The 142986-nt window shown below is 43.2% G+C and overlaps 5 protein-coding genes across 19 annotated transcripts in view; 3 read left to right on the top strand and 2 right to left on the bottom strand.

Moving 5' to 3' along the window:
* The first annotated feature begins 9829 nt into the window (after positions 1-9829).
* Positions 9830-50374, top strand: LOC127380061 (zinc finger CCCH-type antiviral protein 1-like). The gene is made up of 14 exons (XM_051608477.1): positions 9830-10366; positions 19583-19715; positions 25571-25823; positions 25939-26046; positions 26418-26489; positions 33063-33164; positions 36052-36175; positions 37370-37535; positions 39887-40007; positions 40561-40657; positions 41101-41179; positions 45746-45876; positions 47552-47703; positions 48346-50374. Exons 1-14 carry the CDS (start codon positions 10077-10079, stop codon positions 48726-48728), a joined length of 2211 nt encoding a protein of 736 aa, XP_051464437.1. The 5' UTR covers positions 9830-10076; the 3' UTR covers positions 48729-50374.
* Positions 50375-51781: 1407 nt separating this feature from the next.
* TTC38 (tetratricopeptide repeat domain 38) lies at positions 51782-82151 on the bottom strand. 4 transcript variants are annotated; one of them, XM_051608482.1, is made up of 14 exons: positions 82080-82151; positions 80810-80887; positions 67986-68067; positions 67469-67640; positions 66425-66598; positions 64417-64492; positions 63181-63300; positions 60299-60358; positions 59311-59349; positions 58360-58441; positions 57295-57460; positions 54720-54879; positions 54360-54433; positions 51782-53508 (listed from the first exon to the last, which is right to left on the bottom strand). In XM_051608482.1, the coding sequence occupies exons 2-14, from the start codon at positions 80855-80857 to the stop codon at positions 53415-53417; spliced, it is 1347 nt and encodes a 448-aa protein (XP_051464442.1). In that variant the 5' UTR covers positions 80858-80887; positions 82080-82151; the 3' UTR covers positions 51782-53414. The 4 variants fall into 4 exon arrangements, with proteins under 4 accessions (XP_051464442.1, XP_051464438.1, XP_051464441.1 ...); XM_051608478.1 differs by lacking the exons at positions 80810-80887; positions 82080-82151 and adding exons at positions 68533-68610; positions 71763-72167; XM_051608481.1 differs by lacking the exons at positions 80810-80887; positions 82080-82151 and adding exons at positions 68533-68610; positions 69751-69858.
* A 351-nt stretch (positions 82152-82502) lies between these two features.
* Positions 82503-90049, top strand: PKDREJ (polycystin family receptor for egg jelly). Its single transcript, XM_051618379.1, has one exon. It carries the CDS (start codon positions 82503-82505, stop codon positions 89955-89957), a length of 7455 nt encoding a protein of 2484 aa, XP_051474339.1. The 3' UTR covers positions 89958-90049.
* Positions 90050-93692: 3643 nt separating this feature from the next.
* Positions 93693-114969, top strand: CDPF1 (cysteine rich DPF motif domain containing 1). Of its 6 annotated transcripts, XM_051632338.1 has the most exons (5): positions 93703-93795; positions 94442-94585; positions 106717-106840; positions 108733-108844; positions 114341-114969. In XM_051632338.1, exons 3-5 carry the CDS (start codon positions 106728-106730, stop codon positions 114488-114490), a joined length of 375 nt encoding a protein of 124 aa, XP_051488298.1. In that variant the 5' UTR covers positions 93703-93795; positions 94442-94585; positions 106717-106727; the 3' UTR covers positions 114491-114969. The 6 variants fall into 6 exon arrangements, with proteins under 6 accessions (XP_051488539.1, XP_051488298.1, XP_051488455.1 ...); XM_051632579.1 differs by lacking the exon at positions 94442-94585 and having other exon boundaries at positions 93693-93795; XM_051632495.1 differs by lacking the exon at positions 94442-94585 and having other exon boundaries at positions 93771-93795; positions 106721-106840.
* Positions 114970-117987: 3018 nt separating this feature from the next.
* The window catches only part of PPARA (peroxisome proliferator activated receptor alpha), a 42041-nt gene continuing 17042 nt past the window's right edge, over positions 117988-142986 (bottom strand). For 6 of the 7 annotated variants that reach the window (XM_051632027.1, XM_051631940.1, XM_051631577.1 and 3 more), the window contains 6 exons: positions 137593-137837; positions 134824-134984; positions 133322-133460; positions 130647-130849; positions 127079-127526; positions 117988-125358 (listed from right to left, as the gene is read on the bottom strand). In XM_051632027.1, the coding sequence (XP_051487987.1) occupies positions 125111-125358; positions 127079-127526; positions 130647-130849; positions 133322-133460; positions 134824-134984; positions 137593-137800 (1407 nt within the window). In that variant the 5' untranslated portion in view covers positions 137801-137837 and the 3' untranslated portion in view covers positions 117988-125110. Of the gene's footprint in view, positions 125359-127078; positions 127527-130646; positions 130850-133321; positions 133461-134823; positions 134985-137592; positions 137838-138213; positions 138293-142986 lie in introns of all 7 variants that reach the window. The other variant, XM_051631751.1, reaches the window with a different exon arrangement.

Below are 142986 nucleotides of genomic sequence, written 5' to 3' on the forward strand. Positions count from 1 at the left end.
GTAGCTCTATTGGGCAGCAATAGAGAAAAGTGAAGGTTTCATCATTAGTGACTGCAAAGGAATTAAGATTTTATGAATGGCAATAAACAGGAAATAACTCCAAAACTTTCTGAACTAGGAAAACCTATAGAGAACTCCTAGAGAGAACCGAACAGATGAATGAAAAGACTTGTTGGTATGCAATGCACAAAATAAAGGTCTCTAAAGACCGCCATTAAAATTCTCTTCCACCATGAAGTCAATGAAAACAGTGACTGGAAATAGTTCAAAAGCAAGCCAGATTTCTGAACAGACTTCCCCATGAATCATATGCTTAAATTTGCACAGTGTTTGCTGACAAAGCAAAGTCTTAGCTACCGTGACTCTAGATTCTGCAGAGGTTGTAGGACTGGTTCCCATGGCAAAGGGATAGGACTTCTTAACTAACCTTGGGTAGGGGTAATCCCTCACCCACTAGGGAAAGGCTGGGGTGATTCAGTGCCAGACTTGGTTGGTTTGCGAAAGATGCTTCTAATCTGGGACCTCCTGCTAGTACTCCCAGAGGGGTGGCTGAAAACTGTCAGAATCAGTTTTTGTGGTTGATGACTGCTAACCTTTACAAAAAGTGTACGCTGTGCATGACAGAATGCTTACTTTGGTGGAAAGCTGAGATTGCTGAAAAGAAGTCCTCTCTACTACTAAAAAAATACCAAAAACTAGAAAACAGGTATGACTGCCACAGCATCAAATCATCTCAGTACTTTGGGGCCACATGGTTAAATTTTCCTCTTTTGGTGGATTATTCATCAGGACTTTACTTTGTGTGTATTACAAGTTCCTTTTTTTTCTTGCCAGGGATGCATTGAATGGCCATGATGGCTCCTAGCTCTAGAAGCATAGCACAGGCACAGTGATGGGGCTCTGTTAGGCACAGGAGATGGCCCAAAGCATGAAAGAGAGGGAACAGGAAGCTTTTTTAAGAAAAAAAAGGGAGTAGATTTGATAGAAGTACCCATGGACCAAATCCAGCCTGAGAGCAGCAGCAGGACAGGTTTGGTCTTTACAATGGGACGTGTCCTGTTCTCACTTCCACAAACCACACTACAACAGGCACAAGAAGGCTGGCAGTTGAGTTGCTTCAGGCTTGAAGCTTAGTCATGTCATAGACTACAGAAAGAAGGAAAAGGTGGATCTGGGCTTTCTGAAAAGCTATTCAAGAAAACCCAGGAAGTGTTAAGCAAATTCTCCAGGCAAACATTAGCCATGAGCATTGCCAAAGGAGTTGTCACAGTTTGACTCAGAATCAACAATTAAACCAGCAACAATAATGCTCTCGGTCCTCTCCCCACCCAGGTAAGGAGAAGAGAGAGAATAATAGGAGACTAGACAGCTTTCACTAAATACTAATGATAAAAAAAATATGTACAATTATATACAAATGTGTTCAGGAATGTGCAAAACCCCTATTGCCTCCCCCACCCCCAGCAGCTCCCACAGCATCTCCTGAGCTGTGAGCAGTTCCAGATGTCCAAGACTGCTCTGCTGGAGAGAGCAGCAGAGCAGACAGGAGCTGAGGGGAGAGTGATGAGGGTCAGGAACACACGGGCCTGGGGATCAACAGTGATGGGTAGATGGAGTCCTCCCTGGATGCTGGCCATGGATGGGAGAGAAGGGAAGAAGTAGGAAGAAAGGGGCTTGACTTCCTTGATACCTGACCTTACAATGAGCTTATGTAGATATATGGAATGGAATACTTCGGTCAATTTTGCCATTTGTCTAGTCCACTCCTCCCTATGGGAGGGTTGCAGATATGACTCTTCTGCTCCTGTAGCATCTGATACCGCAGATTCAACAAGTAGAGCAAAGCATCCTTGATATCTCAGCAGTAACATAAACACTCCAGCATTATCAGCTCATTAGCTGGAAAACTTGCTGCTAGTTAAAAAGACAGCTCACTGAAGAACAAAAATAAGTGAAAATTGGCTTCATCCTGGCTCAAACCAGGACAGGAGTGAAAATAGCTTTGGAGTAAGAAACAAGTGGCAGCAACAGAGATTCTCATGTCATGGGCTACCATGACTACATGAATATACCTGGACGGGGGGCACTTTCACTTCATCTCATTGTTCAATTTTTTCCTTTTCCTCCAAGTAAGGAAGAGCACAAACAAACCCCTTGCAGCAACAGCACAGACTCCTGGAACAGAACTGCTACTGGTGAAATTACTAGCCATAGCATTCTGATGTCATCCCCCTTCTTGTTTGGTTGGTCATGGGGAAGAGTTTAGCTGGCTGAGTCCAAAGTCAACTCCTTCGCCAACCAGTGCTGTTGTGAAGGAAGCTGGAAGTGAGGGTCCCTCTTTTCCCTTGGGAGCTGATTTTAAGCTGAGCCTTTACTGCTGGCCCCTACCTGCATTACATGGCAGCTGGGCAGCAGCTACGCCCATGCTCAGTCTCAGACCTTTACTGGTCTGGCCCTGACCCATATCTAGCAGTTTTGCTTCCTGGCTTAATCTTGGACCTGCCCCATCCCTTGCCCTTAACTGTGTCTGACTTTGACTGCTGTCTCCAGCCTTGGTCCCAACCCAGACATGCTGCTCTTCACTGGGACTCCCTGTCTGTGGAGTTGCCGATGGCTGGCTCACCTCATTGCCATACTGCACTGCTGGCTCCCCTTCCCACAGCTCCCTGATGTCTGCAATGCTGCACAGCAGCTGGAGAGGGAGAAAAGCTGTAACCCCGGGAGTAGCCACCACTTCATGCCACTTGCCAGTGACCAGGCATGGGCACAGCTGAGATGCAGCTGCAGCTCAGCGCAGGTGGGGAACGGAACGAGACTCTTGGCTTAAATGTAGATCCCAAGAGAAGCAGGGGCAGCCCCCACAGAAATGCCTGCCAACTTTGTCTCACAGAGCTCTGTTCAAGGCCAGGCAGCTGCTTATCAGCATTGGCCCAGAATCCAGGCAGCCAGGCTTCCTGGGGCTGGGAGTGAATGCCAGGATGGTTACTTTTAACCCTGCAGTCACAGCTTCTGGAAAAGTACTGCGTAACAGAGGGCATGGTTAGATCACCTAAACTGGGGAACATGTTAAGATATTCTTGCTTACCACTTACTAACAGCTATGCAGAGACTGGTTTTGATTTGAGAAAGGTTGAGCTGAAGGGTCTGCAGAGGTCAACAGTTAAAAAGATAGTGCTGTTAAGATGTACAGTTGCGTGCTGAACTGAGAGCAAAGTAAGCATATAATGGTTTAAGGTAAGAAAGGTTACAAGGTCCCTATTAATGGAGCAATAAGAGCAGTCAACCTTGTGGAGCTTGTACAATAGGTTCTGGAGATGTTTTAACATGAAGTACTCTTCAAAAGCAATAGCACAATAGGGTGCTTTTTCCAAGATATCTAAAGGTTTAGTCGTTCAAAACACCATGCCTCTAGTGATATAATAACTGAAGTGCAATGCTGTGTTACTGTATTGCCACCAAAAAAAAAAAAATTTAAACCAAAAAAATATTTACAAGTCTACAGTGAAGGAACTAACTGCTGGATTTGGTTTACAAATGCACATGCAAAAAGCATGCTTAAAGAGAGAATCTCCTCTCCTTAGGAGAAAACTCCAACATATAGTCTATCTCATATTTGCCAAGTCTGACAGGGCAGTTAGATCTGCTGAGGGTTTGTTTTTCCTTTAAAGCTTTCATGATTATTAGAAACTGTCTTAAGCTTATGTCTCATTATTTTATTCTGCAAGTCTAAATACAATAGTCCTTAAAAACAGGAAAGCTGGGGTGTTATATTAGCTACTAAAACAAACAACTAACTGTCTAGCCTTCCTGTATCTTCATCTCCCACTGTGTAAGTCTCACCTTTTGAAATACTGTGACCATTAGCTTTCACCAAAATATTCAGTAGATAAATTTTAGTTAAGATTATGGTCTCTTAATTCTGAGCCTGCTGCCTGCTATGGGTAGTGAGCAAGAAAATGAGAGACATGCCCATAAGAATTGTATGACAGGCTGAGGGCACTTCCAGTCACCTTCTTGCCCTTCTCATGCCTGAAAAGAGCTTCTATGAGGATTTGCTCAAGTTCCCAGGGATCAAGGAGAGGCTGATTGTCCTGGGCCATTCTCCTTGCCACCTTCTTGCTGAGAGGTGTGGTATTTGCCTTTTTCCAGTGACCAGGAGTCTCTCCCCACTGCCACAACCTTTCAAGAGGACACAGAGCAGTCTCGCAATGATGTTGGGCTGCCCCAACACCTTCAGACCCATCCGCCCTGGCCCATGGAGTTTTGTATGTCCCAGAATAGTCACGGGAGCTGTGCTCTGGAAACACAGACCTTCAGTAGCAACACAGGCCACTCTGTTGTTTCTTCTGGTGCTTTTCCATCCATGCCGCACTCATAGCAATCTGCACATTTCTGCTACAGCTTTAACACGGAGTCACAGCCAGCCTTACGCACACAGGCGACACACATACACCACGTACACACACATGGCCAGCCACACAACTCACAGGCATTCAGAGCACTCACCTGAACATAGCCAGCACCAACAATGTCATCCTGCTCCCCTCTCTAGCTGAACAGGATGAACTTCCACTATTGGGAATATATATATATATATATATATATATATATATATAGACACACACACACATATACAAGGTGTATCCCTACAGCAACTGGGCTCAGACACTCAAGCTGCCCAGTAACTAACTCTGGATCCCAGTCTCCCCAGTTGCTGGCATCCGGATATGGAAGCCCTCCAAGGCACAACCCTACCCTAGTTGCCAGTACATATAATCACACAGAGAACTGCCCAGGACTTTCCAGGTTCCATAGCTGACCCCCATGAGCTCTCAGCCCTAGAGACAAACAGGGCCCATCACACCAAGAGCTGGTCCCTAGAGATGCAGTCCCAGCTCTCAGGACACTTCACCTGTGTGCTGGCTGGTCCATCATGCACTCACTTGCACATCCCCACTCATTCCAGTCACTGGCTACCCCTTTATTTTCCCACACTTGTTCCTCCCCTAAATTTCTCAAGAGTTCATAATCTCTTGTGCAATTCCACAATTCCAAACTGCTTTCCCCCTGCATCCCACACCTCTTCCATCTTGCTCCTTTTCCTCCTCTCTGGACAGGTGCCTGGAAGGGGTGTTCCTATCCAGCCAGACCCACACTTCAACCCACTCCAGCAAGGAACTTGCACACAATCATGGCTACAGTGAAGGCACTGTCAGCCCCAGCCCAGACTCTGTGTTGGGGATGAGTTGGAACTGATTGCAATTATTGTGTGTCTGTGGGGCAGACATGTCAGGTGAGAAGAGAGCTCCCACCTCCCACCAGATGAGTTTTTATTACATAACGTAACAGTTTCCAACAGAAAAAAAAAATCCAAAATTATTCTAAAATCCTCAGGCAAATGAATACCCAGATGTTAGCTGATTAAGTAGACAGTACAAAACTGGGGGAGGGTTCTGTAAGAAATGGGGGAGGGAAAGAAAGCAAAGGTTCGAGCATGTTCCACAAAATGCTATTTGAAACAGGCTGGAGAAACCAGAACAAGAATAATAGTTGGTTGTGTGGGAGAGAATAACTACAAGAAGAGCCATGGCTGAGACCTGAAAGAAGGGTCTCAAGAAATACAATGGGGCTGACAATGGGAGAAACTCAGCCAGCCACATGCCACACATGTTGGTGTGGCAGCGTCACTCCCAGGGTGTTTCCACACACTTTAGCCATCCTCAGAGGGACAGAACTGCTAATGTGGTCAGAAGTGCCTGGCAAGCTGGGTTGCACAAGCTGTTTAGAGCAGGAACAGTGTCCTCTTCAACACAGCAGAGCAGTTCCACAGGACTGAGAGTTAACATCACGCTGTCCGCTCGGGCTGCAGATGCATCAGGCAAGGCAATTTTTTTTCCAAAATGCAGCTGTGTGCAGTTAAGCTGCAGAAGTTGTCTTTAGGTATGCATTCATTTCACTCAGTTCCCCTGCTTTCATTCTCATTTATTCTATTTACTCAACACCATTCACTGTCAAACCCCACACTCCCAAGCACCGAGGTGCATGTGCCCAGTGAGCCTGGCCAGGATCTATGTTGCATGCAACGTAAGGAAAGATGGTCACCTACTATCACATCCTTATGGCGTCTCTCATGTCATTCTTCACTGCCAGAGGAAAACTGCATTGGACAGCTCTTCTATGCCCAGTAAATGGCATTGTGATGTGCTGCATCTTCCTGACATGTTAAGCTGTCAGATGGTAAGTTCTTCTGCAGACAAGTTGCCTATGTTACAGAAGGCAGGCCTTCCTGATTTCTCAATTTTACTGCCTTAAAACGTGTCTTCAGTTATCAACATAGTCCATTCTTTTAACCTTTGTTCTGCTGTTTCATCAGGTGCTTACACACATCTATGTCCATTCATACTTTGCTCATCGCTATCTGCATTTCAGTTTTGAGTCTCTGAAAGCTGATTTGGCTTACTCAGGAGTCAGGTGAAGAGGGAGGCATTTCAGCTGGGAGTAGAGGACACCAGAGAGAAAGATGCACAGGAATTACTTTTTTAGCAGCAGCAAAAGGTTACATCAACTCAGCCACTTTTACAGTGGTTTCTAACTTTACGCAAATGGCTTAATATTTAAGGCTGAAATCATTCACTGCCCTGTGAAAAACAGTATCAGTTTGGGTCTGCTTGCTATAGTGGTCCCTTCTGCCCCACCCATTTGTGTTGTTTCACCTAAATCAGTTCTGTTGGAAGTTGGTAAGGAAGTCAGTATTTGGCGCATTTGTATTTGCAAAACATTATACCAACAAACAGAATAAATCCAGTAACATTTCCTTGTTTGGCTTCACCCAGAACTGATCCAAACCCCTTCAAGTCATTTGTTCAAGTAGCACAGCAAGAGGGCAAATATGGGGAAATATGCCCAGTAGAAAAATCCTTCCATAACCTTCTCTTCAGCAAAGAGTGAAACCACAGACTGTACCACCTTGGTCCCATTCCTTGAGGTGGTTTTCTTTCTATGATGAGAACACTGATCGTGATTGTGACTGTGTAGTTTCACATGCCTTTCAGATTAGTCAGCATCACCAGGCAATGCAGACTTTATTTTCAAGGTTAACTTCCTGATCCAGAGGGCGCAGTTCGTACTTTCTATTCCTGAAGTTTGCATTGCCTTAGAGTTTCGAGTATGAAAGCTCATCTCAGTTCAATTTTGTACTCAGCCTGTTGTCCAGAGACAATCCAGGCAAGGCTCTAAGGCAGTCCCATCTGGGTCACCAAAACTGTTGTCTCAAAAGCAGGGTCTGTTACCCAGTGCAAGAAGCCAGTCCACACACAGAGTCGAGATATTTGCTGGAATATCCAGTTCTGCACAGAAAAGGGAGCAGGGTGGTATTCCACAAAGCAAGCTCAGTTTCCCAAAATACAAGTGTTACGTTTATACCCCAAAATGTGAAAAAGATCTTTACATCCAACATTATTCTATCACTGCGGCACAAGATCGGTCAACTAATTCCTCACTTCCATTTGAAGTGCCAATGCTCAGGAATTTCACCGTGCCTGCTCAAAGAGTAAGGGGCTTGTTTTTAGTAGGGGTCCCTCTAGCATCTGGGTGTGAATTTTAGTATGCTAATGGCTTGTTCTGTTTTGGTTTGGTGGGTTTTTGGTAGCGGGGGAAGGGCCACAGGAGTGGCTCCATAAGAAGCCGAGAAGCCCCCCCTGGTCCAAAACCAGCCAAAGAGCCACTAGAGTGACAATAGATGCGCCTCAGCGATTGACATACGAAAAAACTGAGATAACTCCTGAGCAGAGAGGCAGTTCAAGAAAAAAAAGAGCTGTGCTGGGGAAGGAGGGCGGTGCTGGTGGCTGGTGAGAAAGATGGGGAAGAAGGTGCCCAAGCAGAAGTTTCCCTGCAACCCATGGCGAGATGGCAGCTGTCCCCCTGAACTCACGGAGGAACATGGTGGAACATTCCCTGAAGGCGCCAGGAGGGGTGAACTTGGCCAGTGGACTTGGATTTTGTGGCCAGAGGATTTGCTGCCAGTGGACTCTGATTGTGCAGCTGTGGAAGACCCCGGCGCCAGGGGAGGTGGCTGTTCCCAGAGCAGCCCCTGACTCTGTGGGAAGCCCAGGCTGGAGCAGCTCCGGACCTCATGGGAAGGACTCATGAAGGAGAGGTTGGTGGAGGACTCTCTGCCATGGGAGGGACCCCGTGGGGAAGCAGGGCAGGACTGTAAGGAATCCTTCTTCCTGAGGAGGAGGGAGCAGCAGGAACCACCGGCCTGTGAAGTGACTCTAAACCCCATCCCCTGTCCCCCTGTGCCGCTGGGGGGAAGGAGGGAGAGAAACTGGGAACAAAGGGATTTGGGCCCGGGAAGAAGGGAGGGGTGGGGTAACATATGCAAGCCCTGCTCTGTGTGTGTCTGTGTCCTGGGTGTGTGTGACTAGTGTGAAATTTTTGTCCTCCTCATCCCAGAGTGTGTGTGTGTGGGGGGGGAGTTGAGTGAGCAGCCAAGGGGCTGTTTCTTTGTTGTTATGTTGGACCCAAACTATGACATGGCTCATTAATATATTAATACGGCGATTTCAATTACTCAGTGTGTTTTTCCCCCGTGCTAAAGGCTGTCACCAAGATAAACTGTGGGGAATGCTGCTTTCCATCCCTTTCATTATTCCTGCAGGCCTGTCTCAAGGCTCGGCTGGTGACTACTTGGGGAGTGTTTTTCTCTAATTGGAATCTGGTTTTGCCTAATTCTTACTGTTTCAGTATTATCTAGGCCTTGTTTTTATTCTGTGTGTCCCTTATGTTCTCTTTTATGTGATTTTTTCCCCCCAGTGTGATTTTTTTCCCTCAAATATTACTTATTTCAGTTAAAAACTGACAACAAGCCCTCTCCCCATCCTTCCTATCCAGCCTTTGCCATGCTCCTCCCCAGCAGCTAACTGCCCATCTGGAAGAAAGAGAAGAAATGGCATTGCTACGTAAGTACTAGAATTATTTGGGTATGGTAAGTTTTTCTTCTACATTATAAGCTTTATGCTCTGCACCACATTTGTGTTAGTGTTGTATGTAGAGCGAGCAGAAGTTAGCAGCAAGGCAAGGAAATCCTTCAGTGGATGCTGGTGCTCTGCTCTTTGCACACACTCTGGGAGGGACTAGCTAGGATCCATATTTGATATATAGGGACCAATAACAATATTGTATATGGATTTTTATCCAGGTAGCAGCCCATTGCCAAATCCAAACATCAGAAGCAGCAGAGAATCCAGCAAAGAAGCACGGCCAGCGGGTAAAGGTAGGGCCCTCTCGAGACCCCATCTGGAGTGCTGTGTCCACTTCTGCAGCCCCCAGCACAAGAAGGGCATGGAGCTGGAGAAGCGAGTCCAGAGGAGGGCCATGAAGACGATCAGGGGGCTGGAGCACCTCTGCTATGGCGATAAGCTGGGAGAGGATGGGATTGTTCAGCCTGGAGAAGAGAAAGCGGCCTTCCAGCACCTGAAGGGGGGCTGCAGGAAAGTCGCGGAGGGACTTGTTACAGGGACATGTAGCGACAGGTTGAGGGGGAGCAGTTTCAAACTGGAAGAGGACAGATTTAGGTTAAGAGATTTGGAAGAAAAGCCCCATCCCTGGAAGTGTTCCAGGAGCAGGTTGGACGGGGCCTGGAGCAACCTCTGACCCCTCTAGTGGGAGGTGTTCCCACCCACTGGCAGGAGAGCTGGAACTAATGATCTCTGAGGTCACTGCCACGCCAAACCATTCCGTGATTCATTGATTCGTTTAAAGCAAACAAACAAAAAGACAAAGTAGAGGGAAAGTCCGCGCCCCTTCCCATAAACTCTGGCATGATTTGCCCCATGGGTGGCTTCCAAGCTGAAGAAGCCTCCGGGCGGCGGCGGCCGGGCCCGGCCGGGCGGCAACTTCTCCGGCCGAGTTCCCGCCTCCCCCCTCGCCCCCAGCTCCCGCCCGCCGCCTTCGCTTTCGATTCCCCAGCCGGCAGGCCGAGCTGCTCCGCCCCGGCCCTTTAGTTTTCGCTTCCTCAGCCGGCAGGCCGAGCGGCTCCGGCGGCCGCCCCGCGCTGCCCCGCGCCGAGGCGCACGATGAGCGACCCGGCGGTGTGCTGCTTCCTCACCCGCACCCTGTGCGCCCAGGGAGGGCGGCTGGCCATGCCGGAGCTCCAGAAGCACGTCGGCCTCTCGATGCAGCAGCTGGAGGAGACGCTGTCGGCGGCAGGTCCCCAGCGCTTCCTGGTGCTGCGGGACGGCAGCGGCGGCGCCGAGGTGCTGGCCGTGTCGGCCGTGCGGGTCTGCACCCGCCAGCAGTGCGGGGGCTGCGACCGGCTGCACCTCTGCAAGCTGCACCTCATGGGCAGGTGCAACCGGGGGCCCAGGTGAGCGGGGCGAGGGCGGGGGCGGGCAGCTCCTCAGCACAGCGCGGTTCCCGGGCTTCCCCCGGTACTGTCCCCGGTACTTCCCCCCGTAGTTCCCTCGGAACCCGGCAGCCGCCGGGGCTGGCCCGGGGCGGCAGCGGGAGGCCGGCCGGCCGCTCCTCTCCCTCGGTGGTGCCGGCCGGGCCGCTCCGGCGGGGCTGCGGCCCCTGCCCCGACCCCTCCTGCCCCGACCCCTCCTGCCCCGGCCCCTCCTGCCCCGACCCCTCCTGCCCCTCCTGCCCCGGCCCCTCCTGCCCCTCCTGCCCCTGCCTGTGGGAGGAGAGGCTCGGTTGTTTCCCCCCCCCGCCCCGCCCCGGGGTCCAGCCTCGTATCGGGCCTTTCTTGCTGGCGAAGAACTCATTTGCTGTTCTCACTCGTCTGGTAACATCCCGAAGTGATCGCTGGAGGTGGAAGTTTTCTAAAGCCTGGTTTTCTTTGCCGGTATGAATGATGCGTTTGTTTCTGTTGAAGCCGCTTGTTTGCTACACCTCTCCCTCAGCCCTGGGCACCCGGTTGAAATGTTACTCTAGTAAGAAAAAAGCGAAGGGCTAGTATGCGGTCTGGTTTTCGTCTAGAAAGTTACCAGCATTTAATTCTGATGTAAACTGCGGCTTCCCTTACAGCCGTGGCTGTGAGAGGCTGTCTCTTGGACATCAGTTCCCCTTCCCAGGGTGTAGAGAGGACTCACAGGGCGGGTGGGCCCAGCGGCCTCTCTGGGCACAGGCTGGCCAAATGTGGTTGCTAGTTAAAAAGAAGTAACAGCGAAGGAGACCAAAGTGAGCGCTGACATGAACACCAGTGTCTTTTCAGTGAGCTCCAGTGGAAGAACTTGGGGTTTAAGCCCCCAAGCCCCGGATCTTGAGCTGTTGCACTGTTAGTCATGCACTGATAACCCCACCAGATTCTTCCTCTTCTGCCCCAGCAAAACAGCTTGCTGTGTGCAAGAGAGGAAAAGGCCGTGTCTGTCTCAGAGCGGTACTTCTAGAGTACTAGGACGCTAAGATTTTCTTACTGATTTTTGCTTCACTGGCAGTACAATAAGCTTCCATATGCTTCCCTGTTAGAAAATACCTTCAAATGCACGTAGGCACTCCTGCGGGATGACTGTGTGAACTAAAATGCAATGAGGTGGTTGCATTCATAATGATAAACTATTCTGTCCTCTTAACAGCACTCAGTATTTTTAAATCGCCTTTGTACGTGTTAATAACACAAAGAGTATGCTTTATACGGGAGGGAGGCTGATAAAAATAAGGGGGCAGAAATACTGCCAGGTGGACCACACGGATCAAGACAGAGAGTATTTTTTAACTGACAGCGTAAAATCTAGCCTTGTTTCCAGATGTTGCAACCCCTTTGTTTCAGAACGTCTGAAAAATAAAAATAAATAAATCTGTGCAAGTTAATGGGAATCATGGGGAATCATTTAAGTCCGGTTAAACCCATTTTTAACTTGTGTCTGGCAGGTAATCTTTCACTGCTTTTTCTTCCTGAAAGTATTATGAAACTCAACTGAAAAGTTATTACTGTATTTGTCTAGACCACTGTGTGACTATTGGTGGAATCTGAAGTTAATCATGGAGGAACACTGGTGAATACCCTGTAGCTTTCCTACCTTCATAGCCATTAACTGTGTACTGACTCCTACCCTTACGAGATTGTTTCTCAGGACTGAAGATGGCACACTTCTGCCTTTCAGACTTTGCATTCTTGTTTGTTTACTTACAAAGCAGTGTGTCCATGTCACTGTTTGACTCAGTTTAACAACAATGCTCTCGATCCCCTCCCCCTCCCACCCAGGTAGGGAAGGAGAGAGAGAAAAAAGAGAGAGACTTGGCTGGATTGAAGACTGAACCGTGCAGCTTTAATTAGAATACTAATGGGTGATATGAGAGAATATATATATGTGATTATACAAAGGTGTGGGCAAAAGCCTCTCGTCTCCCCCCACCCCCAGCAACTCCCCCAGCACTCCTCTCAGATGAGACAATTCCAAGGAATCCCAGAGCTGCTCCTGGAGAAAGGCAGAGAGTTATGAGGGCCAGGAGGGCTTGAGGTCGACGGGTCGACGATGATGGGCAGATGGTGTTTTCCCAGATGCCAGCCACGAACGGAAGAGAGAGAGAGAAGAAGGAAGGGAGACAGAGAGACGAAGGAAAGCAGAGAGAGAGAAGAAGAAAGGAAGGAAGTTGTCTTCTGTCATCTCCGACCTTCCCCCCGAGCCTACGTAGATATATGGAATGGAATATCTCTGGCCAGTTTTGCTGTTTGTCCAACCCAGCCTCTCACGGGGGGGCCACAAATCCCCCCGCAGTGTCTGAGCCAGGAGAGCAAAGGCACGACCTTGAGGGCCCAGCAATTATAAAAACATTCCAGTGTCTTATCAACCTAGCAGAACACGGAGTTGCTAGTTGAAGAAAGCTCACTGAAAAGAAAAAAAAAAAATCAACAAAAGAAAACTGGTTTTATCCTGGCTCAAACCAGGACATTCCACCCCTTATTCCATACCATACATTACGTACAGGCTCTATACCTTACCAATTGTTAAATGAAGGATTCTCTCCCAAAGTCAAATTACCCTGAGGTACATATTGTACCTCACCATCCTCCACCATCACACACCAAGTATGTCCAGGTCCCTGAGCAAAAGCAATACCCCGGACAGGTTTACCTTTGCCTGAAGCAGGATAGACCCAGACACTTTTACCAGCAGGTTTCTTTCACATACCACAGGGACTTTATCCCCATCTGTAGTATGCAAAAGGTCTGATTGAGCACCCCCAGCCTGATTGATGGATCCCCTGGTATTAACTAACCAGGTGGCCTTTGCCAAATTTTTATCCCAATTTTTGAAAGTTCCACCCCCCATTGCCTTTAGGGTAGCTTTCAACAAACCATTATACCTTTCAACTTTCCCTGAGGCTTATGCATAGTATGGGATATGGTTTATCCACTCAATACCATGCTCTTTAGCCCAATCAGTAACAAGACTATTTTTGAAATGGGTCCCATTATCTGACTCAATTCTCTCTGGAGTACCATGTCTCCACAAAATTTGCCTTTCAAGACGCAGGATAGTATTCCTGGCTGTGGCATGAGGCACTGGATATGTCTCCAACCATCCTGTACTTGTTTCCACCATTGTAAGCACATAACGCTTACCCTGGCGGCTCTGAGGCAGTGTGATGTAGTCAATTTGCCAGGCCTCCCCAAACCTGTACTTTGACCACCTCCCCTCATACCACAAAGGTTTCAACCGTCTTGCCTGCTTAATTGCAGCACACGTCTCACAACCGTGGATCACCTGTGCAATAGTATTCATGGTTAGATCCACCCCTTGATCACGAGCCCATTTATATGTTGCGTCTCTGCCCTGATGACCTGAAGCATCATGGGCCCATTGAGCCAGAAAGAGCTCACCCTTGTGTTCCCAGTCTAAGTCTATTTGGAACACTTGAGCAGCCTCATCTGCTCGTTGGTTGTGTTGATGTTCCTCAGTGGCTCGACTCAGAGGCACGTGTGCATCTACATGACGTACTTTTACCACCAGTTTCTCTATCTGAGCTGCAATGTCCTTCCACAGGTCAGCAGCCCAAATAGGTTTACCCTATTGCTGCCAATTGTTCTGCTGCCACTGCTTTAGCCAACCCCACAAGGAATTTTCTGCCATCCACGAGTCAGTGTAGAGATAGAGTCTCGGCCACCCCTCTCGCTCAGCAATGTCCAAAGCCAGCTGGATGGCTTTTACCTCTGCAAACTGACTTGATTCACCTTCTCCTTCAGCTACTTGAGCAACCAGTTTTGTAGGACTCCACACAGCAGCTTTCCACTTCCGGCGGTTCCCTACAAGACGACAGGAGCCATTGGTGAAAAGGGCAAACTGTTTCTCAGTCTCTGGTAGATGATCATATGGTGGAGCTTCTTGAGCTCGTTTCACCACTTCTTGTGGTGGCATTCCAAAGTGTGTGCCTTCTGGCCAGTTTGTAATTGCTTCAACAATACCTGCACGATTAGGTTTCCCTATTCAAGCTCGCTGGGTGATTAAAGCAGTCCATTTACTCCAAGTCACATCGGTGGCATGATGAATAGGAGAGATGTTATTCTGGAACATGAATCTCAGCACTGGTAATCTGGGCGCCAGGAGAAGTTGCACTTCAGTGCCAATCACTTCTGAAGCAGCTCTAACTCCTTCGTAGGAGTTGTTGTGTAGTTGGCCTCGGAACCTCTGTAGCTCCAGCTCCAGAATCCCAAGGGACGACCTCGAGTCTCCCCTGGTGCTTTCTGCCAGAGGCTCCAGTTGGGACCGTTGTGTCCGGCTGCAGTGTAGAGCACATTCTTGATGTCTGGCCCTGTTCGAACCGGTCCAAGGGCCATTGCCTGCACAATCTCTTTTTTAATCTGCTCAAAGGCTTTCTGTTGGTCAGGACCCCATTTGAAATCATTCTTCTTTCGGGTCACCTCATAGAGGGATTTCACAATTTCACTGTAACATGGAATATGCATTCTCCAGAAACCAGCAGTCCCTAAAAAGGTCTGAGTGTCCTTTCTAGTTGATGGCGGGGCCATAGCTGTTATTTTGTTAATCACATCCATTGAGATCTGGCGACGACCATCTTGCCACTTGATTCCCAGGAACTGGATCTCTCATGAAGGTCCCTTGACCTTACTTCTTTTCACAGCAAAACCAGCATCCAGAAGAATTTGGATGATCTTTTTACCTTTCTCAAAAACTTCTTCTGGTGTGTCACCCCACACAATGATATCATCGATATACTGTAGGTGTTCTGGAGCTCCACCCTTCTCCAGTGCAGCATGAATCAGTCCATGGCAAATGGTTGAGTTGTGTTTCCACCCCTGGGGCAGTCGGTTCCAGGTATACTGGACTCCCTTCCAGGTGAAAGCAAACTGTGGCCTGCACTCTGGTACTATAGGAATAGAGAAGAATGGATGTGCAATGTCAATAGTGGCATACCAGCTAGCTGCTTTTGACTCCAGCTCATACTGAAGTGCTAGCATGTCCGATACAGCAGCACTAAGTGGTGGTGTCACCTCATTCAGGCCACGATAGTCCACTGTCAGCCTCCACTCGCCATCAGGCTTTCGCACTGGCCAGATAGGACTGTTGAAGGGTGAATGGGTCCTGCTGATCACACCTTGGTTCTCCAATTGCCGGACCAGCTTGTGAATAGGGATCACAGAATCTCTGTTGGTGTGATATTGCTGTCTATGCACCGTTGGAAGTGGCAATTGGCACCTGTTGATCTTCAGCCTTCAGCAACCCCACTACAGAAGGGTCATCTGAAAGGCCAGACAAAGTACGCAGATGTTCAGTGTCCTCAGTCTCTACAGCTGCTATACCAAAGGCCCATCAGTATCCTTTCGGGTCATGGAAGTATCCTTTCCTGAGATAATCTATGCCAAGGATGCACGGAGCATCTGGGCCAGTCACTATAGGGTGCATTTGCCACTCCTTGCCAGTAAGGCTCACATCAGCTTCCACAACAGTCAGTTGTTGAAAACCTCCTGTCACTCCAGAGATAGTGACGGAGTCTATTCCTTTATGATTTGATGGCATTAGTGTGCACTGTGCACCAGTGTCCACCAAAGCTTTATATCTTTGTGGTTCTGATGTGCCAGGCCATCAAATCCACACAGTCCAATAAACTCGGTTATCCCTCTCCTCCTCCTGGCCGGAGGCAGGGCATCTCTAGGGTTGAGCATTAGAACTCGATGAACCATCCTGGTTATTGACCGATGCAACCTTCCTCTTGGAAGAACCATCTCCTGGTTTTGTTCTGTTTAGTAGCTCTTGCACACGCAACTGGAGAATATCAGTGGGTTTCTTGTCCCAGACTCTCATGTCCTCTTTAAAATGATTTTTCAAGAGAGACCACAGGTGGCGTCGCAGTGAGTCCTGTCTTCCTCGCTACTGTCTCATAGCAGGACATCTCTTATTAATGACTGCAACACGTGGCCAGTTGTCTCTAGGGAGAATCTGGGGTTTACTTCCCCATCCATTTGGCATCTTATTCTTTCTGTCAGTCACATTTTCAATGGCTGAGGTTTGGAACTGAAGGGAATCAGAGATGATGTCTCCATACTGTCGTGCTTTGAAAGCCACCTCACGCACAGTTGGTCTTGCGCTGTCATCAAAGCATCCCATGAAGGAGAATATATGGGCATGTGCTGCTGGTACAGCCTGAGCAAATCTCCGGAACATCTGTGTGTCACACTGAACATCATCAGGATTTGTAAGTCCATCTTTATCATAGATAACTTCTCGCACAGCTATCTCTCTCAAGTATGTGATGGCTCTCTCAAGAGTGGGTGTTCTGCTCCGGCGCCACTCGATGTCACCCTTGTGGGGGTTTCTCTCTCTCACAGCTGAAAGAAGTCAGTCCCACAGGGTGGTAGTTCCCACCTTATTACTAAGTGCTCTGTCAATACCAGCATCTCTGGCCAGGGATCCCAACTGCTTGGCTTCTCTCTCATCCACATTGTGGATTTCAGCACCACTATCAAAGCATCGGAGCAACCATGGAAGAATTCCCTCAACCTCAGTGTGGGTAAAGTCCTTTCTCATGAGGTGCAGTTCTTTCATAGAGTAAGGCTGAACAAGGTCGTCGTCATCATCTGATTGAGGAGGGCCTGCTGTCTCTTTATCTGTTTGAGAGTGGTCTGATTTTTTGTCTGTCTGAGAGGCACCCACTCCATCAACTGATTTAGAATCCTCTTCTTCCTCATCCTCACCTTCTGTTGCTTTAAGGAACTCTGGATATCTCAGATGGGAGTGGGTGAAAAGGGGGGAGCATTTTGCCTTTGCCTTGCTCCTGGTCACAGGATTAACTAGCCTGATTTGCGACGGATCGGACTCTGTCTTTGTAGGAGCAGTTGTTTTTGTAGCAGTACGAATGGTGGTATTAGCAGCAGTGGTGTTGGCAGCAGCAGTGGCAGCAACATTGCCTGTGGGGGAGTGGCAGTGAGCAGAACAGCATCTGGCCCTACGCATCCACATTACATTATAAACATTTAGCAAAAACATCCCTACTGTGACAATGCTATTCAGATCAAAAGCTGGGAGATTCAGCTTGAAAGAAAATAGAGGTTTAAAGTTAAACCAGCTATGACTTGTACTGTAGCTGTACATATACAGTGCCCCCATAAAGAACAGTAGCATAATCCCTAAAATCACCAGGCCAGTGATTATACGGTTGATAATGGCTACAGTTCTATCAATAAACCATAAAATGATCACAAGAGCAGCCACAAAGAGCAGAATGCTCTCGGCTGCATACCACATGTACAGCTGCAGGCTTGAAAGAAAATCCAGTAGATTAATTGCAGCAAATGTTCAGTTTTCAATCCATCAGGAAATTCAGCAAAATTGCATGCCATTGCTATCTGAGGGATTTCTCCCATCAGAGATGGAATTTGTAATCTGGGCTAAAAATCGAGCCCCACGTTGGGCGCCAATTAATTGTTGACACCGTTTGACTCGGTTTGACAACAATGCTCTCGATCCCCTCCCCCTCCCACCCAGGTAGGGAAGGAGAGAGAGAAAAAAGAGAGACACTTGGCTAGATTGAAGACTGAACCGTGCAGCTTTAATTAGAATACTAATGGGTGATATGAGAGAATATATATATGTGATTATACAAAGGTGTGGGCAAAAGCCTCTCGTCTCCCCCCACTCCCAGCAACTCCCCAAGCACTCCCCTCAGACGAGGCAATTCCGAGGAATCCCAGAGCTGCTCCTGGAGAAAGGCAGAGAGTTACGAGGGCCAGGAGGGCTTGAGGTCGACGGGTCGACGATGATGGGCAGATGGTGTTTTCCCAGGTGCCAGCCACGAACGGAAGAGAGAGAGAGAGAGAAGAAGGAAGGGAGACAGAGAGACGAAGGAAAGCAGAGAGAGAGAAGCAGGAAGGAAGGAAGTTGTCTTCTGTTATCTCCAACCTTCCCCCCGAGCCTACGTAGATATATGGAATGGAATATCTCTGGCCAGTTTTGCTGTTTGTCCAACCCAGCCTCTCACGGGGGGGCCACAAATCCCCCCGCAGTGTCTGAGCCAGCAGAGCAAAGGCACGACCTTGAGGGCCCAGCAATTATAAAAACATTCCAGTGTCTTATCAACCTAGCAGAACACGCAGTTGCTAGTTGAAGAAAGTTCACTGAAAAGAAAAAAAAATCAGCAAAAGAAAACTGGCTTTATCCTGGCTCAAACCAGGACAGTTCATGAGGGAGCTGGGGTCAGGGTTGAAATGTCTGCACAGAAGGATTGAATCAGACACAGCACGAGGTAAAAAAGCTTTCATGAGAAGAGTTTAAGATGTTAACTAGCTAAAGGGAGCATAGTCTTGAGTCTGATAGATTAGCAGGTACTTGTATTGATTAAGTATGTCTAGTGTTAAGGCTGTATCAAATCATACTTCAGAAGAGCAAGACATAAGGAAGATTTATTTTGCCACACTGAATTAGTACACAGGTTGACTGTATTTCTCCTCTTATTAATTTGCAGTGTCTTTTCAAAAAGATGCAAAAAATACAGTCTTTCTCTCTGTAGTTCATACTCTTCAGATGTTTCTCTTGGATTAGTAAGTGGCAGCATCTTCATTATTATCCTTTAGTCATTTATTTATCCAAAGCTCAGAAGTTAATCAACTTCCTTGGACTTTCAATTTTTTTTTCAGATTCCTAGCTCGCACAGATAAAAAATTGTGTTGGTTTCAGCTTTGTTATCTCTTTGTTTTGCACTCCCAGACTTATGTGCCGTCCTTGGGACAACAGCCTTTTTAGGTTCACAAAATCAAGGGTGTTGTAACTTCCACCGTTGTTAATGTATTCCTCTAAAATTAGCTTTCCCTCCAGCTGTTTGGGTTGTGTGACTTGACCTGCCTCTTACTGGAGGGGAAGAAAGTTTGGGGGTAGGCAGACTTGGCTTAAAATGTGTGCTGCTAGCTTTCTTAGAAGTGGTCTGGCCACATCAGTGTTTAAATGGGGATAATGATGCTACTGTATTTCACAGTTCTTTTGCTGCTTGGTCCATTTTCTAGCTAATTACAGAGATTCTTACTGAACTGCCTTTCTCTCCATACCTTTTCCCAAGTGGCATATTGTCTGACGTTCTTCTTCGAATCAACTTGAAGCAAACATTGTTATTTCTGTGTATTTTCTTGCAGATTTTGTAAGTACTCCCATGATATCATCAATGCTGAGAACAAAAAAGTTCTAAAGACTCATGAGCTGTCTGGCCTCGAAGAAAATGAGCTGCAAGTCCTGCTTCTCCAGAATGACCCTTTCTTCCTCCCTGATGTGAGTTGTGGTGATTTCTCAAGAGAAGCTTTTGTTAATTAGGAGTGGACAAGAAGAAGGGTGGGGGCTGATCTCAATTTCAAGCTGTAACATATGTATATGTAACAGATAGATCAAGTTCAGTCTAAATGAAGTATGAATGGGAGTGGCTGTGTGTGAACACACCAGAAGAAACAATATAGAGCAAGGGTTTTGCCTTTCGTGAAAGGCGTGACGACCTGGTTCAGGAACGGCACGGCAGCCAACCCCAGGCCGCTCGGTCCATCAGCTCACAGACACCAATGTGGTGGATGGCAAATGGCGTTTATTAGTGTTTACCGCGGTGTTTATATGAGTTAGGTTTGTGATGTCACTTCCGTCTGCTTACATCGTGAACTAAGTACTATTGGCTATTAGGAGAGGGGCTTTACCTTTCCATACAGCGCGAGATCTTCCGGCCACCGGACCCTAACTACCCACATTTCCCCCCTCCCTATGCATAGTTAAAATTTGGTTAAAATATGACAGTCTTAAAAAAGGATATGTTAACAATCTTAAAAAATGTGTTACAAACCTGAATAGAAAACATAGTGCACGTTAGACAAGAGGTAGTTGAAAGTGATGAGGTATCTCTAGAGATAGCTACAGGAAATTCTGAAGAAAAACATTCTTAAAGCAGTTGTTGGCGTTCTATCAGCATGATGTCAACCTTCTCCAGCTGGCTCTTGACAAACGCCACGAGCCTATTCAGTATACAGGGTCCGAAGATCAAGGTTATCAGAATCATTGCGACTGGCCCTATCAAGGTGGATATCAGGGTGGTCAGCCAAGGTGCATAGTTAAACCAGGATGTAAACCAACTTTCCTGCGCCTCTCATTCCCTTTTTCGTTTTTCCAACCCCTCATGCAGTTTGGCCATCGTGTCCCTCACTATCCCGGTGTGGTCCACGTATACACAACACTCTTCCCCTAGTGCAGCGCACACTCCCCCTTGCTGTAAAAACATTAGATCTAGTCCTCTCCGATTTTGCAGCACTACTTCAGATAGTGACCTGAGTGATTGTTCTAATGCACTTATTGATTGTTCAATTCTAGCCAGGTCTTCATCCACTGCCATCCTCAAGGCACTGAATTCTTTATTCTGTTGGACCATGGATGCCACTCCTGTGCCTACTCCCGCCCCTCCTATGATCATTAGGGTAGCTATTGTTAGTGCTGTAAAGGGTTCTCGCTTTGACAGATGATGTTCTGGGTTAATCAGAGAGTCATAGACAACATCTTCGGGATGGTAAAAGACTTTAGGGACTATAGCTACCTGGACACAATATTCTGAGGATTCATCAAATTTGTCCAATGACAGACAAGGTGTAACTCCCGTGACAGAACAAACCCACTTGGTATTGTCGGCCGGTACTAACCACTTTGCAGGGATTTGACCTTGTACCTTACTATCACACAGCTGTTCTTTGTTCTCGGGGACTTTACCTACACACAGGCCGCTTCCCACCACCCGTGCTAAAGTGATCCCTTGCTTATCTGTCTCCCATATACACCACTTGTTGCCTTTCGTGAAAGGCGTGACGACCTGGTTCAAGAACGGCACGGCAGCCAACCCCAGGCCGCTCGGTCCATCAGCTCACAGACACCAATGTGGTGGATGGCAAATGGCGTTTATTAGTGTTTACCACGGTGTTTATATGAGTTAGGTTTGTGATGTCACTTCCGTCTGCTTACATCGTGAACTAAGTGCTATTGGCTATTAGGAGAGGGGCTTTACCTTTCCGTACAGCGCGAGATCTTCCGGCCGCCGGACCCTAACTACCCACACAAGGGTTGTAAAAGTGCTGTGTATTTAGAACAAAAAAAACCCCAACCAAACCTGCAATAAAACTGTTAAAGGCTGATGGGTGTGTTGCTTAAATAAATACCAAAAGGCTTGCACCTGGATAAGGCTATGTCATCTATGACATGTCAGCAGAAAACCTGCCCTCTGACAGCAGGCAGTGGACAGCAAGGCTACAGCCTGTTTTGTGTGCCTTTCCTGTTATTCCAACAGGATAGTCATAAAGTTACTCAAAATGAGCAAACAAAAAAGTCAAAAACTTCACCAGAATTTACAGACAGTGAGGTAGGCAAGACAGATGTGATAGATCACAGTAATTGTACATGCTTACAGGATAAGAAGCCTGACCAAAACCAGTTTGTGGGCTGTTCTCCAAGACATGATGGAAACTAGAAAGCCAGGACCACTTTCCTTTTCCAGCCTATGTAGTCCTGCACATTTAGGTGTTTGAGGGTGTGGGGGAGTAAGAAAAATCTATGAAAAAATGACCACATTACTGCAGTCAGTATTGTGTAAAATCAGGCCCTTCCAAAGTGCACTGAGTTTCTGTACAGTAGTTTTCTATGGAACAACCTTTGTAAGCCAGTCATTGATTTTGTTAAACTTGGCTGAACAATCCATTCTGGGTCTGCATGTGTGTATAAGGGCACTGCTATCTTCAAGGTATGGCTTTTTCAAAGCCAAGAATATCCTGTTCTGGCTATAGCAGTTCCTGGTTAAAAAATTACAAAATGTACTACTACCTGTTACCTTGTCTTTTGGGGGGTTATAATCTCCACAGATCTGTTAATGTGACAGTTCTCTTGTTTTCTTATTTCTCACTGTGACAGTGCTGGGCTTTGACAAACTAGATTATTTTTTCTTTAATTTTTGTAGTATTTTAAAATATATTGTGCTGGCAGATTCAAGGAGCAAGGAGGATTATAATATCTTTGTCCTGTTCCAGTACATCTAAACCTTAAGTGTTTCTTGTTTAATTAGTTCCAGTAATGAGCAGATAGTGGTAAACGCTGATGGTGTTACTCTTAAGCTTATCTATGGATCTGTTCAACCCTCACCGCTGGTAGGCATAATTACTCGCCTCTAACTAAGCACTTTAACTCCTATTGTGGAGTAAAATGCAGGCCGTTCATAGAGCTGAGGAGAGGGGAGCTGGCTGTTTTTTGCTTAGAAATGTGGAGCATCTGTGTGTGTGCTGACAAATAGCATGTATGAAGCTCTCAAGCAAAGAGGAAGCTTTGGACCTCTGTGACCTGAGCTGGGGTACAGGGTGAGAAAAACACAACAGTACCTCAAATTGAAGTTTTTTTACACTTTCTCTCCCCTTCTTTCTCACTCTTTTTTATTTGTTTGTTGTTTTATTGGCAAATGCAAGGGGCAATGTGCTTTTTTTTTTTTTTTTAATGTAACTGAATAGTGCACTCCCTATTTAGCTGAGGCAGCACTTTGTTATAGTTTGGGAGTTGATTCTGATATTCCCATGTAAAAATTTTGTCTTGCATACTAACATTATCTTTAGTGCATCTTCCTCTAGTTGCTCCTCTAGATGCTCTACAAAATCTCTCTCAACCAGATTCAGTGTCATCCAACCTGGCCTGAACACTTTCAGAGAGGAGTCATCCACAATTTCCCTGGGCAACTTGTTCAGTGCCTTACCACCTGCACACTGAAGAACTTCTTCCTCATGTCTAACCTAAATATACTCTTTTCCAGTTTTAATCCATTACCCCTTGTCCTTTCACACAGAATCACACATGCAGAATCACCAAGGCTGGAAAGGACCTTTAAGATCATCAAGTGCAGCCTATGAGCTTTCGCTACATGCCCTTATATAAAACTCCGTCCCCAGCTTTCCTATAGGCCCCCTTTAGGTACTGGAAGACTGCTATGAGGTCTCCCTGGAGCCTTCTCCAGGCCCAACAACCCCAGGTCTCTCAGCCTGTCCTCATAGGAGAGGTGCTCCAGCCTGCTGATCATCTCTGTGGCCCTCCTCTGGACTTGCTCCAGAAGCTCCATGTCCTTCTTATGTTGGGAGCTCCAGAACTGTACACAGTAGTCCAGGTGGAGTCTCACAAGCCTGAGACCTTGCTGTGCTTGCATTGGCAGGGGCTGGTACTTTTGAATCTCACTAAGAAAGTTGTATGATACTTAAGATAATCTGATTATTACTAAAGTTTATAATTAGAAGAAGTCTTAGATGGCCCTTATGATGTCATGGGAATCAATGACAATACAACATCAGACAGACCTCTCTGGTAGAGCTATGGCTTGCTGTGCTGAATTCAGCACCTCAGGTGAGGTTCAGCACCCTTGCTAGTCTTTAGAGCTTTATGGTATGTTTCTGAAAACAAAAAAGACCCCAAAGCTATTGGTCTTCTATCCATATAAAACTGAATGTTCCAGATGGTACAGGAGGGTTCACTTAGAGCAGTGTGCTCTTAACACTTCTCTATAGGAACAAGCTCTTACAAACAGGACATACAGGTTGTATTGCTGAAGGCAGCCCATGCTGATGGCACAGAATATGCTCTCATGATGTGGCTGTCACTACTTATCACCTACTGGCCTCTGCAACCAAAACCTTACAGGTAAACTTCCTAGGTTTGCTAGAAGTCACTATCTCAGCCCACTACATTAGCTGAAAATATGTTCAAAATTAATTTTCCAAAATTTATTTTTCATGGTACAAGAGAGCGATGGAGCTACTGGAAGAGGGGTTCAGTGAGGTGACACTAAGATCTAGAAGGGACTGGAGCATCTCTTGTATGAGATCAGGCAGAAAGAATATGTGTGTGATGGAAGCTGAGTAATCCAGTAGAACAGGCAAAACCAGAACAAGCCCACATCCCAAAAATAAGATGTCAAAAGCAAATGACAACATTCTTCTGGGTGTTAGGGGTAGAAAAGCATTAGCATCCACAACGACAGAGGGAGAATGGGGAAGAAAGAAGACAATCCCGTTTGGTTGTGGCTTCCCTTGGAAGCTAAGAAGCATCAAGGATAGTAGCCATCAGTACTCACTGAAATTACATCAGTTCTGTGGCTTTGAATGTTCCCACCTAATTTAGACTGAGCTTGTGAAGGCTCACTGTTAAGTGCATGATACTGATAGCAGTGAGGACCTGGCCTTTGGTAATTGGTATAGTTAGTAAGTTTGAATCCAGTAAAGAGTTGCTTAGCAGTTGAAACTGGCCTGGTTTCTCAGTCTTTTAAACACTGCCATCCCAGCAATCTCTAGTTGATATATAAGTGTGTATATATATACTCAGTTGCAACTCAGCACAGAAACTGTCTCTGTTGCTTGGACCAGGAGTTGGGAAGGGATTTGTGACAGTTGTGATGTTGGAGCTGTCTGCCAGGCAGCTGCATGTCCTCCTCAAAGCAGCTTTCTTGTTATGGGCTGCTTCTCTGTGCTGCAGGGGCAGAACTGTTGCTGTGTGCCCACTTGGTGGGCAACATGAAGGAGATTCTGCTGTCTGGTTTGTTCCCTGAGTCCAATTCACTGCATATCTCCTTTCTGGTGAGGAGAGAAACAAAGAAGTGCATTGCTTTTTCTATCTAATCTCTAATAATTTTTAGATGGCCAGATCTTCAATGCAGAATAAGCTTTACAAACGGGAAGTGAAGTGCAGTTTCAGCTCCATGAGCTTGACACCCTATGTTTTTATGCAGACACTTGTTCTTTGTTACGGTTTTGTCTTGGGTTTTGTTTGTTTGTTCTTTTTAGTAGAATAACTGTAAAGCAGTCAGTTGTTATGTAACTGTCTTGCTTAAGAATGTATAAAATGAGTGCTTGTTGCATTGGCTTTTATTTTTATTGGGAAAAAAACTCTGCACAACTTTGAAACTGAAAATGCATGAGTCAGCTGAAAATGCCTACTCTTCTATGCAAGAAATCTGTCTGGATTAAAGAAGTCACACAATGAACACTTGCCTTTTGTCACCGTTTTTCTGCTCTTAAAGCTCTTTGCCTATAAAATGAAGAAAAAAATACTGATTCTAATGTGCTTTTCCACTTCCTCCCCACTTCTAGGTCTGTCAGTTTTACAACAGAAAGGATAATGTCTGCAACCAGCAAAGCAACTGCAACAAGCTTCATATTTGTGGACACTTCCTCCAGGGGCAGTGTAGATTTCTCTCATGCAAGAGGTCCCATAACCTTTTGGATAGCCATGCCTTGAGAGTTTTGGACACTGGAGGCATTAGCATGAACATAGCTTCAAACATCCAGACTATATGTAGTCACAAGCACGTGGCATTCAACAACGATCTGAAGCAGCAGAAAAGTAAGTTGTAAGAAACATTTGGTTTAAATAGAATTCTGAGTTTGATAGAGGTGGAAAGTGTTCTTGTCTTACCTTATCTCACAGCTGAACCCCTTCTTTCTTTCTGTGCTTTCAGTGTACAAGCCGAGACCAAATTTGAGAATAAAGACATATACAAAGAGTCAGGAACTGATGGTACCTTCACAAGCAGTGAGCTCCGTGTCGCGTGTGCCACCTTCAGAAGGTTAATATCTAGATAAGTACCAACTGCTTTCATGTGGAGTCAGCTTTTCTATTTCCCTTCATACAACATGTCCATACCTTTTTTTCCCTTCTGTCATTGAACTACTTTCAGGAATGGAACAAGTCAAGGCCGAGTCATGTAGGAGGGAGACCTGACCTGTATTACTTCACCTAAATTGCTGTTGCGTGTTTGCCAATAGCTGTGACTAGCTGGGATTGGTAACTGTTGCTGCTCATCTGTTGTATCAGCAGTGGAGTGCCAGTGGAAAATTATATGTGTGATGGACATAATCCTCAACACATGAATTGGGATTTTACCAGCTAGCTGAGTTTTGGGTCCAGCGCTGCTGTTCATTTAGTCTTCTCATGCAGGTCCTGGTAGTGATGTACCTGATCAGAGCCAACACCAGTTGCCAGCAGGAGCCAGAGGTGGTGAAGACAAAGGTATGGATTGTTTCTAAACCTCCAGTCTTGAGATCAGCAGTTCTTACTGGTACTTGGTTTTGCACAGCCCTAAAACTCCCTGTGGTAGTCAGAGGGCAGCTTAGATGCTTACCCTACGCTATGCTGAATAAATAGGAACTTGTAAATCTCCTCTCCTTCTGCACTATATTATTTGAAGATAGTTGATGTTATGCGAGTGTTGTGGGTCAACCCTGGTGGGCAGCTAGGCACCACACAGTCACTTTCTCAGGTTCCCCCTGATGCCCAGTGTAACAGGGAAAGAGAAAAGAACGAATAAAAGCAAGAAAACCTGGAGGTCAAGATAGAAAGAAAAAAAAAAAAAGCAAAGGGTAAATGGAAGAAGAAAGAAGATAACAAAGCAAAGCAAGTGATTCAAAGGCAGTCACTCACCACCTCCCTTGGACAGGCTGGTGTCCGGCCAGTTCCCAAGCAAAACTTCTTTCCCCTTTTATTACTGAGCATAATGTTCTATGGTATGGAATATTTCTTTGGTTAGTCTGGGTCCTTTGCTTGGTTGTGATCCCTCCCAACCTATTGTGTAACCCCCAGTCTATTCAGCAAAAGCTAAGGTGTTAGTGTGTTATCAGCATTGCTTTGGTAAAAAATTTAAACACTGAGCTGCCCTGTACAGTGAGATTTCTGATGTAGCAGTGTGGAGGAATTTTTAATACAGCCGGTTGTGGAAGAATTTCTCATACAGAGGGGACATGATTTTGGGAGAGCTTGGGAGTTTTTAACAATCCTTGCTGTAGCAGCAGAGTATGAAACTAGTCATTGTTCTTCTTTAAAGCCAGAATTGTCTTTAGCCTTGGGGAACCTGAGGAAATGTATCTTCTTTGAGCATCCAAGGATGGGAAGACGGATGAAAAGACTGCAGAATGTATCTATCTAGTGCTTATAATGCATAAAGGCCTAGTGTAATGAATAAAGTCATAACGTAATGCCTAACCAATAGTAAAATAAAGTCTGCCGCGTGAACAGTGATATTTAGCCAATCACATAAGGTATCTGTCTGCATGCACAGCTGCATGAACAGTAACTTAAAGTATGTAAGGAGTAACTGAACTAACAATAAACTGGAACGATATGGAAAATCATATTGGTTGTCGTGTCGTTACTCGGCCCTACTCCTGATCGGATTAATTGCAACATTTGGCGCCTGAACAGGGACCCTTGGATTTTACTGTTACCCTTGGATTTTACTGTTACCCTTGGATTTTACTGTTACAGCTGCCGGACAGCGTGAAGATGGGATAGAAATCAGGGATCCTTGGACTTTGCTGCTAAAGCTGTCAGACAGCATGCAGGCAACGAGAGAAATATCTCCGCAAGATTATGTGAATCCTGGGAGGCAGGATTCAGCGGCAGCGGAACCCGGAACAGAACCCAGAATAAAGGAGGCCTCTCTGTCCCAGCCTGAAGGGAAGACCGCAACGGAACAAGCGGCAGGGAAGACCGCTATGGAAATAACTGCGGCAGTCCGTTTATTAGCTACTATTCTCTCTAAGAGAGGGGAAAAGATAACAGAAGAAAAAATAGATAGCCTAGTTCAATGGGCTCAACAACGGCAATTATTACAGTCTGCTCCTTTCCTTTTTGATGTTGCTGCATGGCATGAGGTGGGAGAAGTTTTGTTTAAAGCGACGATAGCAGGAGGGCGAGATGGTCGTGAAGCTAAAGAACTGGGTCCTGTGTGGCAAGTGTTGATTGATACTTTACAGGCAATGAAAGCAGAAAAGAAGGTTACAGCTGCTGCTGTGGAAGCTTTAGGGGATAGTAAATCGCCTGGAGCGGAGGAGCCGTCCCGTTTAAGAAAATTCCTTGGGGTCGGTCACTTGCGACCGATAAAAGGGATGACAGCTCCGGTAGCAGCTAATCTGCAAGAACTGAAAGCTAAGCTTAAATCTCAACAGGGTCCTAGTTTGGCAGAAGGTGCTTCGGGGCGTGCTTTGGACTTGGCTGCAGTTACTTCAAATCAGGATGCTTTGAAACTGTTAAATGAGTCTGAGGCGGCTGTAGAATCGGATGAAGAGGTGCAAGCATGGATTAATGAACAGGAGGATGAGGAGAAAGATGGCGAGGAAATGCATGGTGCTTGTTCGACCCAGGACAAGGGAAGTAAAAAGTTGTGTATATCTGAGCAGATGACAGAGCTGATGAAAAAGGTAGAAAAATTAGCCTCCCCTTTAACAACAGTGCAGGAATCAAACTCTCTGCAATCTCTATTCAGAGAGTTAAAGCATTAAGATCTGCCGCTACACCTTTACCCTCTGCTCTGCCATTACCTATCTTGAATCTGCCACCACATCAGCATTCAGGGTTGCAGCAATGGTCTGGAGTAATTCGTTATGCTATTCTACAAGGAGATTATGAGTCAGCTGAGAAAATTGTTCGTCCAGTAGTTTATCAAGAAGGGCATGGAAAATGGGAGCCCCATGATTGGAAAATATTACAACAAGCAAAGCAAACTGTTACTACTCATGGGATACGGTCGGAGGCTGCCCGGTGTATTGTGCAGTTTATTTTTACTGCGGATGTACTGCTCCCTAGTGACTCATATAATGTTGCATCTTTGTTGTTGACACCATCACAATTGCTTTTATTTGAGCGTAACTGGAGGAAATTAGCAATAGAGGAAGCTGCATGCCACCAAAATCCTAATGTACCAGACAGCTTGCTTGGACTGGAGGCTGATATGCTTTTGGGTGCAGGAATGTATGCAACCATTGACGCACAGTTGCAGCTCGGTCAAGAATGTCATCAATTATCTCAGCAGTTGGCACATAGGGCTCTACTCATGGTACCTGGAGATAAGAAGATGCCTTCTTATTTATCTATCAAGCAAGGAGTTACAGAGCCTTATACACACTTCATTGATCGCCTAGCAACAGCAATAAAGGATGCCCCAGAGTTGCCTCAACCAATAGCTGATCATTTGTATCGCACATTGGCTTTTGAAAATGCCAATGCAAAGATTAAAGCAATACTGGCAACTCTCCTACAAGGATCCGGTGTTGATGATATGGTGGAAAGAGCGGTACGTGCAGAAAGTTCAAGTCAAAATGCAGCATTTACTGCTGCCATGAAAGATGCTATAAAAGAAGGGATTGTAGTAGCAGCTGCTATTTCACATAAAACACCCAACAAAAATAAGGGAACACCACAACGAGCTGGTCTCTCTGGTGCATGTTTTCAATGTGGAGAAGGAGGTCACATGAAATGTTCGTGTACTGCTCCAGTCTGGTGTGATGCATGCCAGAATAATACACATGCTACAGTAGTTTGCCGGAGATCGGGAAACGGATGGAGGAGCGCGCAGGGGGCCCGCGTGATGACAAAAATAGGCCACCCTCAAGCTCGGAAAGCAACTTCTTCCAATGCCATAACCCGGCCACAAGAGGAAGTCTCGGGTTTGATGTGGAAACAGCAATAGATTTTACATTACAGGACAAACAGGTTACATTCATTCCTACAACTGCTTTTGGCCCTTTGTTTTCAGTGGATTCAACTATTGGAGGACTAATAATTGGCCGATCATCAACAGGGAAACAAGGAGTTGTAATACTCCCAGGAGTTATCGATGCGGATTATACCGGACAGATCAAGATTATGGCTTATGTCCTCCAACCACCTGTTTATATCCCAAAGGGTAGCAAGATTGCACAAATTGTGGCACTTGAGGCCTTAATCCAGCAGACCCCTCAGCAACAATCATCACGACCTCGTCGGCTTGATGGGGGATTTGGCTCTACAGAATACCAAACATTTCTGACAGTCGGCTTGGGAGATCAACCAAAACACTCAGTCACCTTGTCTATGGGATCTATGCAAGTCCGTTTCCTATTAATTTTGGATACAGGAGCTGATATCACCCTAATAAATGAGAAATACTGGCCGTCCTCCTGGCCTTTGACTCTACCAGTGGCACAAGTGATAGGAGTGGGAGGATCACAGGTTCCACGGATCAGTGCTAAACCTGTTCAATTCCAATTCGAAGATAGTCAAAGGGTGCTAGTTCAGCCTTATGTTGTTGTTCCCTTGCCTGAGGAGCTTCATGGACTCATGGGTCATGACTTATTAGGACAAATGGGAACAGTCCTTACAAATGAGCTTTTTTTAAGTGCAGTCACTGACACACAGCCTACCATACTGAAGTTAACATGGTTACAAGATTCACCAGTATGGGTAGATCAGTGGCCATTATCCAGAGAAAGGCTGACCATGGCTCATCAACTTGTGGAAGAACAATTAGCAGCTAAACATATACAACCCTCCACGAGTTCCTGGAATACCCCCATTTTTGTGATTCCAAAGAAATCTGGAAAATGGCATCTGCTACATGATCTGCGAAAAGTAAATGCACAAATGCTTGCCATGGGGGCATTACAACCTGGTTTGCCGGCACCCACCATGATACCTCAAGGCTGGCATATTTTAATAATTGATTTGAAGGACTGTTTCTTTACCATTCCACTGCATCCAGATGATACTAAACGGTTTGCCTTCTCCTTACCAGCCATAAATAAACAGGAACCTGCACTGTGCTATGAGTGGGTGGTCTTACCACAAGGAATGAAGAACTCACCTACTATGTGTCAGACTTATGTTGCTTGGGCACTGCAACCCATTCAGCGACATTTTTCTTCTGCGTTGATTTATCATTACATGGATGATATCCTGTTTGCTTTTTCAACTCCTGTTACAGAGACTCACCTTGCCTTTATTATTGACAGCTTAAAGGACAAGGGTTTAATTGTCGCTCCAGAAAAAGTGCAGAGGTCAGCACCCTGGAAATATCTTGGTTGGCAAGAATCAGATGCACAGGTTGGTCCACTGAAGGGAACATTGAATGTTAACGTGCAAACTTTACATGATGCTCAGTGATTGCTTGGTGACTTACAGTGGATATGGTCAGTTGTAGGTATTTCTAATGAAGATCTATGACCACTGCTACCATGGCTCCGTGGGACAGATGCTGCATCACCGCGGTCTTGCAACCTAGAACAAAAGGCTGCATTGGCCCGGATCAGTGAAGAGATTGCAACCGGCGCTGTCTCTCGGCATCTGCCTGGCCAACCCCCTTTCCTTAGCAGTCTTTAATGTAACCAACGCCCCTTTCGCTGCACTGTTGCAGTGGCAAAAGGGGGAGAAGGAGCAGGATTCAACTGCGTTGTGTATAGAATGGCTGTTCTTATCGGCCCAACCAAAACATCGCTTGCAGACGCGACTGGAAGCCACCGCCCTTTTGACTAGCAAAGGACGCCTGCGAGCAAGGGAGTTGCTCGGAGAAGATCCAGTGGACATCAGTGTCCCCTGCACGATGGAGGACTTTGAATGGTGTTACCATCATGCCACTTCATTACAACTGCATTGTTAAATTTTTCTGGTAACATTCATAATATGTTGCCTAAAGGTCCAGTTTGGGGAATGCTGAAACGCTATGAGTGGATTCGTCGTCCATTGTTATCTGAGCTACCAGTTGATGGACTAACAGTCTTTACTGATGCTGGTTCTTCTTTAAAGCCAGGATTGTCTTTAGCCTTGGGAACCTGAGGAAATGTATCTTCTTTGAGCATCCAAGGATGGGAAGACGGATGAAAAGACTGCAGAATGTATCTATCTAGTGCTTATAATGCATAAAGGCCTAGTGTAATGAATAAAGTCATAACGTAATGCCTAACCAATAGTAAAATAAAGTCTGCCGCGTGAACAGTGATATTTAGCCAATCACATAAGGTATCTGTCTGCATGCACAGCTGTGTGGATAGTAACTTAAAGTATGTAAGGAGTAACTGAACTAACAATAAACTGGAACGATATGGAAAATCATATTGGTTGTCGTGTCGTTACTCGGCCCTACTCCTGATCGGAGTAATTGCAACATAGCAGAGTGATGCAAAATACACTGAAGAGACAATACAGCTGTTAAGTTACACTTAACAAAAAAGCAATTGTGATACCAATGTGATTTACATAACCAGTGTCTATAATGCATGCTGTCATGATGCTGGGTGTCCCCAGGAAAGAACATACGGGTTGAAGCCAGCACAAGCCTGTTTCTCTCTTTGAAATTCTTTTACCAGTTGTTTAGTTTTTATACTCTATGTTGGGCTGAGCCCTGTATTCAATCCCTCCCATGCTGGTCTGGCTAAGTGTGGGAGAAACATTTATACCACCAGTTGGTGGACTTGGCAGACATAGCCATTTAACTACAGCAAAGACCACCCGCTGGTCCCCTTTGTGTTGAGACAAAGTCAGATTCTTTTCAAAATCCATGGTGAGTCACACCCTGTGTTCCTCTCTGAGCTTCATGACGTTGCCCTTGGCCATCTCCACTGAGCCTTCCTTCCACTGTAGGGGTTTATTGGTCATTCTCAACGCCCTAACTTGTGTGTTGGCTGTACAGGGGATAGTCAGACCCTGAAAGTGCTTGACCTGGCTGCTGCAGTCAGCTTCTGGTTATTTCTGGGATGAAATACCAGATTCAGTCTCTTTCTCTTAGAGTTGTATTTTGGTAGAGCAAGTAAGGACTGATGTGTTCTTTTCCTGTAGATAAAAAAGATGATTCCTCTGCAAAAGCTTCAGAGGAAGCCAAAGAAGAAAACTATGATGAGATATGTGTGTACAACATCTGGAAGTACTGCAAAAACAATGGTAAGCTTTATAAAAAGTAATGTAATTGTTGTGTTTTAACCCCAGCCAGCAACTAAACCCCACACAGCCACTCACTCACACCCCCATCCACCCCTGGTGGGATTGGGGGAGAACAAGAAGGGTAAAAGTGAGAAAACAAACTTGTGAGTTGAGATAAAGAGAGTTCAACAGGTAAGACAAAGGCCCTGCACACAAGCAAAGCAAACCAGGAATTCCTTCCCTGCTTCCCATGGGCAGGCAGGTGCCCAGCCATGCCCAGGATGGCAGGACTTCATCACGGGTAGCAATTATTGGGAAGTCAAAATGCCATGACTCCAAACATCCCCCCTTCCTTCCTTCCTCTTTCCCCAACTGTGTATGCTGGGCATGACATCATATGGTCTGGAATATCCCTTTGTCCAGCTGGGGTCAGCTGTCCCAGCTGTGTCCCCTCCCAACTCCTTGAGCACCCCCAGGCCACTCGTGGTGTGAGAAACAGAAAAGGCCTTGGTGCTGTGTGATCACTGCTCAGCAGCAACCAGAAGATCCTGGGGTTGTCAACACTATTTTCAGCACAGATACAAAACACAGCCTCATATTAGCTGCTATGGAGAAAATTAACTCTTATCTCAGGCCCAAGCATCACAGTTCTCTTGGGAGCAGAGTGCCTGCAGAGGTGCTTCCTGCTCAACAGCTCACACTGGTGGTGGCATAAGGAGTGACAGTGGCAATTGTGCCTTCTCTCTTGTCTGCTTTGTTTCCAAGTCACTAATAAACACTGTCAAGTTTACAAACATAGTTAGAGGAAAGGGAGGTGGATCTTCTTAAACGCTTTGTCCTCTAGCTGATCCATCTGTGGCTTATTTCAGTCCCGTTGATGGGGGCAGCCTTTGAGAATCTGTCAAAAACCCTTAAAGTGTTAAATGATACATTTTCTGTAACTATTAGAACAATTTAAGAGCTGGCCTTATGGTGCCATCAGTGACAACTGGTAATAACATGTCATCCTTTATTCCTGCTGTATCTTCTATACATCAGATAGTAGGTGTATTCTCCCTATTAAATCCTTTAAAAAGTTATCCAAGGTGTTAAAACATCTTAAGAAAACACATCAGTTGTAGCAGCTAAGCTAAAGAGAAACACAGTCCATTGTCTTATCTGGCATTGGCCAACAGCACAGGTCTGGGGGAAAAAAAATATATGTATAAACACTTGTATCTGAGGGCTGTCCCTGATCAGTCACTTAACCCCAATTTAGGCTCTTCCTTGGTTATGAGGAGGTGCCGCGAGATTTTCTTTCAGTGAATTTGTCCAGTCACTTTCTAAAGGACAGCTCCTTTTCTGACCACCTGGTCTTGGTAAAATATCTGCTTAAAGTAGATCAGACAGGTTTTAGCTTTCACTCAGGATATGGACAGTAAGTTGCCTGATTAACTGTTTGGTCTGAGATGTTTGTGTGCATTTAGCATTTCTTTAGTGGGTTTGTGTTCTGGTAAAGATAAACTCCTGTCAGAAGTTCCTTTTCTGAGATGCAGATGAGTAAATTACTTTAGAGCTTGATACTTCTTCTTCACCATTACTTTGAAGACAGACAGTACTTAAAAAAAACAAATTATGTTTTTATGGGTGTTTTATGGACCATATAAATGAAATCTGGCCAAGAGAGACCAAATGTGGTCTTGTTTGCAGCTTTTCAAATTAATTTAAGCACAGTCCTTTCAGAATGAGATGCACTCCAACAAAAAGAAGGAAGAAAGGAGTGAATGACACTGTGATCTTCATAACTGGGGTTAGTTTCTATATTTTCTGTAAAGAGATAAATCAGGGGTCAGGAATAGTGAAACTTCATTTGGCTCTGTCTCTGCCACAGCTGCTCCAGCTTTGTATTTCATTTCTTGGACTCTTAGGACCAGGCTTGAGTCTTAAGTTAATGAACTTTTGGACCTACATGAATGTGAAGGGAATATCCCTGTGCTAGCTGTGGAGATCTGGCTTAAAGCATCTATCCTGTGACCACCAAGTAGCTAAACCCACATAACAGATGGAGAGTTGGTGTGCTTTGCCATGCCATGTTTGGCTCAGAAGTTGTAAATAAGAGGCCTGGTCCATACCTGGATGTGGAGTGTGTATCAGCTTCCCCCAGAGGGAGGCCCTGAGGTCCATCTCTGTCTGTATCCAGCAGCATGTGCTCATCCAGGGGTGTTTAAACAGGAAGACATACATGCATTGTAAACACAGATGATTTAAAATAAACCTCAAAGTCTTCCTTTTTCTGTGTGAATGGTATGTAGCAGTGCTGCAGGTTTTGCATGCAAAGCAATTAAAAGGTCCTGCTTCTCATTTTCTGAGAAGCAGACTCCAGCAGTTTAGCAGTCTTGTTAGCTAGGGCAGTGTGCTGCCTGTTCAGGGGTGATTGTAGGGTCCCCCCTGGGGGTTGTTCCATGGAGTATTGGGGTCCTCATTTGTTGGTCTGGGCCTAAAAAAAACATTCAGGCCTTGGTAACCACCCCGTAAGCTCTATGGGAAAGAGAGAACCAAATATATCAGAGTGCTTATGTGGTGTTTAGACTTCTTACAGCTGAGAAATGGTGTGACACACAGACACGCACTTGTGATCTGTGGCTCTGCTCTCCCAGGTGCCAATGTCATGTCTCAGCAAAGGGAAGGTTGTGGCTTTTTTGAAATATATTTGGCAGTATGAGAGCTCATGATGCCTTTCTAGATAAGGCTGGAGTAACACAAACCTGTGTTGTTCAAACATATTTCTGTTTTCAGCACTCTATCTTTATTGCTCATACCAAAGTCTAGGAGATAAAGCCAGAGTGTAAAAAATGCTTGATCCTTTTTTCTTGTTTTGCTCTCTGTGTTTTGATTGCAGAGATCTTGACTATATTTGATTTCATTACAGATAAATGCAGATTTATTCATTACCATTTGCCATACCGATGGCAGGTTTATAATGGGATCACCTGGAATGACCTTGCCATGATGGAGGAAATTGAGAAGGCCTATTGTGACCCAAAAAACACCAGGTATAATGATGCTGGACTGCTTGCATAGAGTACTATTGTTGAGCCCCTGAGGAAAAAAGTCTTGTTTTCTTCCTAAACATATCTGACTCAGTAACTTCTGATGACTGAGCTGCTCAGAAACCTGGGAGGATGTACAAATGAGAATTTTTATTTTTAAAAAGAAAAGTGATTGCTTGGTAATACCACCCCATTTTTGTTCTAAAGATAACATAAAAATATATTACATTTAAAACTATACGGGGTAAAAGAAAGTGGGTGGAGTTTAGTATTTAGAATATTAGTATTTAAGGTAATTAAGTCAAGCCTTTTAACATTTCACAGCTCGTCCTTCTCTATGTCTGTTCCTCTTCCAATACAGCTAGTATCTAAATAATGTAACATTATAATATCTATATTGTGCCTAGAGAAATTATATTAAATGCCCTCTGTGTAAGCAGCCCATCTTTTTATTTTCTCTTATTGTTTTTAAGAGAGTGCACTTTCCTTTTAACTCCCCTCTCAAGGCCTTACTGTGAACCACCTGGATGTGTAGGGGACCCCGAGTTTGGCCTTAGTAAAATGGTGTGGTCATTTTGGCCTGTGCCTCTTCAGACAGCAGATGATTTAGATTTGCAGCTTGACTAGGCTGCCGAATGGTGCAAATCACAAGATTCCCAAGAGGAGGCTGCTTTCAAACTCTTTCTGCCTGAGAGTTAATTTATCAAGCCTTCCAGAAGTACAAGCCCAGGTGGTTTCAGTGATTAATGCTATTTACAGACCTCAGAGCTGTGATCGCATCCTCTGAAACCACAGAAAAAGAACAAGGTGATAAGCTGCAGGTGCCTGCTGGCAAACTCAGTCATGTACTTATAAAATTCTATTTTTGTACTGGGAAGAGCTGTAACCAGGCTTATTTATTGCAGAAATACCTTTTGCCACGTTGTATGTGTAGCCCCCAGACTCGGTAAAGCTGGCTGTGCAACATCTGGCTAGCGACTAAGGTGGCATTCAGTGTTTCACAGGCCATAGCTCAGTTCTGAGGCCTGGAAACAGCTTTCAGAGCTGCCATGCGTGCTGTGGGAAGTACTCTTCTTTCAGGTGTAATTAACTTCAGGCAGTCACCTTATATCAAAGAAAATTACACCAGCTTAAACTGGAGATTAGAGAATAAAACATATACCATGAGCTATAATAAACCTGAATTTGTCCTTACAGCATAGCACATAGGAGCATTAATTTCCAGGCAATGACTGCTGGTGATTCATTGCTTCGGCGGCTCTCTACAGTGTCATCAGTCACAAAACCCACATTTGTCCTGACCACGAAGTGGATTTGGTATTGGAGGAATGACCAAGGCCAGTGGATTGAATATGGAGAACAGGTGAGTCCACATCCTGTGCTTTGGATCACTGCTGAAGAAGCGTGTGGAACCTCTTCCCCCTTTCCCCTTTACTCAGCAAGGTTAACTAAGCAAATACTTGTGCTTGAATTTCGCAGTGTCACGTAAAGCGTTGAAGCTACAAGTGTTCATAACTGATGTGATAAAATGATGACAGGCTGGAGGGGAGGGAACACACGTTATCTCCTTGCAGTGAGGTTCAGTGTGAATTATTGCCTTTGTGTCTGGATGATTTGTTACGCCTGCTTTCCTGACAAAGACCTTGTTGTGAAATGCAGGAAAGCCAAATTCCTTTTTTTCAGCTTGGGTTGATCAGACTGTTTTTGATCATAAACACTGGCTTCTCTAGTCACTTTCCCTTTTGGACCTGTCCATGGCTTCTACACAGATGTAAAATGTATACAATGTCCTTGACATACGTTGCTTTTTACATTATTCAGTAAGTAGTCTTGCCTGTCTTCTGAACGTTGTCCTGTTTACTTGGACATGCAAGCATTGCTCTACTCTTACAGATCAAGCGTTACCTTTTTCCTTGGGTGGCCAAATCCTCTTTGATGAGAGAGTGATCTATCTGAAGAATGCAGGAGGAGAAGTAAACATGGGATCTCTCTGTCCCCCAAGGCAGATGAGTTTTCCCCATCTTGTTTACAGTATAGCTGCACAAATGGCAGAACACAAGGGTGATCCAGGCATGTGGAAAAGTACACATGGCAAGAGGATGGATACAGTGGCTCTCAAATGGAAGGTGTCTCCATCAGCACACCTTCGTATTGTACATCAGGGAATTATACTTGCCCTGTGGTTTAACCCCAGTGTGGCAGAGTTGATGTAGAATCTGCTGACTCTGCCAGTTTGTTTTGGGGGAGATTTTAGATCCTTTAAAGAGCCACTGCCAAAGGTAACAGCAGAAATAGTTTTATTGAAGTAGGATGTTGCAAAAGTGAGACTTAACAAAGTCAGTGTTCACTCTGTTACTTACTACACAGAGGATATAATAATAACTCAAACTTAACCATTTCAAAATCTTAACTCTCTACACTACGAGGCACATATTGGTCACTTTCCAAAGATCTGCAGTTGGTACAGGGCGTCTCAGCCTTGAGGAGTAATGTTGAGAGGCATCCCAGCTCAAGAGGAGATCACTGCTGTGCAGCCTGCTCCATAGCAGGGAGAGCTCAAAAAAACCTCATCCAGGCCATCACATTTATGGAATAAAGTGGTTGACTCATAGTCAAATTACATGGGATAGAAAAGGTAAGCATGAGATCCCTTGTACCCACAACTGACCTTGTTCCTTGACAAATTAGTCTTGGAAGAGCCACCAGCCATTCCTGTGCTAATTCCATGATTGGTGTTGCATTTTCCAAGCTTTTACATGTCAGTGCTCAGCATGTCACCCTATTCCTGTGTGGGTTTTCAGAGAACAGGTTGGAATTAGAGAAGTTCATTGCCCAGTCCTGGTATAGGCCTTTACTTTCTTTGGACCTTGAACTAAACTAATACTAGTTTGTCAAGGAGTCAAGTGTGTCCATCACACCCAGCCAACAGCTCAGCCCTGCACAGCCACTCACCCCCCCCATCCACCCCTGGTGGGATTGGGGGAGAACAAGAAGGGTAAAAGTGAGAAAACAAACTTGTGAGTTGAGATAAAGAGAGTTCAACAGGTAAGACAAAGGCCCTGCACACAAGCAAAGCAAACCAGGAATTCCTTCCCTGCTTCCCATGGGCAGGCAGGTGCCCAGCCATGCCCAGGATGGCAGGGCTTCATCACGGGTAGCAATTATTGGGAAGTCAAAATGCCATGACTCCAAACATCCCCCCCTTCCTTCCTCTTTCCTCAGCTGTGTATGCTGGGCATGACATCATATGGTCTGGAATATCCCTTTGTCCAGCTGGGGTCAGCTGTCCCAGCTGTGTCCCCTCCCAACTCCTTGAGCACCCCCAGGCCACTCGTGGTGTGAGAAACAGAAAAGGCCTTGGTGCTGTGTGATCACTGCTCAGCAGCAACCAGAAGATCCTGGGGTTGTCAACACTATTTTCAGCACAGATGCAAAACACAACTTCATACCAGTCTCTATGGAGAAAATTAACTGTATCCCATCCAAAATCAGTGTAACTTGTTACAGAAATTTAATTGGGCTACATTTGTGACTGTAATTGCTAATTATCTATTTGTGTGTATGTTATGAGTGTTGGGTAATCACTCTTTAGGCCACAATACTTCTGGATGGATTCCTCGTCATCCTTTTTGCCTCTTCTTTCCCTCTACTCAAACTAGCTATCCAGGGTTTACTCATTTCTCTCTTTTTTTTTTTTCTTCACCCCATCCAAAGGGAGAAGGGGACAGTGTGAACTCGCCATCTTCTGATGTTATTGAGGATTTGTATCTAGCAGATCCAGCTGCCACCATACCTTTCAAGGCTGGCTTGTTCAATTACCAGCTGAATTTTAAAGGTACTCACTCATTTTAAAGATTCTTATTTACAACTGCAGTGCTTTACAAGGACTAACTTGCAAGCTATCCCAGGTTTTAGAAGTTATGACTTCCTTTACTGACATTACCAGGTTTACTCGTTAGAAGGGGAAGTGAGACCGTGATGGCCCAGAGGAAATTCCTTAAGAAAAGTAACCTTCCCCCTTATTCCTTGACACTATCTGTACTCATGATGGATCAAAAATAAAAAAGATTAGCAATCTTCAGGTAAAGTCACAGTAAACCTTAAGTAAAGTTAGTTAACCCTGAGAGTGGTAAAAATGAAGCATTGTTCTGCACTGCTAGTGCAACATTTAAAGAGCATGAATGACATAAGGGATCAAGCAAGTTAGGCTCAGGTTAAATAATGAGTTACAGGAAGGACAAGAAGCTCACACAGGCTTTGTGCAGCTCTCCTTCAGCGGATAGAATTGACAATGACTATGCGCTTTTCATTAATGAATGACTTTCATTAATTAGTGACCATATATTGTAGACTTACTCAAGACTTTTTCCTTCTCTTTTCTCCTCAAGATATGATCCAAACAAACACCTCTTTTAAAACTCAAAGACTGGTCCGCAGGCGACCAAAGTTTGTGTCTTCTGAAGATGTGCAGAAGATAAAGAAAGGGTAAATGATGCTCCTTTAAGTTGTTTTTTCATGTTCCAGAGGTAATTATAAGGCAAAGTGGTTGCCAGAGCAGGCAGTAAATGTGCAAATAATGCAGCTGGTGCTAAAAGAAAACATATCCATTTGACTGAACAGAAGCTATGTCACAAACTTCTGACTTGGTGCATCACCTTGTTTCTGGAGTACATGTTACTCCAGGTACCAAATCCACAGGACTGGTAATGGACAGTTGTTTCTTAAAGAAACAGGTAAAAGTGGACTGTGATAATGGAATGGCAGCATGCACAGGCCAGTTCACAGACTGAAATTGTTTCACATTTTCTTTGTGTTTTATTTTGTTTATTTTTATCTGTAGGAATTGGCCAGTGGGGATGCTGCCAATTTCAGTGTTCAGAGTCAGACTACATTTTCTAACACCTTCTTTTCTGTCCTTTTGCAAACAGCCTGAGGGATTCTTCCATTCCAAATAAAACCTGCCCTGTCCACTGGGATCCATCTGCACAGCCTGACTTGGGATACAAGGTATCTTTTTTAAAGGTGATCCTGCCCTGGCGAGGGGGGGGTTGGTCTAGATGATCTTTCGAGGTCCCTTCCAAGCCCTAGGATTCTGTGATTCTGTGTGATTCCAAGGAGGATATTGCTTAACTGAAGCAATTGTAACTGAATAGACGTGAAATCAGAGGAGGGATTTCTTGGGTGGTTGTACTAAAGATCTACATAATCTCCCAAGAGCTCCTGACAAAAAGTGCTGAATTCCCACAAACTTAATCTGCATTTTAGGCATCTATCTGCATGTGAAACCAAGCCTTACTGAAGTCAAGACAAAGATTCACTGTTAAAATTACTTACCTTGGTGACTTGGTGGACCAGTTAAGCAAGAGGCTTCTAGGAAGTATTTCTTCACTAGAGGCTGGGCTGAGACCAAATCCGTTCTGTGTAAGCCATTAAAAAGCCACCCAATAATAATACCTTATTGGCTCTTGGTGGATAAATTCTGGATTGGAGACCTAGGAAGAGAATCTCTGCGTGCTCTTTCAAGTCACCCAGTACTGTCACATAGACAACAGACAAACAGCCTCACAGGATGGCTGAAATACTCATAGCAAATAGTATCTAAAAAACATTTGCAGTGATCTCTTCAACAAAACAAAACAAACCCTTGCCAGCCCAAAATCTGTGTTCCTAATTGTTCTAGAAAGACCAAAAATGTGCAGGTATTTTTTAAATTACTAGTGCTAGTGGTATTGAGAAGCAGTCCTCCTGGAAGAGCAACACAGACTGTGGAAGTACTACAATATGCTAAAAAAAAGGCTTTTCAGTGTTGCACTTGTCCTTTTCTGTAGTGATTTTGAGCCTGATTAAGATATGTAGGGACATAATGTGGAGCATAAGAGGTTTTCCTTGTCAACTACATCACAAAATCTTGTATGATGCTGACCATGTTGTATTGGCACGGCTACCTTGATGGGTAGGGACAGGACAGAAGTAACATCTCATTTCCAGAAGGAAACCAGAGGTTGATGGAGAACTCTGTTGCTATTCTCACTCTTTTCGTATTTTATTTTCCCTAGTGTAGTTACATTGGCAGTGCATGAGACCCAGAAAGATCATATATTTTAGCTTTCATGGTCTGATTTCTGCTGTTCTGCTTTGTGCTGAATGTTTCATTTTACCTTGACTCTTGTGTTGGATTATGCCTTCCTCAGTGGAATGCCCGTATCTGGCCATGTGTGCATATAGAAAATTTATCTAAATACAGTTCTGATGAAAAATCAATGGGTAAAATTTAAGTCAACTGCTCTGTACGTTAGCACTCTTCAAATATATGTTTTTCACAATTGGCAAAACCGCCTAATTTTTCAAGATTGTAGATTGTGTCAGTAAAAGTGTCCAGCACCTGCTGAACGAACTAACACAGAGTTTGTGTGGAAATCTGGCAGCCAGGCCTTTCAAAGATTAGGGCCTGTGATATTTTGAGCTCTGACAGAATAACAAAAGATACAGATAATCAGCTCTTCCCTCGGCTTTTCAGCAGCTTAATTGATTAACATAAGCTTGAATTTTTCAAAAGAATTCCAGGAAGACATATGGATCAGTTCCTTTTAGGTCTCCGAGTTGTATGCACTTAACTTCTCTTATTTACTCTGAAAATTTCAGTCTGAATTTGAGTTGAGTCCATTTTTTGGGGTGGTTCTGGGGTTACTGAGGTGTGAGAGGCTTTGGAATGCAATGTGCAGATCCACGGTATTGCTGGTGGTGCTTGTGGGGATGCATGAAACGGAAGGATCATCTTGTTTCCCAGAGCTCTGTTTGCTTGCTGAGTTGGCACCTAAGAAAACCATCTCTTAACTTGTAAACCAAGTGCCTTTCATAGGAATGGAAAAGTTAATTCTGAATCTAAACTGTGACAAAGCCCACAGTACCTGTTGGTGCCAAAAGTGAAAGCCTGGGCTACGTTCAATATTTGTGTGGGACCTTAAGCTTGTTTTTTTGCAGTAGGTAATATTGGGACTGGCTGGGATTCTGCATGCATGTGATGACCATCATAACATCTGACAGTTGCGACTTGACGAGTTCCCTTCTCTTCAGACATTGACAAATAATCCTGGCAAAATTTGCTGCGCTGGAAATGATCCATTTTAAAAAGGAACACCTCTCTGAGATAGGGAGAAAGTAATCTTTGCTTAAAAAGAGCAGCTCTGTGTTTTGGTAACCTTGCTTATCTTTTTTAGTGTTGCAGTGTCTTAATCTGTAAGTCATTTAGAAGCTTAGTTTTATAGCAAGTAGAGTATGTGAAATGCACAATGGAAATTGGTAATGCCAATTGGAAATGCAGTGTGAATTTCTTCTGTCTTTGTTTAACAGATTAAGTGGAATTAGTAGTTGGTAAACCTTTGAAAGGACAAAAATAATAATCAATATTGTCTTGGAACTTCATGCCGGATTTTAAATTGTATCTTTAAAGTATGACTGAGAAATGTGTGCAAGGTATGTGTGGTTTTATATCAGGTCTTTGTGAAACTGCTGAGTTGCTGAATCCTGTCATGCATGCCCAAGGTTGCTGTGCTGTACCAGGAATGGGAGCTGATGCAATGTGAAGAGTCTATTTGTGTACTTCATAGTCACTCATTCTAGGTGGGCCACTTGTCACGAAGACAAACAAGGCTGCTTCCAAAGCCTACGTTAACCAGAGGTCGAGGTTTGATATCACAGAGTACTGTTCTTAGAAATTACTGCCAGGGCAGTGATTCTTTCTCTGCCTCAGCAACACCACTGCTTGGTAGTGGGTTAGCAAATGCTCATGCTCTCTAGGATATTCTTTTTTTGGTCTGAAGATGAAAAAAGCTAAAAAAAAAATCATGTTGTCATGAAGTATTGACCTGCAATAGCAATGTGGTTTTACCCTTTATTAGCAGGGGAAGCATCCTGGGGGGAAAGAAGGGCAATCCCATGAAGCTTTCATGCTAAAGAGAACTGGCTTTGTTGCTTGGAGGCCGTCACATGATAAAATAATTGAAGTACCTTTCTTACAGGATTAGGCCTTGTATTGTGTTGCTGACCCTCTGTTTTACGCAGAAAGGTTACGGTTCCTCAGTAAAAGATGCAAGACAGCAAAAGCACATTCATAGTCTAGATAAGAACTGTTTATGTATAGATAAAAGATGTAGTAGTGAAATGTAGCGACGTAAATTTTATGTTGTAGGTGGTGAGCAACTGGAGCTGTGGTGTCACAGAGCACGGAGATAATAAATACTCAAATTGGTTTATGTGTTGTGTTGTAAAAGAAGCTTTGGAAAGTACCCTTGTACTAAGACATGGGAAATGTCATTCAACCTTGTAAAAGCTTTTAAATAAATTCAAATAAATAATTATTCCTTGTGCAGCTGACTTCATTCTCAGTCCTTAGAAGACCTTACTGTGATAGGCCTCTTTGTCAGTAAGTGCTTTGTGAACAAACTGGTCATGGTCTCCAGAAAAACACTATTTATATGCAGCTGTGAAATATAAGTCCTATTTTCTCTCCTCTCTAAACTCAGCCTTCTAAAATGTGGAGCTTTTGCTTGATAGGTTAAGATGTTGATTTCATATTACCTTCTAGGCTGACCACAGCATTCCTGCTGAAAAAGTAACTTTTGATAGGTGGGGTAATTGGGCATTTCACTCTAAGCCATCTCCAGTCTCCACTTGGCTTAGGCAGTGGTAAAATGGAAAGTATTACCAAGTGACATCAGTCTGCCAGCATTAAGCATTTTCAGTCAAGTTTGTAGAAGAGAAATGTTTGGGAGATTAAAGACACAGATTATTTTGGAGAAAAAATGGAAAGCCTACGCATGACATGAGCAAGCAGAAGACCTTGAATCATGTTTTAATTATGTTTTGCCTTTTCTTTGGGAAGAGTGCACATTCATTGGTGTACTTTCAAATACCAAAAGTGTGGATAAGCACACTGTATCCTTTAGGAAAGGAGGAGATGTATTTGCATAAGCAGATATTTAGTGTAACCTTCCTCTTAGAATCGTAATTGTTTTCTTATGTTTAGAAGTGTAGCCTTTTTTTCTTAAATCTATACTTAAGTGCAACTTCCCAAGTTTTAACTTTGAGAAGTTAAGGAGTTATGATGTCGAGAGGTTATATGCATTTTGTTTGTTTCATCTTTAATAGGTGAAGCTCCCTTATATGTCTGGTTACAAATGTTATCTAACATCTTTTGTTCTTAATCAGCTTTATTTATAAAACTAATTTTATGTGGAATAATCAGTCAGGTTTTCTTCTTGAAATTACTTTTTCGTTGACATGGAAAGTTACAAGTGTCAGTTCTTACTTGGAGATTATAAACATTTAATTGATTCTTTTGCTTTTAGCATTGTTCCTGAAGGGTTGAGGTGTCTTTGCAAATAGGAGTGACATACTGATTTATATGTTGAGTGTCCTAAATATTCACGTAGTCACAATCTAAAGCATTAAATTAACCTTCATACGTGTAGTTTGGGGACCTTCCTGAAAGTATATCTGCTGTAATTAGGCTTCTGCATGTCACAATTTAACTGAAGCCTCATGTCTTCTTTTGCTTTGGTTTATATTTTATAGGCAGTGGTGATCAGTAATACAACGTATGAATACAACAAAATAAAGCAGCTGTTTCTTCAGACTATGAGAAGCTACAATGTCCTTAAAATACAGAGGATTCAGAATCCATCCCTCTGGAAAGTGTTTCAGTGGTTAGTACTTGTTTTCTCATCCTTAAGGGGAGGGAGTCTCCCAGAGCTGGTCTCCTGTACCTTCTTCTTAGGAAAGGAAAGATGTTACCAGTCATGTTAAAAGCACAGGTGATATTTCCATCTTAGGGGCAGTTTCAGGAGTGAGATAAAGTGTCTAAGGCCTTCAGAGAATGCCATGCTTCTGGGGATAGAGGTTCCCTTTTAGAAGACTCTTTGGAAGATGAGGGGAGGGGTAAGGATGGAAAGACACAACGGACACAAAATTGGGATGAGGATACCCACAGTGATGTGGAATAGCATATTGCCTCAGGGATTGAACAGTAACTGCCTGCTGCACTCACCTTCTGTCTGTTTAAGGTTTCTTCAAGAGTTTGAATACCCTTGTGCAATGAAATAAGGATTCACTGAGAAAGAATCCTTGTGTTTTAGCTTAATGATCTCTGAGTTCCAGAGATCCTTTCTGGTTTCCAACATCTGCATCCATGATACTGAACTTCATGTACTTATGCCAAGCAAGGTACCAACAGATTTGAACTGGTGCTAGTGACAATAAAAAAAACATGTTCAAGTTATTTTGGTAGCAGATTAAACTGTTGCATAGAACTGCTGTCTAGTTTAAAAACAAAAGCACAGGTACTTAGCAGAAGTATTCAAGGACTGTATGGAATCCTGGCAGAGAGGAAAAATACTGCTCTGTTAAGTATTTTCACCTGTGAAGTGACTGAACACAGGAGTTTATCAGCTAATAATTTCATAAAACCTTTTCATCTAACAAAACTTGAGACACTTCCAAGCATGTAATAGTGCATACTTTTTCTTGTTACTCTCCTCCAATGAGATAATGAAGCTAAGCAGGCAGAGTTTAGTACTGCCAAGTTCTCAGTGAGCAAATATAATTCCATTGCTCTTAACTTTTCATTTACACAGTTTACAAGTTGGAAGGATTCTCCCCTCTTCTTGGCTCTGTTGTTTACTTTGTAGATGGTCCATTCCTGAAGAATATTACTGTTCTGTCTGCTTCAACAGTTTCTGAAAACCTGTGAGATGTCTGGATGCTGTGAAAAAAAGTGATGGGAGACACTAGTAGAGCCTTCCATCAATTCCTCTTTTGATACTGGTCATAGCACAGTCAGACTCTGGCCTAAAAGTAAGGTTTTCAGTGGTGAAAGAGGGCTCAGTTTCTGTCCTGGCTCTGTCTCCTCAGCTGCACTGATCTCCCTGAGGGGCAGGAGCTCAGGGTATGTGGCAGCTTGAGTTCACTAGCAGAATGAAGAACAAGCTGCCTCTAGCTCCTACCCACTGCTGGAGCATGGAGGGTCTCCACTTAGCACAGCCTCCACTCCCCAGGGAGTCTGGGGGTGGGAAGGGACAGAAGACACAAAAGCCAAGCTAGTAGGACCCAACAGAGGAGCAGAAGGTTGGTACAGTGAAGATGGTAATTCTGTCAATGCTTACTTAAATTAACTGAAGAAAGCCAGAATTATCTAGAATTGCTGGGCAGTGGTATCAGTATATTGCTCATCTTGTAATTGTTCATTGTACTGCTAGCCTGTCTCATCTTCCAAGCTAAGGGAGGAGAAGGCAGGCTGGAAATCTCATCCAGCTGACATTTACCTGTAGGTTATATATGTTCCTTCCATGGCTCACACTCTCCTCTCCTGCATTTTTCTGTTAGGCAAAAGGAGCAGATGAAAAGGCAAAATGGAGGGAAGGAAGTAACTGAAAGGCTCCTGTTCTTTGGAACCAACATTTCCTTCATAGAAACCATCTGCATTCACAACTTTGACTGGAGAATTTGTGGAAGCAATGGAGCTAATTACGGAACTGGTAGGTAGGAAGTGACTCTCTCTGCTAGCTGTCTGCTTGCTGTAGTATCAGAGAAGTCTTAAGTTTTGAATTCTGTAACTATAGGGTGAAAAAAGAAGTAAGAATTGGTATTATGGTCTTCCTCTGTCTGGAGAAGACAAAGATTTGCGTTGTGTGGGGGTACATCTTTTCACCAGGTGTTAATGTAGGAATTTGAAAAATCCTCTGTTGCTGTAGGTGAGATCTTTAGAAGGCTCCAGGTCATAACTTGAACTTGCTAGAGAAATGGCCACTAGTCTTCATGGCAAGGAGCAAGAAGGGTGTGCATTCCTTCTGTACAAATGTGGAAGGTCCTCAGGTTTTCTTGCCTATCCCTCTCATCATAACACACATACCTCTAGTGGTTTTGTAAGTTTTGGTCTTTTAAAAATTATTCCTAAAATAGCAAATTCTGAATGGAAATTATGTGGTGCAGCCCTTTCTCTTGTAAAAAATGTCCTTGGTATTATGTAAACTGAGTAAAAGCAGACCTGAAAGTTGGGTCAAAACCTCCTGAGGAACGAGGGGCTGCTCAGTGCTTCTCTGTGCCACTTTAGGTCTGTCAGTGTACTGCTGTCACTTGGTACCAATTCCTCATAACCATGTTTTCCTATCATTTTCTAGGAAGTTACTTTGCTAGAGATGCTTCCTACTCCCATGCATACTGCCAGCCTGCAGGGAAAACAAACACCATGTTCGTGGCTCGTGTGTTGGTTGGAGAGTATGTTAAAGGCAACACAGCCTATGTTCGCCCCCCAATGAAGTCTGGTGACAAGCATCAGTTTTATGACAGCTGTGTGGACAATGAGTTTAGTCCCTCCGTTTTTGTTGTCTTTGAAAAAAATCAGATTTACCCAGAGTATACAATAGAGTATAATAAGGAGGAGAAGAAGGAGGAGAAGAAGGAGGAGAAGAAGGAGGAAAAGAAGGAGGAGAAGAAGGAGGAGAAGAAGGAGGAGAAGAAGAAGGAGGAGAAGAAGGAGGAAAAGAAATGTATTGTGTCTTAGAGAGATCACAGCTGTTTATCTTTTCTGTTTTGCAGGTGTTCTCACACCTGGCAACCTCTTTTTTTCAAATACAGTCCTTTGGAATGTTAATCCAAAGACTTTCTGTATCGAGGAGGGCTGGCAAGTCAGATGTTGCATTTGTTGAGACTAATTGCCTTGTTTTCTCCTCTTCCTCTCGTAGGTGTAGCATAGACTTTTGCATACCCACAGCAGAAAAATCAGTCATGGGATGGGAAAGCATGTTGCAACTTTGGGTAATTGTAAATTGTGATTGTAATTGCATTTTCTTAGAAACAGAGAGGACTTCTCTTTACAAACAATTCAGTTAAGAGGAAAATTAACAGTCCAGTAGTTTTTAGGCAAACTCTACTATTTTTATTAGTCAAAGATTCTTTTCAGTACAGAATATGGCTGTTCTTGATCCTCTTGTCTATCACAATTTTAAACAAGTCACTGTACGTAAGAATGACTTGACAGTTTCTCAAGTGCTGTTTATTAGTGCTGATACTAGCTTCAAGTTTAAAGTGGTAAAACAAAACCAGTTCACAAAGCTTATTTTAAATCCACGTTGTAAGTTGTCAAGCGGAAAAGTTTCCGCTTTATGATGGCAGTTGCTGTTCAGATCAGAAAATTGCTGGAGTTGGATCAAATTCTTTTTGCACATCTGCAGTAGCTTGCTTTGAGACCTATACAGAAACAGAGCACAAGTGAAATTGTGCAGATCACAACCTATGAATAAGCAGGTACTAAAACTCGGTGGTTTGGCTACAACTGATGCCACAGGTACATAAAGGCTGTGTCACAGCCAACCAGGCTTTCAGCTGAACGTGGCCACTGATTTTTCTCAATATGAACGTTTGTTTAGCAAATGCTATAGGGCAGGAGAAACATCTTGAGAAGCACTGCTATTTTCTGTCCTATTTGCATACATTAATTTTCGCTGTTCCAGAAATATGCCATGCCTGGAAGGGACCAGTTAGGCTCTCTCAAGGCCAGTGGTAGAACTGCTGTCCTAAGACACTTCATTTACGTGTTTTGTTGCCACTGTTGTGTTGGGCAACTCGCTGGGAACTCGCTGACAGGTGTAGTTTGTGTTTCGGGGTGTTTGTGGGTGATCCTGGATACTGCTTCCCTGGACTGTCAGTGATGTACGACCCTAGTAACAGGGGTTAAGCCTTTTATTATTACTTGCTTTTTATTGTCTTAAAAATATAGAAACTGTAGTGAGTTTTAATAAGGAATTTGTAAGTTAACCGAACTGAAGACCCTCTGTACAATGATGTCTTACTCAGGCAGTCTAGCTGTTAAGAGGGAAACTTGCTGAGGACAGAGCAGAAGTGATTTCTCCTTTCAGACAAGCTTTACAGCAACACCAGTAGCCTCCCAGTTATTTGCATCTTTGTTACAAACCTGTCAATCTCATGTACTACTCAAAGTTTGCAAGTTACCCAAAGCACAAGAAAATATTTAAAACTACGAAATCTGATTAAAATTACTGTCTTAGAACTAAATGAAACATCAGCAATGCATTAAAAGTGGAAGATTTTACTACTTCTAAAAGTCTCTCTCACTTTTGTTTGCCTGTGGAGTTCCTGAATCCTTGAATTTTGCCATATATTTGCAAATAAAATGTTTAGATTTCCTTTTTTGCTTGCTAGTGTGCGGTTTTGTCTCCATGGAAGAACTTGTGGCAGAATCAGCAGACACAGTGAGCTAAGCACTTCAGGCATGTCTTCATCTGTTTCTGGGCCAGGGAACTGCATGGATGTAGTTGTGCATTTTAGTGTGGGTGCTTAGCTAACTATGAAGGATGGAACACAGTCTGATTCATGGAGAATGTTTCTGTAAATGAACTTCCTCAGATACCCTTCAGTGCTGTGCTAGTTTGGTTGGATTCCATGTATTTAAACAGCTGCTCTGAGCAGCTGTTCAAGTCCTAAAACAAATGGGAAAAGAGCAAGGTGAAGAGCAGACCTACTGGTTTTAATATGCAGTAGTCAGGTACTGACTTATTCTAAGGTTGTACTTTTTTTGTTATCTAGAGAAGTGACTTACAAAGAATCTGAGCTAAGCACCTGTGAGGCACCCGGCTGCATTTCCCCCGCCCCTGTAAGCTGTAAGACAGGCAAGTATATGGAGAATGCCAGTGAGATGGTGACACTTGAAATCAGTCCAAATCACAAAAATGTAGAGGAAGGACAAGGGAAAATACAGGTACTCCAGTGCTGTGCTTCACATTTTTCAAGAGTGCTTCCACAGGTGTGGCAGGAAATGCTGCCAGGTGGGGTACAGCTCTGGTGCACTGGATATTGCCTGTTTAACCAGTGGCAGTGTTGGGACTGCAGATGAGGGCTGCCCTGGGGAAGGGAAGGACTGGACTCTAGGTAACTGAGCCAGAGAGGGAAGAAAGCTAGAAAAAAAAACATATTCTGAACGCAGGAGGTTGGAGTATGAAGAAAAAAAAAGATCAGTCTCCCTATCTCCCTCTGCCCTTTGAGCCTGGCACCAGGAACCGTGTGCGAGAGGAAAGGCGCGGTGCCTTGTGTGGCACCTCTGTAGCCACTGGTACCGTTCCAGGTCTTGCTGCAACAAGCCAGCTTTCAAGGTAAGACCAAACCAAGCCTGTTTTCATCATCACTGACAGAATTATGGAAGTAATTGTGAAGTTTTTTCACCCCTAGTGACTGAGCAGCTACAAAAAGGTAAGCTTTTAGCAGTCAGCAGAGTCCTTGGTCAAGTTCTTTCTGTTCTCTTGTTCTTCCCACTGAGCTATCTGCTTGTTAGTTACTTTCCATAATGGTAAAATTATTCAGCATAGCATAGTGAAACAAGACAAGGTGGTTTGAGTATTTTAGATAAAATTAAGTTGAAGGCAGAAACCCGGAAGTTCTCACTTATAGGCAAAATGTGTAGTATTAGTTGAATGAAAAAGCTTCTAGTCACATTCATGGAAGCAGACAGCACACACCGTTACAGCTTCATGAACTAAGCTGAACAACCCATTTGAAAACTCCACCCAAATGTGCAAAGAAGTCATACGCTCACTGCTCAGCTGAGCACATCTTTGAATTTATTGATGTAAAGCAGGTAAAATTCTCAATCACAATATATAAAAAGTACTACTTATGTCATTCTTAAATTTGTGTAGCAATGGATCACACACACTACACACTTTGTGAACAGCCAGCAGATTTCTCAGGCTTTTGTTCCCTAAGATTTGTTACATTCCTTGAGTAAAAAGCTACCTAAGTAATTGCTTGCAATGCACTAATTAAAAAAATAACAGTAAAAATCTAGTATAACTTTAGCCATGATTGGAAAGATAAAGCAATGATGAAGCTTAAGAACAGGGAAGTACAACTGTCCACAAGATTGAAAAGGCTGCAGGTGAGGATGCAACACCCTGACCTACTTTCACAAATTATCATTCATTTAAAAATACCTTTTTTTTACCTCACATGAGGGCTGGGGGAAGAAGGGTAGCAGCAAGGCACATCTTACTCCTCCAGGCAAGAACTCCAGGAGCAATGCAGGGCCAGCCATGAAAGTGCTTCTTTAGGTCAAAAAGAAACTGTATGTGGGATGGGGCTGCTCTGGGACATGGAGAAGTGCCTGAGTGTGACAGGAAGGAGGGGCAGGTATGTGTTTGTCCAGGAGAGCTCACAGATGTGATACCAAAGCCAGAGCTCGGGCAATTGAAGAGTGTGGCATTTCTATTCAGGAATCATAAGGAGGCATTAATTCAGTTTTGATTTGAAATACCCTTTTCCCCTTATTTAGGAATTTCTGGGTTAATGCTGCAAAACAGCTGCTATGCTGCAGGGGTCCAGAGATACATGGCTCATATTGTGCCTCATTTGCAGCACCAAAGCTTGTCACATCACTTGTGGCATGATGAAGCTTTGTCTCAGTTCCTTAGCTCTCTTCCTACGGAGGAGTGCCCTTCCAGTCTTTACCAGTTCTGAGATGCCTCTATAAAGTGTGTGCTTTAACATCAGTTTTAAACTCTACTACAGGAAGGGACTCGTGGTATTGAGATGGTAGTAAGGCCTGACTTTCCAAAACCTGAGGTAAGCACAAAGAGACCAGTTCAAACTCCCATTCAGAGGCAGTACTGTTTTAACTGAAATCCAGGCTTTTCCTTTTTTTCTGAAAGATTTAAAAGTACAAAGGGAGCACCCATATTAGAACAGTTGTGGCCAGCTTGTCTGGTTCCATTCACCTAGTAATTCAGAAAGCTCTGAGGTGCTATACTGAAGGGAAAAAGGGTAACATTTTTTGAGTAGAAGTGTAAAAACATGCAGCTGGAGAGAGATCCTGAATGCAGACAGATCTGTAATGCCAGGGTCTGATTCATGCCTGATTGGGCTGGAGGCTTGATATGGAATTGACTTTATGCCTGTACTGGCTCTTGCAAATGGGGCCAATGAATGACAGAAATCCAGGCCCTGTGACAGTGCTGTACATCATCAGGCTCAGAGGGAGCTTTCAGGAAAAGATACCAGAAAATCGGTGTCCCGAGATGCTTCAGAAAGCTGTGATTATCAGCAGTTCATCTTCCTACTTCCTTGTGGAATCACCTAAGATACAGCCTCCTGAAATGCAACAACTTTCTACTTATTTTAAGGAAACTGTGGTCAGACTTTTAACTCGTAAGGTACTCAGAGGGAAGCACAGAAGGAAGGCTTATGCCAGTGAATGAACAGCTGCTGCCTTCCTCATGAGTCGCTCCGTCATTGGTGAATTTGGTCTCACCACATCACGTTCTCTCAGGAGGCACCTAAGAAAGGAGGAGAGGTAGGAGAGAAATGGGAAGAAGGTCATGAGTACAACACTAGTTTTCCCCTAAGATCACTAGCAGCATCCTTGTGAGAGGAGGAAAACAGCACCTAAGGACCTGTTCCTGAGGTGCAGATTTCCCTTATTTGGCCTTGGCACTAAGTTTAGGCAGAAGACCGTTCTTTTCAGCGCTGACAGAGACTGAAAATGAGCACCCAGAGATCAGAATGCAAAAAAGAATAACTCTGATATTTTATCTAATTTTTATATATTTAAAAGGGACCTCAGGAGGGGAGCAGACAAGGCCCATGGATCCACCGTCCCAGAGATCCATTCTTTTAACTGCACAGGCAGACACAATCAGCACATTTCAACGGAATTCAAAATGGGTGAATAAGCAACATCTACAATTTCTACCAAACAAGGCTCATGTGATTTGTACTACGGCAATGTCACAGATCAGGCTCTGGAAACCTTACTTCCCAGTAAAGCAGAAGTCATCATTAGGATAGATTTGATTTTCAGCAGCTCACAGAAGTTGAGCAGTCCCCCAAGTACACTGATGAACAGGCAGAAGGTCACATTTTAAGCTAGAACCAAGGCCACATTTTAAGTTAGAACCATTTGAAAATCAACTGCCCTTGAGCAAATACAGATCATTCACCCAGACCATAAGAGTGTACACTTTTGGAACTGGAAGCTAATTTACTTTTTATCTGAGTTAAATGTTGCTACATTGAACATAAATGCTGATGCGTAATTGTAGCCTTAATTAAGTGGTCTGAGCATATTCACTACTTACTTTTAGTAACAGACCTACTTTCACAAATATTTATCATGAAAAATACTCACCTTGCAAGGTTTTGTTTGGCTTGTGACTTAGAATTTAGAGCAGCATGAATTAGTAACTGGCTGAAAACATCTCTCTGAAAAAAGAAGTCAGAAAAAACACAAAGTAATAAGTAAGTTATAAAGTACTGCTGGTTACAATGTCTTGTTTACCAAATTATTAAAACAACTGAGGAAGGAAACATATCAACAAGAAAAAATAAAGAGCTAGCACTGCTAATACGTGTTTGCAAGCAGGGTTCAGTCACAAGCACAGTTTAGCTTTTCACTTTCTAAGAATGAACTGGTGTTAATAATGAAGTGCTTAATGGAGGCTAATGAAAGAGAAGTCACGTCAAAAAGCCTTTTATTGATCTCCTTTACCTGAGCGTTACTGCCTCCCATTTGGATGAGTTGATAACGGATTGGGTACAGCAGGTCTACAGCTTTATCACAATTTCCATTTTCAAACTCCACAAAAGCCTGGCACAGTGGCAACCCCAAGCTAGGAGCCAGGGAAAGCTCATGGTCTTCACCAGGTGCTCTGTAGAAGGAGAAAGTGGTTAACTCCCAAAAGTCAAATTATAAATACGCATATTTCGGTGCCAGTCTGTCACTGCCTCCTGACAGAATCTTCTTTTACCACCCCCTAGTACATTTCAGGTACTTTATTTAGATACTATATTTTGGTGTGGTTATGTTACTTTCACCTTTTTGTCACTCCATAATAATAATTTTTCATTCTTCTCAATATATCCATCAGGTAAAGCGCAACACCTCCTGCCTCTGCAAGAAATACTTTTTGGCTAGAAAAAGTGAGAAAAGTGCACATTTCTCTTCTGATGACCTCACCAGAACATCCTGCTGCTAGTTCTCTGACTGTCCTCATCTCTGCCAAAAGTGGCTATCAGTCCCTTGCAAACAGTTCCAAATAATAATCTTGGAAACCAGCTCGCTGTGCAGCACAGTGCCCGACGGTCCTTGAAACACGAACTGCATTCCCAGCAACAGCTCTCCAAGTCACAGCTCTCCAAGTCTGCCCTCTCACCCTACCCCTGACAGACTGCCCACAAACAGCAATGGATTTTAGCTAGCTCTTAAGTTGTTTTTTTTTTATCCTTCTGTTTTAGTGCTTGTATCCTAACCCATCTAAAAGTGGAAGAGGCATATAGCATGAGAATTTGCCGTGGAAGAAAGTATGCATTCCAGTAGGCATCCTTGTCACTACTTAAAAAAAACAAAGGTAAAAATACAAATAACCACACTGTAGCTCTTTGGTCTACAGGCAATTCCTGCATTGCACCATGTGAAGTGTGGTTTTCAGCTGCTACAGAAGGACCTGACTGTGATCAGGTCTTGGCAGTGCCATTTCTGTGCCAAAAGGTTGGCTGGCAACAGGAGGAGAAGAACATTCTCTATCCCAAGCAATAGAAATTATTCTTGAGAATACAAAGCACAGTTTAATGCCATAAGTTCCATCTGTTGTTTGGAATGGATTTTTTGATAAACTTTCCAATTAGATCTTGCAACAACAGCTGGGGGTCCTACTCCCAGACTAGTACCTTAAATTTACCAAACACAGAGTCTGTGCTCTCCTTCCTCAGTATCACACACCTCCCATTTTTTTTCCACTAGGTGAATGCTGACTTCCCAGTATGCAGTGCTGCCCTCTGTGTTTATCATTCCTTAAAGAAAATATGGCATCCTGCAAAGTTATAAATGCACAACAGATACATAAGTTTACATAAGTAGCTTGAGATAGTTAACGATGAAGATGACAAAGCAGTTATTCATTTAAACCTTTGTTCCTGCTCTCTGAGAAGATGTAGAGATGGAAAATTATTTTTCTTCTTCTTTTGTAACTGGCCTGTAGTATCTTTCCATGAAGAACAACCAATACACCCTCTGCATTAACTAATGCTGCCATCCATGAAAATAAGCATGTGATACCAACCACCAGAGAGCGCCATGGAATACTTTTTAAAAAAATTCTTTGCACTTTAAAGTGCAAAGCCTAAGGGAAAAACAGTAATGAAAAGCCAAGAATGACTGTTGTTTGTGCCAAGTTTTATGACTGCTTTTTTAACAAATGCAAAATGCATCTTGGGTATCACTTAGCTAATACATATTCGTGATACATACATATTAACCCGTTAAGCCTATCGTTGAGATAATCCCTTTATCTCAGTCTTTTTTCTGAAATAATACATTTCATTTTTATAATACTTCAAACTACACCTAAATAGGTTCAGCTGTATTACTACAAAAGGCTGAAGCCATAGGCAAAAAGAAGCACTGGGTGAAAGGGTAAGGAGCATATGTTCATTAAAGTTTCCCTGAAGGGGTGTGTATTTGCAGTTTCATATATTTTATATAAGCTTGCATATATTTCTATAAAATATATTTGCAATTTCCTACTTTAGACAAATAAGACTAATATTCAAATAAGAATTACTGCAGCAGAACTTTATGTTCAGTTTCCTGCAGCACTACTTCACAACACATCAATCTATGGCTATCAGAATATCACTACCTACTAATGCTCTATTATTAAAGAGCCTTTTAAACCAGAGCAAGAAAGAACAATCACAGATAACTGACATATATTGGAGAATGCCCTTACTACAATATTCAGGTGAAATACTCTATCTAGTGTATGCATAGCTTAGGGTGAACCCACTGAAAGGAAAATACACAGCAAGTCTTCAGTTCATGTCCATAACCTCAAGCATTTCTGTTCAACAAGATCAGAAGTCCCTCTAGACATTAACTCAAAAAATAACTAATTATTGGGATGGCCCAACTGGAGATTGGCCTACTAAAACCAGATAAGTTGCAAGGACATGCTAAACCAGAGGACAGCAAGCTGTAGTGCTTTGGCAGGCCAGAGACATTATCACTCTGAAGTTGGGAGGACAAAATATTTATTGAATGACAGTATTGTAAGTAACTTGCTTACTTGGCAAGTTCCTGAAGAGTTGTTAAAAGCTCATCAGTCATTTTGTGGTCTTTGGCTCCAAGTGAGGACATCAAGATGTGCACATCATTGAACAGAAGAATGTGATCTTTGGTGTGCTTCTTTGTAAGCTTGAGAACCTCATTCCACCTGTCTCCAATCTTTACACCTAAGAGTAAAAAATATTTTCTCAACAGAAATACCACATGCAAAAGCGTGACTTTGCAATATATTTTCAGTCACCCAGAATAAACAGCCTTCCTAGTAAATTCAAGAAGACATTTTGCTGATGTGGCAAAATGTATTGAGTAATGCTCAGCTGCAGCCTGGCATATCTGGGCAAGAGGTTACTGACTGTCTGTAATTTATAACCAATATTCTAAATTGCACTATGTGAGGTTCTGTCTTCATTATGAGATCACTCATGTCTTGAAGGTAATGTTCACAAAACACCACCTATAGCAATCAAATTATACAGTGGTAAGCTGGATTTCATAAACAAACCAAATACATTGCTAGTGTTTCAACAGAATACTGTAAAAACAACAATTTCACTTGTTCATGAACTCTAGTCTACCAACACTAGCTTCAAAAAGTTCAGGAGAAATGCCACTTACTTAGGAGAGCATGCAAAAGTCAGAAGCTGATATACATGTACTAGCTATTTCGATTGGTATCAAAAGAGAAAGTTAAGTATCTAACTTGAAATTCACTTCAAGGAAGCTCTGGCAGCTTTTTAGAGGCTTCATGTTCTTGATTGTCCAGCCTCAGATCTCCAGGGACAACAGAATTAATTTGTCAAAAAAGAAACATGCTAGCTAGAGCTGAAGGACATATCAGACTGGTATGGGGAGGGGAAAAAAAAAAGTTATTGGGAAGAATGAATTTTATGCACATTATTAAGAATTTCACACTGATGCTTTTCTCAAGAGCAGAATTTTCCTCTGCAGCCAATTTCTTCCATGAGACTGACCAAGCTTGCTGTGTATCTTTAAATACTTCTCCAGCATGAAAGGCAAAAACTGTTCCCCTTACAGTTTAGAAAAGAATAGCAGGTGGATATCCTACCTTCCAGATGAAGCCTGTAGAGCATTGAACAGTTATCTACTATATCCAGCATGCTTCCACTCGACTGACACCGGGGAGCGATCTGTAATCACAGGTATTCATAAGCTGCCCAACTGATGTGCTAGTGGGAACTTACTCAGATAATCCAACTTATTTTCACACTACAGAATTAATTTTATCTTTTTATTAATTAAAAAATATACCTGTTTTGCAATACACCTAACTCCAGCTTTCTTGAATACAGCACTTTACAATGACAAATGCTTACATTGCTTCACTTGTGCTGTTTTTCCTGTTATTAAGTTAAACTCAGTAAGCATGGAGTCACCAAGGTATTTGACTTCCTTCCAAATTAGTGCCATAAATGTTACTTAACCTTTCCAAGGTTAGTAGATAGGAGTTTGTCCAGCAGCTTTCTTAAATGCTTGCATTATATTTATAAACCTTACAAAGATATATTATCCTGTCTAATTGGATATTGCTGATTGATGAAAATTGTTTCGAAATCCAGTCAAGAACTGTAATAATTTCACTAGGGATAAAAGGACATGTTTCTATTGATTCAGCAGCAAAATCAGCAAAATCAGTTCTTCATAAAAGTAAGTTGAACTGATAGCAAAATTACATCCTTTTAAAAAGCTTTTATTCATAAGCTTTTAGACCTATACAGCACGATAGAGACAGCGACAGAAAGGAAAACAGTACCAACAGTGCCACTGTAGCTTTTTCAAGCACAAGTGTAAGAAACACTTCAACTGTGTAACACGTAATTCTTTTGGGCATTTTACAAGTTAAAAACAGTCTCCCTAAAAAACTAACAACACACGTAAATAATATGCATATCCACACATACATGGCACACTGTGCTAAGTTTCAATCTGATACAGAGGGAAGAAGATGTATCAAGGTCTTAAGCACGCTCTCAGTAAAGAAAAAAAGGCCCCTACTCACATGATTGTCATAAATTGTCAAGGCAGCCTCATATTCACCCTGTAAAAGCAAACAAGGACACCACAATTAACATTCAGATAAAGCAATCAAAGGTAACTGGTAGTAAGCAAATAGCAACTAACAGATGTCATAATATTGCTTCACAAGTGCCTCGTGACTTTAGCCAAACAAACTGAAGAAACCTTGAAGCATTGAAAGAAAGAATGAAGCCTAAGATAAAGCAGGATTTATTAGGCCAAATATTCAGTATGTCTAGTTTTCATTTAATAATAGGTACCATTACTAGTGTAAGTTACACATTTTAAGCAGGCTACAAAAAAGTTGTAAAGAAAGAAGGTGGCAAAATAAACAAGCCACTAGACTCCTACTGAGAATTATGCTCCTTCTGTGTTAATGATACTGAACACAAGTGAGTTGCTCTGTTTTCAAGAACACAGCCTTCTCAATGATGCCACGTTTTGTCTCCCTGCTGAACTGAACCCCACAACTGCTAAAGCATTATTAAGTCCAAGGAAATTCTGCACTGCAGCCTGACAGGTTGGGTAAAATTAAAATAATTTTTGAAGTGTTTCAATAATATTAATTAGTAATATTAATAATTAACAACTTTGGCAACCAGATTTAAAGCTGACTGACTCTTTCTTATAGTCAGGAAATTTTGGGCCAGCAAATTAGTATTGGATCCAATTTCATCTTTCTATCAAATAGCTGTGCCAAGTGTAATTAGTGAGACTATTTGATCTTCAGAGGTGCTGTAATCTCACGACAATTTTTCAACATTCTAACAAAGACCTTGGAATTTTGACCCATGAAATTAAAACTTCTCAAAATAATTGTAATAAAGGACTAGCTTGTAAAAATAACATTGTGCTATTTTATAAATATATCCGTTTAAAAATAGCTGAAAAAAATCTATAAATATTATGTCTGCTTTTAAAATAGCATTAAATGAAAGACCATGAAACACCTATATTAAAATATCTCATACCTTTTCAATAAAGTATAAAGCCCAGTGCCAGTAATTATGGCAAGAAAGCATATCACTGTTCTGGAAAGAAAAAAAAAAAAAAAAAAAAAAAAAAGAAGAAAAAATATTATTTACAAAATAACTTAAACATATCTAATCAGATTTCTGCTTCCTTCTTCAGCAGAATTGAGTACTTAATGAGACAGCAGAGTCAAGAACTTTAAACCAGCTGGCCAGGATACCTTCTCATTTGATATGTTTGCTCCTTGCAGCTACTCAACCTCAAAACCAAGGTTTCCCTCCTTCCAGAGAAGGATTTCAATGGGATGCCTTTCCCCGCCCCTTAGGAAAAAATACATCTATAAGAAAAGTAAGATTTGTCTTATCTAAAATGTAGGCATCTTATCAGAAGTAACCTGGATACATAGAAAGATATCCACCTTATGAGGGCCATTCATCCCACCTGTCTGGACATCCAGCTCAGAGAGGAATCACTTCTTAAAAATACATTTTACTATGGACTACAGAAGCTGCACTAGATACCAAATACACTGGCAGTTCATCAGATGAGATAAATATTTGCTGGACTGTATCAACTTTGCACTGTCTTTTTTGGCTGGCACCAGAACTTCAAATGGTCTCCCCTAGCCTGCACTTGAAGACAATGTCATTGCAGTTCACTTTTGTGAGTGCACTGAGAATAAACAAACAGGAATATAATCTCATTATCCCTTGGTGAATATTAAAATACCAGAAAGGTTCATCCCTCTCCTCCCACTGCTGCAGTTAATGTTGTCACAAGTGGAAAAAACATCTTCATTTTCATGGTGACAACTGTAACACTTTCAGGAAGCACAAGGGTTCCCCTTGAATGTCAGAGCTTTATGGTGCTAAGATAAAATGTTCTGGTAACTTTTACTTCTTTTAATAGTAAATCATAAACCAAACCTGAGCAACTGAAGTCAAGTGTTTGGCATAGACCGGATGATATCAACTTTGATACCATACTACCATTCCAAATGTCATACAAACAAGAATATGGGACTACCTCACTGACTAAAACAAAACCCTTTTTCTGCTGCTGATTTTGAGTTCTGAGTGAGATTAAATTGCTAAAGAAGTAGGTTCCCAGCTTGCTAAAGTAAATAAATAAATAAAAGAAGGCTGTGGGAACTCAGTCCAAGAACTCACAAGATAAAAACATTCCCATTGAATAATAAACAGCAGAGAGGTGTCTTCTGGTAAGGTGATTTGTCCCTTTTGATTTTTTGCATAAATATACATATAAAACAAATGGTATCTGCTTTTTTGGGGTGGGGTTGAGAAACAAACAAACAAACAAATACTCTGTAAAGAGAACTTGAACCAAATCTTTGCCACTCTTACTTGGAAGGAGAAAGATTAACTAAAAGCAACAGGAGCCCAAATGCTGTGGCAGTAGATAGATGATCCTGGTTGTTAAATAAAATGTAAAAATTTCAAATCATCAGTCAAAATACAAGCAATTTTATTAAGGCCCTTAGAGAGACCTGCTTTTTTTATGTGCTTGCATGTAATGCATGAAGGTACATCAGATAACTCTACTTCCTGCTCTTGCACTTTATTACCGCATTTTATTTGGATAAACAGTATAAATGACATAGGCATGCAACTATTTTAAAAAAGAGTTCAAAATGGATCCAAGAGTCAGTGACTGGGGGTTTTTAAGGCATCACCCAAACTACCAGTCCCCTGCATCACTGTTCCATTAAAAATGATGTATCGAAGGACAAGATGCTTTCTGAGAAATGACAGATAGGAACCTGAAGCAAGGGTTTTCTGCCTGCACTTCCAAGCTTGGTATCTGAATGCTTAACTTAAAAAAAAAGAAAACAAAATAAACAGCCCTTCTAGCCATCCCTCCTCACTGGCTGAGGTGGAATGGTCAGTTCAGATGATTCTAAAACAGACTCTTAGAGGTTTTAACAAATTTAAACGTCACTGCCTTCTGCTCTGAATATGACACACTTAATCACTGGGAAAACACATGCTGTCCCAAAACAAATCAAAATTGAGCTTCACTTCCAGCAAAGGACCATATGACAGACTCTAAGAGATACTCAAATTTGTTGGATATATAAAGTAACTTCAAAACAGTAGAAAAGAAACAAGAACATAATTTTGCTTTTCTTTACAGTTGACCTTTAAAACTTTCACCATCCAGAAGCAAACAAATGTTTTGCCTCTTCTAAGACGTTTGATTAGACTGTGTCATTTGACACACCATCTTAGGTTCCTGTGAAGAGGTTTAGCCACGTTCCTCAACTGACTTTCAGTACTCATTTCAGTGTAAGCAAAAAGCTTGTGAAAATGTTACTGGTCACTTTTATAAACCACTCAAAAAATCATATATATATATAAATCACGTATCACTAAATGACAGTGATGTTTCACATGTCTGCAATGGCCATGTCTTTATCAGAAGTAAAATACCTAATCAGCTTTGCCAGGAAAAAGAAACTGGGGCAAGGGGGGGTGTGTGTGTACAAACCACATACTTGTTGAAAAGCAGTATTCATTACAATATTCCTAGCTAAAGTAAGGAAGCGTCTGAGGACAGATTTTGTGCAAACTCCAACCTACTGACATATCTGCCATTTTTGTATTCTCAGCAGTCATAGTAACGACAACATGCAGTGGTCCACACTGTGTGTCCCTCTTAATATGTCATTTTTTCCTGCCTCTTGCTTCCAAGGTAGCATGGATATAACAGCACAAAAGTGATAGCTTCTTCTAACACATAAACTTTGCACTGCTTGTAAGATGTCTGCACATAGAAACAAATTGCATGCAAAGGAATCAATAACTTGGCTGGAGAAGATAAAGAAGAGCTAAATATTCAGAGATGCTACAAGAATGTTTACCTTCCAGTTGCTTTCTGTTTCCTTCATGAATTCCAGCCCTTTCTTCACCTCTGCTTTCATTTCATTTACGTGAGCTATAGTATGAACAGACCAAGCATCTGTCTGATTTATGGCCAAAGCCTATGAGTGAGAAAAAGGAAAACATGATTAAGCTTACAAACTTGCAAGTAACAGTATTTATCACTGCATATACACAAACAAGAGACTACTTTTTACTCGCTGCATGTTAAGTACATCCTGTACTTTTCCAACTAACCACAGTCAGGAAGTTTGATTTGGACAGAAAAGGAAGACAATGTTTACTGGCTGACTTCACTTCCCAGCTTCTACTGCACAGAGGTGAACATCTGTAAAACACTTAAAATGCAGGCTTTAATTTTATTACAGAGACATGCATCAATCAGCCATGAAAGAATTGCATGTACAGGCACGGTATGTTCTGTGACATAGTGTCTTGCAAGTAATAATTTCTTCTTTAAGAACATGGCCAGCTCTGAGTATTGAGCAAATTCCTCTTTCTTGCTCCAACAACTCCTACAAGGTTTTTGGCATTTTTGGGAGTTTAGTGATTAACCTCATAAATGTTAATATTTAGCCTTTGTTGTCACTTTCAGCAACTTGATGTAACAGAAGTTTGGCAAAAAAAAACATTAAAAATTAACTGAGACTCCTGAAGGGCAGGGATAATCTTGAGGGCTGGAGAAAGTAATGTACAATTACTACCTTCATAAAAAGGAAACAGGGCAGCCAATACTGATCCCCAGAAACACTGCAGAGTTAATTGTCCAATAAACAAGGAATCAAGTATCTGCAAATAAAGGGAGGAGGAACCCAAACAGGATGGATTGTCAAGAGCAGATTACATCAAAACCATCCAACACTCTTTAATGGGAGTAAACTGCCAATTAGACATGGGGGAAACAGCAAGTGGGAGAATATATGCATTCTCTACAGGTGTTCTGACACCATCTGACAAGGCATGCTCATAAACAAGTGAAGGAAATACAAACTGCCATGGCATGGCATAAATGTGGGAATCTTTCTAGGGAATTCCATAGTCTCTTCTGAAACTCTGTGAGCATTCCCATGGTGAGCTTTATCTCTTTGCTACTTCTATTAACAACAACTGGGATGGTGGAGTGAGTCAGCCCATGGCATTTCCAAAACCACCATCCACAGACAAGGATCATGTTTAAGAATTCCACAACCTTTTAGCACCAGTGACAGGCCCTTTACCTCACGGGCAAGCTCCTCAGCACGATCGAAAAGGTTTGTTTCCATGAGTCCAAAAGAGTAGTAGCCTTTCACGTAGCTAAGCAAAAGTGGAAAAAAACAGAACATCATCCACTCAGAACTAGATTTAATCTAGGACTGAAGAACATTAGAAACAGTATTTTGACACAAAACAGTCCCTACAATGCAAGTTACAATGAGGGTTCATGCCTGCAGAGTATAGAGCAATTAGCTGGTTCTCACAGGAATTGAGAGGCCCAGAGACAACAGAATGAGAAACAGTAACAAGATGCACATCACTAGTGTTTTCAGAACTGACATTTACATCTTTGGGAAAACTATAACTAAGAGCTGCACAGAACAACCTGCTGATAGCTGTAACGGTCACAAGACATGGAATTAGAAGGCTGGAAGCAAGACAGTGCTGTCACCACAGTTATTTCTTGAGAGTCTCAAAGGCATCACAAGAGTGTAGCCTTCTGCACATCCTCCAGTGCCCACAAAACTACAGGAGAGCACTTCTAGGTGAAGTGACTACTGAAAACTGGTTACAACATTGTAAAGTCAAAAACTACCCCCATTAAGCAGTTAAGGCCCAACATAAAGGAAAAGCAGGGATGTGATATATAATCTTAAGCATGTACCTGATGCAGTCATTAAAAAAAAATATTTAACTGCTACTGTATTTGCAGATCTGCAGATTGAAAATACCACAGGTTGTTTCTGCTTCTCAAAATGCCTGTTGGGGCTTTGGTTTTAAACTCCTGAGGCAAAGGAATTACTAAAACATGTGAGGTATGTTGCAACTGATTTATTTCATGGACTGAAATGAGTAAAAGATTTCTTTTTTCTTTTTTTTTTTGCCAATGTAACAATTCACATGTAACTCTATATGCCTGTAAGGTTGAGGACAAAGGGTACTTGCTAGGTTTTTATACTTAAGAAATGCTTGGCACGTGGGTGTTTCCTGTTGCTTTAAAACTAAGTGGACAACAACCTGCACTTCTGTAGCATTGCGTCTAGAAAAGTTTATAAAAATGCAGTCAAAACTGCTAAATTATCTTACTTCCCAGCAAACGAAACCAGCATATTGTACTTAAAAAACTAAGGGGTTTAGATTTTTCTGAGGTGAGGTAACACCTCACCTGGAGCTGGAAAGATGAGACTCCTCTGTGCTGTGAAATTCTGGGGAACCTCAGTTAAGTTCGTTATTATTTTAGCATTCAGTCTGTATTCTCTGCATTGTTTGTGGAAGAAAAAAGGAGAAAAGATTGTGCTGGATACAGAGGTACAGTGCATCATTCCACAGCAACATTCATAAAATATTCAGAAAGTTATGGTTGGCTGTGGATCACCTACTCATCTCTAAAAGTATGTCTTGAGTTGTAATTCAGTGTTCACTTTTATATCCAGTTAAAAGCCTTCAAATAATTTAACAGGTCTTAAAAATAACCCAAAAAACTAACTTGGGATATTTTTATAACTATTCATTTATCAATAGCTTCAGTGAATTACCTTTGGGTAACTTTCAGGAATGAACTGAAGCAATGTTGTACAAATTCAGCCTTCCTGACAGTCTTTGCTGCTGCTATGGTACATCATCTCAAAATTTTATTTCAGAATTAGAAATTACAGCTCCTGTCTTCCTTCCACTGATGTGCTCCACCACCCACAATGTGAGCCCCAAGCAAAATACTGGACCCATAAAAGCCCAAAGGAGCTTTGCCACTGACCCCAGCAAGGACACGATTTTATCCTGTTTTGTTACATACCATGTGCCATATCTGAGAGCAAAATGTACTTAAGGAAAGTCACTTAAGGAAAACCCCTCAACAACAGTGTCAGCTTGGATACAGGAGAGCTTTCCTAGCTGTACTCAGGTGTGACTCACTTCTAAACCCTTGACTTTGTATACAAGTCTGTTGCCAACAGATGGGTCTGAACTTAAAAAAACCCACAAAGCACATGCACACCAGATAAAGAGAAATTTTCCAAAGGAAGAATGACCCACCTGCTTAGTGGATTATCAGGCGTCCAAAAAGGATAAACCCGGGCAACAGAATCTCGCATCTGTATTTGATATCCCAGGTAAAAATAAGTGTCCTGGGAAAATTTGAGGGCTAGCAGGTCAGTTGGATGGCTCTGCAGAATCTGTTCCCACAGATCGCAAGCTTTTGGAAGCTGGCTAGAAATAAAAAATGGTTTTGATCACTGAGAGAAAGCAGACATACTTGCCTCTACTGTTAGATCTAAACGCACAGTAGTCTGAAAAATAGAAAATTTAACAGCAAGTGACTTTTTTCCCTTGAATTTCTTAAGTCTTTTTAAAAAGTAATAGTGACATTTTCTTCACTGAGCACTTTCTGGGAAATCTTTTGAAAGAAATGTCCTTGTGTTACCACAAGTCACTGAAACACACAAGGAAACAAGCTTGAACAATAAATCTGAAGATTCTCCTAGAGTATTGAACAATTTTTGACAGAGATCTACTGTAACTAATCTAAATTCCTATGTGCAAAGACATCTTCCCTCTCCTCTAGTGGTAATCAAACAGTAACAGGGCTTAAGTAACTTCCTCTTTACCTTTGCTAAGAAGTGTGTGAGGTAAATCCATGCTCATCCCTTTATTTGAAACAAATTATGACTCATTATCTCCATGATTTCTGCAATGCACACAGATTCATCATATACCACACACATATCTATATCTAATATTCTGTGGAGCCAAGTCTCTGTTACATTATATTGGACGTTATTGGAAGTAAATACTTAGTTTTCTAGTTCTAAACCATGGATTTCACTGATGGATCTAGGACAGATTGGAGTGCTTACTTATATGAAGCAATAGAAGAGTTCCCCTCCTACTGTGCTGCTCACTAACTAGTCGTGGCACTTACAGTTCAGAGAGAGAAACTGAAGAACAACCACTGACATCTCATCCCCACTCCTTGCTAGGTGTCTGCTCATGTCAGGCAACACTCCTACCAGGTATCGCTTCCACCTGTGATGGCTAAAACTCTTCACAGCCCTTGAAATGGGACGAGAGTGGACTCACCCACTGGCAAACATGTCCAGCGCTGACACGTGGAGCTTCTCCCGCTCAGTCAGTGGCTGTGATTTTGAAAGTGTCATCATCGTTCTCATCGCACTGTCCAGCTCTTTACTGAGCCGCACTGAACTTCCCGTGCCAATCAGCTCCAAACCATTAGCAATGACATGTCCCATTGCTACGGAAAACAACACATTGCAGCCTGAGCTGTACAGCACTGCACGTAATTCATCCCTATGTAAAAATGAGGGGGAGTTGTTGGGCTGTTTGAAACAAGACTTGTATTCACAGTGATCTGGGAGGTTTCAGAAGCCTGAAGTTTTTACAGCCTTTCATTATAACTGTTTACAAAGACTTGAAAAGGGAAAAAAAACCCCACAAAACCATCCCAGCCTCCTCTAAACTCTGAAGAAGTTGTACAGAATTCTACAGCCCACCATCTCGCACCGGCCTAAGCAAAGCCAGGGAAACACCACGGCACAAGGTATTATCCAGCACTTCCCATGCAAAGAATTCTACGTACCGAAATTTGGATCTGCTGCTTTCAACTTGGACAGACACCCCTCAATGCCTCCCAGGCTCTCATTGTTGGTCCAGGTTGCATACTGTAAGGAAAGGAGAGAGATGGTTGAGAAGCCCAAATAGTTTGGGCTTCTTTTTGTTCTCCGTGTGTGTAAAATCCAAAAGCAAGCAAGACAAATGAGTAAAAGACAAACTTTCCATTCAGATAGGGTTAGTGCAGTAGGAAAAAGGAAAAACTGTTTCCTTTAAAGTAGGATGGCCACCAGCAGAACTAATAACCGTGCATTTCTATGGGGTTGATGTCAACTGGTTGATTCTCCCATGTCAAGCAGGAGGGACATGCTGGCTGAAGCTTCCCCCACAGCTGCAGTGGCCAGCACAGCCCCCTGCTTCCAGGGCTTGCTGCTGCCTGCCAACAGCTCAACTCCTGTGGCAGCCTCACTGTGAGGCTCTCCCAGCTGCTAAGAAACGTAAACTTCAATTAGAGCAAAGACTGCTTCATGCACCAGTCCCTTCAAAGCACAATTTCTTGCATGTTTGGCTCATACCTGGGTCAGCGCAGCATCAAACAGTTTACAGGCTTCGTTGCTAGTCGTGGACAGGACGAGTCCAGCATCCTCCCAGGCCTGCAAAGAACAAATGCAAACCCACTCACTGCACGCGTGTGTTTTCCAGGCTATGCCAACCAATTGCCTAAGTGATGCTGTTCCGGTATTTTCATCACCTATGCTTTTTTGAAAGAAAAAGAACAGCTGGAAGCACAGCGTGGCCAGACACACAAGCCTCTTGTGCAGTTGTGGTTCTGTCTGGAGACTCAGTTAGCATCAGCAGTGGGAGTAACGAAGCAAAATGTTATAAAGTGTAAGAAGATCTTGATGGGTTACACATCTTGGAAGGAGACCCATTCTTAATTTATTACAACTCAACTTTTGGCTAGCTCTTCTGCTGCAGACGCACCTCATGGGAAGTAGAGACGTGGTTAAATAAAACCCTGAGTGTTTTTATAACTGAAATCAATACCTTAAGTAACTTGCAGGCCAAAAAGCCTGGCACAGCAAACCCATCGAGCTGCTGGAGTTAAGCCAACAAAGAAGCTGGGCCACAGATTTGTTCACAAGCCTTACAAAAAGGAAGAACAGGGGCATCCGATCAAGCTAAAATGCAAACCAGTATCAAGTTGCCGTAGTTTCTCCACAAGCTGTGGAACGCTGACTGAGGTGCTACATCTCCGGCCTGCAACCTTCCTCTCCGACTCCTGAAATTGCTCTTGGCTGTGACGTTTCTTGCAGGAGAGGCCTTGGCTCTTCCTACTGCTTCTCAGCAGCACCAAAGCCTCACCCTTTCTGCTGCTTTCGGGTGGGAGTTCAGTCACGGGACGTGAGGACTGTTTCTGTTTCGGTCCCTGTCAGCATCCCAGCTGGCTCTGAGGAGCCTGGGCTCTTGCCGGGCTGCTGCTGGCAGGGGCAGCTCTCCAGAGCTCTGGCGCTCACGAACCCCTAACAAACAGCCTGAGAAGAACCGCGATCAAGGGCCGGGACGAAAGCTCACGAACGCCTACTCAGGAACGAGCTCCTGCAGACAGATATGGAACCCCGGCACTGGAGGCTGCAGATGAGCTCCAACACAGCCTCCCCACACGGGGACGTCTCCCCGCGCCCTCCGCTCAGCCCCAGCCCGGCTCTCGGGCGGGCCCGCGGCCTCCCCAAGGCCCACCGGGGAGGAGAGCCCCCGCACGCCGTCCCGCTGCGCCTCAGGCCGGCCCTCACCTTGCAGTCCCGCAGCGGCGCCATGATCCCCCGCAGGGCCCCGGGCACGGCGGCTCCGCGCCTCCCCGCGGCGGGAGGGGGAGGCCGGGCTGGGGCCGGGCCAGGAGCGGGCGGGGCCGCCGGAGGCCGCGGCTGCGGGCGCCGCTGCGGCGGGACTCGGCGCCGCTCGGGGCTCCTCGGGCCGTTGCCAGGGGCTGCTTCCCGGGAGGCAGCCCCGCTACCCTCCTCCTTCCCAGCACCGAGCACCAAGACACGCCAGCACCTGCTGTCTGTCGGACAGCCGACTTGCAACAGACCTGTGCTACCGCTCGACTGAGCGCTACAGGCAGCGAGGGCTTCGCGTGGCTTCCCTGAGCACTGGGCAGACGCCTCAGGCAAGCCTTAGGCTCTCCTTTAAGGAAGCCTGACTTGCTGCACATCCTCAGCATCGGCTCCGCGCTCCTTAGAGCCCCTCAGCCTCTCCTGGAAGCTTCAGCCTCTTATCTTAACGACACTGGCCTGCAGAATGGTGGAAATGCAACCCACGGGAGGCTGGCTCCCTTCCTGCAGTTCCTTCACCCTGCCGAGCAACTTCTGAGCCATTCCCACACCTCAGGCTCTGGGTGAGGTGGAGGTGGCCAGCATCTGCTTCCATGTTGATGGAGAGAGGTTTGAGGAATTGACAGAAAAACTACATCTACTCAATAGTATGCTGAGCCTAACTACAGGCAGAGAAACTCCCACCCATGTCAACCTTCACCCAGGGAAGATCAACAGGAAGACTTACTTTTTCAGGTACAACCACAGCCAGTTTTACACAACCAAAGAAAGCAATAGCCCTGTTTCCACAGACGGCCCCAACACATGCACTGTGCTTTACCAACACAAGGACCTCTCCTGCTTACTCTCCATAGAGTCTGTGGCTTTCCAGTGGTACAGGTTCAGTCAAGGTTTAACGCTGGGCCGGCAATTAAACAAAGGACAGATGCCCTCTGTTAGCCCCTCTCCCCTCCCCTACAGGGAAGGGAGAGAGAATGAGAAGGAATGATGGGTTAGAAACTAAAGTACACAGCTTCAATGAAACAACAGTGATGAAAAGGAAAATAATGAAATATATACAAATACATACAAAACAACAATCGCCCCCCGCCCCAGTAACACATCACCACAGAGGCTGCAGTGCAAGCCCTGGAAAAGTCTGGGACTCGACTCCTGGAGTCTGCAGCAGACCAGAGCTGGATTCAGGAATGCAAAAACTCAGGAACACACAGACCAGGATCAAAGGCAGATGAACAGATGGAATCATCCCAGAATGCTGGCCATGGATGAGGAGGAGTTGACACTTGTGATCCCTCAAATTTATACTAAGTATGATGCATATGTGATGGAATACTTTGATCAGTTTTGGTCACTTATCAGATCTGATCTTCCCCAAAGGAGGGTTGCAAGTATGATCCCCTTACTCCCATCTATATCCGTCATAGAATAAGATGTCTTTCAGACCAAGTGGTGGCGTTGGTTCTGCATACCACTCTTAGCTGTAACTATAAACATCAAGCATTAGCAGTCCCAGAAGACGCAAACTGAGAAACATGCTGTTAATTTCAGCAAGTGCAGCTACTAAGAAGAGGCTTCACTGCAAGTAAAATTACAAGAAAATAAATTGGTTCTATCCTGGCTCAAACCAGGACAGTACATTAGTTATTCCCAAAAGGAACCTTTTTCTCATGGCGTGGCTCAGACGGACCCAAACTTAAGTTCACCGTCTGGAAAGTTCTTGTCTGGAAAACTTCAGAACCTGAAGGAATGTCTGCAAAAACGGTACCGTTCAGAAACCAGCACAACTGAGGAACATTAGTCCATTGGAGAACCTTCCTGGTCCCAGCAACTCAGAGAGCCCACCAAGTTCCAGAAAGATGAGAAGCAAGGCAGGTCCCCAAAACTGGAACAACCGCACATTGTCTGAAGAAGAGGCAAACATAAGGAATGACGCAAACACTGCAAAAGAAGATGTAAACAAAGTTTCCCACAACCTTCCTCTCTGACTCCAGAAATTGCTCTTGGCTGTGACGTTTCTTGCAGGAGAGGCCTTGGCTCTTCCTGCTGCTTCTCAGCAGCACCAAAGCCTCACCCTTTCTGCTGCTTTCGGGTGGGAGTTCAGTCATGGGACGTGAGGACTGTTTCTGTTTCGGTCCCTGTCAGCATCCCAGCTGGCTCTGAGGAGCCTGGGCTCTTGCCGGGCTGCTGCTGGCAGGGGCAGCTCTCCAGAGCTCTGGCGCTCACGAACCCCTAACAAACAGCCTGAGAAGAACCGCGATCAAGGGCCGGGACGAAAGCTCACGAACGCCTACTCAGGAACGAGCTCCTGCCGACAGATGTGGAACCCTGGCACTGGAGGCTGCAGATGAGCTCCAACACAGCCTCCCCACACGGGGACGTCTCCCCGCGCCCTCCCCTCAGCCCCAGCCCCGCGCCCGCCCGCACTCCCCGCCGCGCCGCAGGCTGAGGCTCCGGCTGCCGCTGCGGGGGCACTCGGGGCCGCCCGGCAGCGCTCGGAGCCCGCTCGGGGCCTTTCGGAGGCGCTCGGGGCCGCTCGGCAGCGCTCGGAGCCCGCTCGGGGCCTTTCGGAGGCGCTCGGGGCCGCTCGGCAGCGATCGGAGCCCGCTCGGGGCCGTTCGGAGCCCGCTCGGAAGCGCTGGGGCCGTTGCCAGGGCCTGCGTTCCGCGTCCCTGTGTCTGGAATGCCCCAGGCCTTCCGCCGTCAGGGCGCACTCCCGTGGCTCTGCTCCCTCCTCCACCGCAAATGGCGACGAAGGCGCTTTTTTTCCTGCTCCTGCAGCTGCTCAGCTGCTGCCTGCGGGGCTCGGGGGGCTCCTCGCCCCGTCTGCAGCCACCACCCCTGCGGGTCACCTGCCAGAGCCCTCCCGAACGCGTCTGGCAAGGGCAGGGTAACGAGCACCGGGTCTCCTGCCTGTGGAACAGCACCGTGAGGCTGCGGTACCAGCCCGCCCCGGGAGCGAGAGGCGAGGCCGAGAGGAAAGGGGGGCGGCCAGCACCCCCACCACACTGCTCCTGGTACCTGGGCTCAGCGTGGGTGAGGAACACCTCACGCTGGTCAGGCCAGGTCGTGCTGCAGACCAGCCTCCTGCCAGGAAGCGCTTGTCCCCCCGGGCCTTCCAGCCTCCTCAAGGTGCAGTGCTCATCTGCCTCATGCGCTGCCCCCGACTGCCTGCACCACAACGTCAGCGTCGAGATGCCTGCGCAGGAGATGCGGCTCCTCCAGAACAGCACCTGTGCCTACAGGGATCACACAAGAAACACCACACGTTTTGTCCATCGCGCCGCTTTCCCCTTGGGTCCAGAGGAACACATGGGGCTTGTGGCAAAAGGGAGTCGTACCAGGAGGGCTCTGCCACCGGCTCTTCTAGGAGCCAGAGTCGACAATGCCGCGGCAAAAACCGCAGAAGCACCGGTGGCTTTCCAGAAAAACACCTGCTCTTCGCTGTCCGTGCGGATTCACAGACCTAGAGTCCATGTCCCTATCTTGCGCTTAAAAAGGAAGTCAGCTTTTTTCTTCGTTGCTGATGTAGAAGTAAACTGCCCGGGTGGTATGCCTCTCAGGCCCCTGTGGCGAATCTACCCTGTTCCAGACACACAAACCATTCCAGACTGGAGCAAGCCAATGAACTTTCCTTTAATGTTCAGTACAGAAACGATGCACATAACAGTTCCTGGTTATACTTTAGATTACGGGCTGTATCTGATTAATTTCACTGTCACCACGACCCCAACTATGTCCGCACCAATGCTCATGGACTCAGATAAAGCTTATGTTCAGATTGAGAAAAGCGATCTAGAAGCAAATATTGCAGGAGGCACGTTCCGCAGAGTGGGCTTTTCTGATAATTGGACTCTTGATGGCTCCACATCCTTCGATCCTGATTCAGAGGAAGGACTCAAGGGAATCACATTTACTTGGTACTGCACTAAAGAGTTGTCAGATTATAAAACCATGCAACTCAGCCCTGGGAAGAAATGCCATGAGGCCCAGAGAGACTTGAAATGGATAACAGCTTCAGGCCCAGTTCAAGTGATGCCACCAGAGTCCCTCCCAGGAAACACCGTGTACTACTTCCGCCTCGTGGTTGAGAAGGATGGAAGGAGCAGTTATGCTGACCAAACTGTAAGAGTGCAGCCTGGCTCGCCACTCCTTCTGAATGTGATGTGCATTGAAAACTGTGGTAAAGCTCTCATTCCAACAGAGAGATTTATATTGTCTGGAAAGTGCCTCAACTGTAGAGCACACAGCCACCCAGCCTACTACTGGTCCCTTCTCGAAGACGACTTGACCGAAATTACTTTTGACTGGTCTTCCAGAACCTCCACAGGGAGGTTTGGGGCCTACCTGTCTATCCGTGCTCTCACCTTCACAAAGACTGCACGTGGATCCTACACGTTGGTGTTAAAAGTCACCACGCGGGACGGCAGGTCTGCAACCTCCAGACATGCATTTACGGTGACTTCACCTCCTAGGGCTGGCCACTGTAGCATCAACCCAAAGCAGGGTACAGCCTTTCTGACAAAATTTGTGGTTCAGTGCAGTGGGTTTTCTGACAGCAATTTACCCCTGATGTATAAAGTGATGGTAGCTTCCAACATACCCAAAACTACCAAAATAACTTCTGTGGAGGAAAATACATTTGGTGCCATTTTGTACTTCGATTACGAACCTAAAACTCCTCCGTCTTTTCTCCCAGCTGCAGCGCCCTCTCAGAAGGACACCTTGACACTTTATGTTCAAGTCCACAACTCCCTTGGGGTGTTTACCCAAGTGACTTTATATGTTCGTGTAAAGAACCCAGCTAAGGGCCGAGCACCAGCTGTTGTGTACCGTCAGCTGCTGTCCTCCGTGACCGGTTTAAGCTCACCAATGACATCTTATCTCCAGAGTAAAGATTATTTTGGTGCAAATTATTTGGGTTACCTGGCAGCCTCCATCTTAAACTACATTAAAGCTGAACCAACTCTCAAGCACTCTAAGACTCAGCTTCGGGAAACCCTGATTGAAACAGCCCTGAATGTTTCCATGGAGAGCACGATAGAAATCAACCAAGTAGTTGCCGCTCTTTCTCTGGTCACAGAGGAAGCTGCTGAATTGAACAGCAGATCACAAGACCTTGCCATTAAGAAGCTGGCAGAAGCAACTAAAGTGCTCAAGAATAATGAGCCCCATTGGTCTGAGGAAGCCGAAATTCAGAGCACTGGAATATTAAGGTCCTTGTCCAACGTCCTGAGAGCTGCTCTTCTGCCTCGTCAGAACGTAAAAGCAAGTCGAATTAAAGACATTGTCTCCATCATGGAAAATGTGATGGAGGTAGTTTTCCAGGGCAAAGTCCCTGGAGAAACAGACACTCATGTGGAAACAAAGAACTGGAATATCACGCTGAAGAAAGACGAAAGTAGGAACATTGCAGATTCTTTCTCTCCCCAAGACACCTGCAAGAACTGCTTTTATCCATCACTGAAGAAGGGGGGTGTTTCGGGAGTGCCCCACGATGCCGTGATTTCCACTGCCGTTTATGAGTTTGACGAAAACCCCTTCCCTTGGTTAGGTTCCACGTCAGAAATCGGAACAACGGTCTTGGGGTTCAAAATGGCAGAGACCAAGCCTAATGGGGAGCTACTAGGGATCATGCCTGAAGGAGCAGAAATTACTATTGCTAGGAAAGACACGCAGTTTTCAACTTTTCAGCTAGCAATGGGACCCAATAAGAAACAAAATTCCACAACCGGACGATTTACTGTAGAAGTCAACAGAAATGCCAAGCACCTGTACTTCCAGATCCTGACCAAATTAAAAGTTGCCTTCAAGGTGCTAATCTTTAAGGGCACCAATGTCACTCACACTCATCCCATAGCCTCCTTTGATGCTTTTCACAACATGCCAACAGTTGCAAGCAAAAATGAGACACCGATCATGGACTGTAACGTTAAGACTCCCTACATTGTCTGTCTCCCAGAGAGTATGCTGACAGACGCAGCTCAAGGAATCAAGACAGACACTTATAATGTCTCCATTGTCCTGCTGGCACCCTATGTTGTAAGGCATACGACCAAGAAACTGGTGAGCATTAATGTTTTTAGTGATCAGTGCATGTTTCTGGATGGGATTCAAAGTACCTGGAGAGAAGACACATGCAGGCTTGGCTCCTTGACCGACTGGCAGAGGGTACACTGCATTTGCGATATGAAGCAGACTGAGTTCAACTACACTGCCCCAGAAGGATCCACGTTCAGCATCAGGTTCCTGGCAGCCAAAGTTCTCGTTACTCCCAAAAGAGTAGATCTGAGAAAAACCCTGACAGGACACAGACGTGAAAAACCAGTGAAATGCTTAGCAAGAAAAGGGAAGTGGAGCGACGGAAGCTTTTAAAAAATAAATAGTTTATTTATGAGCACTTATTTGAAACACAAGTATCAGAGAGTCCAGCTCTTTAGCACAAAATCTTTTCTCACTCATATGACAAGATAAACCATTTTTCTCCCATTTATTTTTCTGTTCTTGAGCCCCAAATGTCGCCGAGGTCTCCTCTCAGGCTGCCTATAGAGTACCCTGGGAAAAAGGCCAGGCCCACTGGTTTTGGATGTTTTGCAGGTCAGAAGGTAAAACACCTGCCTGAGCCTTTGAAATACTGGTATTTCAAATAATTTTAGAGCATTACTAACCCCATGCCAGCGAGAGCCGGTACACACGGGAACTGGTGCCCGTTTCACAGAGGTGAAACACAAGGCGTTAGGTCGGGAGTTGGAGTAGAACTCTCGCCTCTGGCAGAGCACAGGCTGAGGTAGGAGCAAAAATGGTCTGAAAACACTGACAAATCCTTCCTGCTCAGAGGATATGGGCTGAAAAAGACAGGACAAGGTAGCAAGTTGTAACCCAGCAATTTGAACACACAACTTCACAACACTGCTCTGCATTGGTATGCAGAAGGTTTTGTTACCCTGTCCCTTGGGACTACAAATTCCCACTATATAGCCAGGGCGGTGGGAGGGGGCATTTATTAGTAGTCTTCTGTCTTGTAAAACTGTCCCTGCACACTGGTCACTGTGTGACCTCTTGTAAGGAAAGACTGTCCAAATCAGCTGGGAAGCCTGGTTGACTTGGTCAAAGCCCCCATTTCTTATTAATAAAGCTGAGGGCATCCTCCAGGCTGTTCAGCTGGAATACAAACAGACCACAGGACATAGATGATAGATAGATAGATAGACAGACAGACAGACAGACAGACAGACAGACAGACAGATAGATAGAATTAATGTGCTTTGCTTAGAACGGGGCAAAATTCCTGAAGCACCTAAAGACGAGTCCCCTCTGCTCATTAACTCTGAAAACCAGGAATGGGTATTAGCTAGGTGGGGCAAACCAGCCAAGCGTGTACAAAGGCGTGGAGCTTTGTGACTTTGGGGGGACAGCTCTGTGGGTATGCAAATCTCACCTTATGCCCAAAACCTTCACTAAGTCTTATATCACCTTAGATATAAAGTGGGGTCACCTGTCTGACATCATTCCTATAGGCACTCCAAATCTAGGTATCATTTCTTTCAAAAGAATTTCACTTACTTCCTTTTCCTCATTGGTGCAACATGGAAAGGCCTTAGGAAGTAGACCTTAGAAGGTATCTACTAACACCAACAAATACCTGTATCCATTTGGTGGTGGTAGTTAGAAAAAGTCAATTTGCCAATCGTCTCCCAGTGTATTTCCTCTTTTGACCTCTCCTGGTGGTGGCCCTTGCACGGCACTCTCCACCATCCACTGTCTTGGTCCCATTAGGGGTACCTTGTGATGCTAAAAGCCCTCTTTCACTCCAGATAGCTCCAAGGAGGGACTGGAAAAAGGACTTCACTTCTCTTTTCCCTGTCGCACCAACAACTGGCATAGAAAACTTAAAGGTCCCTTGCAAGAGTTTCAAACAGAATAAGTAGCTCCTGTATCCTGTACCAAAAAATTAACCTTCTCCTTCCCCACCTTGATTGTAACCAGGGGCTCTCATGGGGAATTTAATTCCACCCCTGGTTCCCATCAATCTGAGTCTCTATCATGTCAGGGTCACCAATCTATTGCCAGTATTTCAGAGACAGGATCTAATTTAGACCTAGAGGGGCCTGTTCTGCCAGAGGTTCTGCCAGGGATCTGGGGACAATCCCTTTTCCAGTGCCCTCCTTGATTACAATGTACACACTGTTTGAACCCTGCCAGGGCTCGATTTGTGCAACCCCTCATAGACAATGATCTTGCATATCTTACTTTGCCCTGGCCTCTGCTTTTTGTTTGCAATGACTCCTGCAATCTGACTCTGTTATGCAGGGCTGACTGACCTATAAACAGCATGATAAACATCTTTTGGTTAGCTTCAAGGTCCAAATCTATTCATTTTCTAGCAGTCTCAGAGAACCTCTCAAAAGAGATTGAAAGTTCCTTGTCAGACCCCTGTCTAATCTCACACAAAAGGTTTGTTTTGTTTTTCTGTTGATGAGTCCTATGCCTAACCCCGTACAAGATTAATTGGTGATATCACTTAAGTCTGTGACTTTTTTTTTTTTTTTTGGCAGTGTTACAATTCACATGTAACTACATGCCTCTAAGGTTGAGGACAAGGGGTACTTGCTAGGTTTTTATTCTTAAGAAATGCTTGGCACGTGGGTGTTTCCTGTTGCTTTATAACTAAGTGGACAACAACCTGCACTTCTGTAGCATTGCGTCTAGAAAAGTTTATAAAAATGCAGTCAAAACTGCTAAATTATCTTACTTCCCAGCAAACGAAACCAGCATATTGTACTTAAAAAACTAAGGGGTTTAGATTTTTCTGAGGTGAGGTAACACCTCACCTGGAGCTGGAAAAATGTGACTCCTCTGTGCTGTGAGGTTCTGGGGAACCTCAGTTAGGTTCATTATTATTTTAGCATTCAGTCTGTATTCTCTGCATTGTTTGTGGAAGAAAACAAAAAGAAAAGATTGTGCTGGATACAGAGGTACAGTGCATCAGTCCACAGCAACATTCCTAAAATATCATTATCTCCATGATTTCTGCAATGCACACAGATTCATCATATACCACATACATATCTACATCTAATATTCTGTGGAGCCAAGTCTCTGTTACATTATATTGGACGTTATTGGAAGTAAATACTTAGTTTTCTAGTTCTAAACCGTGTATTTCACTGATGGATCTAGGACAGATTGGAGTGCTTACTTATATGAAGCAATAGAAGAGTTCCCCTCCTACTGTGCTGCTCACTAACTAGTCGTGGCACTTACAGTTCAGAGAGAGAAACTGAAGAACAACCACTGACATCTCATCCCCACTCCTTGCTAGGTGTCTGCTCATGTCAGGCAACACTCCTACCAGGTATAGCTTCCACCTGTGATGGCTAAAACTCTTCACAGCCCTTGAAATGGGACGAGAGTGGACTCACCCACTGGCAAACATGTCCAGCGCTGACACGTGGAGCTTCTCCCGCTCAGTCAGTGGCTGTGATTTTGAAAGTGTCATCATCGTTCTCATCGCACTGTCCAGCTCTTTACTGAGCCGCACTGAACTTCCCGTGCCAATCAGCTCCAAACCATTAGCAATGACATGTCCCATTGCTACGGAAAACAACACATTGCAGCTTGAGCTGTACAGCACTGCACGTAATTCATCCCTATGTAAAAATGAGGGGGAGTTGTTGGGCTGTTTGAAACAAAACTTGTATTCACAGTGATCTGGGAGGTTTCAGAAGCCTGAAGTTTTTACAGCCTTTCATTATAACTGTTTACAAAGACTTGAAAAGGGAAAAAAACCCACACAAAACCATCCCAGCCTCCTCTAAACTCTGAAGAACTTGTACAGAATTCTACAGCCCACCATCTCGCACCGGCCTAAGCAAAGCCAGGGAAACACCACGGCACAAGGTATTATCCAGCACTTTGCATGCAAAGAATTCCAGATTCTACGTACTGAAATTTGGATCTGCTGCTTTCAACTTGGACAGACACCCCTCAATGCCTCCCAGGCTCTCATTGTTGGTCCAGGTTGCATACTGTAAGGAAGGGAGAGAGATGGTTGAGGAAGCCCAGATAGTTTGGGCTTCTTTTTGTTCTCTGTGTGTGTAAAATCCAAAAGCAAGCAAGACAAATGAGTAAAAGACAAACTTTCCATTCAGATAGGGTTAGTGCAGTAGGAAAAAGGAAAAACTGTTTCCTTTAAAGTAGGATGGCCACCAGCAGAACTAATAACCGTGCATTTCTATGGGGTTGATGTCAACTGGTTGATTCTCCCATGTCAAGCAAGAGGGACATGCTGGCTGAAGCTTCCCCCACAGCTGCAGTGGCCAGCACAGCCCCCTGCTTCCAGGGCTTGCTGCTGCCTGCCAACAGCTCAACTCCTGTGGCAGCCTGACTGTGAGGCTCTCCCAGCTGCTAAGAATCACAGAATCACAGAATCCTAGGGGTTGGAAGGGACCTGGAAAGAACATCTAGTCCAACCCCCCTTCCAGAGCAGGGTCACCTAGAGTACATCACACAGGGATGTGTCTAGGTGGGTTTTGAATGTCTCCAGTGAAGGAGACTCCACATCTTCTCTGGGCAGCCTGTTCCAGTGCTCTATCACTCTCACAGTAAAAAAAAAATTTCCTGATATCCATATTGAACCTCCTATGCTCCAGTTTGCATCCATTACCCCTTGTCCTATCACTAGACATCACTGAAAAAAGCTTAAGTCCATCACCCTTTACATAGTTGTAAACACTGATGAGGTCACCCCTCAGTCTCCTTTTCTCCAAGCTAAAGAGACCCAGCTCCTTCAGCCTTTCCTCGTAAGGGAGATGTTCCACTCCCTTAATCATCTTTGTGGCTCTGCGCTGGACTCTTTCCAGCAGTTCCCTGTCCTTCCTGAACTGAGGGGCCCAGAACTGGACACAATACTCCAGATGCGGCCTCACCAGGGCAGAATAGAAACATAAACTTCAACTAGAGCAAAGACTGCTTCATGCACCACTCCCTTCAAAGCACACGTTCTTGCATGTTTGGCTCATACCTGGGTCAGCGCAGCATCAAACAGTTTACAGGCTTCATTGCTAGTCATGGACAGGACGAGTCCAGCATCCTCCCAGGCCTGCAAAGAACAAATGCAAACCTACTCACTGTACGCGTGCGTTTTCCAGGCTATGCCAACCAATTGCCTAAGTGATGCTGTTCTGGTATTTTCATCACCTATGCTTTTTTGAAAGAAAAAGAACAGCTGGAAGCACAGCGTGGCCAGACACACAAGCCTCTTGTGCAGTTGTGGTTCTGTCTGGAGACTCAGTTAGCATCAGCAGTGGGAGTAATGAAGCAAAATGTTATAAAGTGTAAGAAGATCTTGATGGGTTACACATCTTGGAAGGAGACCCATTCTTTATTTATTACAACTCAACTTTTGGCTAGTTCTTCTGCTGCAGACGCACCTCATGGGAAGTAGAGACGTGGTTAAATAAAACCCTGAGTGTTTTTATAACTGAAATCAATACCTTAAGTAACTCGCAGGCCAAAAAGCCTAGCACAGCAAACCCACCAAGCTGCTGGAGTTAAGCCAACAAAGAAGCTGGGCCACAGATTTGTTCACAAGCCTTACAAAAAGGAAGAACAGGGGCATCCGATCAAGCGAAAATGCAAACCAGTATCAAGTTGCCGTAGTTTCTCCACAAGCTGTGGAACGCTGACTGAGGTGCTACATCTCCTGCCTAGCAGCTGGAGAATGAGAAGAGTTTCTTAGGCAGATGTGCCGTTTACTGAATGATGGACTTCAGCTGCAGCAGCTAGAGCATCCTGCTTCATGGTTGTCTCCATGACTGCTCTCCTAAATCAGTCAGTCAACAGAATGAAAAATCCAATGACCCAACTGGCAAAAATGTTAAGCAACCAGGAACAGACATCTTTGCTAACAGCATCCTAAAGCTTTGCCACTGTGACTGGATTAAAGGCTCACGTTCCAGCAGCTCAAGCACTTGCGCACTCAACTACAAGCCTGAGAGCCTAGACTGGAATGTAAAACTACCCATTTTGTCTACCATCCATGCTATAACCAGAAACAGCGTGCAGAGAAAAGCCAACAGGCAAGTAAAGTTCCACCTGCTTCTTACAGGCTACTTTTCAAGATGCCTGCAAAACAGGCCACAAACCACTTTCATCACCGGCTGCCAAAAACAAGCTCAACTTGAAGCAGCTCTCTGTGCCACCACCTGTTTTGCCAACAGCTCAAGAAATGCACCAGAGAGAGAGGGTGAGCAGGTAAAAATCAGCATGGAGAGCTTGTAAAGCAGTATTACCTCCCATTTCTACACAGGCTGCCTCAGTTCTGTTACACTTGTTTCCCACAACCTTCCTCTCTGACTCCAGAAATTGCTCTTGGCTGTGACGTTTCCTGCAGGAGAGACCCTGGCTCTTCCTACTGCTTCTCAGCAGCACCAAAGCCTCACCCTTTCTGCTGCTTTCGGGTGGGAGTTCAGTCACGGGACGTGAGGACTGTTTCTGTTTCGGTCCCTGTCAGCATCCCAGCTGGCTCTGAGGAGCCTGGGCTCTTGCCGGGCTGCTGCTGGCAGGGGCAGCTCTCCAGAGCTCTGGCGCTCACGAACCCCTAACAAACAGCCTGAGAAGAACCGCGATCAAGGGCCGGGACGAAAGCTCACGAACGCCTACTCAGGAACGAGCTCCTGCCGACAGATGTGGAACCCCGGCACTGGAGGCTGCAGATGAGCTCCAACACAGCCTCCCCACACGGGGACGTCTCCCCGCGCCCTCCCCTCAGCCCCAGCCCGGCCCGCCCCGCCCCAGCCCCGCGCCCTCCCGCACTCCCCGCCGCGCCGCAGGCTGAGGCTCCGGCTGCCGCTGCGGGGGCACTCGGGGCCGCCCGGCAGCGCTCGGAGCCCGCTCGAAGCCGTTCGGAGGCGCTCGGGGCCGCTCGGCAGCGCTCGGAGCCCGCTCGGGGCCTTTCGGAGGCGCTCGGGGCCGCTCGGCAGCGCTCGGAGCCCGCTCGAAGCCGTTCGGAGGCGCTCGGGGCCGCTCGGCAGCGCTCGGAGCCCGCTCGAAGCCGTTCGGAGGCGCTCGGGGCCGCTCGGCAGCGCTCGGAGCCCGCTCGGGGCCTTTCGGAGGCGCTCGGGGCCGCTCGGCAGCGCTCGGAGCCCGCTCGGGGCCGCTTGGAGCCCGCTCGGGCCGTTGCCAGGGCCTGCGTTCCGCGTCCCTGTGTCTGGAATGCCCCAGGCCTTCCGCCGTCAGGGCGCACTCCCGTGGCTCTGCTCCCTCCTCCACCGCAAATGGCGACGAAGGCGTTTTTTTTCCTGCTCCTGCAGCTGCTCAGCTGCTGCCTGCGGGGCTCGGGGGGCTCCTCGCCCCGTCTGCAGCCACCGCCCCTGCGGGTCACCTGCCAGAGCCCTCCCGAACGCGTCTGGCAAGGGCAGGGTAACGAGCACCGGGTCTCCTGCCTGTGGAACAGCACCGTGAGGCTGCGGTACCAGCCCGCCCCGGGAGCGAGAGGCGAGGCCGAGAGGAAAGGGGGGCGGCCAGCACCCCCACCACACTGCTCCTGGTACCTGGGCTCAGCGTGGGTGAGGAACACCTCACGCTGGTCAGGCCAGGTCGTGCTGCAGACCAGCCTCCTGCCAGGAAGCGCTTGTCCCCCCGGGCCTTCCAGCCTCCTCAGGGTGCAGTGCTCATCTGCCTCATGCGCTGCCCCCGACTGCCTGCACCACAACGTCAGCGTCGAGATGCCTGCGCAGGAGATGCGGCTCCTCCAGAACAGCACCTGTGCCTACAGGGATCACGCAAGAAACACCACACGTTTTGTCCATCGCGCCGCTTTCCCCTTGGGTCCAGAGGAACACATGGGGCTTGTGGCAAAAGGGAGTCGTACCAGGAGGGCTCTGCCACCGGCTCTTCTAGGAGCCAGAGTCGACAATGCCGCGGCAAAAACCGCAGAAGCACCGGTGGCTTTCCAGAAAAACACCTGCTCTTCGCTGTCCGTGCGGATTCACAGACCTAGAGTCCATGTCCCTATCTTGCGCTTAAAAAGGAAGTCAGCTTTTTTCTACTTTGCCGATGCAGAAGTAAACTGCCCGGGTGGTATGCCTCTCAGGCCCCTGTGGCGAATCTACCCTGTTCCAGACACACAAACCATTCCAGACTGGAGCAAGCCAATGAACCTTTCTTTAATGTTCAGTACAGAAACGATGCACATAACAGTTCCTGGTTATACTTTAGATTACGGGCTGTATCTGATTAATTTCACTGTCACCACGACCCCAACTATGTCCGCACCAATGCTCATGGACTCAGATAAAGTTTATGTTCAGATTGAGAAAAGCGATCTAGAAGCAAATATTGCAGGAGGCACGTTCCGCAGAGTGGGCTTTTCTGATAATTGGACTCTTGATGGCTCCACATCCTTTGATCCTGATTCAGAGGAAGGACTCAAGGGAATCACATTTACTTGGTACTGCACTAAAGAGTTGTCAGATTATAAAACCATGCAACTCAGCCCTGGGAAGAAATGCCATGAGGCCCAGAGAGACTTGAAATGGATAACAGCTTCAGGCCCAGTTCAAGTGATGCCACCAGAGTCCCTCCCAGGAAACACCGTGTACTACTTCCGCCTCGTGGTTGAGAAGGATGGAAGGAGCAGTTATGCTGACCAAACTGTAAGAGTGCAGCCTGGCTCGCCACTCCTTCTGAATGTGATGTGCATTGAAAACTGCGGTAAAGCTCTCATTCCAACAGAGAGATTTATATTGTCTGGAAAGTGCCTCAACTGTAGAGCACACAGCCACCCAGCCTACTACTGGTCCCTTCTCGAAGATGACTTGACCGAAATTACTTTTGACTGGTCTTCCAGAACCTCCACAGGGAGGTTTGGGGCCTACCTGTCTATCCATGCTCTCACCTTCACAAAGACTGCACGTGGATCCTACACGTTGGTGTTAAAAGTCACCACGCGGGACGGCAGGTCTGCAACCTCCAGACATGCATTTACGGTGACTTCACCTCCTAGGGCTGGCCGCTGTAGCATCAACCCAAAGCAGGGTACAGCCTTTCTGACAAAATTTGTGGTTCAGTGCAGTGGGTTTTCTGACAGCAATTTACCCCTGATGTATAAAGTGATGGTAGCTTCCAACGTACCCAAAACTACCAAAGTAACTTCTGTGGAGGAAAATACATTTGGTGCCATTTTGTACTTTGATTACGAACCTAAAACTCCTCCGTCTTTTCTCCCAGCTGCAGCGCCCTCTCAGAAGGACACCTTGACACTTTATGTTCAAGTCCACAACTCTCTAGGGGTGTTTACCCAAGTGACTTTATATGTTCGTGTAAAGAACCCAGCTAAGGGCCGAGCACCAGCTGAAGTGTTCCGTCAGCTGCTGACCTCCGTGACCGGTTTAAGCTCGCCAATGTCATCTTATCTCCAGAGAAAAGATTATTTTGGTGCAAGTTATTTGGGTTACCTGGCAGCCTCCATCTTAAACTACATTAAAGCTGAACCAAGTCTCATGCACTCTAAGACTCAGCTGCGGGAAACCCTGATTGAAACAGCCCTGAATGTTTCCATGGAGAGCACAATAGAAATCAACCAAGTAGTTGCTGCTCTTTCTCTAGTCACAGAGGAAGCTGCTGAATTGAACAGCAGATCACAAGACCTTGCCATTAAGAAACTGGCAGAAGCAACTAAACTGCTCAAGAATAATGAGCACCACTGGTCTGAGGATGCCGAAATTCAGAGCACTGGAATATTAAGGTCCTTGTCCAACGTCCTGAGAGCTGCTCTTCTGCCTCGTCAGAACGTAAAAGCGAGTCGAGTTAAAGACGTTGTCTCCATCATGGAAAATGTGACGGATGTAGTTTTCCAGGGCAAAGTCCCTGGAGAAATGGACACTCACGTGGAAACAAAGAACTGGAATATCACGCTGAAGAAAGACGAAAGTAGGAACATTGCAGATTCTTTCTCTCCCCAAGACACCTGCAAGAACTGCTTTTATCCATCACTGAAGAAGGGGGGTGTTTCGGGAGTGCCCCACGATGCCGTGATTTCCACTGCCGTTTATGAGTTTGACGAAAACCCCTTCCCTTGGTTAGGTTCCACGTCAGAAATCGGAACAACAGTCTTGGGGTTCAAAATGGCAGAGACCAAGCCTAATGGGGAGCTACTAGGGATCATGCCTGAAGGAGCAGAAATTACTATTGCTAGGAAAGACACGCAGTTTTCAACTTTTCAGCTAGCAATGGGACCCAATAAGAAACAAAATTCCACAACCGGAGGATTTACTGTAGAAGTCAACAGAAATGCCAAGCGCCTGTACTTCCAGATCCTGACCAAATTAAAAGTTGCCTTCAACGTGCTGATCTTTAAGGGCACCAACGTCACTCACACTCATCCCATAGCCTCCTTTGATGCTTTTCACAACATGCCAACAGTTGCAAGCAAAAATGAGACACCGATCATTGACTGTAACGTTGAGACTCCCTACATTGTCTGTCTCCCAGAGACTGTGCTGACAGACGCAGCTCAAGGAATCAAGACAGACACTTATAATATCTCCATTGTCCTGCTGACACCCTATGTAGTAAGGCATAAGACCCAGGATCTGGTGAGCATTAATGTTTTTAGTGATCAGTGCGTGTTTCTGGATGGGATTCAAAGTACCTGGAGAGAAGACACATGCAGGCTTGGCTCCTTGACCGACTGGCAGAGGGTACACTGCGTTTGCGATATGAAGCCGACCGAGTTCAACTACACTGCCCCAGATGGAACCACATTCAGCATCAGGTTCCTGGCAGCCAAAGTACTCGTTACTCCCAACAGAGTAGATCTGGGAAAAACCCTGATAGCAGACCTACCTGAAAACCCAGTGACACTCCTAACAGTGCTCTTCATTTTGGCTATCTACTCCCTTTTGTCCCTCTGGGCCATGAGAAAAGACATGGCTGACAGGGAGAGCAAAAACAGGATTACAGTTCTGCCAGACAACGACCCCTTTGCCAAGGTGAGCTTTTTGGTCACTTTATACACAGGCAGTCGCTGGGGAGCTGGAACCACAGCAGATGTCTTTCTTCAGCTCACTGGCCAGAGAGGCACCAGTGACATCCACTGTTTACGGCACCCACGTTGTCAGTCTTTCCAAAAAGGAAGCATTGATTGCTTTTTGTTAACAACTAAGACGGACCTGGGCGACATTTGCTCCTTCAGGGTCTGGCACAATAACAAGGGCCCATCTCCAAGTTGGTTTTTGAGCAGAGCCAAAGTTGAGAATATCTCCACTGGGAAGACCTGGTTCTTCATGTGCAGGAAATGGCTCTCTCTCGAGAAGGGCGATCACCTACTAGAAAGGACATTTTCCGTCACCAACCCCAAGACACCTCTGCCCAGAACTGACTTTTTTTGGATTGATCTTGCCAACAGCCTGGCAGCGAGCCATACATGGCTCTCCATTTTTGCTAACGTTCTCATTGGCCCTTTCAGCAGACTCCAAAGGTTGTCTTCTTGTTTAGCAGTATTATTATTAAGCTTGTTTCTTAACATTATTTTCTTTAATGCTGGCAACAATGAAGACTCTCCAACACACTCAAGGTATCTAAGACCAATCGCAGTAGGGATTGAATGTGCGTTTCTTACCATACCTGTGGAAGCGATTATCCTTGCCTTATTTAAGTACTCCCCAAAGGAACCTTTTTCTCATGGCGTGGCTCAGACGGACCCAAAGTTAAGTTCACCATCTGGAAAGTTCCTGTCTGGAAAACTTCAGAACCTGAAGGAACGTCTGCAAAAACGGTACCGTTCAGAAACTTCAGCACAACTGAGGAATATTAGTCCATTGGAGAACCTTCCTGGTCCCAGCAACTCACAGAGCCCACCACGTTCCGGAAAGACAGGTCCCCAAAACAGGAACAACCGCATAATTTCTGAAGAAGATACAAATGTAACTGGAAGAGAGGAGCAGGCGACATCCGCAAACTCCCCTCCGATGGCTGTGGCCTGCCAGAGAAGGCCACCATCAAACTCTGGTTTTAGTAATAACTATGCAGAAGAAGGGGGCAACTTGCAGAAGGAGAGGAAACCACTAAGCATTACTTCCCCACCCTCTCACAAGAGACAGCACAGAGTTTTGTGGTGGTGCTCTGCCTACCTCTCGTGGGCACTAATTATAGTTGTCACTGGGGTATCATCATTCTTCATTGTGCTCTATGGTTTGTCTTACGGCTATGAGACTTCAGTAGAGTGGCTTTTAGCATCTGCAGCCGCCTTTATTAAGAAAGTGTTTTTCTTCCCAGTTTTAAAAAGCAGTCTTTTCACAGCTTTCAGGACAGTCTCTCCAAAATACTGCGAAAACATCATGTGGTTAAGTCCGCAAAAGCATCCTGAGATGAAGCTGGCTGAAGACACGATGAGTGCTGACAAGATGAGAGAGATGCACGTGAAACTTGCTAAAATCAGACGCACCAAGCAGTATAAGCCTTTGGAAACTGATGAAATTGCAAAGATGCTGAAAAGGGCAAAAATTAAAGCCAAAGCATTTACTTGCACCATAGGTTTCATCAGTCACCTTGTCTTTTTAACACTGCTCTTAAATTCTGCCTGTTCCACTGAGAACACCAACAGCTTCCTCTACAACCGGTTCATCCACAGCCAAGTCTCTCCACGACTCTCCAGCGTAGAGAAGCTAGACCACATCTATGTGTGGGTGAAAGATGTGTTCTTGCCTTTGATCCACAACGACATTCAGCCAACCTTTCTTCCTGACAGCTGGTCCAAAATCATTGGCTTGCCTAGGATGAGGCAAGTGCGAGCCAAAGGCATGGAGAAAAAATGTTTCTATCCTCACAGCTTTTTAAATAACTTTGTGATCAATAAAAGCCACTGTCTGCACAAGTATGGCAGTGATATCCCAGAGGACGGTGACTACGCTGGCACTTGGACAAAGCTTGCCAACCAGTCTGTTCCCAAGGACAACAGCAGTTACAGTGGGTTCACGTACCAGCCAAACAGGACTCCATGGACGTATCCTTCGCATGGAGATTTGCACACATACGGACCAGAAGGATACACGTTTTACTTTTTCCCTGAAGAAGGAAGACCTAATTCGACGACGAGGCTGGATGCTCTACAGCAGAGCAACTGGCTTGATGACAAGACATGGGCTGTGATCATGGAACTAACAACATTTAACTGTGATGCAGAGCTCTTTTGCACAATCTCAGTCGTATTTGAAATGTCTCACTTTGGGATCCTAAAACCAAGTCTGGCAGTACACTCTTTTGCACTGCCCATTTTTCACCAGCAAACTAGAGCTCAAATGGCTGTGTTTGTCATTGTTGTTGCCTTTCTGTTCATTTACATTGCAGAGGAGCTGCACACCATCAGCCAAGAAAAAAAAGATTACGTGAAGAACATTTCCAATATCATCAGCTTTGGCTTCAAAGCAGTATTCCTCCTAGCTGTTTGTTTAAAGGTAATGAAGTTTAAGGTGGGAGCAGATATAGTGAAGTTTTACTTACTTCACCCAAATGATTTCATTCCTTTCCACGCCGTTTCTCATTTAGACCAGATTTTACGGATTACTATGGGCTTTTTAGTATTTCTTGTCATTTTGAAAACTCTAAAATATGCCAGGTTCCTTCATGGCGTGCGCCTGGCACAAAGATCCCTCTTGGCAGCCCTTCCCGCCATCTCCTCCATGGCCCTGGTGCTGGTGGTGCACATTTTTGTGTTTACGGCTTTTGGCTACCTTGCCTTTGGGCAGCACGAGTGGAATTACAGTAACGTGATTCGCTCAGCTCAGACCATCTTCTCTTTCTGCATCTCAGCTTTCAGAGATACTGCCTTTTCATCCAACAGGCTGCTGGGTAGTCTCTTCCTAGCCTCCTTCATGGTGGGGATGATCTGTGTCCTGATCAATCTCTTCCGTGCTCTCATGGTGTCTGCCTATAGAGACACGAAATGGCGCAACTATAAGGAAACATCTGATGAATCACAAATGGCTGCTTTTGTATTTCAAAGGCTCAGGCAGGTATTTTACACGCTGACGTGCAAAAGATCCAAAACCAGTGGGCCTGGCCTTTTTGCCAGGGTACTCTATAGGCAGCCTGAGAGAAAACCTCAGCAACATTTGGGGCTCAAGAACAGAAAAATAAATGGGAGAAAAATGGTTTATCTTGTCACATGAGTGAGGAAAGATTTTGTACTAAAGAGCTGGACTCTCTGATACTCGTGTTTCAAATAAGTGCTCATAAATAAACTATTTATTTTTTAAAAGCTTCCGTCGCTCCACTCTGCTTTTCTTGCTAAGCACGACCTTCTGTCTCATGGCATTACTAACCCCATGCCAGCAAGAGTGGGCACACACGGGAACTGGTGCCCATTTCACAGAGGTGAAACACAAGGCGTTAGGTCGGGAGTTGGAGTAGAACTCTCGCCTCTGGCAGAGCACAGGCTGAGGTAGGAGCAAAAATGGTCTGAAAACACTGACAAATCCTTCCTGCTCAGAGGATAAGGGCTGAAAAAGACAGGACAAGGTAGCAAGTTGTAACCCAGCAATTTGAACACACAACTTCACAACACGGCTCTGCATTGGTATGCAGAAGGTTTTGTTACCCTGTCCCTTGGGACTACAAATTCCCACTATATAGCCAGGGCGGTGGGAGGGGGCATTTATTAGTAGTCTTCTGTCTTGTAAAACTGTCCCTGCACACTGGTCACTGTGTGACCTCTTGTAAGGAAAGACTGTCCAAGTCAGCTGGGAAGCCTGGTTGACTTGGTCAAAGCCCCCATTTATTATTAATAAAGCTGAGGGCATCCTCCAGGCTGTTCAGCTGGCATACAAACAGACCACAGGACATAGATGATAGATAGATAGACAGACAGACAGACAGACAGACAGACAGACAGATAGATAGAATTAATGTGCTTTGCTTAGAACGGGGCAAAATTCCTGAAGCACCTAGAGACGAGTCCCCTCTGCTCATTACAATATCGCTACACTCTGAAAACCAGGAATGGGTATTAGCTAGGTGGGGCAAACCAGCCAAGCGTGTACAAAGGCGTGGAGCTTTGTGACTTTGGGGGGACAGCTCTGTGGGTATGCAAATCTCACCTTATGCCCAAAACCTTCACTAAGTCTTATATCACCTTAGATATAAAGTGGGGTCACCTGTCTGACATCATTCCTATAGGCACTCCAAATCTAGGTATCATTTCTTTCAAAAGAATTTCACTTACTTCCTTTTCCTCATTGGTGCAACATGGAAAGGCCTTAGGAGGTAGACCTTAGAAGGTATCTACTAACACCAACAAATACCTGTATCCATTTGGTGGTGGTAGTTAGAAAAAGTCAATTTGCCAATCGTCTCCCAGTGTATTTCCTCTTTTGACCTCTCCTGGTGGTGGCCCTTGCACAGCACTCTCCACCATCCACTGTCTTGGTCCCATTAGGGGTACCTTGTGATGCTAAAAGCCCTCTTTCACTCCAGATAGCTCCAAGGAGGGATTGGAAAAAGGACTTCACTTCTCTTTTCCCTGTCGCACCAACAACTGGCATAGAAAACTTAAAGGTCCCTTGCAAGAGTTTCAAACAGAATAAGTAGCTCCTGTATCCCATACCAAAAAATTAACCTTCTCCTTCCCCACCTTGATTGTAACCAGGGGCTCTCATGGGGAATTTAATTCCACCCCTGGTTCCCATCAATCTGAGTCTCTATCATGTCAGGGTCACCAATCTATTGCCAGTATTTCAGAGATAGGATCTAATTTAGACCTAGAGGGGCCTGTTCTGCCAAAGGTTCTGCCAGGGATCTGGGGACAATCCCTTTTCCAGTGCCCTTCCCCTGCCAAGGCTCGATTTGTGCAACCCCTCATAGACAATGATCTTGCATATCTCACTTTGCCCTGGCTTCTGCTTTTTGTTTGCAACGACTCTTGCAATCTGACTCGTTATGCAGGGCTGACTGACCTATAAACAGCATGATAAACATATTTTGGTTAGCTTCAAGGTCCAAATCTATTCATTTTCTAGCAGTCTCAGAGAACATCTCAAAAGAGATTGCAAGTTCCTTGTCAGACACCTGTCTAATCTCACACGAAAGGTTTCGTTTTTCTGTTGATGAGTCCTATGCTGAACCCCATACAAGATTAATTGGTGATATCACTTAAGTCTGCCCAGGTCCTTTCTGGAGGTAGGAACCCAGCCCAGGTTCTCGCTGGGCAAAACCTGGTTAATGTAGTAGCTCACTGTCTCTGGATTAGCTCCACAGGCCCCAAACTCTTTCCAGTTTAACAGGTCCAATGTTTAAAAGGGATATTCTCATAAACAAGTTGCTCCTCCACCCTTACTGCTTCTCTTAAAGGGGCTTAAACAGCTGGACACTGTTCCCTCATTCTCCTGGCCACCAGACTGAAATCCATATCCTCTGATTGCCCACTTGCTCCACTTTCACTCCCAGCCCCCCATATTACCAAGGTGGAGGGAAGGAGCAGAGGGTACCAAAAACTGCATATATTCTACATTGTCATCCCCTTTCCCCTATTTCTCCATCCTGCACACTGCAGCCTGAGCAACATAACTTCTTAAAGTCACAGAAGCATCCACATGTGGTACTTCATCTCACTTTCCTTCTTGTTTACAAAACAATATTAGCTGCAATATGGTATTGTTATAAAAAACAGTGTAAAGGCCGTGGCCATTTTCTTCCATCTTTCAGGGTATAAAGTGGCCACCAATGATTACAAGACATAATCAATTTTTTTTCTAGGTAAGGTATTACTCCCAAACTTATTCCAATTTCCCGGAATGCATCCTACTGGTGAACATTTGGTAATGTCACCTTCTGCTGAGGATACGTCACCCATTTCACTAACACAGATGTAAGACACAAGTGAAGCAAAGAGACAATAACAGACACACGTGAACGAGAAACTTGCCTTTTAACGATTACCAGACACACGTGAAACGCAATTAAGACTTCTACCAATTACCGAATAAGCTCCTAGGAGAAGCGCTCTCAAAACCTCCCCTACACGTACCGAAGCATTGGTTACGATTCACTAGGAGGGAACAAACGAAGTCAACGAGGTTGTCCGGCGGCTGCGGGCGGACTCGGGTGGCTCGGGCCACTCTCAGCGCTGCGTCCCGCGGCCCCGCGGGGCTGCCGGCCGATGCGCTTCGTGCCGACGAGCGCCTCCGAAACCGCCGTGCCTCGTCACAGCGGGTCTACCCGCACGCGACCTGCTGTTCCTAAAGTTTAAACGCCTTCCCGTACCAGCTGCCCCCGCGGAGGAGGGCGCGGGGAAGGCTCCGGTCTCCGTGCAGCCCTTCTGCAGCGCTCCGGCCTCCCCAGCCGCCAGGGCGGGGCGCGCTCCCGCGGCCCGGCTCCCTCCTCCCGCACACGGCGAGGCAGGCGCTTCTGCTCCTGCTCCTGCAGCTGCCCGCGCGGCCCGGGGGCTCCTCGCCCCGCGGGTCCCCTGCCGCAGCCCTCCCGAGCACGTCCGGCAAGCCCAGGGTAACGAGCGGCCGCCGTCCCGCCAGCGGAACCGCACCGCGAGGCCGCGGTGCCAGCCCGCCCCGGCAGCCAGCGGCGAGGCCGAGCGGAAAGCGGGGCGGCCGCCATCCCTCCCGCCGCTCGCCGTCTGCCGGGGCCTCCAGCGCCCTGCCCACTTCGAACCCCAGCCGCTTTCACGGGGCCGGCCCGTCCCGCAGCGCTACGCGGGGCCGCCGGTGGCCGGGAGGGGCCCGGTGGCCGGGAGGGGCCCGAGGAGGCCCAGCCCCGCCCCCGCTGGGCAGGAGGCCGCGGCCCCGCAGGCGGCGGTGACGGCGGCGGCCGGGAGCGGGTGCAGCCGTGCAGTGACACCTGCCGGCGGCCTGCGCCGCGGGGCCGCTCCGCGGGAGGAGGAGGAGGAGCGGGGAAGCCGGAAGCGGCCTGCTGGCCACCCGCCTCTGGCAGCACCGCCGTGCTTGCCCCGGCGGCGCCGGTACCGGTGGGTGCCGCGCAGCTTGGGTGGGCAGCAATCCGGTGAGTCTGGCTGAGGCAGCAGCGGCCTCCCTCCCTCCCTCCCCTCCCCTTCCCGCGCCGCGAACATAGGAAGAGCAGGGCTGGGGGCATGTGTTGGCAGCTGGGCCCCAGGGTAGGGATGGGGAGGGACGCCCAGGGCTCCCCGGGAGCGGGTCCCGCTCGCAGATCGTCATGGAATGGCGTGGGCTGGAAGGGGCCGTAAAGATCCTCTAGTTCCAACCCCCCTGCATGGGCAGGGACACCTCCCGGGGTGCTCAGAGCCCCATCCAACCTGGCCTTGAACACTGCCAGGGATGGGGCAGCCACAGCCTCCCTGTGCAACCTGTGCCAGCGTCTCAGCACCCTCACAGTGAGGAATTTCTTCCTGATGTCTAACCTATCCCCTCTTCCAGTTTGAAAACATTACCCGTGTCCTGCTACTACATGCTCTTGTAAAAGTCCATCTCCAGCTTTTCTGTGGCCCCTTCAGATACCAGAAAGCCCCTATGAGGTCTCCCTAGAGCCTTCTTTTCTCCAGGCTGAACAATTATCACTGCTACTAATATTATTACCAACATAGGAGTATGGGTGTGTGTGAATCTTTAACTCCAGCAGACAGTGCATCTGGGATCTGAAAAAGGTTTTTCCTTTCTTTTCTCCTGAACAGCTGATTTCCCTCTCTGGAAGAGGGGTGGCAATAGCCCTCTGTAGGACAGGACCCAGACGGGCTCATCTGTTGCTGTGGAGGCAGAGGACAGGGCTTCTCTATCGCAGCAGAAAGACAGCAAGTAGCTGAAGCCTTGCTGCAGAGGTGGGAGAGCAGTGTTCAAACCCTTGCTTAGCTTGGAGTGGAAAAGGTTTAAAATATGCAACATTTGCACTTCTCACCTCCGGAGTGCCCGACTCACTAGAGCCTAGGCTGCACTGCATGGCAGGACCCTCCCCTTCAATCTGCAGAAGCAAATGTAAGAAGAGCCTAGGGCAAGAGGGAGCATGAGCCTCGTGAGAGTTGCCTGCTGACCAGGGTTACTGCTCAACAGGAGACACTGATTTTTTTTCTCAACACAAGGGTTTTAGTATACAGTATGTATTTTGTTTAATGGAATGTAGTGGCCACAGGTTGCTTTTTATTAGGAACTTTGGGAGTTGGAGCTAGAGGATACAGCCTTGAAGGAAACTGTGGAGAGGATTCTAGGAAAGTTCAGAGCTGTTTGAGGGCACATAAACAAAGAATGAGGTTTAAGGAGCTTCAGGAACTTAGGGGAAACCCTTATTTCCTGTGATACGGATGCCTTTCAGTATGAGGTTGCACCTGAACAAGATGGTGTTGGGATCACAGCTTTGGACTTAGAGGACTGTAGAGCCATGGAAACAGTCATGTCCTCAACTCCCCATGAAAAAAAATAATGAGGGGGAGGTAGAAGTTTGCAAGATGTATAAGAGATGGAGTATCACAGTTTCTGAATTTGCTCTGAGAACCCCAGTAAATATCTCTGTATCTCAGTCATGCTAGAAATGGTCTCTCTGCTTAAGGTGAGAAGTTAATCATGTGGCTCTCCTTCACACCTAATCCAGACTTGCTTGCTAGCCTGTTACTTGTCTCTAAGGGACTTGGGCTGGTAGGAGAGTCTTTATAAGCACTGCAAAATGCCATCAAACTAAAATCAATTGTGGCTTGGGTGTGATGGACTAAATGATCTCTTGAGCTGTCTTCCATCCCTAGGCATCTATGCGGCAAATAATTTTATTTATGTACTAATAATTAGCTACACCACTACTTGCAGGTTTGTGCATTGGTTCATTTTTTTTTTCAGTTAGGATTTTTCCTCTGCTGTAATATTACCAATATACCCCCTTAGAGGGACCACTAGAAGTATGCCAGTGCAGAGATACCTATGCTGATTAATTTCCCTTAATGGGTATAGTTAAAAAGTTGTATTGATATGAACCCCTTTTTGTCAGCATAACTAATTCTACATGAAAACCTTACACTACTATATCCTTACAATTAAAGTGTTGTGTTTTATATAGACAATATTTAAGACCTTCATGCTCCAGGAGCCCACGTCAAAAATGTTGTTTTCCTCATGCCTTAATTTACCACATAAAGGGAGAAGTTTACCAGGCCAAGTAGGGGTTGTAACATGAGCCTTACATTGTATTTTGCCTCACTTCATGTTTTGCCTCAAATGGAGTCAGGGTACACATCTATAAATAGGACAAGTTTGCATCATGAACAGTGGAGGATCCCCTGAAAGTTTTCCTCTACACAGATGGAGGTTGCTTGGAGGTGTTGACCAAATAAGAGTTTTATTTGATAACAGTGGTAGGAATAATTTGAATTCTGCCGCTAACCTGTCTTGAAACAGGGCTTTGCTTCCCAGGCTTGTTGGGTTGCTGAACTTTCCAGCCCGTACTGTACTTTTGCACCGGCCTGTTTGGTGAACCAGTGCTTTTACTGGCACAAAAATCAATGAAACAAAAAAGATGTGGGGCACCCCAGAACTCCCAATAGATAAGCACAAACCTGAGATTTGGATTAAGAAAGAAGTCAGTTACCTATGTGATTGCAATGGTTTTGGGCTGGTTTTGATTTTGTTTTTTTTTGCTCTGGGCCAGGATAAAGCAAGAGAGGATCAGTCAGTGTATTGTTATGTTCCTTTTCTCAATGCCTGCTGAAAGGATTTTTGATCTGCTCTGTGTTCTTTTTTACTGGCCAGCTAACACATGAACCATGCTGCCTCCTATAAAGTCTCCTAACTACATACCATAATATTTTTCCACTAAGCTGTCTTCCCCACCTGTTAATTTATTTTGTCATAACTTTCCTAACAGTGAGTAAAGTTATTGCTAATTTGACCAACATTCATATGTGCAAAAGGAAACATGCAGTTAGATCTTTAACAAAAAAGCTCTGTTTAATTATAACCAGAACTTTAAAAAACTTAATGTAAACATACAGCATATACATTTTCTATCAAGACCCCATCAGTTCTCCTGTATTGACTCCACTCTACAGTTTACACTTTTCTCTTGGACCTCACTGAAATCCTAGTCAGACCCATCTGGGCTTACTGAATAGAGGGAGATCTGAAGCCAAAGGGAAGTTACTTAAGTATCTGTGACAGATTGAGGATGCTGCTAATTCTCACTGGATTTTTAGCTTCTTGGGCAAAAAGAGAACTGCAGTGATTTTACACGTCTGCCCTCGTAGCACATGACCCAGTGGGAGCAGTCCACTCTGGTTATAGTAACTTCTAGGATCCACCCATCTGCATCCATTATTAAGTTCGTCACATATGAAAAACTTGCCTTCCTCCTGTTTTACCTGTGGTGAACAAGGCAATACATTTGTCCAAAAGAACTTATGGATGGGAACAGCATAAGCACACATGCTCTGTAGAACAGGCTGAACAAAAGAGATGGCCTGGCTGTCTATGATAAAGTATGTCTCCTACCTGTCTAAGAACAAGTATCATTGGTCTGTGTTGTACAGGAAATTATGGAAGTGGTTCTTGTATGTGTGCCTTGATATCTATTTGTCGAGTGTCAGGTGTCAGAACTAAGTGCAGCCTTAGTACCTTCAGTTTTTTGAGCAAAATAATCCATATACTGGTTGGGAAGCAAAGTCTTCCTGAGAGAAGCAAACTGACTAACCTGAAAACCTGCTAAAATTCATGGTGTTTGTGCCTGGCTAAATTCACATACTGCTACATGGCTAGAAAACAGGAATTTACCATATGTGTAAGTCAGGAAGTCTTGAAGCTGCTGTCCCCTGACTAAAGGACTAACTTCCACTGTAAGCTGTAATCAAAGGGACAAAACAAAAATTACCTCTGTGTGAAGGTGTGAAACAAGGCACCTATGTGTAAATTCTTGTGACAGAACTCCCAATAAGGGCCCTGGAAAAGAAAACTTTCCAAGGCTTCAGTGACAGTGGACTTCTTTGCTTTATCAAACATGCTGGAGATACCTCTTTTCAGTGTTTTCTCTTGCTCACTGCTTACCATAGCTAGGGTAAGAAAACATGAGGAACATGTCTTTCAGAGGAAATGGGCATGACTTTAAGAAGGTGTTTGGGGCTATGTGCATGAGAAACGTATGTATGGTAGGTACAGGTCTTTACTCTCAGGCTTTCTTGAAGCTGGCATTCTTTACCCCATAGCCCCCCCCAAACTCCACACTTTTTTTTAGTGGGGTTTTTTTTTTATTGTTTTCTTTTATTTTTGGACATTTTGCTTTACTTTATTATGCAGTCCTCAACTTGAGCTGTGTCCTAACAAACTTGAGAGCCTCAGTCACATTTTATTGGAAAGAATTCTGGTCACAGGGGAAAGTGGGCACTGGCTGTCACAGCAAGGTCAGTGTAACATGCAACCCCACACAATGGGGGCTCAGTATTTCCTTACAGTACCAACTTTGCTTTCTATAGGGAGATAAATCACTGAAGCTATATTTATTTATTTCAGGATTGTTTCAAGTTCCAGTGTCTTATTTCCTGAAATATTGTGTTAGCATCTCCTCGTGTATTTCCACAAAATCTTGGTGTTCCTATTTTTAGACTCTGTTGGAAAATACTGCACTAAGTTTAGATTGTGCTTAACCAAGCTGATACTGTCAGTGATACACGTGTGGCCCTCCATAACTTTTCTTAAAGAACAACTTAAAAGGAGTCATCATCAGTTATATATTAATAGAGCCTTACTGTCTTTTTCTTCCTCTCTATGGATATTAATCTAACAAAGCTATAATAGGGAGCTACAGTTTGGAAGGAACATAAAATCAGTTCAAGGCAAGGGTAACCTATGGCCATAGCATGTTTATTTATTGTGGCTCTACCAGCAAGGAGATTTAATGAAATCAGACCTTGGGTCTGGTTTCCCTGTTTTGGCAAGGAATAGCTATAACCCAGAGCTGACGTTCACTTCAGTGAACATTCCAGTGTTTGGATCTCCTCTGCTACCTCCTCTCCAGTAAGCCCCTGTAACTGTGCTGTGAGAAGAGCAACAGCTTGTATGAGGACGTATTCAACCTCCTGAGATGGAATATAAGGATGGAGAGCAGAACAACCCGCCGCACAATCCATGAGGATGCAGTCATAGACCTGTTGCAGCACCTAGACACTCAAAAGTCTATGGGGCCAGATGGGATTCACCCAAGGGTACTGAGAGAGCTGGCAGAGGAGATTGCCAAGCCTTTCTCTATCAACAGTCCTGGGTAACAGGGGAGGTCCCACATGACTGGAGGCTTGCCAATGTGACATCCACCTACAAGAAGGGCCCGAAGAAGGATCCTGGGAACTACAGGCCTGTCAGCCTGACCTCAGTACCGGTGAAAATCATGGAGAGGCTCATCTTGAGTGTGCTCACATGGCAACTGCAGAATAGCTATGGAATCAGGCCCAGCCAGCATAGGTTCAGGAACAGCAGGTCCTGCTTGACTAACCTGACCTGCCTGGTGGATGAGGGAAGAGCTGTGGACATTGTCTGTCTGGACTTTGGAAAGGCCTTTGACACCATCTCTCACAGCATTCTCCTAGAGAAGCTAGTGGCTCATGGCATAGACAGGTACACTCTCTGCTGAGTAAAAAACTGGCTGGCTGGCCCAGCCCACAGAGCTGTAGTGAATGGGGTTGGATCCAGCTGGCAGCCCCGTCACCAGTGGTGTCCCCCAGGGTTCAGTTTTGGTCTTGTTCAGTATCTTTATTAATGACCTAGATGAGGGAATGGAGTACTTCCTAAGTAAGTTTGCAGATGACACTAAGCTGGGAGAAAGTGTCAATTTGCTTGAGGGTAGGAATGCTCTGCAGAGAGACCTGGACAGGCTGGATTGATGGGCCGAGGCCAATTGTATGAGGTTTAACAAGGCCAAGTGCCGGGTCTTGCACTTTGGTCATAACAACCCCATGCAAAGCTACAGGCTTGGGGATGAGTGGTTGGAAAGCTCCATGATGGAGAAGGACCTTGGGATGCTGGTTGACAGCCAACTTAACATGATCCAGCAGTGTGTCCAGGTGGCTAAGAAGGCCAACAGCATCCTGGCCTGCATCAGGAATAGCATGGCCAGAAGGAGCAGTGAGATAATCGTGCCCCTGTACTTGGCATTGGTAAGGCCTCATCTCAAGTACTTTGTGCAGAGGCTGAGGGATTGCTTAGTTTGAAGAGGAGGCTGAGGGGAGACCTCATTGCTCTCTACAACTACCTGAAAGGAGGTTGTAGGGAGGTGGGAGTTGGGCTCTGCTCTCAAGTGAATAATGACAGGATGAAAGGAAATGGCCAGAAACTGCACCAGGGGAGGTTTAGCCTGGATATTAGAAATAATTTCTCTACCAAAAGAGTGGCTGGACAGTGGAACAGGCTGTCCAGGGAGGTGGTGGAGTCACCATCCCTGGAAGTATTTAAAAGAAATGAAGATATAGTGCTTAGCAACATGATTTAAGCACTGAACGGGTAAATTAGGTTATGGTAGGGGGATTTAGGTTATGGTTGGACTTGATGATCTTCAAAGTCCCTTCCAACCAGAATGATTCTATGATTCTAAGCTTGCTTTGTCTTCCTTTAATTTCTAGGTCATTTAACATACAAAATGTTAGCATGGCATCATGGATGATGATGCAGTAAGCTTTGTAGTCTGCTTAGGAAAGCCTGTTCAAAGAGGAGGAAGAGAAGAGGAATTACGGGGATTGAGCGGAAAACCAGGTATTCCGGGAGGGAAGGAAAGGAACTAATGATACTGTAGTTCTCCCTCTCTGTCAGGATTGTTCTGTTACACAGCAAAGAGATCCACCATTCACTGTGCCCCTGCAACCACACATGGAGAAGCCACCATGCATGCCTGGGCAGCTTGCTTTTATTTTATGCTATCATTCAGTCGTCCTGTGTGATCCACTTTTGCAAGAGTCTCTCTAAACAGCTGAGGTGCTGGAACGAGAATTCCACACAGCTAGAAACCGTGCTACTTACAGGGCTGGTATGTCCACTAGAGGACAGTGGAGTGCACCGGTTCATCAGTGCCTTGTTGCAGCATTCCTGTGTGAAGCTGTTAAATTCTCACCTAATTTGAGCTGCTTCTTACATGCTGTCTAATTCAGAGCTTGCTGCCTGCCACATTCAAGTAAGGAGTCCTTGGGATAGATTTAAGCGTTGTTTTTTCAGCTTTCTTAAATCATACATCTCATCAATAGATGCTTTTTTGAGATTCATCTTGTGTTTAGAAAGTCTTTTTACTTCAAGAAGAGGTTTGGTTTGTCTCCTCTCCTTCTGCTGACATACCCTCTTGACCACATAGGCTGTTTATCCTGCTTCTACGGGGAGTCCACACAAGCTGTTATTAAAAAGCAGTGAGCTGTATGCGCCACACCTAGAGGGTGCACTGCAGTGATCTCTGTTCCTTCAGAGCATAGAGAGCCTAGCAATACCAGCAAAATCCCCTTGGCCCGAAGGGAAAAGTTGCTGCAACAAGTCAAGGTTTAATTCAATCGAGTGATCTCTGGGAGGGTGAAAGTTCCAAATGACCATGCATTTCTGGACTAATTTCTAATGCTGAACCCAAGGTAAGTCACCTCAAAGGAAGAGCAGGGAGGCATCCAACAGGTGACCGAAACATGCCCCCAGGGATGTTTAGGAACTGGAGGGAGAGAATTGTTTGCTGGGGATTAACTAGCAAGTAGGAAGGTTCTGCTGTTTCATCTGTTACCTGAGCAATTAGGCAACATATCGTTTTTCTGAAGGAGGTCACTGCATTCCTGGTGCTGAAGTGTCTTTAAATTTATATCACACCAAACATTGCAAAGTAACTTGGTATTTACCAGGCTATGAACTCAGTGGCTCCTGCCCATCTGTTAGAGGGCACTCCTCATAGAGAATCAGGCTGTGAATATTTTAATAGGTCATCATCATCAACAGTGGATACTGCAGGAAAAAGAAACCAGGGTTTAATTGGAGAGGATTAAAGGTGTGTCAATATTGGTTTTATCTAACACCCTTTCAAATCAGTCTACATCTATGTAGGCAGTTTGTTTCTTGTGTAATTTCTCATTTATCAATGACTCAAAAAAACATGAGTCTCCTGTGGAGTATTAAGAGGGGCTTAACCAATGCATTGTAAAGACTTCTGCTAAGGAGGCTTGAAGCAAAGAAAATCAGATTACTTATCTGTGACACTACTTTGCCACTGACCCTGGCAATTTAATGGTGATTTATTATTTCTGGCATGCCTTCTAGGCCTGTTAGCAGAATGCTCCAAGCTGAACTACCCTGAAGTTTTTAGGAGTCCCTAGAGAACTGCACTGAGAGCCATTTTCCCACGTCCATATCATGTATCAGTCACAGCATGGAAAAACTCTTACAGCACTGCTAACCTGTGCCTTTCTTCTACTACAATTATTTCCTTAGGGTGGCATTCAAATCTGTGTGCTTTACCTTTCGCATGACACGTGGGCCAACCTCACACACGTCCTGCAGCATTCTGGGCTTGACTTGGCAGGTTTCTGCTGAGCATGCTTCTTCAGTGTTTGCTTCATAATCAAGTATGTGTGGGTAGCTCTGTTCTTGTCAGAAGAGCTATGCATGTGCTTAAAGTAAGTACGTGTTTAAGTACCAGCCAAAACGGCAAATGCTTGGGCAGAATTCAGGTCTAAACAAGCTGTTGTAAAAGCCTTCTGCAGTATAGGCCTGCTAGCCAGATATTTAACAGGTTACTGGGACATGGTGCTGCTTTAAAATTATTCAAGGAAAGGAGAAAAAGCCAGTGGTAGCACTTGGGATTATTTGAGTCACTTGAGGTCACAAATTTGCCTGTCATCATTACGAAAGCATTACTGTCCTAGACTTTTATCTCCTCAAGAGATCCTTCATCCTGTTGTTGGTATGGTAGAGAGAAGCAGGTTCTCACTCATGCTTCATATGCTTGCTTGGAAGGGAGGCAGAAATCTTGTCATAGCTGTCCTATCAGGCATCTTGCTAAAATGGTATATAGGGCCAAACCAGTGAGCTTACTTTGTGATAACTGAATGTCTGTCTTGACTATGGTTTTAAACCAGAATGGTTTGTCTGCATTTGCTGTCTGACATAAATATACATTTAATTGCATTCGAGCTTTCTGGAAGTTCTAGAAGCTTTGTGAAAGAGTGCATCTTAGGTCTTGACTGCTTGGTGGTTTAGATTAAAGGTGCACATGCATGAACAAAAAACTTATTGTTTTTGCCATTAAATTCCTTTCTTCAGAAGGAAAATAGCTGAAAAAAACACCTGAAGTTAGAGACTTTAACTTTTCCTGACTGCTCTCAGGAGTGTAGACAAGCTCTCAGGACAAATGATGTTCCCAGTGAAGTAAAACTTGGTACAGCTAATACCAGTGACTCGTAAGCTGGGAGAAAAATGGAAAGCATCATAAATTTGTCTGTGCCTTGCAGGCAGGATCATATGCTTTTCAACTGGCATAGCCAAAAATCTGTTTGTACATAGATACCATTCCTTCCCAGTGGTAGTCACTGAACAGATTCTGTTCTACATGCCAATGATCTATAAGAGAGCAGGTGTTTCTGTATCTAACGTACTTCAGCTCTAAAGCCAGAGCTGTTATTTTGACTTGGAATCAGGACACGTTCATTCCAAAGTCTATGATCCTCACTGCCACAAATAGTACTTTTTTGTTGTTCTTCATCGTAGTGTTTTGTATATTAAAGATCATAATGATAGTTTCTCTTTGATTCAAATGACTTCCCATACTGTACCTCACTGTACCTCTGTGGCACTATTTCCCTTCTTAAAAAAAGACAGATTACAAAAAATTGCATATAATGTTCTGGACTGAATCTCTTTCAGACAGGTGGATGCCATGGTATTGCTATTATCTACAGAAAAGGTAAATTTAGGTATGTTTGGGAAACTCACCTAGTCATCCTAAAATGCAGGGCTCAAAAAGCAGACTTTTTAGTTGAGTTTGTGTATAGTTTGAAGAATCCCAGATTTTAACATGCAGGGAGAAATAGGTATCATGTACATGCCTTATTTCTAACAGAAAAATCTGGAAGCACTTTAGTTAATAAATTCTCTCAAGCATCCCTTTGAGGTAGGGAACATACATGACATCCAAGGGTTACATCCCTTCCGAAAAAATGTAGTTGCCCAAGGTATTCACAAGTACCCAAACCCACTTGTGTCACATTTTGTTCTGGTTTAAATGTTAAAGGTGAATCCCAAAAAAAACAGAGGACAGAATTGCTGTTACCCCCCCTCCACCCTCCCAAGGGAAGCTGGAAAGGGGAATAAAGAAGAGAGACTTAGGCTTTGGAAACTGAAACTAGAAACAAATTTGCTATAACACAAGGAAAAAGGGTAAAACGTGGGGGAAGAACAGGTAAGTATTTATATAAGAAACTGATCTCGAGGATGGCGGGGATATGGGAAAAGCAGGGCCGCTCCAGGGGAGAGGTCCGCGGCTCCTCACAGCACCCGATGCGGTTGGATTCTGGAGCGAGCACGTGGGAAGCTGCAGGAACCAGCAGCAGCCCCGGCAGGGAGAAAGGAGCAGGAAGGGAGAAGAAACCCCTTCCCCCTCTCCTGGCTTTTATAGGTTGTGACAGGGAGTGGGCGGGAATACTGACCCAGTCTTTCAGAGTCCTAAGGACCCTCTCTCTGTAGCGTCCAACACGGTGCCAGGGTCTCCCAGACCATAACACATTTAAAGAACTCCGTGTACTACAGAAATGCCAGGAATGGCAGTGAGAAGACTGGTGGTGAAAGAATTACGGGATAAGGGAGATTATTCCCAAAATTAAGTTTCAGGATTTAACAGGCTAGGGCTTTCTGAACTAGGTGTCTGTTACGAAGCCTCTGTAACCTCTGAGGATTTTGGGGCTTCCTGTTCTTCTGGAACATTGGATGACAAGTAGCCACAACTCTGCTTCACCTTGCCCCTAATTCATGTTTGCAGCATATGTAACTAAGGGTTCAGTTTCACCCCAGAGAGTGTGCAGAAATAGCAGCTTACTGTCATTGAAAGAGGGAATACAGGTCCCTCATCTCAGCCCTCCCTGTCTCCTGGCTGTGCATTTTTGCCTCTTACCTTGTACTGCTCTTAGCATTTGTTGGACTCTTCTGCAAGCCAATTTAGGTCTCTAAAACAAGAGAAAAAAAGACACTGGAAGGAGGAGGGGAAAAAACAAAAAAAGGCAGTTTTGTTACTACATTAGTAACTAGTTTGATGGAGTAAGAGGGAAACCATGGACCAAGGTGTTTGATGTTGGGTACCTCTCCCTGTGTTTTGGGCTGTTTCACATGATCTCTGGTCCTAGGCTGGCCATTAGTTGGGCATTCTGGTTGGAGTGCATTAGGTGTGCTTCTGGAGCACATCAGTTTACTTTCATCTGGAACTGTCCAGGTGGTGTGCTTGAAGACTGCTCTATGATGCAAACTAAGTGGGGCAAGTAGGGATAGTTAGACAGTTTGTTCCCAAAGAAAACCCTTGAGCTGAGCTAAAACATAGAGACACAGCCTTAGTGAACTGAATCAGCTCTGCAGGGGAGGGGTTTGGCTGCAAAGCTAGAAGAGTGGGGATGACCTGCTGTCCTTTGGCAGGCTGCATGTCTGCTCAGCTGTGAGCACACATAACCTAGGTGCTGAGATACTGCCCAAATCTGAGTTCCTAGCACCCACCTTCCTGACAGCTTGATGCCAGCTCTGCTTCACTTGAAGACGTCAGGCTTGCAGCAGAAAACTTCATGCCATGTAAAGTGGGAGGGCTTTTAGCTACAAGTTTGAGTTATCTTGCTAACTGCAAGGTGAATGTGTCTATTCAAGAAATTGGTGCAGGTGAGCCAAGATAACCAATTTGCAAACAAGCGATTGCATTTCTTTCATGGATTGGTGCAATTTTGGACATGCACATGGTTAGCTGTGTTTGATCTGATCATGCATACCTACCAAATCAGTCCTAAAAGCATACTTGCCATACGATGCTTTTTGCAAACTGCAGGGTGTGCCTGCCTCTTAACTCGGGTGTTATCAGTGAAGGATAAGCTCCCAAGTGTAAATTGATGGCCAGTATTTTAAACAAGTCATCTTGTAAGCACCAAAGCTGATGAAGCCCAGCTTCCTATGTTTTGTATCTCATGACTGATTGCTACACCTTTGTAATGGGTGTCTGAAATCTTTCAGACAGATGGACAATAGCTTTCTTATGTGTAGGGATTCTGATTTATAGAAATACGTGGGTATCCACCATGAGGATAATGCTGGGTGTCCGTCTTCTGCCTATTTTCTTGAAAGTTACAGGACCTAAACTGTTGAAGATATCTCCTCCTCTGTCCTCTGTGGTTTGAATTGGTCAGCTCTCTAGGCACAGGGTGATTATTACATCAGCATCATTTCCATAGGAAGCCAGATAAGAACAGGGAGCCAGGCTTAAGCTCCCAAAACTTTATACAAAGGTGAACCAGCAGCAAAGAAAAAGACATAGTACCTTTTTGGTACCTGCCTCCTGAGCAGGGTTCCAGACTCTTCCACTGCTCCGCGTGCAGTTTGTGGGAGGAGATAGGCATTGCAGAACTGGATTTGGATTCTGCACAGCAGAATGGTAGTTGTTTTCTGGGAAGCACTTAGGTAGCATAGGTCTTGGCTGAGCAAAGGGCTTTCCAGTCACAGTCCTATGCTTTGTTACCTACATTCTTTTATGGATCAAGTTCTAAATTGATAGGTGAACTTATATAGTTAGGCTCTTCTGCTCCAGTTTCTAAGCCTAACTAGGAATTTTGAAATTTAACTGGGATATGGGAAGCCAACTTGATTTTGGGTAAAAGACTTACTAATCAAGGTTTGCAATAGTCAGTTTTCCATTGGATTTTAATTTGCATAACCAGATATCCCACATCAGTTTAATCTTCTTGCAGGCATAATCCTAGTACTGCACTTTGGAGTAAAATGACTTTTGTGTTTCTTGTAGGTAGCTTAAAGATGGATGCTCCCAAAGAAGTTCAGCCTACAGGGGAGTTCAAGTGTCAGCTGTGTGGCTTAACAGCTCCATATATGTACTATGGGCAGAAGCCACCAAACACACACTCTATTGTGTAAGTACAGCCTTTTACATTACAGACTCCATTTATGCTATGAGCATTAGAAGCCTTGTACTATGAAACAACATGCATTGCATGAATCCAATAATATGCCATATTGCCCCTGAATATGAGTCTTGATGTTTAAAGTGACCTTTTTTCAAAGGGAAGAAATGTTAAAAATTGTCAGCATTGATAGCAAAGACAAAAATCCTTTTTCCCATCCTGCTTCAATACCATGTAAAGATTTGTATTTAAGCTATTTCATAACCCCACTTACTGCTATTTATGTATATTGTAATATTTTTCATAGAACACTGTTGACTGTCAGCCTAGCATTTCTGGGAATAGCCCTTTATTCATAGCTGGGCAACACATAAACACAGCATGAATTAAATACCTACAGTAAAAACACTTTTTAAAAGCTGTTTGACATGCTGTGGAATTTTCATCAGCAATGCTTTTTGCATGGATTAGACAATTATTTGTCAGATTGTATGACATTAAAGTGTGTGTAAATTTAGCTAGTATTTAGATTTTAGGAGACTGAAGCCTTTCCCATCTCAGCCAAGTAGGGGTAGTTTGACCTGAAACTATGCAGCTACAAATTTGTCTGCAGACATTAAACTCCCTGTAAAACAAAGCACTTAGCTTTACATGTACGAGTAGTTCTGTTGAGGCTGCCCCAGTCAACAAACCTATCAGGCCAGCATGGTCAGGAACTCACTGGAACTGGAAGTCACACATGTACTTAGCATTTTAGCTGACTAAGACTGCTCAGTTTCTTATATAATGGAAACAGCTGTTGATCACCACCTGCTTGGGCTGAAATGACATCTGTTTTCCTCAGGCAGCTGTATTCTTGTCGTTCCAAAACCCATGGTGCTTACTGGTTTTCCCTCTTCTACTCAGCAGAGCGATGGCTCACTTTTGATCAGGTCCATTTGTAAAGACTCTGAATTGAGGCTGAACATAAATCTTAACTTTAGGTTATCCAAGCTCAGTATTAACATCTCAGTTTTATTTGGATTGCTGTGTTAAGACTGAATCTTGCAAGGGAAGCTTTGCAAAGGTAATCCAGTACACTAGGAGACTTTGTTGACAAGGTGATCTGCCATGTTAAGATGCTTGATCCTTCCTAATGATGGAAGGCTTGAGACATACCATTTTTTTTGTTTGAGTAGAGAGGAAGAAGAAAAAGGAGTGCACTCACAAACACATACTTTGTGTGTGTAGTAGACAAGAAGAACGCAGTGTGAGTTAACAGAATAGTTTAAAAATATGTATTTTACTCCATATTACTATAGAATCCAAGTTTGATTTAAACCCAAGAATATGCCAGCCTTGCAGGGTGCCCTGCTGCAGGCAGACACCCAGCTGACTTCTCTAATATTTTGCCTGGAGCTCCCAGGAAGAGTAAAGCTCTAGTCTTTCCCAAGTAGGTTGCCCAGTTAATAAATGCACTCCCGTAATACCCTGAAGCAAACAGTACAGTCTGTGACATAAAGTAAGCATATTTAATTGTAATGTTCTGTCCTTGTAGTTCTTGTGCTGTTGAAACGGTAACTTGACAAAGCACTGAAGTTGGCCATGCAAAGAAGTGCCTGTCATAAAAATGGAAGATAAAAAATACTTTAAAGATAGAGCACTGAGAAAAAAACTAGCAAGACAATGCTGAGGTGATCACCAATTGCTCTAATTTTGGAAGAGAGATAGAAAGTGCAGTATAGGACTGGAGACAACCACGACGTTGGTTTTGAAGAGGAAGGGAGCTGCATAGCTGCTACATTGCCTCATGCAAATCAAGTAGGAAGAGTTGATAATTTTTAAGCCTCCACAGTTTCCGCATTTCAAGTCTCCCATACTGTGAAATCTATCTTTAAAAGCCTGGAATTGTTCTCTTACAGGATTTTGGAAGAAAGCTATGTCATGAAGGATCCTTTCACCCCTGACAAGGACAAATTCCTCATCCTTGGGTCTCACTGCAGTTTGTGTAGCAGATCAGTGTGTGTTAGTACAGTAAGTAAAAAGCACAATGAGCTTCTGCAATAATTTCTTTTTGTTCAAGTCCTGGTGAGCTGCTAGAGAAAGACCAAATAGCAAAAACCTAAACAGCCTGTTGTTAAAGGCAAGCAAATTGTATGTGGTTGTTGATTCCCCTGGATAAAGCTCTATATGAATGAAAATAATCATCAACTCTTAAGTGTTCTGTTTACAGATGAGCACACTCCAGCCTCACAAACACAACATGTGCTCTTTTCCAATTTCTCAGCACAAGAAAACTCAAAGGAGATTCACTTGAAGATCTTTAAGGTTCAGTAGATTGTACTACACCAAAAATTTTTTTTTTTTGGTAAATTTTCTAAGTTTTTTTTCTGTAAAGGGAATATAAATGTCCGTGGATTGTTTGGTTTGGATCCACAGCACACAGCTGCCATCCTCTTTGTAAAAACTAAGGTAGAAAGAGAGCAGGGAGGGTGTTGTGCGATGCTAGGATAGCTCTCTGAAGAAGAATAAATTTGAGTAGCAGCTGGTAGGCAACCTTAAAGCTATGAAATCAGAGTGTGGTCCAGAAAAGTGGAGTAAAATTACAGTTGTTTTAATTCCTTCTCTTCAGTGCAGAACTGGTCCTTTGTTTGCGGTGTGTTCAAAGCAAAAATGAAGACAAGTTATTACACAATTATCTGTGTCTGGAGGCAGTACTGAGGAACTTAGGTTCCGTTCCCTTCCCCTGGCAAGCCAGTTCTGTGGTTGAAAGAGACTTGGGACTCATGCAGTAGTCAGAACTCATGCATGACTCAACCTATGAGGAGACTTCACCTAATTGCTTACATGGACAACAGCATGTATTTGTTATACCAGACATCACTGCCCTCATAGCAGCCAGATCCTTTCAAAGTGGTCATTTGCTGTCCCAGAGTTATGTGTTTAAATCTAAGAGTGCAGCTAATAGCATGTGTGAGAGCACATCTTGCTAGTGTGTCATCTTTAGCAGTTTTCAAATTCAACCTTTTCTGCCCATTCTCTAATTGCAGTGGTGAGGGCCAGCCCCAATGACATCCTTACTGCAAGTAGATAGTAGCAGGAGTATTCAAACAGACCAGTTAAAGACTGTGAAGATGTAGTATTTTTTTTCTTCATTATATTTGCTGGCCAGTTATAGTTCTGATGGGACAAGGTAACACCTCTGATCTCCTCAGAGCACAGGGTGAGATAATCTGGGCAACTGAGACAGCTCATATGTCAATGCCAGACAGTTTCTGTGTGAGAACTTGAGGAAATTCTCTTGAGCAAAACAAAGGGTCAAATTACACTGAAAACAATTTAGAGGGTTAGACAGACAGCAAAAAGGCAATTGGCACTCTTGGACAAATTTAGCTGCTAATCTGACTTGCAGGGAGTTAGCAGCAAGGATGGCTTTGGTCCACTGTCCTGAGAGGAGCATGCAATAACACCTTTCTCCTCATTAGGCTTGTTTCCTATTTCTGAAGTCCCTTCTGTCATTTAAATGAATTAAAATCACCAAAAGGTCAGACTAGAGTTTGCAGCTGAGGTGAGGTTTTGTTTGTTTGTTTGTTTGTTTTTTCCTTTCTGGAACTACCTGAGGACTATGTGGGAGTCAGAGCAAGTGCTGGAGCTCTCTGGTTATGGCTTTGATAGCTGGCCTCAAGTTTCCAGGGCCAAGTAGCTCAACGCAGTTGTGTGAAGGCAAAGCTCAAATGTGAGCAAGATCTTCCTAGTGACAATGTCCCTGTCTTGGCTGGTAGTTGATTTAACTCCCACACACAGCCAGAGAAAGAGGCAAGTGCAGCCAGTCAGATAGTTTGGGCTTATGAGCTTGGTTCCTGCCCTGACACGTCAGGTTTATCCCTTTTTCACAGCAGAGGATTAGCAACTCAGATGCCTTTTGAGCAAACTTGGGTGCCTCTAGCTGTTTTCATTCTGAAATGAACTGTCTTGAATTTAGGAAGGATTCAAAGGATATTTACAAGTCTGGCAGTTAAATCTGTCAGAAATACAGAGTTTCAGCCTCTCAGTATCTTTCCACACAGTGTGTGTTTCTGAACGAAGGTGGGGCTTTTCCTTTTAAAAGATTTAATAATTGTTTCAGTTAATCTAGGGCATAATGATGTAAGAGGATATTGGCAGTGAGCTCCTAGAAGCCTCTTCTAATCTTTTTTACTTGCTTGCTTGCTTTGGCTATTGTGGAAATCTGTCGATCATTGACATTATCTGAGTCTTCAAGATTCCCCTGATGGTATCACTCAAAGCAAAACCTTGATTGTAAATAATTGAGAATAAATTTCTTACCAAACTGGCCAGGCCAGATAGTGAATCACACAAATGACTACAGTTTCAAAATGTATTTAGCAATACTGCTTAGGTAACATTGAAAGAGATCAGCAGAAATTATAATTAGTGCTTTAAACACCCACACCACAAAATAGGTAAACACATACTATTCCTCTTTCATGTAGGGAAAATGAAAAGTCCAGAGAAGTAGAAACTGATCCAGGACAGTAGAGAGAGACAAAGTTAGGATAACATCTCTGTGGATTGGTTTTGATTCTGCTTGTGCTTGACCCAGTCCTACACTGAGTGTTTCCGTAATGTCACAATATATGAATTGAAGCTGAAGGGTCACGCTTCTTGAGCATCTCTGGCAAAGAAGCTCAACCAATTTGATAGAAAGTTTACAGTGACAGTTTGCTTTCATTTTTGTGTTAATTCAAAATAGTACTAGACTAACCTGTGACAAAATTAAGACTCTTCTGACCTTAGATTTGGCAAAGGGATTGGATTTAATTTGCTAGCTTTTGTATCTAAGAAGGCTTAGATGCAGATCAGATTTTAGGCCTTTCATGAGGCAACCCATGCTAGCTGCAGTGTCTTTCCTTGCAATTCCTGTGCCAAGGACAGTCAAGACTTACAACTGTTTTGTATAATGCTCATAAACTCCCTTCTTCAAATATTCACTTGTCTCACTCAGTTAATTTGCTCCAGTCACCCTACTAAACACAGGCAAAGGAAAGATGTGGCTTTTGAAAAAGAAAGGAGGAAAGGCAGCAAGTTTAATTCCTTCTTGCTCGCCTCAGCAGAAGGTGACTAAATAGTGACCTTGAACATGACTAGTTATCAACTGATAAACGTAATACTCCAGCTACTTTCCTCTGAACTTTCAGGCATGCGAGGTCAATCCCGGACACGGTTAGGCAGCGCCTTCCCTTTACATACAGTTTCCTTTACAAGTGTGGTAAAAATAATATCCCTTTATATATATTACTTTCAGACATTATGCATGTGAAAACAGAAATAAACTCTGGCAGTATGCCTTGGCAGCTCAGTTTTGCCTGAATTGGACTATTAAGTTTGAAATTGAAATGGCCCCCTCCTGCCTTGGACATGGAAGGGGCAAAACACGTTCAACAATTACCTGATTGAACCCAGAACCCTATCAGGAAACTGTCACAGAAGGTTTTGCCCATACATGGTAAGTGTAGTTCATAGGGCTTTAAAACAACAGCTAGGTTGAATAATCCTATGGCAGAGAGTAGGACTAAGGCTTTATGGACTGAGCTCCCTGATCTGCATTGGTTCATATTCACATTTTCCCACTAAGTCCCATCAGCCAAAAACCAGCAAAAGTTGGCAACTTACTTTGTCTAAAAGAATGCAAGTTGAGCACCTGTAAATCTGCAAGGAGCTGCATCCTGACATCAGAGTTCCTTATCTGCAGGATGAGGGGAAAGCCTCTCCCCTCCTTTGCCATCACCCAGTAGAAATCAGCAGTGCAGTGTCCTTCAGTGTGGAGCCATCAGCTTAACCTCGAGGCAGGGGGAGCCGCTTATCATTTTGCAATACAAACAAGAATTGCCGGGCAAACTTAAACTCTAATCTTCCATTTTTAATTGGCAGCTTAAAGTATTAAGGATACCAAGAGACAAAAAACAATAGGCTCTAGATGTTGTGCAACTGAGTTCCAGTTTCAGGGCCTTTCAGCGACTGAGGCCTCACACTAACTCTGAATATGAAGGGGCCTAGCAGTCAGTGCAGAAAAGGACAAGAAATGAAGAGAAGTTGTTCTGTGAGCTTGAAAGTCATACAGAGGCAGGCTGACAGTGATAAAATCACCTGCTGAATCTACTGCTGAAGTCCAGATAGTGACATGGGAAACAAAAGCAAGAACAGAAACAGAAATATTCAAATGAAGCCCCCAGAAAAACGCCAGCCACAAATGACCATGGCAAGAAGAAGACTTTGCTATTTGAGTAAAATGCATCAGATCCATTACTCCCAGAAAGATGTTCTGATCCATCCATGCTGATGCCTTTATTCATGCTTAAATCCCCAAGAATAATCTATCGGCAACACCAGCTCCAGCTTACCCATTAAATCCTATTTGGAATTTAGTGATCAGCATGCCAGGACAACCATGGGCTTCAGCCTCACTGTAGGGCAAAAGAATAATACATTAGTAAGTTTATCTTCCAGTTGTCCAAACTCTATACAGTAAGTAGATTAAAATATTCCATCAGTTTTGCTTCTTCCTAGTCAATAACATCTGGTTAGAGCTGACTGGGTGAAAAAAATGTACTGGGTTTGTAACACTTGCTAACCAAATCAGTTGTGAACAAAATGTGTAAGATCATTGTGTCATTCCAGTTCAAGGGCAGGGGAAATACCTCCTTTGTGCACAACAGTTTTTATACTTCACCATGAAGAATTCAGAGAATAGACATCAGCCAAACCTTTAGTACCATGTATGTTTTTAGTTTTCAATGAATCAGCGAGTACATTTCTTCAAGGTAAAGGTGGTTAAATGGATGAAATCTCAGGTGAATTGTCTTGACTGAATTGAATTCACAGTATGATAGAATGCTTTGGGTTGGAAGGGACTGTAAAGATCATCTAATTCTAACACCCTCTGCCATGGGCAGGGGCACCTCCCACTAGACCAGGCTGCTCAGAGCCCCATTCAGCCTGGCCTTGAACACTTCCAGGGATGGGGCTTCCACAACTGCTCTGGGCAACCTGTGCCAGTGTCTCACCACCCTCACAGTGAAGTGTATCTTCCTAATGTCTAACCTAAATCTTCCCTCTTCTTCCAGTTTAAAGCTGTTAACCCTTATTCTGTCACTCCTGCTCTTATAAAAGCCCCTCCCCAGCTTGCCTGTAGCCCCTTCAGGTACTGGAAGGCTGCTATAAGGTCTCCCCAGAGCCTTCTCTTTCCCAGGCTGATGCCTTTATTCATGTAACACAGTGAGCTGATGAAGGTCACCATGATAGTTGATTTGGTTAGTGATCGTTACAGACTCAGTTTTTATTTTTTCACCCAGTTAGCTCTAATCAGATGTTAGAATTACTGAATGGAAAGAGGCAAAATTGCTGGGATATTTCAACCTAGAAGAGGAATTTAATTGAGAAGAATTCTAATTATAAATGTGGTTTAATGAGACTGGAACATAAGCAGTTCTATTTTATATATCCTGCTAATAATGTTTTCTTTCTTTACAGGAATGTAGTCTGTTCTACTCCAAAAGGTTCTGTCTCCCCTGTGTGAATGAAAACCTAAAGGCCTTTCCTTTGGAAATACAGGAAGATATGAATAAAAGGAAGCCCCAGCCAAAATCCTTCCCCTGTCAAAAGAGGGATACAAGAACATAAATACTGAAGGACTGAGAGGGATGGCTCTTTGGCTGGGGTTTCTTCTCTCTCCTTTTGCACACTATCAGGTTGCTCCTTTTAAAGACGTGACCTTCATCAGCTCACCACTACAGGACACAGTAACACATTTCCTTATGTTTGGCTCGGCTTCAAACGTCATCACGCAGCGATTGCGGTGCCAGCAGGATGGCCTGAAGTTGTTGGAAGAGCCAGAAGGGCCAGCAGACAAGCCTGTTGTCACCACATAAAACCCATGTAGTAAAAAACTAAACAGTATAACATAGGAGCAGTGCCCAGATTTCACATTTGTTATTTTAATGTTTAGTGTTGTTCTTGATGCTCCTACAGTGCTATGAAAATCCAAGACAGATTTTTCTGTCTTAATTAATACATCCAAGAAAATCAGTGTACAGCAATTGTTAGCCTAACAGTGCTGTCCTGGTAGGATTACAGTAGGCAAGGAGTTCAAAGCTTTACTTTAAAGTAAAAGTGTTAGGAGAAAATGTCACAGGTCCCCATAGAAATACCTAGATTCTTCCAGATTATCATCCCAATGCTATCACAGACTTCTGAAGGTAGGCGCTCTCATAAGAAATACCAAAGTAATTTTTAAAAATATTAAAATGAAAGATACTTCCAGGTCACTTGCACTCAGTTTCCACTCAATCTTCAGTCCATGTCAGTACAGCAGCAGGAGAGGACCCTTAATATGTCTGATTTATGCTTTACAAGGGAAGATGATACCCTTTTCAATTTCACATCAGTTAATCTGGAAATAGAAAAGATTAGTTAATAAGCTCAATTCTTTCCAGAACTGGACAATTAAACTACAGCTAGAATAGGGATTTCAAAAGCATAGTTTTAGTCAAAAAAGGGTAAACAAAATGTTAGGGAAACAGCATTTTGTTTGCTTAGCTTAAAAATTAGCTGCACAATTTATGTTGGCTTTGTCTTAATTACAAGGCATTTATAAGAAACCAACAGTCACACACCTTAAGGTATGTCTAGGATGCTCCCTAATCACCAGATCACATTTACTCAAGCTTTGGTTGGTCATTGGCTCAGAACCCTTTAATGTCTTGGTTAACATTTCTTAGCTTTTCCATCAATGCCATATATCAACATCTAAGCTTGATCATTTTAGTAGAATGAACCATGTGTCTGTTAAAAGAAATCAACATTTCAGTGAGTTATCTTCAGTTCTTTAGAATGTTTGAGTGCCCTGAAATATTTTTTCTTTTTTTTTTTCCTGAACCTACTGGGCTTGTGTCCTCTGTTAGGGACTGGAATTTTGTGCAGTTACTAGAGGAGCAGTAATGGACCTATTAGTACCCTTTTCAAGCTCCATACAAATCTTTAATTGCAGGGAAAAAAAAGTTTGAAGCCAGTATTTCAGATTTCTTTCTGCAGTAACAAGACTACACTTTCAAAGAAGTTATATTAAACTTACAATGAGTGGTATTCAATTTCAGTTTCATGCTAGACCCCCTCCCCCCCTGCACTTTAAAAGTTAGTGTGTCTGCTTTGTACAAAGAAGAGAGGCAGAGAACCAGAACTGTAAGAAGAGTGAGAGATGCTAGAAAGAGAATCACAGCACTATTCCATCTTAAAAATGTAGCTATTATAATCAAGCTGACAAAAAGCAACATCATTATGGGAGATCACATTCTTTGTTTATACCAGCAAATGTTTTAGAAACACATTTTGTTTCCTGTATTTCACACTGTTTGCAACAGGTTTTATCTTAACTCGTGGCTTGAAAGTAGGTTTTAAAAACCCAGTTCCTATCTAAGTGAGAGTGTGCCTTTGGGTTGTATGACATAGAGACCTAGCCTGGGACAGGTAGATGCACCCACTAACCTGCTGGCAAGGATCTGGTGTCTCTGAGCTGTTTTCCCTCCTGTTCAACCTCCCCTGTGCCCTTTAAGACAAATGCAGTTAACTCGCAGTCATAACCATTATTTTTTACAGCATGATATGAGAGCAATTTAAAGCTCTTGGGAATTACCTATCTTCAAGTAAAGGACACTTGTGCTTCACAGTTACCTGGTTATGCATACCTGTTAGGTGAGGAAAAGCACACTTCCAGCAAGGGCCAAAAAACAGTTCAGTAGCTCAGGACCATCAGATGTGTTCTGCCATCTCCAGTCCATGCTTTAGGGAAAGAAGGCTGGCCTACATACAACTTGGTATCTCCTGGAATGATAAAGGATTATTATCTGTGCCTAGCTGTTAAAACTTGCATGTTCCACATTCTTCTATTCCCCTTGAACATGGGCATTTTGGTCCCTATATCATAATATAATGGTATAATACGATGTTGTAGACCAAATGCCATCATGCCCAATCTTAATGGTCACTAGATACTCTTCAAGACATACTAGGTACTCTTCAAGACATGCAGAGCCTTTACATCTTGGTTTCCATCAGGTTCTCTGAGTACTTGCTCCTGCTCAAAATCAGGCCTTCCATGCTCCTGAGCACAGCTGATGAAGAAATGTGATTCTTTAACCCTCTGCTGTCATTTTTGCTTCAGCACTCTTTTAGCATCTTAATAAATCCCCAGATTATTGAAGGAAGACAATAATCTGTGACACATCCTCCCAACTGACTGAACTGAAGCCGTGCTCCTGAAATGGGTGAGCTGTGCTACCCATCACGGGGACATGCAGTCAGTGCTTGCTGAATTCAACAAACCTCTCAAGCTGTTCATACAGTCAATGAGAATGGATGGACAGAGCAGGACAGTAGGTCAGCAGGCAAACTGATGAAGTATATATACATATAAATTTATATATGCAATGTGTATATGTATGTTACACACACATTCCTAAATTAAAAAGTGTGTCTAACAGTTAACCTGTAAGCATCAGCACTTCAATGCTGCTTTAAATATCATTCTGCCTTTAAAAGGTCTCTGCAATACACATCTTATTATGTAGCAAAGATACTTAATACATTTTATTAACATCTACTTGATGCTAACCCAAAAAATCTGGGCACCAATCCCACCAAGGTTGCTTATCCACTCTTGTTCACCACTAAAAAATCAGTGTGATAACTCCCCGGAGTAAAGTTAAGCAGCTAAGTGTTTTCTGAAGCAGGGCCTTGTGTACCACATGAAGGCAAATCAGGTCAAGCCAAAATCACTCAAGTTCTCAGCTGCAGTAGAGCAGCACAAAACACACACGCACGCCCCTGGTGCTGTGGCAGAAGGAGCAATGGGTGTCACCATCCCAGGGGCATCCCCGCGTCCTGCTTCTGCAAGTGTTGACACAAGCTCTGGGCTGCAAGCGTGAGGGGTCGAACAAGAGTGGAGAACAGAACTGCTTTCCTCTACATGGAAGTCACCCCTGCCTGCACGGTCACTGAGCGAGGGCCTCAGCCAAGAGCTGGCAGCTGCAGCCAGCAGAGGGTAGCAAGTAGGCTTGGCTCAAAACCGTGACCGTGCAGTGAATTGCTTTCCTGGAAATAAAAGATCAGCACAAGTAATTAAATTCACTTTTAAAAATACTTTATTCTTTTAAAACCATTAAGGCAAAACCACATTTCAGATTTAACTGTGTTTACATTCAAATTAAAGGATGCCTTTTTTTTTTTTTTTTTTTAAGCATGTAGATTCAGTCTCTATACAAACACTATGAATTCAACCTCTTATTTTTAAAGGAGACGGGAAAAAAAATAGAATGTAAAAAAGAAGAAAAATGTTTAGTTCAAGTTTTTTCATCCTAGATCAGTAGGCTGGTAACATTTAAGAATGCATCATCATACTTAGCTATATGTAATTTTTACATTCACAAGTGCAAGAGACTTTGTCTTTCCTATAAATCCCTGTGAGACCGGGGCTTCCTTTCTTGAAAATGTCATTTGCATTGTTCTGACAGAAAGAAACTTGGGAACTTGGCTTGAATTAGTGGTATTTTACTGGGAAACAAGCATTCCATGAGAATTAGGCTTGACTACTCCCTGCAAGAAATGTCTGCTCTTTGTAAGTTCCATATTTACTGTAATAAAGCATACACAAAAATGCCTAATAACGTAGGTGACTGGAAACAATGACTGTTTGGTGTTGTGGTTTTTTTCCTTTAATATTGATACCTTGATTTAATTAAACAATGGGTTAGCTCTAGTGATTACGGTTTGGTAACATTAACAAGTATGTGCTTTTTTGTGACATGTCAGATAACAGTTTAAGATGTGATAAAGGGTCCCAACATCATGATGTAATTAAACTGTTGTGTCCCATTCCTAAAGAATTCTCAGAGCAATTGTTTGTGAAAGCTGTGAAGTAGCAGGAGCAAAACGAAATGCAGCTCATCGTAGAAGCTGGTACAACAGACGTGGTCAAACAGTTAGGAGGGGTATTCTTGTTAAAATCCATAATATTAAAACATCGATTTGATTGGTTATTACTAAAGTAACGAAAATCATAAATGTTCTTCCACTTCTGTCTGCGGGGTTAGTGGCACATGAATCCTCCAGCAGAAGATTTGCCGACCTTCCTACAGGCCCTGCTGCACATCACAAACAGATGCTGAATGATTACACCGCACTCCCACACAGCAGGAGCAGAACGCAGTACCTGCATGTTGCCAAGATTTCGGCTGGTTAGTGTTTTCCCATACCACCAATTATTTTTTTCTTTCAAGTGTCAAGAATGCTACATAACTCCTTGCATTGATCATAAGGCTGGTGTCTTTTCCACACTAGGGATTACTGCACCTGCACATCCAACCTGAGAAAATATACCAAAATACTTAAAAAAAAAAAAACCCAACCTTTAAGTACCTCATGCTTTACCATGCAGTCCTTATTTAAGGCCCAGTCTGCAATCAGATTAATGATCTCTCTTGTACCTGCAGCTTATCCCCTGGGCAGAGGCAACTCGTCTGAAACTGAGGTCCTTGCAGTAGGAATTCTGTTTTGAAACACCCTTGCAATGGAATCTGGCAAGATCGCCTAACACAACAGAGGAGTCCAAGAAAAAAATAAATAAATAAGAAAACAACTTCAGAAGCTGAAAAAGATCTTAAATGCCTGATAGCACATGAGAGAAAACAAAAGGGGAAACACCCTGGCCCTTAGTTAACATGAATTTGCATCATGTATTTACAGTGTAAAGTGAGCTGTTAGTACCTTTCATAGGTGTTTTTCAATGCTATCTATGGAACTGAGAAAAGAAGTAGCTGTAGGTTACCACAAAAAAGTCCAGTAGAGCTTTTACAAATACAACACAAACGTCTTGGTGGACAATATATCTGGATAGTGACACTGATCAAGTGAAAAACTCGAGTTGCAGCCATTTGGGGAAAGAAAATTTTATCTGTTGCAAATAAAATGCACTAAATAGAAATAATTGCTGGGGCATTTGTAACATACTGTGCTTGTACTAGATGCTGTGTTTTGACTACAGCAAAATAAAAAGTACACCTTGAAAAGGTAACTTTGTTTCTGTGTCAGGATTTGTTAGCAGGAATGCTGTAGGCACAGATTATCACACCGGGACACAGAATCCCTACGGACAGATTCTGACTTAATCTCTACTTAAAATCATAAAGGGAACACTATAGAAAAGCCAGTAATGGCATTTCAACATAGTGTTTTTCACTGCCACATTACGTGCTTTAAAAAGACATCTACAAATGTTGCAGATCAACCTCGGTGCAGGTAGCAGGAAAAAATCCTGAATACACATTGTTATTTCTCATAAACCACAAACTGGTGCCTTAGAAAATTGCAGCAGTGGAGCACTAACAGAATCTAGCTCTTTATAGCTCTCTTTTCAGATTGTGAAGGAAAATGAACTGCGGTGCTGTAAATCAAAGATGAACTTCTATAAACTATCTTTCATGTTGGTGATCTTGAGTTAAAAATATTACCTCCATTTTGGGATTACAGCTCTTCCTCACCTAGACTTACTTTTACTGAAATGAAATAAAAGGAAGTCTACCTTCTATGTGAAAATGTATTTTAAAATTTGGTTACAGTTGCCAATACCAAACCCTGATAACATGCAGAATTTGTGATACTTCTTCACAAATGATACAGTAACAAAGACCAGGCAGGAATAAATAGCAGTTTGACTTCAGGCCCATCATCCTTACCCATAAAAGTAAATCTTTCCTCACTGTACAAAAGGGTTCACAAGATAAAGTATGAAATAAAAAAAATTAAATTAAATAACTTACATATTTTTCTTAAAGCATCTCTGTAATATAATTTAGTGACAGTTTATATCTTGCAATTATATTACTGTATTTTACAAATTGAAACATGAAGAAATGGTATTACGTTAAATTAAAAAAAAATCCCACAATACATAACAGTATCAACAGTCTCAGATCAAACCCACACATACTTTCAATCTCTAGTAAAAGAAAGAGAATGAAGCTGATTAAATCTAGATTAAACAAAACCAAAAACAAACAAACAACAATCTGCAATTGATTATCAAGAATGCACTTGAGACAGAAGCAAGCACCAGATACCCTATGCTACACCTCACATTTCAAGACTTACTGAAGGATTAGGGCTTTCAGGGAAGGACCATTATTTGTAAGACCTTACACGCTTAAGCAATACCAAAACAACTGCAAATGCATTTGTTAAACGTAGTTGCAGGTTTTCAACTAAGTGATAGGGATGCTTTTAAGGAGAGACAGAGCTGAAATTGTTCCTCTTCAGAGGCAGCTACAGTGTAATCTCCAACTGCTTTGTCTGAGATGGTGCTCAAGTTGCCCAGGCTGTCCATTAGAAATAAGGAGGAAATTCAAACATAATAGTATGTGACCCAGCTCTTGTGATGAATAAATCTCCCCAGGTTTTAGCAGTTTGAATAAACAAACAAATGTTTAGATGCTTATTATAAGCTCTTTGATTTGCAAACTTGTGCTAGCTCTCTCATGAGAACAGACTTAGTGCAACTGCTGGTATTTCCAAAATCTGTGTGGGCCAGAAGTAATGCAAAAATACACTCTTTGGCAACACTTCAGCTTTCTAGCAGCTGGCTAGAACCAAAGCAACAAAGGCACAGGGAAATGGCAATTAAATGAAATAAATTAGATTTCTTTAATGCCCTAGAAAGATTCTGTTTCTGTAAGTGGAAAACATTCCTATCTATTGTCTGTCATTTTGTTTTTAAAGTGGGATTCTGAAATTTAAAAAACTACAAAGTAGCTGATTTTTTTTTTTTTAATGGCAGTTGTGTGCTGTTACACTGAAGACAGTACACTTTTAAAGAAAATATTTAAGAAGATAAAAAGGAACATCAGATATCTCGAACACTTGACACAAAACCTTCCTTCTGTTTTTTCTTCCCCTTTGTCAAAGTACCTGGGCCATCTCTATAAATAAATGAAAAACCTCAAACAACCCTCAAAAATGAGTAAGCTGCATGCTTGTTGAAAACTTAAGTCACACCATTGTCTACCAGGCTTCTCTCTACTCATCTGCTGTCTCTTGTCTTAAGCTGTTTGTGGGTACCTAATTGCTAACCAGAGTTCTTTGGTGCTACGATAGTAAAGTATGTTGATAAGAATCTGGTCACAACTATTTTTTTAATCCTAAAATCTGATCACTTTATTTCCCTCTGTAGAATGGATATTTTAAAAGATTAGACGATCTGTACTGAAGCTCCTCAGTAATACACCTCAAACTAGTTCAGCTGGCAAAATTAAAAAAAACCAAACAAAATCACAAACTGAGTAATTTGAAATCTAACTGGCAAAAGCCTTCTGCAGTCACCTCCTGAAGTAGCTAATGAACTTTATTACAAGTGTAATGAAGGAGAAGTTCTCTGCCCTGTCTGCTGTTCCTTGAAGAGATGGTGGGTGTGAGCATGGTGCAGCAGTGGGGGCAGTGCCATCTATCCGGAATTGTAGGCTATGTTAACATCTTGTTTGTATTTCTGTAATTCAGAGATGCATTATTTTAATTCCTATGTATGTATTTATTTTTTTTAAAGGTTTGCAGTTTAGTTCAAAACAAAAATCAAGCTTCAGTGTCCCAGGAATTAGTAAAAAAAACAACAACACCAAAACCAAAATGTATCTGGAACAGGAAAAAAAACCTATTTATGCACTTTCCTAATGCTGATAATAGGAACCTGCTACAAGCAGCTGCTAATACAGCTGAACTCTGTGCCTTCTACTAAATGATGCTGGTTTCAATTATTTACAGTTTTGCTGAGAATGTGTTTATTATTCATTTTTCTATGTTTTTAAAAGTTTCAGGAAAGTGTTTTAGCCACTTTTGAGAGCAAGAGTGGGAATTTTTTTCCACACTGACTGTGTCTGTTTTTCCTGAGAAACTTCAGTGCACCCAAACTATGGAACACAAGTTTGAAATTTGCCTTTTGCATAAATCTGAGATTTGGGGTGAAAAAAATATAAATCAGCTTATACCTTTTTTTAGGAAATGAAACAGTTGGCTATTAGAGTTCAGCATGCCATCAGAGAATGGCTGATATTTTGACAATTTTTTTGAGGAAGCAATATTGAATATCAGTTGTTTTAATGCTCTATGTCTTATGCCTAAACCCCACAGCTCCTTAGTGGAACACGGCTGACTTGAAGAATAAAGCAGCATCATTGCCAAAATCCTCTTGTTAATTCTGGGAGCATATTACATGCTGCTGTAAGACACAAAAGACCCATTTCTTGTCTGATCATTCCTGGTAAGACCAAAAAACTTCTCATAATGAAGTGTTAGAAGTAGCTGCAATGCAAGGCCTGTTCTTCCTGCTGCCCACTGGCAACAGGGAGGGGGAGAAAGTTTTGTGCACGAGAATTTATTGTTTTTATCCTGCCCCAGCTGGTCACCAAATCTGAGGCCTATGCTTCAATATTTTACACTAAACATATCTGACACTAAAACTTCTGCTAACAGCCATTGCCTGGATAAATACCAAATTGCTTTTAAATCTGTAATTCATTCAGTGTCTAGCCATGCCTGTGGGCCTGTAAAGAAACAAATGTTGTGACTACAGTAAGTATCATGTGATGTTCTCACTTTATCGATCTTATTTAATTCTTGCAGTGAAGGTTTAAGATTCTGAAGTCTTCAAACATGCTACTATGAAACAACACTCCTCCTGTGCCAGTGAATGTTTAACTATTGTGAAAATTGACTCCTGAGATCTTTGTCCTATGAAACAAATAATAAAATGAGGAAAGAATGATGTGAAGTTACCATATTAAAAAGAAAAAAAAAAAAAAAAAGGAATAGAGTGTCTTGCATGCAACTAGCACTTTTGTGTAGTGCTCTGCTAAAAGATCCTTTAAAATGGTAAAGTCAGGCAATTTCCTTATGGCTTATTTTGCACCCAGAGTAAGTACAATTGTAAAATCTGAGTTTGCTCTCAGAAACATGATAACTTCTCTCAGCTGTGCTCTCTTTCATAATATTACACAATCGACACCTACAACCCCAGTTCTTGGTAATACTGTCACCTCCCCCACTGTGGCTGTATGCGAGAACAAGATTTGGTGAAATAATCTAGCTAATACTTCTACCAGTAAGGCCTAAGAAGGAGTAGAAAGACATATATCCAAGTGGATAACTGGAAAAAATGAAACAGTGTATTCATTAGAAAAATAAACAGGTCCAAACAACTCAATGCCACTTAGATGCTTGTCAAGAAAGAAGGTGCCTTTCCTATACAACCACTTCTTCAGAGTGAGCTATCACTGCACTAGAAAGCTGTGCAGTTTAAATTCTTTTTTCAGGGCTACGATCAGACTTTTCAGTCTCTCCAAAACTCTTGCTAATTCTAAACAGTATTTTAAAGTCAAAACTGTGTCTTGAGCTATTAGAAGTTCTCCAAAATACACATGGTAGGATATATTTTTCCTCGGGAACATATTTCCTTAAAACACTTTTGAAAAAAGGGTTCCATTGATTTATCACATTTGCTCCTCAACGAACACCTGAATGGAGCATCTCTGCTGTATTTTAGATTACTCTTGGGATTTTATTTCATTTTTTAAAAGAACTTTCATTTAAACATGCTAATCCTAAAGTACCGTAATGTGTAATACTGTATGAAGCTGTACTGCATTTCATGGAATTAAAGCAGCAGCAGATCTAAGGTCTTTCAAATTTTTTAGACATGTATGTACAGTATTATCCAACCATGTGTTACACCTAGACTGGCTGCAGTAAGAAAAAGTGTTAGTTGGTTCTCAGCAATTACCATTAGCCAAAAGTGCATCATTTTTATGATTGTGCATATACGTGGAGAGAATTTGCTGAATTTGTTACATTAACTCTAAAATTACTAAGAGCCAGGAGGAAATACAGTTTTGTTCATTTCTGTTACTTAACATTCTGATTTATTATACAAAGATGTATTCCTTACCAATCTTTGAATTTCCAAATGAAAGTACCATTATAAGAAACTTCATGAGCACTATGATCAGTATTTTTCTGCAGAACTCTTTCAAAAGGAAACAAAAGATCCCAAACCAAAAGAAGTGTAACACTCCAGTTATCCAGCTTTTAGATTTCTCATGCTCTGGGCTGAGTGAACAGCAGATAACCGTGCAAGTAATTTTGCTCCCATCTGTTACTAGTATTGCTCTCATCTTTAAATATTGTGGAAAAAATATATACTAAAAATCCTTAATACATATCCCTGTAGATTTCCTGTAGTAAAGGGTGTAAATGTGCATCAGATTCAGTCTTCTTAATTATCTGAACGAGTTGAGCATGCTCTGTGACAAGTTGTCGGAGGTCAGCCATTTTTTGGAGAAGTTTTGGGAAGAGGAAGATGTCATCAGGATGGTTGGTTTGCAAGTGAAGTTTCAGTACATGCACAATGCTCTCCTGCATTTTTTCAATGTGTCCTACATTTACAAGACCAGGACGATCTGTTCTCAAAAAAAAACAAACAACAAAACACAAACCCAAAAGAATACATGTCATAATTTTGTAATTATTCTTTTAAGTAGGCTGCTTTATAGATTTTATATTGTAGGCTACAGTGTATCTTTACATTATGCACTGGGGGCAATAAAGGGGAAAAGGGGGAAAAGGGGGAAAAAAGTAGTCTTCCATACCCCTTTGGCCAAAGTTTTGACAATGGCCACAGTTATTTGAGAAGAGATTTCACACTACTAAATACAACCCATGCTACAAAAGAAAAAACCTCCCAACACCCTCTCACCCCAAAACCCGGCAGAAGAATCAAGCCTAGGAATCCAGTTCTACATTCTGTATGTCCCAACAGCAGAATTCAAACAGCAAGAACAAAGAACAAAAGGATGTGGCTATGTCTAGAGAGTTCCTGAAGTTTGGCAGCAGTACAGCTTGACATAAGGAACAGTCTTTTACTCTTCCCATGTGTACATTGCCATAGCACAAGATTTTGACAGGACATAGAGAAGAACCCACTAACTGTGCTTCACTCTTTCTAGTATGTGATCTCATTTTCAGCTACTTAGGAGTTCTTTAATACCTTCACTTTCCAGACCAAACTTCTCTGAAAGAAGCCTGGGACAATGGACAAAACGTGTTTCTTGGAAACACACTGATAGTTCAAAGGAGAAGAATTAGAGGGGGAAAAAAACAGCACAAAATATTTTGTCTGCAAAGAACTCTCCTGACTTTTGGAAAGGTCATGATACCAACGTATTGTGCAAAAGTAATTCAAGATATGATGGGAACTTGCTGTCTAAACTATCACATGAAGCTTTTGAAAGTCTACAGATTGTATCTCTCGTCTTGTAATTTGTGAGGATATAACCAGGGCAGTGAACATGCAATGAGTTTGGCAGAATGCAAAAAAAGCCAGGTGGGAGCAGTTGGAACTTGATCTCTTTTTTCCTTTTCTTAAAATGCTTATGGATAGTTTTGAATTTAACCTTAAATATGAGCTCACTTACTTTCTGGAGGAAAGAAAAGGTTCTAAATCACATTTGTGTTTCTTTACTCATAACGAGTTCAAACAATGGGGCATTAAAAAACCCCAAGCCCCACATCCTTAGGTACTATGAAATAATGTTTAAAAATACCATTATCTAATTATCATTTTTTTTAATTACCAAAGTATACTATTGTTTTAAAAAGCCTGTGGTATTAAAATCAGAGCACAGGAAGTGCATCAACAGAGCTGTGCAGGACTTGTTACATGATGCAATCAGCCAGTGTCAAAGAGGAGCAAAGCTGTCATCTGCACCTGCCTCCAGTCTCATGACAGTGTTTTTCTGCCCCTTTGGATATACAAATGCTGTTTCCAACCCAGCCTCAAACATAAATAAATAAATAAGCAACAATCCTCTAGACCCCAAATAAAAAAAACCCCAACACTCTTCACATCCCACTATTAAAAACAGAGAGTAACCACACCCTCTTCTAAGTGAGGCTACACAGCAATTCTAAGCACCTCTACAATTCTGCAAAGCAAAATACAGCATCAAGACTGGTAACAGTTACACAGGATCTTCCATGAAACATGCTAAAAGAGAAAATTACTTTGTTAGTGGTAGAAATGAGTCTTTGAGAAACATAATCTTTTCCATTAAAATTATTAATTCACAAGAAGAACACATTAAAATTTACTACCTTCAAGAACAAATATGTAATGCTTACCTCCACAGCAAATGATGGCAGCAACAAAAAGGGATATATCACTGTCATCCAGTTCTAGTGCATTGAATTTCATTGCAAAATCAAATTTTGGCTCCATTATATCACAGAACGGCTTCCTCAGGCTTTTCAGGAACTCCCGGGTTATAAAACCGTTTCCATAGGCCACCAGCATCCCGTCTTTGTTCATCACTGATGCTAACATGGCAAATATGGCTTCATAAACTCCGTATTTTAACAGTGTCACTTGATCATTCAAGTCAAGGCTGGAGAAGCCAGGGATAGATTTGGCAAACTCAGTAAGTTCTGTGACAGTCTCTACAGATGTACACTGGCAGCAGTGGAAGATTCGAACTTCTGCTTCCTTGTTCTGAATTCCATTGGCTACCAATTTTGCCACCAGGGTTTTCTCTGCCATACACAAGGTAACCATATCATGTATAACAAATGGCTACAGAGAAAAAAATACTAATTCAGTTACAAAAGAATGGGTATTTATCGCTGGTTTCCTAAAACACAGGAATTTCAATAAACTTTAATTTTCATGCTAAACAGTCTTCAACTGTCTCTAAAACTTGAGTTCTTTTATATTTCTGCATAAAGAACTACAGAACTACAAACTGCAATATCTAAAAACAAGTCTGCTCTGCAAACACAAATGCAAATAGAAGCCTGTAAATATCTATTCTATATCTTTAACCTAGTTTTATGTAGTAGTTATAGTGAAGGTCCAGAAGTACTGTGCTATATATGCACATATCCATCTCAGAGCAAGTCCCAGAAAGGTCACAAAAGACTTGTATTACCTTCTCCAGAAGTCCACGTTATTCTGCCTACACTCCTACAGATTCCTAAACTAACTACACCTGATGCACATCATGCTGCTTTCCTGAAGTATCCTAGGGGGAATACAGACAGTCATTTAAATATAGGACAGCATATTTGCACACAAATGTCAACCCTGTATGACTCTCGTGTTTTATCACCAGATTTTCATGTCCCAGCTAATCTACCACAGAATTTCAGCTCATCTTTCTAGCTTTTAGTTAGTCCTAAGTCATCTCTAAACCCAGAATCCCACTAGAATGTCAGACAAAACATAATTTCAGTCTTGATTACAGTCTTTTCTGTAAGCCCCTTAATTTAAAAAGTCACCTGCATTACAAACTGATGAGCTGGTCTCTTAAAACATCATATATATATATATATAAAAGCATTCAGATTTTCTTATGAACAATCAGAACTCAAAAATATTTTGATACATGTCAGAAGAGCAGTAATCAAAACACAGCACAATTCACTAAAGGAAAAGAACTAAACCAAATGCTTCTCAGCCTACCAAAGTCACAGCAGTTGACCTTGAACATACAACTAGTTCAGTAACTGCAAAGCAAAGCACCTTCCCTGCGTTGTTTTGCTCACCTCAGATTAAATGACTGTCATGAAGAACGCTTAGTGTTCTGTGAGAAACTCATAGAATGCACTTATCTGACTTAGAAAACTGCCAAAGATGCTAGTTTCCAATAACTTTAAATGCTTATGGCAACTACACGTTCCATCTCACTTCAATACTTCAAGAGCTAGACAGAAATTTCTACCTGTATGTGGGTATGAGTGGAAAGTGGCAGAGCAATAAATCCACCACGTTTCCAAACCCTTTTAAAAGATGTAAGCTATCTTGCAAATATTTTTTGAATTTACCATCATTTCACTATACAGAAAGTAGGTATGGCCAAGGACCATTTAAATGTAATGATACCTTGTCATCGTGAAAAAAAGCTCGCTCGTTCTGAAATGAGTTAGAGTGGTGCTAAGAATCAGGATTCACTGAAATCAACTGTTCATGCATTGCTCAGAAACGGGTGGGTCACTAATTACCAACAACAAACCCCTTGTTCCTTTTTTTTTTTTCCCTGTTAAAAATTCAAAAGAAAATTAAAATGTCTCTTTTCCCAAAAGATGATGGAATAGCTTAAAAAATCCCACTCTCCTCTTCCCTGCATGTTGAAGAATGAGGAAGCAGCCTGTTTATAATAGACTAGGTCTGATTGCTCATTAATTTTTACTTGTAAATTCACGAAGAAACCTGCAAGCCACTATTAGCTAGTCAATCAGATGACTAATCTGAGAGCCTTGATCACACAAATGCAAACACAAAAATTGGGATGCAGAGATCTAGAATCCCTGCATGCACAACACATACCGTAATTTATCATTCTGACACACGGTAGCAAGTTTGAAAAGGACTTTATGCAGATGCCTGCTTGGCAAGGTGTTAAAACATGGTATTTAGTGTAGGCTTATGTCAGCTTGTACCCCCAAAAAAGTTTAAGCTTGTGCTTAGTTTTAAGTATCTCTTTAATCCATTGAAAGAGACTGGGATTTTTCATACGTCTCTCTTGTGATGTAGGAATCTGTATCCTTGGCTAGATGAGACTATAATAAGCCAAATTCTGTAATTTAGAAGACAGCTTGTTTACAATTTTTATAGCACTCATCCCCACAGTTACATGGTTTTTATTACAGAATATGTAAAACCTCTTCCCTGCAAATTTCTACTGATATTAAGTATCTTAGTTTACCGACAATGTTGTTATCTTCTACATACAGTTAACATAAATCACAACAGAATTTTAAAAAATATGCATGCAGTGAAACGAGTCAGTCCTTACAATGGTTACACCATATCATGTGCTACAAAGTGAAAAGCAGTTGATAGCATTAGATAGAACAAACTCTTCATTGCCCAATGATGTTTTTCTTGACATACTCAATCATTTCTAGGAAAATTATTCCCAATTGTCAAAACAATATGGTTCAGAGTTAAATCTCAAAGATGTTGTGCAACTAGTAAGCATTACATAATATATCTAAATTAGTAAAGACCTAAGTACCATAAATAAAAATTCTTAGAGAATATTCACTACTTGGAATAAAACCTTTGCTCAATTATCCTAAGGGAAAAATAACCTCTAAAGCATATGTGTCTTCACAGCCTCGCTTGCTTTTCCCTTTCAAATTAACTGTAAAGACCAGCAAGGCCAGGTGAGGAATTAGCCAGAACTGTACACAAGGAATTACAAACTCAAGTTTCCCCTCCTGCCATTATATTGTAGTGATTAAAACAAGTCATACAGAGTCCTCTACACCTTAAAAGATAACAGTACGTATCCAGGCATTTGTGGCAGAAAAGCATTATTTTTTTTTCCACTGTCGTAGTAGGAAATTAATTTTGAACAGTTTCCCACACCCATAGCAAGAGGCATTCACATTTGTGTGGCACTTTCTTCTTTTTTTATTGAGAACTAATCTTCCCCTTGTGTCTCTGCTAAAAATTAAGGTCATGAGCTTCCATTTACAAGTTAATCACTTGATTTTCCTAAAGCTTCCTATTATTCTGATAGTAGCTAAAAGGAACCATATTTACTACAGGTATTCTTTATTGCATATTTCATGCCTGTATTACCATTACATTTGTTTTCTAAAATATTTGCTTAAGAGTTTAACAAATTATTATAATCACCTTATGCACTTGCCAGCTTTATTTTACAGTTACATCAACAGTACTTACTGGATTGTTATTAGTTTTCCCCGCAAGGATGATTCTGGCTTTAACCTTGTTCATATTGAAGTTTTTCAGGTAAGCATCATGAATTCTTTTAGCAAGTGATTTAAGATCTGCCATTTCTGAATCTTCTACATAATTTTCACCTGTTAGAATTTCTGCTTTCAACTTGGCCTTCTCAGACCTTGGCATTCGTCCAAAACGTATTGCTGATGGGAAGACAGAATTGTAAAACAAACAAAGTTATTAAAAAAACCATGCCTTTTACTGTTGCTGATCAGAGCAGGAAGACTTTGTCTGGAAAAACTGAGGTAGAGGTAGTATCTTTATTATGATAAGTTAATGAGTGAAAAAAACACCTCCTTTCCAACAGAGACAGTGACTAATTACCAATTCAATATGCTAAACTGAAGGTAATAAGGTGTTTCAAAACACAATCTGTTATCTGCAATGAGATAGAATGTATGCATTTGCCTTCCACATTACCTAAATAATATCTTTTGGTTTCTCCCTATTATGTCAACAACTCTCAACATGAAACTCAATGTCCACCTTGGGAATTCCAAAAAACAGAGTAAACTCATGTCAGGAGCCTGGCAGAGTGCACACAAGCCAGCTGGAGAGCTGCCTGGGGAGTTGCTCCACAGGGAATGCTGCAATGGAGTTGGATTTTGATCCCATTTCTGATTCTGGGGCATTCAGTCCTCTATTTGCTGGATGGTCAGTTCAACATATCTGTACTATCTAGTGAGAACAAAACAGACCAGTGACCCAGAACCTTCTCCTGGACCCAGCATTTTATGCTTCTTTTTTCAATAGATTAGCCCTTCAAGACTGGAGAGGATGAGAATATCCAATTTAGTCATTATAATGTTCTCTCAAGAGGCAGGAGATTTGAGTTTGACACACAACTCGGTATGGAAGTCACCCAGTTCTTGGGTTAGTGGTCTTGCCATTTAGCAATAAAACAGGCACATCCACATCCTTCAGCAGTTCCAGCTTAAAACTAAACCAGCTCCATTTCTGAAGGGGCCTTACCTTCTGATGGTGTGCAAGCTTTTGAGATGGCTGATACAGCTGGTTACTCTTACTGCATTTCTCTAAGCAAAGAGAGAACAGAACCTCACTGCTTAGACTGATCAATTCAGAGCACGTGCAGATTTAGCCTTTCAACACACCCAAGAAATTTTCTCGTGACATAAGGAGGTGAATCTAGGCGTGATCTGAATTACAGCTTTGGACTTCAATGGAAGTCTAACATGGAAGGCCTGTCTGGAATCTGGCCACCAGTCTACTGGAAAAGTGGAAGAATATCTGCTCTAAATTGAAACTTACGTTTTAAGGCTGTGGCTGCAAATCTAGTTCTAGCTCTTTTCCTGAGAAGCATTACCTGCAAGTTAGCTGTCATTTCCTTCCCCCAATGCCCTCCCTGTGTTTGCTGCAGTAGAACTGCTACTACTCCCTTTAGCTGGGGCACAGGTGCCCACAGCATTTCAGTAGGATGAAACAGCTTAAATTGAATGTTAATTACTGCCAATTAGCACAGCTTCCTGCTAACACCTGCCCCTGAGATGTTACTTTGTTGGCTGGCACACTCTTCCCAAGTCTGCTGCTTCAGCAAGGTTATCACTAGTCTTGCAGAGACTATCAAGCCTCTCCCAATGGACCTTAATCTCAGTCAAGGCTCATCACAAAGGAGCCAGATTTCCCCAGAACATCAGCTCTCCCAATGTGTCTTGCTAGGACTCTAGAGTACAATGCCATAGGCAGCTTGCCCAACCATGTCCCCACCACAGCTATCTTGCCTGCATAGTCTCCTTAGCAAGTTTGTCTCTTATCTCACAGCTTTTCACCTAGCCCAGCATTTTCACCTACTTCTCACCTACTCGCAAACTGCACCTGTTCCCATGTCCAGCCTTGAGTCTATCAGACCTACACAGAGAAAGCAAATTACTGTCATCTAGCCAACTGAAATGAGCTTTCTCATGGCTTGGCCTCTTCCTCTTCATCAAAGTCACTCAGCAAGCTACACACTGTTCATAAGTCTGCCTTGTGGGTTGAAATCAAGCTGTAAACCACAGGCTTACCAGCTTTATCTTAAATCATTAACACAAATAACAACATAATTTTTAAACTGGCTATCTAAACGCTCTGAATTTTTACCATTCCATTTAACAAGCAACCTACCAGATCCCTGTTCCACAGTCAGCACAGATCTTTGCCCTCCCCCCACACTCCCTGAACCATCTGTCCAAGAGCTGTTGCACTATAACCTGAAAAATAATGAAATCTGGTTTCCTACAGATTTCTATCCTACGTCAATATCCCCCACAAAGAGCCAGTTGTTCTCCTCCTACTCCTTTACAATGCCCAGTGTTGAAATTTGTTTCAATGGGATGAATGGTGCCAAAGTTCTGGATGAAGAAAGCAACTAAATGAACATTCATATGGACAAACAGACATCCAGCACAATTGTGTAAAGCTCCTAAGAGTACATTTGGCATCTGTGTATCAATTATATTAACTACTCATTAAGGAAACCGGTGTCCCCCTGCCGTGATCTCTACTTTAAAATCTGAGGTTCAACTCTCATGTGTAAGTAAAAAAGTTATCCAAGCGCCTGCTCCCAGAAGCAGACCCTGGGCAGGAACAAGCAAATTATTAAGGGCACTCTTACCTACCATTATGTGACATTCCAACTGAAAGGCACTTTTGGAAACGACAGTATTGGCACTTATTACGATTTTTTTTCTGAATTTTGCAGTTGCGATCACATTTATCATAGATGAGTTTTAATCGAATTGTTCTTCTAAAAAACCCCTATAAAAAGTTTGAGAAAACAGTATGTAATGTTAAAGCACGTTGAGTACTACACTTCAAGCATACAGATAATTTTGTTTGTTTGTTTATTGATGTCATGAAAAAAAACAATATACAAAGTATAACCTGTCAAAAGGTAAGACTCTCCTGTGCTACCCAGTGAAGTGGTGTGTAGGAAGGCATGTGTAGAATGGAAAACACAAAAGGAGAGAGCAGCTCTCAGCCCTCTCTCTTGGGAGAGGACCAGAGGCTCAGAGTCCCTGAGTAGATTTGCCCTTAAGGATTAAGCAAGACAGTCACATACTGCTTTTGTATGCATTCTCTCAGCCTCTTCTGTCAGAAATAACCTTCATCATACATGTAAGTTGCACAAACATACAGATTTAAAATATCTTTTCTTCATCCAGCAAATGTGAGGGATACAACAAAATAGCAGAGTGTATTAGAAAAAGCCAAAGACACAAAAATGGGCATTACAGAAAAGACTGTAACTCAACAGATCTTACCATGATGTCTTTTAACGCTAGTCTTGTACTACGAAACATAGGGTTAGCAAAATTTTGTAGAGATATTGCCACAGTTTGCTTCACTGACACAAAAACATGTCATTTAGACTGTGGGACACATCTGACAATGAACTGGCTCCCCATCTCTAACAGAGATAGCATTATTCCCTAAGATTTATATTTGAATTACCATCTTCTGACATTAAGCAATAAAAAAAACCTTACACAGACACAATTACTTCTCTCACCTGACATTATTATTTAGAAAAAAAAACGGAAAACCAAAACGTTAGAAGGAAAAGGAAAATGTTATAATTCCTGGGCTATATAAATCCCCAAAATTATGCATCAATGATAACACTAATTTGCCCCAGAGACATGCACTGGCCCCAAAACTGCAAGAGGTACAACACTAAGTGACTGTGGCAGAATGGGGGGGGGGAGATGAGATTTGTTACTGTTGTAATGGAAATGTAGCAAACTCACATGCTTCTCACAGCCGTACTCCCAACACAAATAAAACACTAGTGGAGCAATTAGGCTTTGACTTTTAGTCACAGTTTAGTGTTTTAAGTTGTTTTAGTGTTTATCTAACTATGCCCAGAAAAGCAGCATTGAACTTATCACCGTGAATTGCCCCTGCTTGATGAAGGTCTGGTATTGAGTTAGGGTAACCAGTTATGGTATCTGAAAAATTTATTTCAGCAAAAAAGATCACAGATACTTTTCTTATTTAAATAATTGCAACGGCTAGAATCATGTTAATGGAACGTTTAGGTAACAAATGTTTATCTTCATCTAACCCTGTAAATAAAGCAACATGTTTTAGGTTCTTAAAAAGAAAATTACAACTGTACCTTACAACCTTCACAAGCATGTACTCCGTAATGGTAGCCTGAGGCTTTATCCCCACAAATTCTACATTCAATGTTTAATGCTCCACTGGGTGATTCATCTATGCTACCTGGAGCTGTGGCAAAATTAATGGATGAAGGACTGGATGCTGGTGAAAGGGTGTCTAAAAGAAAAAGGAACACTTCATAAATGCTATGCTATCAAGATTGATACCATTTCTATCCATACAAAAATGTGCTTATTCTAAAAAATAAACATGAGTTAACAGTCATTAAGTGAACTAATAATTTGGCCATGTTTGAAAAATAATTAATATTTATATCAACAGTGTAAACACACACAACATACAGGGTGTACCCTGCTAATTTTGATGAGACATACAATGTCAACAAACAAGAAGCATTACCAAAGTAACCCTGATAACAAGAACTAGAAGAGTAACAATGGTTCTCAAGGATTCAATAAACATGCACCACACAAAATACAAGAAAACCAAGCTCTTTTGGATTTTCCTGTGTTCCATTTTTACTTTCAAACGTGTCTCAATTTGATATGAACATGACATTTTTTTATCCCACAACTTAAAATAACTAAAAAGCACTGAATTAATATTTCTTCTAAGTCAAGGACATTTTCTTAACCATAAAACCGCACATTTACCATGGTCATAAGTAAATTACATTTGGAAAACAGTATTCAACATTCGCCTCCTGCTCAAGGCAAATACTACAAAGTATAAAAAGAAAAAAAACAACCCACGATTAAATAGAACCCCTCATGATTTGAAGTGTGTATCACAATACCCATTCAACCTGTCTCTCGCTCTCTTGCCATTACACCTTCCATCTCTTGTGCTGAAGTGCTGAGCACCAGATGTATTGCTATGGGACGACAAGAGACATATTCCTAGCTCATGCTGAGTTACAGTTAAAGTCCCCTTGACTTCTGGAATGCTACTCACGGTTTTAAATGATGATCTAAACTGAGGCCTAAAAAGCAGTTAGGCAACTTTTTTTAAAGAAAAAGTGAAATTTTCTCAAAGTGAAAACATGCTCCTGCACACCAGCTGAGAGGCCAAACAGATATTAAAAGCAAGGTCACACATCTGTCTGCTTCTAAGATAATCCAGCAGTAGAAGCTTTGCTCAGGTAATTTATCTTTTTATTATAATGGGAAAAGCATTTCTGGATTTCTGTACAATGAAAGAAACTCTTCCAGCATTTTACTACTAGAGAAACATGATGCAAAACTAACACATTCCAACCTTAATTATTTCAATTAATATTTCCACCCTATTTGAGGAAAATATTTTCTGAGGCCAGAATTTCTTTTATCTTCCATCTTTCAACTTGCACCACAAGACTTGAGCAAATTAATGGGTGTGTTATTTTAACAGAAAGATTAAGAAACACTTGTGAATGTAGGTCAGCCAGTATTATGTTGGAAAAAACCTTGGCACAGAACTCAGTCTGCGTTGCCAGCACTGCCAAGCCCACAGGCATCAAAGTCCTCAAGAACAGCCTAAAACCCAGGATTTTTTTAAAGTGATTCTCATTTCTTTTTACTTCTTATAGAATTCGACCCTTAAAAGTTTACATTTTCCATCTTCTCTAACATCAAAACTAGAATGTTTTGCAGTGAACATTCCAATTACAAGGTGACAGTAGAAGCTGATCTAAATTATTGTAGGACCTGCACACACATCCACACAAATAATGAAAAAAAACAACTTCTCTCAGAAGGACTATGTTATAAACCCAGCACATAACTTTTCCTCTGGAAGGCATCTCTCTAACATGAAGGTCTGCAACCAAAAGGGACTCAAATAATATTTCTACAAAGATTCCTTTGGGCGATAGTGCCAAGAGGCAGGTCTCCTTTCTCCCTTCAAAACTCACACTACTAATTTCAACCACTTCAGCAGAGAAGCATGCCTCAGTTGTACTGGTGCAGTTTTGGTAATGAAAATAGTAATCACAGCCCAGGAATTGATTTAAGGTGAGAAACCACAAAACAAAACATAATGCAAAACAACCAGAAAGTTAATAATAAACTAGTTTAAATGGCTCTAGGGCTAAAAGATTTGTAAATCCCCAGTTTCAAAAGGAATACCTTACTGACATTATTGCAGTGTCCCATACCCACTTTGATCTCTCAAAAAAAGCCTCTCACAAAGATCTTCTGACTAAAGACCATGTAATGTATTAGCACCCTGAGACTGTTAATTTAACCAGGGTAGAAGTCATTAGCTGAACAACACTACTCTTGAGAAGGGGGAGAAAACAGCATGTCCAAAACATCAGTACACTAAAATATACTGGAGTTCTTGGTGAGCTTTTAAGGGTTAGATTATAAATTTCAGGCAAATGTTTCAAAATACTTCACAAATAGATGTGATTAGAAAAAAGTTTTAAAAATGGGAAATTAGTACAAGATTGTGACTTCCTGCATGACTACACTGAACAGTAGCTTTTTTGTGATTTATAGTGATATATATATATATATATATAGTGATTTATAAGTCATTTTGCAAAAGGTGTTGATACTAATGACAATTTAAAGCGGCAACATTTTGTTACACTATTTTTCAGTAACATTTGTCTAATAAACTAACTTTAGCCTTAAAGATTTCAAGAGCATGCTACCATCATCTTATCTATTTCTAGTGACACTTGGTCATAAACAGCAAGTATTGCATTAGAAAAGTTTTTAATGTCTATTACTATGCATTTGTATAAAGGAAGTTTTATGTTAAACCAAAACTGTCTTACCCGTTATAACTGATCCATCAGATCCTGGACCATTTCCCAGTGACTGGAACTCCGTTAAACTTAAAGCTCCAGAGCTATCATCACCTAGAGACTGAGAAAGGTCTTGAATGTTGTCCATATCTTGTAGAAATTCTCCAGATAAAGGGCTGCCTATGTCATCCTCCTCCAAGGGAGTAAGAGGATAGAGCTGATTTTCTGTGTCCACCATTTTGATTAAGTAGAGCAGTCACTTAAACTTCTTTACACTGGGGAAAGAATAATTTAAAAAATAATAATCCTGTACTTATAATACTAGAGGTTGTTTATTTTTTTTTTTTAATTGAATAATATTTGAATTGGTTAAAGCACACTGAATACATGAATTCTAATTCAATCATGAAATATTATACAACATTCAACATCATTAGCAGGACAGAGAAAAAGCCAAACATCCCCAAAATACATCAATACAAATTAAAGTTATTCCAAGATCAATCTGTAGACTGTTATTTTCCCTCCTTTGCTGACAAAAGTTGTCTATTGAGTTTTTATAGCAGGCATTAAGCACTTCCCACCAAAATATATAGTAAATTAACAAATATAAATATGCATTAATATTATGTTTGAGCAGTCTTTTCTCACCTTATCTAACAGGTTTAGATATGTTGATTTGGTCCTCTGTTCTCATCCCTTTTAAATTTGTTTGATAGGTCTTTTGACACTGCAGAGAACAAAATACTGTCTTACACTAAAATATTTGTAGAAGTGGGCCAAACTAACACTTTTTTACTGACTCTGGTCAAAGAACACACTCAGCAAGGGTGCTCCAGCATATACAATCCAATATATCTGTAATTCCTAGCGTTAGCTTTATTTCCCCAAGTGACCTAAGCTTTTAAAATTGCCTTCAAAACTAGCCACCGCTGTCATCAACTCTCAGTGACAGCACAGGTTCCTAAGAAAATGTCACACATTTTAACTCTCCTTCTATTAACTTGTCAGGGAAGGCACCAGTGAACGCACCGCAGAAAGTTGCTGCTGCTGCACAGACCTGCTGCTGCTAAAAGAGACTCATCTTTTATGCCGTGTACCTAACCTAGCCGAGTTAGACTGAGTGTGCCTATAAACACGTGCTGCTGCAGACTTGTCCATGCAATGAATATGCAGGAGCAGTCGGAGAAGCTCTGGCTGTTACTGTGGTTACCGCTCAGCCCTCAGTTCCTTTGCAGAGAACACGTGCTCCCTGCACTTCCCTGGGAAGCCTGAAACTGCCAACCCCTGCCTGCCTGGGGATGCACAAACGCTGGTTTTGCAACAAAAATGGTAAAAAACCCAAACCAAAACAACAACAAAACTTCCTTGGTGTTATTTAAAGTCTCAAATACCAATTAGCTTGATTCCTATGGTGATAAACATTTTATATGAAGAAATAAATAATTGTCTTTGCTAATCTGTGACAAATTCACCCTGTGAAAATCAGACACTTATTCTGGAGGAAAAAAAAAAAAAAAAAAAAAGAAGTCGTCATATTTGGCTATGTAATTGACCAAAAGGGTACAATTAAAAGCAAGACAAATTGCTGACTACTGCTTTTCATACTACTGACTGAAGAGAGCCATCACTTGTATTCAGCTACGTTTAAAAACCACTCAGAATGTTCTGAAGCGAGATATCTACAATCAAGCCTTTCATCCCCAGCCTGGTGGCAAAGGGCTGCCTACACTTATATTTGCATAACTTTGCAGGGTATTACATAGCTCTATCTGAGGGCAGAATGACCTACTCTAAAGAAGACTAAAAGCTATGCTTGTGACAACCTGCAGTGTGCACACAGTTTTAAAATTACTTATGTTTCAGGTGCACTTATCAGTGCACACTGCTACTTCTTTTTGTCATTTCATGGAAAACCAATGGTGCACATACATCACTCCTATAGTGCTTGCCAGTGTGTTCATTACATGACTGTAAGGCCAAACAAACAATTAAAACACCCTCTCCACTGCATTTCATAAGGCTGTCCGTTCCACAGTTTGCATTGTTGCAGCTAACCGGTTTTATTTCAAGTATATATCTTAGACTTGGCAAATGTATATACTTTGATTTTAAGAACACCCCTTCTCTTTATTACTGGCATCCACTGGCTGTAGTGGTACATTCAGCCAAGTGAATATACATAAAAATTGTAACCTCTCAAGTACAAGGGGAGATTGAAACTGTAGTGTAATCATATAAACAATAAAACCCTAATTATTAGAATAAAACAATATGTCCTATATATCCTTGGGCAATTTATTATAGCTCTGCGCACCATTGTACCTGTTTTTTCAAAGAAACTTTGTTGAGGCTAAAAAAAGTTTACTGAACCAGTGTCCAGTTAGATTTCCTGCAATTTGTTAAAATATTACTGCTACAGTAATACAGTGCTCTTGGCACTCCCAACCCAAATATGATTTCAGATCAAAGATACAGATTTTTTCTCCCCAGTCTAATAGTTTACCATGTACCTGGAAGGACAGAAATAAAGGAGCAGCAGACACATAGCCAAATCCTGAGCTCCTACTTATTTACTCAGTTCACACACACTGAAATGGAGTTTTTTGTGAATGTAAACACTAAAGGTTTCAGGATCTGTCCAGCATAACTGAGATTACAAAGTTTTCAGATGGTTCATTGTATCTTGACTATTAAAACTAAGCCAAACACAATAAACAGTTCTGAAGGCTGAAAGAATAACAAATTATAAGAGTCAAATCTCCAAATATCTGATTTTATAAACAAGATAGAATATTGGTCTCCCTTGAGTAGGAAAAAAAACAGATGCTGTTACTATTATGAACTTGCCATCTCATACTACAGGACCCTTAGTAAAGATCGATTTGCCCAATTCCTTTGAAACTGGGTAGTATTAACTAGAAAAGGAAAATATGCCCTAGATCACATAGCAAATAAGAGCATCTAGGAGACTAAGAATGGGAATTTATCCATTATTTTTAACTCCAGTTAGACAACAGATATGTTACTGCTGATTTTACTTGGACCTGTCACATTGCTACTCTACGACTACACACAGCTTGCCTCTATTTAAAAATAACAGTCACATTAAGTTTTCCATTTTGATAGATTAAATACTCACTAGGATATTGTGCCAGATTGTCAGCACTGTAATGGAATTTTTTATAAGCAATACAAGAGTTTTCATGCACATTTCAAGTTCTTCCTGAAGGGATCAGTTGAAAGGCTGCTGCAGCTTTTGAGAGCATCCAAGCAATACTGACTGGGAGGTCTGGCTAGTTCACAACGTAACAGAACATTATATTTTAAACTAAAACAAAATAAATGCTTTCACATCAAGGACTGAAGTGTAGCTGCTCTCAGTTACAGACCCTATAAAATTTCCATAATCTGAAACTATTTAGTAAAATAACTTTATTTTAAAAGTCAACAGTTGTCCTATCTCGTTCTCTTACAAATCTGACTGGCTTAGAACCTGACAACATATTAAGAAATATCTACATTTGTTACTTATAAGTCTGACAGAAAACTGAAAATAGAAAAATGCTTGTAACATACACAACCATAGTTCCTGAAGAAAAAAAAATATCAGAAATTATATAAATGAAGACCCTAAATAAAATACTACTTACAAATAAAATAATTAGCCTAATGCTAGGAATGTGTGGTTGCACACCAAGGAAAAATGGCACAGATCATTGTAGATTATCTGACAAAGATTTTAGCACTAAACCACCTGCATTTATTCACAGCAACACTTGCAATCTCAAGAAGGCTCAAGATGCGCAGTAATTTTGCAGATGCAGAGCGGATTTACAAAACATTATTTTCACAAAGTAAGAAAAAGATTCGACTGCAAACAGTTCTGGATAACATCATCTGTTACTCTCTGCTGACGCTCTCAATCTCGTAGATCTTTGCAGTTTCTCTGTTGATGCAGCATGAACCAGCTCAGCAACACCTGGAACTAACTGCTGGTTGCTGTTAGTTATCTAACTACATTAAGTTATCTACTACATTAAGTACCTGATGTCTCTAAGTGGAATATACTCCAGTTGAGAAATGATAAATCACTTTTACGCATTTTATTTATAAAATCAAAGTTAAATTGCTGTCCCTGTGATGTGGCTCTTTTGGGTGAGGGAAGAGCGTAAAGAAACCTTGATGTAAGTTGTTTTTGCAATGATAGCCAAGAACAAAAACAACTGTTCTCTGGCAATCCAAAGGAGACTACCAAAGTTGTCTCCCTAAGGGGCCACCAACAAAAAAAGAAGAAAGGAATGGCAGAGCACACGATCAGCACTGCTCCTCTGGTGTGCTCTTCAGGAGGTTCTCCTGGGCTAAAACATTGTTCATGGCACAGAAACATTATATTCCCCTGCGGATACGTAGCAAGAGGACACTGTCCTGGGATAGCTGGGGAGGTTCCAGGAGGCACTAGGCTCCTCGCATCCAGCGTTACTTCAGGTTCCCTACTGAATCACGTACATCTCTCCAAGTCTGATTTCTGCATCCAGCACAAGTATTTTTATACGATTAAGCGAACGCTGAAGTCTCCCTTGAAACAAAATAGGCATTATTTGACAGGAAAGCAAAGGAGAGGCTCGATAGCTGGACTCTGAGCACAGCAACAGCTCTTTCAGCAGCGTGCCTGGTATTGCCCAAATTGCACTATACTTTACAGTAAATATTTAAAATTCAGCAGACTTTTTAGCTGGACCTATGTAAGAACAACCTAACAGCTAGTGAAACATAAATGAAGGGCTTATTGTTTTAACTTAAATTACATACCCTTTTGTACTTTCAAACACTACTAGTAAATTACAGCTGTTTAATCATTATGGCTCTTGTCAATGATCAACTAGCTACCTTAGCAAGCACAGCCATTACGTAACCCTTTCTGAAGACTATCAAAGTATGCTAATATTTTCATTACTAAAAAAGTTAGAATTAGTTTGATGTTTTTTTCATAAGTACAGAAAGCCTTTAAGTAAAATGTCTAGTATTCATGCAATAAACCATTTGCCTTCTGTCTTCCCTGTACATTGTGCATGTTTACACCTGCTTAATATGCATTAATCCTTGTTTCTGTGAAAAGAAAGCTTGTAAAACGGGAAGAGTAATGAGTTTGAAGTCCATTTCAGTAGTATTCACAAAGAGTATTTTGCTTTACAAAAAAAAATTTGAGCCTATTACAACAGTAGATTGCTGTGGTAGCTACAGCACGATGATTCCACTTAAGAATCTGTGTAAGTCAACATTTCTTCTTACTCTTAAAGACTTCAGAAAAATTCGGTGTCACAAAGACATTGGCAGAGGACTTTCCCAGCTTCCCATAAAAAATTTTAGTCTCCATATCCCCTTTCCTACACCCACATACAAACACACCCAAAGTAAACTGAA

Source organism: Apus apus, chromosome 1 (assembly GCF_020740795.1).
Source record: "Apus apus isolate bApuApu2 chromosome 1, bApuApu2.pri.cur, whole genome shotgun sequence".
NCBI classification, from domain to species: domain Eukaryota; kingdom Metazoa; phylum Chordata; class Aves; order Apodiformes; family Apodidae; genus Apus; species Apus apus.

What these genes read in the sequence shown, in the direction of transcription:
- LOC127380061 (XM_051608477.1), top strand. Translation starts at nt 10,077, where the DNA reads ATGAGCGACCCGGCGGTGTGCTGCTTCCTCACCCGCACCCTGTGCGCC. An exon ending in ACCCTTTCTTCCTCCCTGAT is followed by an intron (nt 19,716 to 25,570) that starts GTGAGTTGTGGT and finishes CCCCACTTCTAG; the next exon opens with GTCTGTCAGTTTTACAACAG. An exon ending in CTCTGGAAAGTGTTTCAGTG is followed by an intron (nt 45,877 to 47,551) that starts GTTAGTACTTGT and finishes TTTTTCTGTTAG; the next exon opens with GCAAAAGGAGCAGATGAAAA.
- TTC38 (XM_051608478.1), bottom strand. Translation starts at nt 71,894, where the DNA reads ATGACTGAACTCCCACCCGAAAGCAGCAGAAAGGGTGAGGCTTTGGTG. An exon ending in CTGGACATGTTTGCCAGTGG is followed by an intron (nt 66,599 to 67,468) that starts GTGAGTCCACTC and finishes TTTTATTTCTAG; the next exon opens with CCAGCTTCCAAAAGCTTGCG. An exon ending in AAACAGAAAGCAACTGGAAG is followed by an intron (nt 60,359 to 63,180) that starts GTAAACATTCTT and finishes TTTTCTTTCCAG; the next exon opens with AACAGTGATATGCTTTCTTG.
- PKDREJ (XM_051618379.1), top strand. Translation starts at nt 82,503, where the DNA reads ATGAGCTCCAACACAGCCTCCCCACACGGGGACGTCTCCCCGCGCCCT.
- CDPF1 (XM_051632255.1), top strand. Translation starts at nt 94,703, where the DNA reads ATGGCAGGACCCTCCCCTTCAATCTGCAGAAGCAAAT. An exon ending in CCAAACACACACTCTATTGT is followed by an intron (nt 106,841 to 108,732) that starts GTAAGTACAGCC and finishes GTTCTCTTACAG; the next exon opens with GATTTTGGAAGAAAGCTATG. An exon ending in GATCAGTGTGTGTTAGTACA is followed by an intron (nt 108,845 to 114,340) that starts GTAAGTAAAAAG and finishes CTTTCTTTACAG; the next exon opens with GAATGTAGTCTGTTCTACTC.